General features: G+C 47.1%; 1 protein-coding gene across 1 annotated transcript; it reads right to left on the reverse strand.

Annotated features, from left to right (window-relative positions):
* Positions 1–7,808: 7,808 nt before the first annotated feature.
* Positions 7,809–119,793, reverse strand: LOC119383790 (nuclear receptor coactivator 1-like). The gene is given in 27 exon segments (XM_037652092.2): positions 7,809–14,351; positions 16,861–17,076; positions 17,578–17,659; positions 24,775–24,900; positions 24,902–24,992; positions 27,051–27,321; positions 28,705–28,908; positions 29,632–29,715; positions 36,031–36,111; positions 37,635–37,703; positions 39,178–39,366; positions 40,523–40,726; positions 43,588–43,812; positions 49,978–50,357; positions 51,002–51,287; positions 53,055–53,090; positions 56,249–56,338; positions 59,362–59,469; positions 63,566–63,658; positions 68,315–68,632; positions 70,243–70,543; positions 71,561–71,711; positions 72,467–72,579; positions 84,769–84,898; positions 86,609–87,279; positions 110,280–110,387; positions 119,679–119,793. Coding segments are annotated over 26 exon segments (4,656 nt in total). The 5' UTR covers positions 110,348–110,387; positions 119,679–119,793; the 3' UTR covers positions 7,809–14,282.
* Positions 119,794–144,179: the final 24,386 nt, after the last annotated feature.

The following is a 144,179-nucleotide window of genomic DNA, read 5'->3' on the forward strand; positions in this document are numbered from 1 at the left end:
CAAACGATGTGCCGTGTTATGACTAACAGGCCCCAAGCAACACACTGCAGCAAAAAAACGCGAGGCCAAAATTTTTGTGTCAGTATACCCCTTTAACTACGTACCTGATTTTAGGCTGTGCAATATTTCTTCTGTTAAAGGTTAGAACATGCGCTTTACTACTATTATTTCTGTACGGGCATACATTTAGGCATTTCTCACTTAAATAAGCACCCGATTTTTACCTTTGCCATTGTTATTTTGTGCAATGTTTGAACATAAGTTTCCACTGCCACTATTTAAGTTTGTTCATAGGGAACTGATACCTGCATCACAATTGCTGCCTTTGCTCTGTATTTTGTTTCATTACTCAGTTCTGTGATAGTGTTCTATCAAATTGGAATATATTATGAGAGCACCGTCTTGTTGATCGTCATTTTTGCGCATTTAGTGCGTGTGAACAAACAGCTGTGCACAAACATCTGACAAACCTTTGTAGCCAGTGAGCTTAAATATATGTTCATGCTCCCTTGCTGCTCGAGTCATCTCACTTCTATATTATACTTCTGTCTTCATGCGAGCTTATTGCAATATCTATAAATCCAGGCAGCTCTGATCACACATGCTTTTCCTGCTGTGAACAGTGGTCCCACGAGACTTGCGTGTTTTTCATGCCCGTTCTTGTATAATTTCACTGGTGACATGATAAAAATATTGTCGCTGTACTTGCGCCTTCCGCATCATAACCTGGCGGCAGCCAATCGTTCTCCTCCTCCGAATATGTACCAGAAAGAGAGTGCATATTCGGGGGAAGGGAACGAGAAAACTAAGAGCATGGGAAAGGGAAACAAGGTGAGTAAGGAGAGGGGGCATGAAGAAAGAAAATGGACATTACAATCAGGATTGTAGAAGGATTCTATTCCTACGTTTCAAGGCTTGCGGTGGTCGTTGAATATGCCCTTTGAAGAACAGATTTCTGGGACCTTAAAACAGGATTATAGATCCTCTTGAATTGTTATAGTATTGGCCGGACATTAGTGAAGAAATACGACCGATACAGTCGGATGAACAGATTTTAAAAACCCTTTGGAAGACGTTAGCTCGGTCTTGGCCAATCCGCTCCGTAGCAGTTTTATATCGCTTTTGTGCTAGCTGGGCTGTACTGCCCGACCGCCGGCACTGTGGGCGCGGTGCTTTAGCGGGGTACAGCCCGGCGAAAACGGAACTTGCGTCGTTGTCAAGGGCAACATCAACCTCTTTTTTGCATGAAGCAGACTGAAATACACGAGTTGCACATTATTCCGCCTTGTAATTCGCAGAAATGTTCTTTCTTGTCATCGGCAGTTGAGTTCTGTTTGAGGTACTCGTGATTAATCGTACTGAGACCATGACTAAGGCCCTAACGTCATCGGGCTTGTGTTCCAGAATGTCACGAGCGGATCGCTTGGTCGATGGAGGTGGCAGACGTGCGGACGCTCACTCCGCACGTTGCTTCATGTTATCATGACGTTTGCAGCCAAGGTCGATTCCACGAAAGATCAAAAAACGTTGTATATTTGATGTTTCCGATTTTCCTGATAATTTTGTATGTTGTGCACATGTGACTGCACAGCGCGAAATCGCAGTTCGTTTTCAAATAAAAAATTTTTTCAACACAGGAAAATTCAACAAGTGTCGCCGGTTGACGACGACCATTTTACAAAGAGTGCGTTTTCGTAAATTCGCAGTCATGCTGGCAGCTACTGAAGCTATATATGACAAATATCTTTCTTTTTGGCTGAAGTAGAAGTAAAGTGGAAATAGCTCTTATCATTTCATGGAATTCTGAGCAAATTATGTATTTTAAAAATTCACGAAAAACGCTGCGTTTTTGAAAATCAGTCAAATTTGGGACGCTATGGCTACTTCTGTGAACATCTTAGCTTGTTCATATTTGCAGTATGAATAGGCCTTTAGGAGAATAATGAACCTCTGCATTTGTATTTCTCTAATATTTTTCAAAGTAGTAAATTTTCACGCTCGAAACACCGAAACGAGAAAAGTGCTCCTCGATTAAAAAATCTATAATGAAAAAACCCCAATCGCAATTTTGTTCAAAGTCCCCCAAAATGTTCTCAAAGGACTGCAGAATGATATTATGAAAAAACATGTTGCATCGTGTTTATTATAACAAAAGCAGAAAATGTCAAACATTGTGTTTCCTGAGCGTGGTCGCTACTGCGTAAAGGACATCTCTAGTAACAAGGAAATACAGTAGCACGTCTTTTTTCTTCTCTGAGCTTCGCTAAACAACAGTAATGATCTATGGTCGGAAATTGGGAACTGTTTTGTAAAGAAAAAGAGCGTTCCAATTAAATGCATTCACGTGGTTTGCGACTTCACGCCAGTGTTAGACATCCCTCAGTCCACAGTAGGCACTTTCACTTGTAGCCTCCTTTTCTTTCATCTACTTCAGTTGAGTATAATTCATATCTTGAATGCTAAAGAACGCATTCCCTCCATGCGTCTCTTATGATGACGTGCTGTGCCAGAATTGAGAGATTCGTATAAAAGCAAAGGTCTCTTCATGAATGGAAATGAATTTCTGGAGAGCGGTCGCCAAGAGGTGTGGTTTTTAGGGGCGAAGCTCCTTAAAGCGGCACCCGTTCGTCCCCGTCGTAGTGCGTAACCAGTCCTAACGCTAGTACCAGATCTTGACCTCCAAGGTGGTGCCGGTGGGAGAGTTCTCCTGTGCGTTGTTGAACAATAAAAAATTCGCAGCGTGCGCGTTAACTAAAAGCCGAATTCTTCTGTCTCTCATTCCCCATTAGCAGCCATTGGCATGTTCCAGTAGGAAACGTTAGTAGAAGTAGAAGTATAAGTGTTAGCTAAAAGCCGACTTCTTCTGTCTCTCATTCCCATTAGCAGCCATTGTTTACCTCCAAGGTAGTGCCTGGTGAGATTTCTCCTGTGCGTGATTAAACAATAAAAATTTTGTTCAAAACGCCTTTGATTGATGAAATAAACCAACGAAAGACGCCAGATGTTTTCTAAAAGCAAAAACGAAAAGACGCCAGATGTTTCTAAAGCAAAACGAAAAGACGCCGTGCTGCCCGTCGACAAGGAATATAAGTGGTGTCGCAAATGCATTTAATTGGAACAATCTCTTTTTCTTTATAAAACAGTTCCCACTTTCCGGCAATAGATCATTACTGTTGTTTAGCGAAACTCAGAGAAGAAAAAAGACGTGTTACTCTATTTTTTGGTACTAGAGATCAGGGACGTAGGCAGAAATTTTTTCCTTGATCTGTAGTGGGGACGAGCAGGCAGATGTGGTCGAGTGTCATTTTCTGCTCTGTATGCTATGGCAAAAAAAATTTTCGGGGGGGGAGGGGGGGGGGGCACGGGCCCGGTGTGCCCTAACGTGGCTACGCCCCTGCTAGAGATGTCCTTTACGCAGTAGCCACCACGCTCTGGAAACACAATGTTTGACATTTTCTGCTTTTGTTCTAATAAAAATGATGCAACATGTTTTTTCATAATATGATTCTGCAGTCCTTTAACATTTTGGGGGACTTTGAACAAAATTGAGATTGGGGTTTTTTTATTATAGATTTTCGAATTGAGGAGCACTTTTCTCTTTTTGGTGTTTCGAGCGTGAAAATTTACTACTTTGAAAATTATTAGAGAAATACAAATGCAGAGGTTCATTATTCACATAAAGGCCTATTCATACTGCAAATATGAACAAGCTAAGATTTTCACAGAAGTAGCCATAGCGTCCCAAATTTGACTGATTTTCAAAAACGCAGCGTTTTTCGTGAATTTTAAAAAATACATAATTTGCTCAGAATTCTATGAAATGATAAGAGCTATTTCCTCTTTATTTCTACTTCCGCTAAAAAGAAAGATATTTGTAACATATAGCTTGAGTAGCTGCCAGCATGGTTCCGAAGTTACGAAAACGCACTATTCGTAAAAATGTCGTCGTCAACCGGCGACACTTGTCGAATTTTGCTGTGTTGAAAAAATTTTTTATTTGAAAACGAACTGCCAGTTCGTGCTGTGCAGTCATATGTGCACAACATACAAAATTATCAGGAAAATCGGAAACATCAAATATACACCGTTTTTTATCTTTGGTCGAATCGACCCCAATCCGCCTCTTTCATTTCCCTGTGCTGCCCTCTGCCGTTTTGGTAAGCGTTTGGTAGGGGCCGGGACAGCCGCTATTGCCAGAAGCAAAGCCTCCGTGATGAGTGATGAAGAGACGTTTCGCGACCTTCCCGCTAGGGGAGAGCGCATGCGCATGGGGCGCCGTGAAAAAGGCGGATTACGTGCGGGCGGATTCAGATTGGTTGTCGGGGGGGGGGGGGGGGGGGATTCCACATGCCCTGGCCCCGCGCCCCTTAACTTCCTTTTCACAGAAGGCACTCTGGGCGCCGTAATACCATTTGGGCTGTGCTAAATAGGCGTGAACACCCAAGAAATGCGCTGCCGAGGGTGTGACGTCAGCCTTTGTACTCCCGTGCCACAGCCCAGAAAGGAGGTGTTTTCCTCTCCTGTGAAAAGGTACGAGAGCAGAGTACGGGTGTTGACACCCATATTCAGCTTTAGGTATTATACTTCCCATAAACTAAACACCCCCACCCGAACCTACCTCGGAAAAATCCTGTGTCCACCCTCGCAACTATGTTTTATTAGAGTGGGCTTGGTGCTGCCCCTGCGCGCCATATCTGGAATTACCAGACGGCCCATACCTTTGTATGTGCTGTTCTCAACGCTCAGTTTGCGCCAAAGAGGTAGAAAGCATGAAGGTCGTTCCGCTCGCTGAAGCGGCCGCGTTTCCTTACGCCAACATTTCGTTGCGTTACGCATAAGCGTGCGCAGGGTTCCCCTTCAGGGGGGTCGAAGGTTCGTCGCAGCGGCCCCCTCCCTATTATGTCAATGTATGCGGCTGCCTTTGCGCCCCTCTTCTCGCCCCCCCCCCCCTACAATGTATAGGGCTGACTTTGCGCCCCCCCTTCTCGCCCCCTTGCCCCCCCCTCCCCTTCCCCACGCCTATGGAGTTACGTAGTCGGATGTTAAGTAGCTAGCTTTCAGCCTTACTTGGTATACCGCTTCAACTTGTTGCCATCGCATTCATTGCTTCGCCCCTGCGGCGAAACTGCGGCTTTTATTTTTAATTGCAGGCTATTCCCACGTGTTGTCGACATGGAGATTCATCGCTGGATGCATGTCTCATGTTCATGCATCTACAAGTAAACTTAAAGGAGCACTGACACCAAAATTTTGCATCTTGTTTTTTCTGTTTCGATAAGTAGTTAACGACCCACTTATCACGGCTGGAAAGCTCGTTTGCTCGAGCGCGCGACCGTTAATTATTTGGAGACGGTTTTAGAGCGCCCAGTCGCAGCTTCGGTTTCAGAGAGCGCCGAGGGAGGCAGGACCCAGAGTGGTGGCTATGTAAACATAGCTGGCCACGTGAGCACACAAAACCGCGTGCACGTGAGCACCGCGTCGACAACTCTTTTCAACGAAGGCTTCCTGGGTGCTGCTACAATGCCCTCTGAGGCGTTGCATAAATATGCATGACCCCCCCCCCCCCCCATGATGCACTGCCCAGACGAGGACATCAGCCTTTGAACTCCCGTTTAACTCTCCCCTTCTTTCCGTTGAAAAGGTCTGCTAGGAGAGAGTGGGAGAGAGCGCCCGCAACAATCGTGGCAGCCAACACAAACTCGTGGCGCAGGTGACGGTTGGTTGTTTACAAGAACACCAAAGGCGCGTTTCGCGTAGAGTGGCGCGACGCGCACTTTAAAGGGACACTAAAGGCAAATAATAAGTCGACGTTGATTGTTGAAATAGCGGTCCAGAAACCTCGTAGTGCTACTTTTATGCCAAGGAAGTGCTTATTTTGAAATAAAATCACGTTTTAGTGGTCCGCATCGCGTTAGCGCACTTCAAATCACCCGCCTGAAATCCGACTTTCATACGTCACTGCTGCCGTGCCCAACGTTGCCCGCCTTTACAGCACGGCCGCCGACACTAGTAGCAGCAGAACGAAAGTAGCGGGACCCCAGGGGCGTAGCCACGAATTTTTTTCGGGGGGGGGGGGGGGGGGGGGGTTCAACCATACTTCATGTATGTTCGTGCGTGCATTTGTATGTGTGCGTGTATATATACGCAAGCAAAATTGAAAAATTTCGGGGGGGGGGGGGGTTGAACCCCCCCAACTCCCTCAGACCCACAGCAGCAACAACGGCCATCGAAGCTTGCCGCAATCGATGTGGACCGAGAACTTGACAACGAGACATTGGCTCGCAACGCTTGGCTGTACGCCGCGGCTGTACGCGATCCCGAAACTACCACTGAGACGCGACCGCGTGAGCGAAGTAGGGCGCCGGGCGAAGCGCAGTTCGGCGAAAACGGAACCTTTGAACCACGCGCGCCGTTCCCCAAGGCAACGCCACAGAGGTTCTTTTTTCCATGAATCAAACGGAAACGAACAAACTGCATTTTATTACGTTTTTTGATGCACGCAAAGTTTTTTTTTTATTGCTGCTAGTTTGATTACTAGTGATTTATTGTAGGCAGACTCTCATACGTCATCGGGATCACTTCGAAAATGTCCCACTCGTGGCGCTCATCATGATCATATGATACATTTAGCTTAATTTCTCGGTAAGTAGGGCACTGCTGTTGATAATATTGCCGTTTTAGAAGTTGTCAGACATTGAGCTTTCACTCTGACATAAATGATTTGCCTTTAGTGTCCCTTTAAACGTGATTTCGTAGATGATGCGTGTGTGCACACAAATACATCCCACAGGTTATCTCGCCTTCGAAATTTTGTGTCAGTGCTCCTTTAAGTACTGCCAGCGCATCCTCTTATCTTTCTAGAGGAGGCGCTGCAACTGCTACCGGTATAAAATGGTCGGTTCATTTTCGCAATCTCATGCATTCTACATGAACCTTTAAGCGATAATTTTCTCTTAAATATCAGCCAAAAATAGTATAACCTCAATTTGTGCAGAATACCTTTATTCCATCCTTTTATCAACAACTAGATTCTGTGGAATCCCACAACAATAACAAATTATGAAACTCTCGCACCCAACTGAAAAAAAAAAAGGCTACAAAGCTTCCATTTCCCTTCTTGTCTCCTGTTCTGAAAGTGAAATCTGCGCCACACTGCAGATGCATTAAAATACTGCAGCAACAGCACAACCACCAAGCCCAATTAACCACCAATTAACATCCCTCTGACGTCATGAAACATATGCCACTATCTTGCGTGATTAGACATATAAACCTATGAAACTGCTACAGTAGATTACTTATAGTCGGGTGCAACTTGAGAAGTCAGAAGCCCCGCCCAAATTACCAAAGTGCGACTAAAGAAATTGTCCCGCTCATGCCCTCAGCAATGTTCTCCGAAGGAGGGGCGTTACCGGCCACCCTGCTCATGATGTCAGTGTGGAATGCTCGACCATTGGTGCATGCTTGTGCGCACCCACCTTGGAGGAGGAAATGCCGCCGACTTCTAGTTCTATCAGGCTATAAGCATACCGCTATTTCGATGCACATAGTTTTGGTTGTGCAAGTTAAATCACCACTCCATACAACGACAAACAAGGATTAGTGATTACAGTAAAGCACAGGTTTGTATTGTTGATCCATCCAGAACAAGTTCTTCCATGCTTAGGTCTGAAAAACTTACCAGGCAGCCGTGTGTATAATTGTAATTCTTGCGACGCATTACACACTACACATGCAGTCCTTGCAAAAAAAAAAAATAGTTAGAAAATGGGAGTGTTCATTCAACTGAAATAAAGACTAGATCACTGTTTCTTTGACATGTAATTTGTTACATGTTGTTTAATAGTATATTATTTTGTATACAACAAAAAACTCACAGTGCATTGCCACAAATCAAGAACACTATCTTTTTTTTTTCTTTCCGTATACTACACAATGCTTCTGCTTTTTTTTTTGCCTCTCCAACGATAAAGACAAGTATAATACAACATTATTTTCTTTTAAGGTTAAGAGACTAATAGACGCCCCTCACATCGTGCTGGCAAAAACATTTCAATGCTCACATGCACACATGGGGAGGAGATAAACACAGCCTTGGCAGGTGGGGATGAGGGGAGGAGGGGGCGGCGAACATCGCCGTCATCATCACTGTACACGAGGGGCAGGAAAATACACGCACGCGTGGAGGAAAAAAAATGAAACAACCTTCTCGTACAGAGCTAAAACGTGTGCACGCAGCAGGAATTAAAAAAAAATCGAAGTCAGCACGATGGCAGTAACAAAAGCGGGCATGACCACCATCTATACATAGCATCCTGGCAAAACAAACGAAATTGAAGTAGATGTGTTTATCCAGTCTCTCTGTGGGAAAGGCAGCAGACAGCGGCGACATACTCGTTCCAACAGTTCCGGACACACCTCGTGACCATGGGCAAACACATGTCTGCACCCAAACAGCCCCTTGGAAACACGACCTGCGTGGTTCCGCGCACTGACTAACTGGTGCAATTCTCACAAACGACAGGCAATGGTGATTGAGCTGAACCTTCTTAATACAGCGTGCCCAGACCAGAACGTGCGCCAACTGAAGAACTACGCAAACCTTTGCGGCAGAAGGGGCCCTAGGCAGGGTGCCTAACAGCGACGAAGAGCGCGCACCTTAAGTAGATCGCACCATTTGCACACAAGATTGCGAGAACAGCACAACGTGAAACTTAACCTGTGTTCCCACCAAACTGTTTTGCTCTTTAGCATTAATCGATAGACGTGAATGGTTCGCCTGGGGTGCAATCTTTTACGCGTTCTACAAGAGAACATTTGTCTTTAATGCATGTGATTGGTTGACACTCCCACATACGTCCCCCATCCGTGACGTTTACACGGCGCTCGGCATGTGGCGAGGATGAACGTTTTATGATGAAACGCATACAAGACGCCACCCCTGTAGCTATGGATGCAACACTGTAACGGAGATGTGGAACGGTTGCACGTACTAGCTGTGAACGTTTGTTGGTGCGTGCACGCTGTGAAGCCCAGGACACGTTATCACACGAGATCGAGAACTCTACCCGGGGAGACAAAGCGGCTGCCGCTGTCTTCTGCCAATACTACACCAGTCCACGTACAAGGACAGCATCGTTTATGCCACGCTGCAGCCACAGCTTTCTTCGAGCATGCCGGAAGAATTGCAAATTGAAACCTAATTCGACTAATTTAATCTCAAGCATGCTTCTAGCGCCCTTGACCAATTTTCGAGCGATGGCCAAGCCATTAACTGAACCGAGTTAGTGCACAATGCCGAGAAAAGGAAAAATCCTGTAGACAACGACATCAACAAACTTGCGCTATTCACTGCAACAGCAGCAGAGCCAAATGCGGCGGCAATAGCTGCGTCAAGCCTGGCATAAACGTACGGCCCCAACGACTGCACTCAATCTCATAAAACTTCGCTTGCAGTCATCAACGACATCACAGCAGCTTCAAGCCAAGGGACGCTCGGCAAACAAACATGATGACAATCGAGATCAGTGGTAACAGCAGAAACCTACGCAGGCAGACAATCTTTAGACAACGCTGTACAAAAGAAGAGTGGGGGGTGTATGTGTGTGTGTAAGGGGGGCGGGGGAGTGATCCTTTTTTATTTTTTTCATTTTGCCAAAGGTCAAACAAGGTCCTGAGATTGTTTTCACCAAGATCCACCACAACCACCGGCGGAGAGTGCACAACGCAGCTTCCTTTCTCGGTGCATTCAATACTGCAGACCAATGCGCACTATGCCACGCCATGCAGCCATTACAATGCACAGTGCCAACACCCCTAGAACACAGCTTCTAAAAATAAGAAAATTCACCCAATAAACACGACACTGGCTTGAGTCGCTAAGTAGTGGGGCTAGCGCATAGTTTTTGACGTCTGCACACAGTCCACACCTTTTCTTTAAACAAGGGGTCGGCACAGCTGTCGCGGCAAACGGTGGCAGTTTTCAAAGGAAACAGTGGGCAGTACAGGTGAACGAGACAACACACCTAAAACACAGCATGGAAAACTGCAAGATAGCTATTGTTCTCTCACTCTTCCAAGCTTTCTTTTACGAAACAGCCTTAAGCTCAGCAGTGGCTGGCCGGCCAGCCACATCGGCCAAGCCAATCCAAGCCTGTTCATGTGCCAGTTAAAGACAAAAAAGCGGGTGAATTGAGACTGAGACGTTTTACGATTAAAAAAAAAACAAGACGGCTGAAACAGAAGCCGAGACGCACCTTAGCTGCAGCATGAAGGAGGGGGGTAGTGCTTGCGATGCAAAGCCTAACAACGTTCTAAGAGGAGGGACATTCCAAGGGGGAGAGAAAGACTCGTCATGCAGGCCCATCACAAATTACAAAATATCAATAAAACACTCTGCGCGCTAAGTTATTTTTTTTACTCTTAAATCTGTTTGTCTTCAAAGAACACCAGCAGAGAATAGCATCTTCTTTTTTTCCCCTCGGTCCCTAGTGGGCAACACAAAATGGCCACACATATATGTATATAGATATATATATTTAATCTGTTTTGTCCTCTGTCTTGCGTGTGTGTATATATATATATATATTTATATAGTATCTTTAACGCAGTAGCAGAATAGTAACAGTCGATTTTAAGGCCCTAGATGTAGAGAAAAAGGAAATAGCTCCGGCAGCAGCGGACATCTTTGTTTTGAGCTGCTTCTCAAAGAAGAGTTTAGGCAGGCATGTGGACAGTTTTCTCGTTTCCTTTTTTCCTATAATTTTTTTTTTAACCTCTTGTCTGCGTGCTCCAGAAGAATGCCCGCAACAAAGACTCTACCACGTCCCAAGGGAACGGAGCTCTGAACACACACCTAAGTAACCATCTGCACCTATCTAGACGACAGTCTGTCCGAAAGAGATTTAAAATAAAAGCCGCCAGAAAAAAAACAAAACAAGAACAAGCACCTTTGTCAGGGCTGAACCTCGTGAAGGAAAGACACCACTTGTACTCTTGTCACAGCATGACTATACACAAGCGCGGCAAGTTTTTTTTTCTCTCCTGTTCTTGCAAGTGCGCTTATTTAAGCCTTTCCTCCAAAAAAGTGCCTCTCCTCTGCCCCTTCGTAACACATATATAAATGACTATGTATCTAATATATATATATATTTTATGTATATTCATTCATATAATATTTACTAGAAAAAGTAAGGGGAGAGCGAGACGGAGCGCAAGTGGAAAAAGAAAAAACAACCACTGACAACAGCACGGCGAGAACACCACCCCTCGTGCGTGGCAGTTATTTGCCACCCCTTTTTTTTCCCTTATATATTTCTTTTCGACACAAGAGAGGTGGGCTTGCCTAGCTCCCTCATCCATGCCATAGTGCTTCTGGTTAAGAGGAAAAGGCACGCGACAAAATTATCTAACGACACTTCAATTTTTTTTTATCCCTCTAGCTATCTGCCGGTAATTCTTTTTTCTTAAGTTGAGAATCTCGCCGCCTGAGAAGACCATCACAGCATTATGCCAAGCAGCCTGAAAAATAATAAATTCCAAGTGCCCAGTTCGTAATAAAAGGTGCGCAGGGTGCCGGGACAGCCGCGAACGTCGCCCACCGGTATGCGGCCACCTATCGGTGCAGGGCTTCATGTGAGTGAGCATCGCTTACGCAGTTAGCGACAGGCAGAGGAGAAGACGACGATGAAAGAAGCTTTACCGGCACCCTCTACCAAGTACCGCAACCAAGTTTCCCGGCAATGCGCACCTCTAAGTGAGAATGCCCGTAGGTACCACCAAGTCGAGCGCCGCGCCATGGCTAATTAGTCGCACCAGTCATCACGCGAAGTACGGGAAGCCAGGGTTTCCCGAAAAAACGCTGCAAACAAAGCTCGCATCGCAAATACCAAAACACACTCTCCCAGCGGTGCACGAGGGGCGTCAAAACTGCGACAGTCCTGGCTTAGTGTTCAAATTTGCGCTCGCCAACGCGCACGGTAGCACTCTTTCCCTCCGAGCCGAGAAACCGCGCAGTAAATCCACTCACTCAACGGGAACCCCCGCGACACATTCAAGCAGCTTCCATTGATCGACATTCACTTTTTTTTTTCCTCAAAACAACTATGAAGCCAGTGCACATGGCAAGGGAAAACACCAAGAAACAAACCCTCACACGACCAACTACAAACGTCTAGACGCCCAAACCCATCCACACACCCTGAACTGCCCGTCGCAGTCGAAAAATGGCTATCAATCTCTGCTGCCGAAAGTGGAGCTCACGTGAGACGTGAGCCCTCTCCCTTTTGTGGCAATTTGTACACGAGGCATTAAAGAAGTGCAAATAAAAAAAAGGAAAGCGTGGCTGGAGCCATGGGGTAGAACAAACGGGGGATACAGAGGAATGGGGGAAGAAGAAAAATCTCCACGAGATGACGCCACACTCTAACGTGTGGCCTGTGAGGTAGACGGCCCCACTTCCTCAAAAAAGGGGGGGAGGGGGGAGTGAGGGGTGGTGCAAATTGCGCTCGGTCTGCGGCTGGTTTATATAACGCTATGTATGTTGGCCAGATGGGATTAGAAGAGTGGCAACAAGACGCGAGCAGTTTAACTAAAACAAGACTCCACAATGGGAAACAACAAGAAAAGAAGAAGTCGGCGAGAACAACGGGACGACGACCATGCAACAAATCCCAGGCCCCTCCTTAATATCGCAAACTACACAGAAAAAAAAAACGTAAGGTGAGCTCGCAACACCCCCTCCGTCGGACAAAAACGCTGTGCTTCGCAAGGCCTCCTCCAAGGTGCGTTTTTTTTTTTCCATCACAGACTCCTTCATCAACATCTCTTCTACTAAACACCAACACACTGCCAGCCGAAAACATCCATCCACATAACCAGGCGCTTTCCTCCTTTCTCCGCTCCACCTTAAAAAATTTTTTTTCTTAAACCGGCGAACAAACAACAGAGGTTGCTGCGCAGAGGGGGGAAGGTGCTATGAAATGACAAAGCCCGCTAAAGAAAGGGACAGTAGGCTGTGCTCGTTTTTCTTGCTCAAAGAACAAAGATTGGCAGCACAGCTCGAAGAGGAGTGGTCTCGAAGCCACGAATGCTACCACCGTGTAACCGGGCCGAAGGAAGGGCAGCCGGTGATTCGGCCTCGACGACCTGCTGAGAGCGAGGGAGAGACCTTACCATGCACGAGAAAAATCACAGGCGTGGAGAAGAAGCCCGCCCCTAGAGAGAGGGCGACCGGCACACGTGACGTGCGCATCAACAATAACAAAAACAAGGACGCTTTTCTTTCCTAAAATGGGGAAGGAAGGAGAAGAGGCGAGAGAAAAATGGCCAAGGAAGGTTACTGTACACGTTTAGCTAAGAGCGGCAACAGAAGATCAAAGGAACTGAAGTGTTTCCGGGGGCACGGGCGAACAGATAGAAGAACAACACTTAGTAGTAGTACTAGTTAAACGAGTGCCTCTGTAGGAGCAAGAAAAAAAAGGTCGAGGCCGAGTGCGGCCAGGAAGGAGGAGGAGGAGGGAGAAAACAAAGCAAACCACATAGACATCATCATCGGCCGTAACAGTAACCGCACGCGAGGAGGAGGAAAAACCGGGAAAAAGAACACTGTTCCCTAAACTACACTCGCAGCAGCAGCAAAAAAAAATAATAATAATAAAGAAAAGCAGTCTTGTGTCGTCATCACACTGCTGAGGATGGGCACACGCACGGCGTTGCTTTACACATATGTACAAAGAAAATATAATGAGGAGCGGTGGGCTCGGGATGAGTCCCCCCACATGCTACGGCAGTTCCCTTCTCCGAAAGAGAGAGGCCAAGTTCACGTGACACTGCCGTCGTCACTGTCAGTTTTTCTCCATCACACACACGCACGCAACGGTGGCAGAACTCGATGAGGAACAACAAGAACAAGAAACGACACCGGTCTCCTCCCACCAAGGGGGCACACGCACGGCACTGCTCCGTTACAGCACGCACCGGTGTCCTGCTGGCAGGCGCAGTGGCAGCGGGGCAACGGCGAAGAGCAGGTCCGCAGCGGCAACCACAACAAAACAAAAGTGGCTGTCCTGCCATTGTTCTTCCCTCCCCTAAACCATCACCACCAACGCGGCACAGGTCACTGTCACAGCAGATCCAAGACGGAGCTTGATTGCTGGCGCTCACAGTACGGCACCACACATACACCCGGCACACACACGCGGTATGGAGAGACGTCTTCATCCGTTGGCTAGGCCCCGCCAAGGCAGCCAGCGACGTGGGGCGTCTTCTCCAGCCAGCTGGCCCTAGGTGGGCTCGGAGAGCAGTTGCTGCAGCAAGCTCTTGCGCTGGTCGCTGCTGGGCTTGTCTTCAACCTAGAAAATTAGAGCAAAATTGCGTTTTGGCCATTTACTCGCCAAGACCACAACACGATAATGAGAAGTGTATTAGTGGTGTACAGCGAATTAATTCTGACCAGGTGTGGTTCTGAGCGTACAGATAAATCTACGTGGATTTTTTTTTTGCATTTCAGCTCCCATTGAATCGTGGCTACCGTAGACACCCAGTTGAATGAAGCTGAGTGGTCTAACTGGTAACATTGGATGCCAGCAATGAGCCCTAGAGGGAACGTTAAATGGTCTGACTGGAAAACGCTTCAAGTGATCGTGCCAATCAATGTACAATGTTCTACTGGGCCTCCCAATTAGCATGCTTGCTGTCCAAATGGTTGCGCACGCTGCAATAGGGAACCGATATCAACAAGTACAACTCTTTCAGTTGGAATGTTTGGCCACGGTTACAGGCCCAGTGGGTATTAAGTTTTTGTACGTCACATTGCTAGGGGATGCCACACTCAACATTCCTAGGGAGCCATTTTGCATGTGTTCTGTGATGGAACAAAACAAAATGTCACAAGAGGCAGTGAACAGCCAATAGGCGAGCTGAGGGAATTCAGAAATTTTTGCAATGCATGAAGAAATACAGAATTTAGCTGAACATCTATATTGGCAGGCACTGTTTTTCAAAGCTTGAAATTGAAGAGCACGATGACTTTAACAATTTATTAATGTTAATGTCTTGATTGGGCACTAGGTGGTGTTGCAATTTCACGATTCATTTGGTGGCGGGGTGCTGGTTGCGATTTTTGCAAACTATCAGCACGGGATTGGTGCAAGCCAGACGCAAAGCAGACTAATTTGAATTTTTAGCCCTAGCACATGCGTTTTGATCCAAGCCAAGTCGTCTGGAGACAGTTATATATCCGTTCTAGAACGGAACGGTGCCTCCGTCCGATCTGTGCCTGTTCTTTGACAGTTCCCCATTTCCACTTGCTATTCCCACATCTTGACAGTCAGAAAAGCCTCGACCAATCCCGTGCGGCTCCCTTTCGTCCTTTTGCGATGTTTTATTGCATTCCATCCCAGAATGTGTACAAAATAGCCCTAGTGGATATTGGTATGGGCCCAGTTGGTTTAAGACAATTCCAATTGGGTCTTGTTAGATGCCCAACAGGTAAATTGACTGTTCCATGTAGTCCTCACCGTACATCCAATTAGGAGATTATTTGAGCGGTCACATTAATTTATCTCATATTGCGATCTACAAATAGCAAGTGGCCTTAGGGCCCCAAAAACAACCTAGTTTGAATGAGAACTGGACCACCTGGTTTCAAGAGTACTTTATTGACATGTCAGTTGGAAATCGCATAAATGACCGGTAAAGGGAAACAAATACCGTAAAAACCGAAATATAGGTTGAATTTTTTTTTTAAGACAGCCCTGAAAAGTCAATCCCCGTCTTATATACCGGTTATTGGCAGAAAAACTTCACAAGTCTGGCCACGATGGACAACTGAAGTCAACCACCTCCATCGCCATCGCAATCATCACTATCGCTTTGTTTACTACCAACCTTGTGCTGTTGGCGGTCTCATTTTGCGCTTTTGTTGTTGTCTTGTGAATTTATTTGGGCTCCGAGGTGCTTTTTTTTCTTGTTCTCGACTGGTGGCCAACGACACATCATTGTAGCGTTCAAGAAAACAGTTATCGGGTTCGCGAAGGCACGAAGAAATCCGGTCTGAAGTGTGTGAAAGGTGTCTTGTGATGCTAGCACACCTGAATGCAAGCGGGAGCCGTGAGTCAGAAACAATAATAACTGAAAGTTTATCTCAGCACGCGGTGTTCTCGCTGGATACTTTTTCTTTGTTGCTTCCTGCGATGCCGGCAGCTCTGGTTACAGCAGAACATTTGGCTATGATCAGAGGGGCACCACAGAAGCATTCGCTGCTACTGGCGGACGCTGAAGGATGACATCACGACACGCAGTGATCAGAAGAAAACTGTTTCGGTGCCAGACTGCAGCGTATCTAGAGCTGAAGACAAAGGTTGCACAGTTTAACTGGGAGTTGCGCTCGCGTTGTGCTTGCTACCAGGGTCCTCAAAGTGCATCCACATTATTGCTGTCAAGACGGTTGTGACGTTTTACGAAGATAATGCTTGAGCCCATCTCTTGGCTTTCTGCCACGTGGAACTTACATGTAAACACACGTGTAAATAAATGGCATTTTCACTGTGCACCGTTTGAAATTGCGTTTGTTTCACGGTAAAGGCAGCTTCTTATACTTTGGCCGTTCCACGTACTTTTTTTTTTCGATTTTCAGTAGTTAGAAGTGGGAAGTTCGACTTACATTACGGTCCGACCTATATTCCGGTTTTTATGGTAGTTATTAAAAAATAACAGCCCTAAATTAATATATCTTTGTACTTTGGTATGATCACTGGAGCAACAACAATTTATATTTTCAAGTGGAGCCCGAAGTTAAAATCTCGGGGCTTTCTGATTAATGTTTTCCTCGTTATAATCTTTATTGGACCTCCCCCATACCCTGGGTGTAGGCTGTGCTGGTGGAGCGTCGGATGGTGCCAGCAATGGAAAGAGGGGGGAGCCAGGCTCAGAAGGTGCACCCCCGAGTTCCAGCTGAAGGCCCAGGGCTTCGAGGTCAGCTTGTAACAGGGAGCCCCCCCCACCAGCGCCCCGGACACCACCCCCCTGTTGCTGAAGGGCCTGCTGCTGCTGCTGCTGAGGCTGCTGCTGTTGTTGCTGCAGTCACCACCACCCCAAAATGAGAACGTCAAGCACCGCACCAACGGCACTGCTAAGTGTCAACGCGGAGGAACACATACGCAAAGCAAGGGCACACCAAATACAGTGGGATGCTCCAAACATCTTAACAACAAAAGCCTTATCTCGCATCCCTTTCCTTGCTTTTAAAACGACGCACACAGTACTTCCAGGTCACCAGGCATGCATGTACTTCCAGGCTGACTTGACACGGCAATCTTGATGGGATAGTCACGAGTACGGAGTTTCCAGGAAATCGAACATATTCAAGCAAGCTGACGATTATCGCTGTTTGACAGAAGGGTGCCCCACGAATGGTGCAACATTTTTAGAGTGAAGAGGGCCAAGCATGAGACACAGCTTCCTTGACTTTATTTGTCCGATTTCATGCGATTACAGAAAAAAAAAGGAAGAAAAAAAATCTGAGCCTCTTGGTTCTCTTTATTTGTCTCGCTTAAACAAAAACAACATGGCACTCACCTGTCCCTGCGTTCGGGCTCCAACTATGGCCCTGAGTTCTTGGCGTACGTACTCAGACGGCATGCTGCCCCCGACTCGACTCCTGCATAGGGCAGCAAAATTACTTTATTTTTAGGTACTGCAGCCCTTTTGGGTCTATGGCAGGAGCAGGGAAATCGTATGAGGCGTACAAACAGTGCAAGTATTTGTAGCACAAAACAGAAATACAGTATAACCTCGGTGATACGATCACGGCTCATACGAATTTCGGGGTGATACGAATTTTTGTGTGGTCCCGGCCAAGGCCCATTAGCCTACAATGTAATGGAGTACGGCTGTTTCGAACTGATTTTCACCCTGTGACGTCTCATACGAACGTACATTACCGCTCATGTACTTGTTCGAACAAGTCTTGGCTGCGCTGTCGCGGAGGACGCGGCAGTCACACGCGGGCGCAGGAACCCAAGCGCGCCGCGCCGCCAGTTTGTCAGCACAGGCCATCTGCGGCGCGTCGTAGCCTCCGAGATTGTGCGCGCGAATCTTGGAGGCCCTAATGCACCTTTGTGTGCCTTCACGATCAGATTACAGATGGCTTTGGCGTCGCACCTTAACGCATCAACGCATGCTGCCCGTTGGTGCTGCCGTACTCGAGGCAGCATCGCTTTTCTGTGTTTACAATTGCCTGCCACGTCGATGCAATCTTGGTACTCGCAATCAGGCATCCTATGACAAGTGGACTCAGACCCACAGAGGAAGCGGGTGGTCTTGGCTAAGGAGCTAGGCCTCGCAACATCAACATGCAGGATTGTTTTTGGACCCGCACACCTGCCAACTCTCCGATTTGCTCGAGAGACTCTCGAATTTTGAGCAAACCTCCCGATTGTGCGGGCACGGCAGTAAAACTCCCCAAGAACACCACCATGATAAGAAAATAACAACAACAAAGGACTTTCTGGCCTTCATTTCTCACACGCAAAGCGCTCCTTAAGTCACTTTCCCCGCAGTACTCTGGGCCCGTATTCTCAAAAGGCGACAATCGCAAAAGTATCGCCTTTGATGCGCGCTGATTGGCTATTGAGCAAACCGGAAAAGATAGGGCGCCGTCTGGTAATTCCGCCGACGTCAATTTTGCGTCATGGTGCTCGACGGTGCTCTCGACATATTGCAATAACGAAGGCACCGTTAACCGTCGGTTCGTGGTGAAGTCTAGCATTTCAGTGACGTAGACGGTAGCTTCTAGTATTCAATCCTCGGTGGATATACGCAGCATTTTTTACGCTGAAGCTTTCATCGAGCATTACCTTGGGGTGTTATCAGCACTCGTTCTTTGCCAGCGCGTGTTTTTTCGTGGTTTGAACGTCCCAGGAGCATGAACCGTGCGTTTCTCGCGTGGCTATCACGAGCCGGCAACATGTTGAGATCTTGAGACGATGTCGCTGCGGCGGCACGCTACAGCTGAACTCTCCGAGTACGCCGTGTTAAGGGGGGACGTGGCTTTCGGTACCAACTTTCTTATTTCTTCATGGATTTTGATGAAAATTGGCACACTTATTTGAAATGTGTTTTTAATGCTACTGTAGACATTTCATGAATATATCTTTACAACTTTTTGATGTACAATATATTTCACCTTCTGCTCTTGTTCCGAGTCTGGACTCGCTTAAAAAATGTGATAGGAAACTCGTTCAAAGTGCTATGCATTCTAAGATGTCTGATTGCGGGCATGACATTCTTAGATTTTTTTATTTGCAACAAAATTTTTTTTAGTTTTCATTTTCATGAGGTGACTGTGCAACAGGCATCGAGGCTTTGTGCAACTCGTCAAATAGCTAATTATCAAAAGGCCATACTGAAAAAGCAAGAAGTCACGCCCTGAACTGTGCTTCAAGGAATACAGAACAAAAAAAAACGGAACCTGAATAGACCCAGCGGTCAGTGAGAAATCAGCGGAACAAGCGAAGCAGGAAGCAAGAAAAGTCGTTTTGAGAAACGGCTTTTAAAGTTGTACCAACGATATTACTTCATCAAAAGGCACTGGGGTCGTAATCTTTTGGGTCCTTCGTAATGTGCAGTCTCTTGAGTGCCCTGTCTTTAGTTTGAGGTGCCTTGCTTCTCTAAAACACAATAGATTGTGATCTTTATGTGTTTTATAAGGTTGGACCTCCTGCACATGTGGCCTTTTATCTGTTGTGCCTTTGTTTTCTTTCTTTTCTCTTAAAATCCTTTTCTGATATACAAAGAACATGTAGCATGAATTTTAAACGAAGTTATGAAGTGGTGTAATAGACATGACAAAAAACAAGATATTGTAATGCAAGTAGGTCATGTACTATGATGATTTGCCAGCTTTCTTGTATTCATGCTCTCATTAACATAATTAACAGCCTTGATTGCAATTGATCATTGAATCATTTTTATAGATACTAAGAGCGGCTCTCATCATGACAACCTATCCCTTCCTCCTAAATAACAGGCCGTTATGGCCAAGACATTGGTGGAATAGGAATTCCTTAGCAGTTTATTCAAGACGCGAACTGGGCAGATATGAATTCATCTCCCTGTTTCACTCAAGTTAATTTGTAAACCTCGCCTGCGATGCGCTTCATCATTCACCCGGTCGCGGACATGGTTTTCTGCGTGACTTTTATGTTTTCAGATGATTCATGAGCGCTTACGGCGATACCAAGCACCGCCCCCAAGCGCGCCTAAATTGCATCACCAGTGCTTTATTTACCTCTAAGTGCTCGGCCGCATAGTCCGGGAAGTCGGCACGCGATGTGCTGGGTGGCGGCATTCGTGACGATGCGCAATATGCCTAGGTGCGGCGACGAAAATATGCGCGCACCGTGTTTGGCCTCGCATTTCGGGACGCCGACGCGCGCCCGCTGCGCGACGAGCTTGGCCGTAGGGTCCGCTGCCGATGCGTAAAATGACCATCCGCTGTACCGAGGAGCCGGCGGGGGAAGCGCTTCGTTCCTTGCGATGAAGCACACTGCCGCGAGTCCGCTAACGCGTTGTTCTTGCCCGCAAAGTTCGAGGTTCGTCGCGCGTGCCAACGCCGTGAGCGGAGTTAAGCCTAGTGACGACTCTGAGCAGTAGACGCGCCGGCCGCGGTGCCCGATGTTTCAAAGTACGTAATGCGTGGTCGCGAGTACCAAAGAGTCGTCCTGCGATCATCTTCGTCACGACGTCCGAAGTGCGCATAAACAGAAACTCCAACCACGGATCGGACGAGTCAACGCTAGAGAGTCGGTCCGAGACGCGCGTTTGCGATGTTCGCTACGAGTGCGGCGCGCCATCGTAATCCCACCGAGCTTCCGCTAGTAACTCCAAACTAAAACGTAGTTCTTGTTCAAAGTTATCGTCGAGCCGTGAACACAGAGCGATTGCGAATACGCCACGAAGTAGCGCGACTTTCGACAGCCGTGAGTTCGAGACGCACGAGCTGCAGACGACGATCTCCCGGAGCGAGCATCGGACCAATGGTGAGGCGCGCTGGGGCAACATGGCGGACGCGGCCAATCGGAGGGCTCGAAACGACCTTCGAACATTTGCTTTTTGTGCGCTTGTTTTCGAAGGGAGAGCCATCTGAGGCGGGGAATTTGAAGACGGAGAAATGCGCTTTCCGATGAGCCCAAGATATCGGCGCTCAGTGGTGTTGTTGCGGAGCTATGATTTTTTGAAAATCAGTGTTTTTTTTTGCGATTTCCCCAATAATTTTCGCCACCTCGGCAGGCGCAACAATTTTTTTATAGCACTTCTACGCGGTTTTCGGTGAAGATATTTTGGAATCGGATATAAAAAGGGCTACAGAAACTGAAAATGTGAGTTTCAAAAAATCGATTTTTTTGCCATTTTTCGCGATACGGAAAGCCGCGTCCCCCCTTAAACTCTCAACGAAAATACGTTTCACACAAAGTTGCATTCTTGAAATATTATATTGTGCAATAAATAATTGAACAAAAAAACGTTGAAAGCACTTTCAACACGTCTTAGTTTCAAGTAGCCACAGCCAAGCCGGCCAAGCCTGGCCACTGCGTAGAAGCAGTAGCACACGCTCGAAAACGCCGCACTCTGGTTGTTCTGCGCTCGTACGGTGCGCTCACTCCTGTGTTGCGAGACATTCGTACTACCAACGGCCAGTTGCAACAATGACGTCACAGGCAAGTGTTTTTTTTTTTACTTACTGAACGCATCAAATTCTACGTCACCAAACGCGATACTATCGCCTTTTGCGATCGTTTGGGAATACGGGCCCTGGTGTGTTGCGGAAAAGCGTACTAAGATTTGGAAGGGGCTACTAGCTGTCACGGGTCACATCTGGTTCATCGATTACACACGCGCGCACGCGCTGTATATTTAAGGGGGGAGGTGGGGATCGAAGCTGAAATTCTTTATTTTTTGTCGTAAAACAATGAAATTTGGCATGCTTATTGGGAAGTGCACTGAATGACTATTTACAAAGTTTCATTAAGATATCTCCAGCAGTTGTGACATTATAATTTTTACTTGCATCATTGTTATACCAAACTTGCAGAAAGCCTGGCGTGACAACAAAACATGGTAAAAGCCCAAAGTTGCCCTCATATTTTAGCCATAGGAATGGTTCATGCTATGACATTCTCCAAATATTTTTATTACCCCGATTTTTTTTTACACGGAACATTACATCCATGCTTGCATAATGCATTCGTTATCGTCATGTCAAATTAGCTAAAAAGTAAAAAAACGAGGGAGTAATTCAAAAATATAGGAATGTCATAGCATAGAGAATTGACTAGGGAATACAATGCAACAGACCTCATGAAAATCCATCAAGCCATAGTCGTGCTACGCTTTCTGCAAGCGGGACAGTCTGGTCAAAACACACTTCTGAGAAAACGGGCCCTAAAGTTGCACAGCCACTACATTGTAAATAAAAATGCCCTGGGGCTGTAATATTTAGTGTCTTTGCTTGCAGGGGTTTTCTTGTGTCCTTGATCTTTCATTTTTCTGCACTATGTGCTTTCCTTTTTCTTTATTGGTTATTTTTGTCAGCTCTTTGAGCCTTCAGGTTTAATGGCCAGACTTGCATATTACAAGTCTGTGGCATGCAAATTCAAGTGTGCTGTGGCAGTTATGGCCAAGAAATTGGTGGCACAGGAATTTCTGAGTAGTATTTAATGAAGCGAATTTGGCAGATAAAAATTCGTCCACTCCTTTACACAAGTTCATTTGTCACCCCCGCCTTGATACGCTTCATCATTCACCCGGTCGTGGTAATGGTAGTCGGCGAGGCTTTCATTATTTCAGTACATTTACAAAAGCTTGCTGCAATACCATGCACGGCTTGAAGAGCACCTAAATTACATCACCACTGAGTGCTTATTTCCCCGCGAAGTGCTCGGCCGCGGGGTTCGGGAAGTCTGTGCCCGATATGCTGGGTGGCGGCATTTGCTGGCGATGCGCAATATGCCAAGCCGCAGCGATGAAACATCGGCGTGCAATATGCTTGGCCTCGCATTTTGGGGCGCCGACGCGCGAAATGTCGCGGTTGCTTCGAGCGATCGCTGTGCGACGAACTTGGGGAGATCGAGCGGCCGTGGCCGTGGGGTCCGCGGCGCAGCTGCCGATGCGTCAAATGCCGATTAGCGATTCCGAGCTGCCAGCGGGCGATACCATTAGTTGCTTGCAACAAAGCGCATTGCGGATTGTTCGCTTTCGCATGTCTGCTAGCACGATGTTCTTCCCGGCAAAGTTCGAATTCGTCGGCGCCGTGAACGTAGTTAGGCCTAGCCACGACTCCGAGCAGTAAGCACGGTCGCGGTGTGCGCTGCCGCGGTGCCCGATGTTTCAAAGTTAGTCATGTTCGATCACGAGCACAAAAAGTCGTCCCGCGGCGGTCTTCGTCACGAGGTCCGAGATGCCGACGGGCAGAACTTCTAACCGCGGGTCCGACGAGCGAATGCAACACAGGTCCGAGACGTGCTTCTGCGATGTTCGCGAAGAGCGCGTCGGGCTACCGCAGTCTGATGCACGGTCTGAGGAATGAGCTTCCGGGTGCAGATGCTAACGCGTAATTATCGTCGACCAGCGAACACAAAACGAGTGCGAACGCTTCAGTAATTAGCGTGATTTTCGACAGCCGTGACCCCGCAACGCGGAAGCCGCAGACGACGCACACCGGGAGCGACCATCGGACCAATGGCGAGGCGCGCTGGAGCATCATGGCGGCCGCGACCAATCGGGGGCCTCGAAACGACCTTTAAACGTTTGCTTTTTGTGCGCTTGTTTTTAAATGGAGGAGCCAGCTGAGGCGGGGAATTTGAAGACGGAGAAATGCTCTTTCAGACGAGCCCTAGATGGTGGTGCTCGGTCGTGTCGTTACGGAGCTATAATTTTTTGAAAAACGCTTTCTTTTTTGCGATTTCCGCGATAATTTTCGCCACCTCAGCGGGCGCAACAATTTTTAATAGCACTTCTACGTGGTTTTCAGCGAAGGTATTTTGGAATTAGATAGAAAAAGGGCTACAGAAACTGAAAATGTGATTTTCAGAAAATCGATTTTTTTGCCATTTTTCGCGATTTGATCCCCGCGTCCCCCCTTAAGAGTACAAGTATGATTGCTGACGTCTAAAACTTCATTGACCATCCATAAGAGCTGTTCATGACGTTGCTGTGACTACGAGAAACAATAAATGAAAAAATACGCCAGCTTTCTTTGTTGCATACAGATTTTCCATGTTTTTTGATGATACGAATTTCGGGTGACACGAATATTTTTGGTGGTCCTACGAGATTCGTATCACCGAGGTTTTACTGTATAAACAAACAGAGATCAATAGCATTCAAGACCAGGCAACGAGTTGTCCAACTGAAGAGGATTCCGGACCCTGGGAGGGAGTTACAATACTCAGTAGCCAAGAGTAAAAAAAAAAAAGAAGGCTATTCCTAAAGAACATTTAATGAATGATAGGGCACAATATTAAGATAGCAACACCTTTCAGACGAGGTCGGGTTTCACGTATTTTATGTATGTGCTCCCACATGCTCGTCATCTAGTGTTTCATTTTCGGTCATTGCATCGCTGTGCTGACCTTTCATTCTTTCCCTCCCATACTCCCGTACAAAGTAGCGAGCTATCTTTAAAACATTCAGATCTGCAAATAGTGACTACTCAAAAGTTTCAGGTGGTATATCCACATCCATAATTACTTTGAGTGAATGCAACCAACACACCTGTCGGACGCGAACCCGTGTAGAGAGTGCTGTTCGAAGTTGAACTGGGACGTGGCGTCCAGACCAAATACGGGCGCTGAGGATGCGGGTGCGGCACCGTACGCACCCCCCGGAGACATCTGGGGGCCCAGGTGGTGAGAGGAGCTGGTCACTCCCAAAGCCAGGTTGAGGTTGGGGCTGCTGCTGCGGTGTCCGCGGAGAATTCACCCGAGCACCCGCTGCAACGAGTGGCAGGAGGAGCAACCAATCTGTCAGTACATCCCAGTTTCATTACAATGACTACAAGGTTATACCGCATTTACTTCTCATCTGCTCCGTAATTCCACTCTTATTCTCCACTCTTGTTCCCCGTAATTTTACTCCGTAATTCTCGCCACTTGCTCTCCGTAATTAAGGACTGCAGTTCTCCGCCATTGTTCTCCGTAATCCTAGAGCACATACGAAGTTTTTGACAGTCATTACTTCTTACAGCACCAGCTTACATAACATGCATCCTTACTGCTGAACAATGCCAGGAAATGCGCTTCACTTCATGACACTGCTGATGACACAGGCATTTTAAGGGGGGACGTGGCTTTCGGCACCAACTTTCTTATTTCTTCATGGATTTTGATGAAATTGGCATACTTATTTGAAATGTTTTTTTAATGCTACTGTAGAAATTTCATGATATATCTTTACAACTTTTTGATGTACAATATATTTCACCTTCTGCTCTTGTTCCGACTCTGACTCGCTTAAAAAATGCAATAGGAAACTCGTTCAAAGTGCTATGCATTCAAGATGTCTGATTGCGGGCATGACATTTTTAGATTTTTTTATTTGTAACAAAATTTTTTTAGTTTTCATTTGTCATGAGGTGACTGTGCAACAGGCATCGGGGCTTTGTGCAACTCGTCAAATAGCTAATTATCAAAAGGCCATACTTAAAAAGCTAGAATGTCACGCCCTGAACTGTGCTTCAAGGCATATAGAACAAAAAACGGAACTGAATAGACCCAGCGGTCACTGAGAAATCGGCGGAACAAGCAAAGCAGGAAGCAAGAAAAGTCTTTTTGAGAAAACGGCTTTTAAGACGAATCATATTACAGCATTCCTTACACTTGCACTTGCTCAGTGCCATCGCCTTAGATGATGTGCGTTTCACTAATACCCTAACGTTGCACCTGTCATTTTGTGTTCCTCCACCGCCCATAGCATAATTTATGTTACGCTCTAGCACAGAGTTCCTTACAAATACCTAGATGAAAAATGGTCACTGGACGCCACTGCATGCGTGGGAACGCAGGGTCATGGCAACGTTGGATTGGCTTTGTTCTCAAAACAGGCAGAACATTGTTATGATGTGCTCGGTTAGCAGTGTTCTGTCTGTCGCAACGATTTATGTTGTAATAAAACAGTATGTAAAAAGCACTTATTTCCCTTCGGCATTACACAAGAACGTTTTATTTATTGGTGAAAGTTTTGATGTACGTACAATTACATGCAACATTAGAAAAGTATTGGCGGTCTACCACAATGACATGACGGATGACAAGGTTACACTTGCTCCGTAATGGTTTGTCGTCAGTCTCTTTACAGCTCGAACACGTACTGCAGGTGGGTAAACCGTGTCGAAGGATGTAATACGGGTGAACGAAAGCCTATTATGAAGATTATACGTTAAGAAAGCTTTATTTTGTGCATCGACATCCACGTTCGCCGCACCAAGTAATGTCACTCCCAAGACTGAACGCTTGTCAGGAGGCTCGCATAGACAGTGGCACCACATTTCCCTCTACAACTAAGACTAATATTATGACAACAGGGTGAAGAACAGATGATTAGGATAAATGCAGACGCGATAAAGATATGGTCAGATGGTATTCTTCAGGCCCCAGGAGAAACTTCCAGGCAACGTACCAGGTGAACTTTTACTAAGTAGATCTCAGTGGCATCCGTTCAGCAAACCACCTTTTTCATTTTCCTGTGCTGCCCTCTGCCGTTTTGGCGTGGCGGGGGGAGCTTTTCGGAGTGATCCAGGACAACTGCCACCACCAGAGCAAAAGCCTCAGAGATTGAAAGGCGTGCAGAGAGCCTACCACAGTGTTTTTAGACTTTCCCGCTAGGGGAAGGGCGCATGTGCTGTGGCCCTGTGAAGAAAAGGCCAATTCAATGATACGCAACAACACTGTAACCGCACCCCCTTCCGTTTCAGCCCTGTGGGGTCACGTATAGTACCAGCATATTTATCACACCGTTGCAGACCGCGTGAAGTCATCAGCCTGCCCACTCACCTGGTACAGACATAGCCCTCTGCAGTCGACCGTGCTGGGGAGGAGGGGGACCGGGAGAGGGACCCCCCCTGGTGGCTGGAGCAAAAGGAAACTGCTCCCCGAAGGGCGACTGGTTCCGAGCCAGGCCCGCTCCAGGACTGACCACTTGCCGCAGGCCCCCACCGGCCATCTGCTGCTGGGGCTGAGGCTGCCGTGCCTGGCTCACAAAGCGCGCCTGCTGCTGCTGCTGCTGCTGTTGCTGCTGCTGCTGCTGCTGCGCGCCGAAGGTACCCTGCACGGGACACGTGCACAATTACGAACCCTGTCTTCACGGGTGTGTTTTCGCAACACCACAAAAACTTGATTCTAATGCACAGGCAATTTTCGGAATCATTTTATTGCAAAAAAAGTGCCTGTTATATTCAATTCCCCCCCCCCCCCCCCTTAAGGTTGAGAATAAAGATTCACTCGCATCTGCTCCAATATAATGCTTGGCTGTAGAGCTGTGCGAATAGCAAAATTTTGGGTGCGAAGCGAATTCGAATATTGAGGTGTGAGTGCCAATCGAATCGAACATTTTTCGAATATTTCTCGAATATTGCTAGAATATTTTTCGAATACTTCGAAGTGAACTTACAGAAAAAAAAGTTAGTATCCCTAAGTACGTTCTTATGAGATAACATGAAAGTGTTTCTGTTTGCTAGGTTGATGAAGCGCTGGCGGGTTGGTGTTTCATAGTTGTCTTATCAAGAATGAGGCAATGTAGAGGCCGAATCCTATTTATGTACACTCGAACCTCATTATAACAAAGTCGCATCTGCCACGAAAATAACTTCGTTATATCCGAAAATTTGTTATAAACGTTTATTTGTAACACTGTAGCTATGACAAGGCTATTCTTCATTTACTTCCTTATAACCGATAATTCGTTATATCCGTATTCATTATAATGAGGTTTGAGTGTACATGATTTGGTGCAACCAAAGTGTTGCCGACAACACTTTACACGTAATAGGCAAAGACGTCATTTCCTCAGCCTCTCCTCTTCTCTCAACTTCTGTGGAAGCCCAACTGATGTGGCGGACAAGGGTCTGAAATTTGGGCAGGAAGTTCGAAAAATTGGACGCCGAAGCTTTTTAGCATCCGAAATTTTAGATGTTCTTATATATCGACGTCTACGAGCCAGCTTTGGAACTCCGGACTTGAAGGGAGCACACCCTTGTCCGCCACATCAGTTGGGCTTCCACAGAAGTTGAAAGAGGAGAGGCTGAGGAAATGGCATCTTTGCCTATCACGTGTAAAGTGTTGTCGGCAACACTTTGGTTACACCAAATCATGTACATAAATAGAATTCGGCCTCTGCATTGCCTCATTCTTGATAAGACAACTATGAAACACCACCCCGCCAGTGCTTCATCAACCTAGCAAAAAGAACACTTTCATGTTGCTATCTCGTAGGAACATACTTAGGGATTCTCTGCAACTTTTTTCTGTAATTCCGCTTCGAAGTATTAGAAAAATGTTTGAGAAATATTCGAAAATTATTCGATTCGATTCGCACTGAACCTTTATTATTCGAATTCACTTCGCACCCAAAATTTTGCTATTCGCACAGCTCTAAATGAGGGTCTACTCTACCAAGTGCACCGACAGCAATGGATGGAGGACACTGCACCTGTGAGAGCTGGGCATTGAGCATGGGGTTCTGCTGCTGGAGGGAGGCCGCCTGGGGCCGTGGGGACCACTGGGGTGGCCCATTGCCTCCGCTGGGAGAGCCCAGGTGAGGGGAGCCCGGACTCGTGTATGGACTAGGGAAACCGCCTCCTCCCTGCTGCGGCTGCTGGGGCGAGTAGCGCTGCCCTGGAGACAGCTGCTGGGGCTGCACAAACATTTGGTGAAAGGGAAAAGTCAGTGGGGTACAGAATCCAGCCACAAACTGTTCGGACACACTCAACTTTAGCACAATAGAGAACATTTATTAAAAAAAAAAGTGAATCATTGCGGGTGGTGCCCTTCTTCCAAGGCTCCACACGCTATAGTGGTTCGGCGGGCCTGACTTAGGGTTGCCAGTTGGCTTCCCAGGGTCCATTCAGCGAGCCGCGCCTCCCACAACCACATACGTATTGGGTGTGTATGTCCTGTATCACCACATCATGGAGGAAGAAACACATTGGGAAAGAGCATTACGTCACGCAACAACCAGCCTCCGCAAGCACGACTCCCTGCAATGCCATTACCTTTGTTTCGTTTCCCCTTGAAGCATCACCCAATCACAAGACCCCCCTCGCCCCCTCCAGAAACACCTTGGCCGAGAATGTTTCTTCAGCTGCGCTTTCACACCTTTGCCTGCTCTGATGTGACGATCTCATGTTGGGCATATGCTCTTTATTATGATAACTTTTCTTTTCTTGCTTTAATCGTGTCGTACTACGCTGTCTCTCCTAATTTTTCCTCCCTCCATGTACAGCGTCAATGCTGGCTTGCTTTTTTTTGTTCCAGCTCTAATGTGCTTTTAGTTCAACCACACACACACAAATGAATGAACCGCTTGGCAGCTAGAAGACTACTAGTTGCGAATCACCGAATGATCGGATGTACCTACCCTCCTCCTTGCCCTGGGTACCACTGTCCTATGTCTTCCAACGCTTGAAGGATTAAAGGCAACATCTGATTGTCGATTAGTCCACTGGTGAAAGATACATTTAAAAAATTAAGTTTTTGCAGTAAAGGACGTGGAAGAACACTTTTGTTGAAACTACCCACATTTTGCACCTCTGTAAAGGGAGAAAAAAGGCCTTAAAGGGGCCCTGCAACACCTTTCTTTGTTATATTGGAATAGTCCCATTATTGACGTATGACTCTTCACGAGCCATATGCCGCAAAAAGTTTTCGAATCCGTCAAGTCTAAGTGGTGTTACCAAATTATAGAGATCACGTTCCGCAGCTTTCTCTCTCAACTCAACGCAGCGAGCGCGCGGAAAGCTGCGCGCGGCGTGAGGGGAGGGAGGGAGGGCGGAGGTGCGAGGAGGCGACGTCAGCGCCGGCGGCATTTTTTTCATTTTTTTCTCTCTGGCGTCTCGGCGCAACCACGTGGTCTGTGCCGCCACTTCCGGTCGGCTTGCGTCGTTCTCGTCGAGCGGAGTCGATCGCGCTGTGTATCGCGCGTGCTTGAAACTGCGCGTCGGTTTGGTAATGTTGGGTGTGCACCTCGAACGCCGTAGTGTTTTCATCGCTCTGCCAACCATGGAAGCAAACGTGCGCGCTCGTTTGGAACGAATGACAGCTGAGATCGGTTTCGGCCCATACTCCGATACACCGCCTCGTAAGACGGCACTGGCAGACGACCCCGAAGCGCCGCCATTACCGGACGCCAGCATTGTTATCGGAGACGCGCTGCGCCCGTGCCTCGGTCGGTCGTGAGAACGTGCCGACGATGCAGTTCTCAGCTGACGAGGCAACACTCGAACGGCTGCCACTCTCAACGGGCAACCGGCGATGGTCAAAAGCACAGAAATATTCACGTTTTCGGCACTGCGCATGGCGAAGACACGGAACCACGCAACTACGAGCAGGCGAGCTGTCGGTGAGACCGGAAGTGCTAATATTAATGTTTGTTCGGTGTTTTTAACGCGATAACATAATATAAACGTACATATTATCTACTTATTGAACTCAAAATTAACAACGAAAGTAATAATGAGGGTGTTATCGTGATTATAACATCAGCCAATGGTGGAACTGCGGACAATCGCGTCATATTTTGCGGACTAATACATCATTTGTCGAGAGAAGAGGGAGCGATTTTCAGCTGACTTTGAGAATTTATTGTAAATTCCAGGCCGTGCGCACCGCTATAATATTTGGCTGGCGTGTTCTCGGGAGCCTCGACTACCGATCGGCAGCGCTTTTTGAGCATGCTCGAAAAGTGTTGCAGGGCCCCTTTAAAATAAGATGTTAAACTGCAGCGAGAATTCATGCTGATGAGTCTGAAGAATTATACAAGGAACCGTCATTGAAAAAACAAAAAGCACATGCAAACACAGTAAAACCTCATAATTTTGGGTTTCATGGGGCCAGAAGAAAACGACTGACTTAACCAACAGTCAAATTATTGAGGGTCTCAAAACAGACAAACGCCTACTAACATCAAAGCAAACTTTTATTTACTTAAAAGGGTCATGAACCGCTTTTTTAAGTAATGATCTAATGACCTCAGTATCGGAGTTTACTGCCTCCCGAATCGATTGCCGCAAAAATTTCTCGAATCCATCAAGAATGAGCGGAGTTACGGGGGTTTGGCGCACGCTCTCAGCGCTTTCTCTCTTTTCTCGTGCCGACGAGCGCACTGGAAGCAAGACAGGGAGGGATGGCACGGGGGTAAGAAGTTACGTCAGCGCGCGTCATGAAACGCGATCGCTCTCCCGCTGTGATTCGCATGTGCAAGTGGGGCTACCGTGTAAATTTAGCAGACTGAGGAGTGCGGCGCGGGCAAGTGGTGGCACCCCGTGGCAAGAAGCGCATCTCATCCGGCTATCGGCCAATAAGCATGCTATATCTCTTGCGACGTAAACTGGCAGATCTGCGACGTCAACGTGCAGACGCCCCCCGCCCACCGACGAGAGTGAGAACCGGCCTCTGTTTGAAAAGAGGGTGCCTGAGGAAACGGCAACTTCGCGCTCCGCTTGTGGCCTTTACGCGGCGCGCACGACTGTAATATTTTGCAGAGCAGTTCATAGCCGTGTCAGCTTTCCGCAGGATGTGTTTTTTCAGCAAGCCCAAGGGGTGCTTCATGACCCCTTTAATAACTGCTCAAAGTTCGTTGTTTTGTATGAAAACAGCGTCCAGGTGGCAATGGTTGTCATTGCCTGACTGCCTTCGCAATGCGGCCACATCGCAAGACCCATATCCCCCTCCCTGCTACCGCCACGACACATGAATGATCTGTTACCAGGCAGTTCGGCCGGCCACCGCAATGTACCTGATGATTTTGATGCCAGCATGCTAACCGCAGTACAATTACTCTTTACCTTCAGAAGCTTCTGCCACGTTTGTAACACTGTGTAATCCTGCACCGAGTAAAAAAAAACCACTGCGCGCTGCATCCGCTAAGGACTAAACTATCGCCGCTAGCGATGCAAAGGCCAACGTCGCTTGAGTTTTTAAGGGCTTGGTTGCGATCACTGGCGTGCGCCCTATCTTGGCAGGCATCAGTAGACGGCTTGTATACCCTTCTACATGCTGTGCTCTCAACGCAGAGACTGTGTGTAGTGAAAAGCGCTTCTCTCCCTGGAGCGGCCGTATTCTCTTACACCAGTGTTTCGTAGAGTTATGCAATATCGGATCCACAAGAGTTAGTTGCCAGGCTTACTTAGTATAACATTACAATTTGCTGCGATCACATTCACTGCTTCGCCCTTGAGGTGAAACTGATTTTTTTTAATTAATGAGGGTCAAATTAACGAGATTTTACTGCACAGCCGTAGCGAAGCTGCCACCATGAAAGTCTCGCTCTAACTACAATGATGTCATATACACTAAATCCTTCTTAATTTGTACCTGCTTTGAACATGCCAAAAATTAAGAAGTAGTTACTATAATGCTCTAGCTGTCATATCGCTTATACTACATGTGCAGTAATTTTTCACTACTTCGGGTGAAAAACAAAGATGTCCTTTGGCACAAAACCTTATGCTATGCATAATGTCATTTTTAGGCGAAGGAAACATAAAAGAGATACAAATTTATAGTTGACCATTTTATCCACACTACCATTCAGCATCAAGGGTACACTGCTTTTTCTTGACCAATTTTGATCAAACTTGGTGAGTAACTATAAATATGTGTGCCAATTTTAAATTTACAATTATTTTTCTAGCATGATATAGAGTTTTTAAAATACAAGATGTTTCATGTCACTTTTAGGGAGCAAGATTTTTTCTAAACTGAAGAAGTTACAATGTAAATCAGCATATTGCAATGATATGGAATCAGAATTGTGCGCAGTGCAAGAAAAATTCGGTGACGATTCGCGAAATGCGCAGCAGTGATGACGAAAAATCAGCATGCAATATGCTTGCTCTTGCATTTTTGGATGCCAATGTGTGAAATTGCTAGCCGCTGCTCCGAGCAATCCGTTACTGTGAGGTCCGAAAAGCTTGGCCGTGGGGTCCACTGCCGATGCGTCAAATGCCCATCCGCGGTTTGGAAGAGCCAGCGGGCGATGTGCTTCGTTGCTTGCGAAGAAGCACACTGCCACAGGTCTGCTGGCACATTGTTCCTGCCCGCAAAGTATGAAGTTCGTCTCGCACATAGGCGCCGCGAGTGGAGTTAGGCCTAGTGACGACTCTGGGCAGAAGGCGCGCAGGCCGCGGTGCCCGATGTTTTAAAGTATGTTATGCGTGGTCACGAGTACAAAGAGTCACCCCGCAATAGTCTTCATCACGATGTCCACAGTGCAGAACCTTTAAAGGAACACTAAAGAGAAACAATGAATTGGTTTAGATTGACAAAGTGTGCTCGGAGAACTCTTGTGTAGTTTATTTCACCACGATAGGTTTATTATTAGAAGAGAGAACCAAGTTCAAAGTTTCATTTTTAAATTTCGCGCCGAACTTTGTAATTCGTGACGTAAAAGACTTCAAAGAACATTTAACGTATTTTGGCGCCACTGGCTCGACGAAATTTCCACAAACTCGTTATGTCAAGTCTCTGGCCCCCTCAGAGGAGAATGTACTTCAATTTAACCAATTAGGAACTACGTAGGCCCAAGCAGGCGCCGTCAAAAATATGTGACGTCACGGCAAATGGCACGGGAATTCCAAGGTGGCGTCACCACCTGTATTTTCTTTTTGCGCGTTTTCTCGCCTATTAAGCGTCTTCTCGCAGCAAGCGTGGTGTTTTTGGTATCGTGGAAGACTACTTTACTAATGCGAGAAAAATCGTTTTGCTCTTTAGTGTCCCTTTAACCACGAGTCCGATGAGTCAACGCAAAAGAGTCAGTTCGAGACACGCGCTTGTGATGTTCGCTATGAGCGCAGTGTGCCATCGTTATCTGATCTAGCTTGCGCTTGCAGCTCGAAACTAAAGCGTAACTACAGTGAAACCTCTGTGATACGATCACAGCTCGTACAAATTTCAGGGTGATACGAATTTTTCGTTGGTCCCGGCCAAGGCCCATTGGCCTGCAATGTAATGGAGTACGGTCGTTGCGAACCGATTTTCACCCAGCGACGTTTGATACGAACGTACGCTACCGCCCAGGTACGAAAAGGTGCTGTCCGCGCTGTCGCGGAAGACGCGTCAAGCACGTGCGAGTGCGGGAACGCAAGCATGGGCATGTGCGCCGCACCGCCACATCGTCAAAATCACGGTGTAAGAAAAACACTTTTCTTACGGCCAGAATAAACCATCAGAGACGCGTCACGGCCTCCGACATTGTGTGCGCGAATTTTTGAGGCTCTTATGTGCCTCCGTGTGCCTTCGCGTTTATATTACAGAGGATATTAGCACCAAGCTCTTTTTTTTTCTAACGCGTCGACGCGAGCTGCTGTCGTTGTACTGTGTTTACACGTGCCTCCCTCGTGCATCAGACATCCTATGAAAGGTGGACAAGGACCGAAAGAAGGCGAGGACGGTCTTGGCGAAGGAGTCAGGCCTCACAACGTCAACATGCGCGAACGTTGAGGCCGCACTTGTGCGGGAACGGCTGTAAATCTCCCAAAAAACATCCCCAACACATCCGCAATAAAATCATAACACAGGACCGTGGTTCTGTAATTTTGTGGCCTTGATCCATCGCATCAAAGCGTTTCTTCTGTTACTTTTGCTGCAGTACTCCGGTGTCATGCAAAAAAAGCATACTAAAATTTGGAAGGGGCTACTGCTGTCGCAGGTCACAAGGTAGCGCAAATTTGGAAGGGGCTACTGCTGTCACGGGTCACAACGCGTCAGAAGGTAGCTCAATTTTCGACAGCCGCAACCTTGTGACGTGCAAGGAGCAGACGACGATCTCCTGGAGCGAGCATCAGACCAATGGCGAGGCGCGCTAAGGCAACATGGCGGACGTGGCCAATTGGAGGCCTCGAAACAACCCTCAAAATTTGCTTTTTGTGCGCTTCTTTTTGAATGGGGGAGCCTGCTGAAGCGGTAAATTAGAAGTGCTCCTTCCGACGAGCCAAAGGTGGCGGCTCCCAGTTGCACTATCGCGGAGCTAGAATTTTTTGAAAATCGCTGTTCTTTTGCGATTTCCACAAGAATTTTCACCACCTCGGAGGGCGCAACAAATTTTTTGAAGCACTTCTGTGTGGTTTTCAGTGTAAATATTTTGGAATCAGATGGAAAAAGGGTTCCAGAAACTGAAAATTTTGATTTTCAGAAAATGGGTTTTTTTTTTTTTGCAGTTTTTTGCGATACGTAAGCCACGTCCCCGCTTTAAACACAAGATACTTGGATACCACGTATCAGAAATCCAGGTACTGATGCAACATCTGCCAACAATATCGTTCACGACGCTCCTCCCCATCGCACCCGCACCTCCACCAAAATGTTGCACGAACAGGCACAAGAGTGCAGAGTTGGTGTATTTACAATAAAAATGGATGGTGCTCAAGCCGCGGTAGGTAAAAGACGGTGGCTTCCTCTAGTCTGAGCCAGCTTCACCGTTCTTTTAACCGCAGCAATTTCATGATACAAAGATACCCAAAGAGTAAGCTAGTATCTAAGATACTGCAGAAGTGCACCTAACTCGGCTGGTTGGTAGATGATTAACACGGGAACAAACAGTGCTAGACACAGGACGGCGAGAAAACGACAGGGCGCTGGCGTTTCTCATTCACTGCCCCGTCTGTCGTTATGTCACCATCCCATGTCTAGCGCTGTTTGTTCTCTACGATATATTTATCTTTGATACTGCCCAGCCCTGGTCCACACACCTTTGATTCCGCATAACAGGAGACAATAGCGTGTTTACAAGCAGCACTTGATGGCCAACGTGAGGGCTCACCTGTTGCTGAGGGGGACTGAGCACACCGCCGAATCGCGGAGACAGCTGCTGAGGCGCATCTGCACCAGACATTCCACCTCTCTGCGCACAAAGCAACAGAAGAGAAGAGATTAGTTTTTCCTGTCCTCCACTTGTCGGTTACTGGACATTTCACGACATCTCGCAGCGTTTGCCATCCAGAGAGACCATCATGCAAGGCACCGTACCCACTCTTCTGTAACTCATCCTTCCAGGGTCTCACAGCTAGGTCGTGTTACTAAATAAGCACGCAACTTTCAAAAACACAGATCCCCCCCCCTCCCTTCTCCCTTTAATCCTACAATCCTCAACAATAAGACAAGTACACATTTTAGAAACTTTATGCTCGTAAGACGAATGTTTGCACTGCCCCTTTAACACTGATTCTGAACATCTATCAACAGATGCATTTTTCTTACAATTCTGATTAAGTTTACTGAATGAATGAACCCTGTAATGCCTAGTCATCCAACTTGTAATGATATGCAAGCAAGCTCGGGAGAGTAACGAGGTGTCTGTACTCGATCCAGGCCAAATTCCGAGTGGGAGGGCACGAGCGTCCCCCACCACGCAGCTCCGCTCCAATCACTACGCTCTGACAACTCTCGCAAGCAGTCGCATGCAAATACGAAAATGCCCACAGGCCAAACCAGCCAGTTTTCTCTAAGCAGCCATGTTCATTGCCAAGCTAGTGGCCACGCATACAAGAAAGCTGCCTCACCCCACTTGCTATGGACTTGGCATCTAAACTGCCCCTCAAAAGCCCCAATACACCAAAATAGGCACCTGGGTCACTGTGTCACTGCCCTCATGACTCGGCCAAATGTACTCTGGCAGCTATGCCACAACACTATTGCACACTGAGAAAGACAGGCGAGACCATAAAAAACACATTTAGGACTTGTCACAACAGGTGTGGACGGCGCACCTGTTGGCTATGACACACTTGCCATGCACAAAGAACTGTTTCATTAAAGAAGACACCTGCAGGCAGCTGGTGCCAACGTTGGTTAAGAACAGGACAGAGAACAGCACAGACTGAACAGTGCAAAAACAGCCCAACAGTGCAGACAAAACACAAGCAAGATGCCGCTGCTACTCTCCGTGGTTGAGGCACACGCAGATCCAGCTCCCTGCTCTTTCATTAATATGTGCGTAATTTACGTCCCCAACGTCACGTGCAGCGACAATGCAGCTCGCCAGCGTGTTGGCTAGCGGAACCGCAACAGTGGCTGGATCAGTGGCCGACACACAAGCCCTTCCTTCGCTTTGAGGGTTCGAAGCCCCAAGCGTTTGCCGGTGTCATTCTGGCTACTGTCCCTATGATGTTAGTGACTGAACACACAAAAACAGCGACGCCCTCCCCTGCCCCTTTCTGATGCAAATTTCCAGAGCAGAGCAGTTGGCCAGAGTTTCAAAAATGTTCTGCGTAGGCCTTCGTGCAGTGTTTCCCTCTCGCTGCCCTAGCTAGTGGCTACCCAATGTCTTTACCCTTAACCCTTCGGGAGCTCCAAGCGTTGAGCGGTTGGCAGGAGCGTAGACAGGAAGCAAGCGCTCGAGTAGGAAAGTATGGGGGTGGCACGCACCGGTCTGAACATCTTCATCATTTTCTCCTGCAGGTCCCTGCCCTGTCCCTGGCTCAGGTGGTAGCTGTGCTGCACAGCACGCATGCAAGGGCCCACTTGGCTCACGATTCTTACGCTTCCACAAGTAAACACCACCACTTTTCGCAGCAGTACTCGAATATGTGCACACATCAGAACTCGGTTACCCGCTGCTGCGGTAACCATCGGATGAAGCGAGATGCAACGTTTCCCACTAAGCCGCTGCAGCTTTCTCCACAGACCTGCCCTGTGAGGCTCGTTGGTACTAGAGTTTTAGCATGTAGGGAGTTTCGGTATGTACAATGGCATTTGCGTAATACTGGGCTAACGAACAATGGTAACGACTTTTCGAGACGCTTCATCTAACCAAAATGTCTTATGACATGTTTTCGTGTTCATTGAGTGTTCTCGTCTACAAAGCACTTCAAGTGGCAACACACTCAAAAACACTGCTGCAGAAATTCATACAATCAGTTCATCAATCAGAAATTTACACAATCGGAAATTTATGCAATCGATGTCGGTTCTGTGTTTACATGATTTATCTCTGCAGGTAGTTCCAGCAATCCAGCTGCTTGTGTTAATGCTGCCATCCAGTAATCCCGTAATCCGCAAATGCCAACAACAAGACAAACCATCTCTCTACTGATTGGTACTGTCTCCACTTTGCATCGTGAAGGCACTCTCCATCTCAGCAATGAATACCTAGTGGTTGTGCGATCAGTAATAAATAAAACCAATAAGCGCAGAGTTAACTGTGATCATCACTACAGGATAACAGCACGAGTGATGCATACCTGAACCAGTTTTTTTTTTCCTTGCTTATTTACAAGCAAACTGATGCTTTTATTGCATCCACAATTCTCTGCAATGTAAAGACAGTGATACAACTCCCACAGAAAACGGCAATAACTGGCCGAAGAGCACATCCAGCTTACTAATTCCCAAATTCCACGAGTGGCTCTCCTCGCCCAGACATCCAATAAAACCAAATCCTAAACGCGCAGGGCTCGCTCTTCCTCGTCGCAACAGAATACTTTTCAATACTCATCACCAACAAGACGGGCTCTCGACTGATTCCCCCCCCCCCCCCCCTTTTAAGAAGCACTTAGACGACTCCCCTTGCATCGATAGGACCTCAAAGTGTTGTGGCCTTTGCAAAAAAAAATTTTTTCTTAAATTAAATAACTGAAAAGAAAAAAAAAAAGGTGCGATGCAACGCCCTTTGTGTAGGTGCACGCAGACATGGTGCGACATTTCCAGGGAGGTTGCAGAAGGTGTTTCATGCAGCGCTCCTCACCAATATAGTTTTACTACTGCACTCTGGAAACATTCTTCGGCCGTTTCGAAATTGCAAAGCCAGGAACGTTCCCAGTGGAGTTACCCACTGTTGATGCAAGTGCAATTACCACAGTCACCCTCCAAACAGTTTTGCGCGAGCAAGGGGCTGAAGGAGTTCGTAGGGAGCTGAAGGGAATCTCAATTTATTTTTTTTCACGCGCAACAAGATCTAGCAGGCGGCTACCTGAATGGCAATGTTGGGTGGCGCCACTCCGTGGTTGAGCAGTTCGTTGATGCTCTCGGGTCCGAACGTGTCGGGTGGCTGCTGCTGCGTCTGCATGGTGAGCTGCTGCTGCTGCTGCTGCGCCAGCAGACGCTTCTGCTGCTGCTGCAGGAATATCTTCTGCCGCCGCTCCAGAAGGTTGCGCCGCATCTGCGTGCACACCGACAAAGAGGGCGACGCACCGTCATTTTCTTTTACAAAGGCCACAACGCTTTTTCCCGATCCTATTGACACGAGCACAGTCGTCTAACAAGCTTCCTTCCATTATGGAGAAGGGGGAATCAATCTGGCGCATTTTTGTCGGTGAGGAGTGTCAAAAACATATTTTGTCGTAACGACCAATGGGGAACCACACGTTTGGAATACGACTTTATTGGATGTCAGGACAGCAGAATGGATGCGAACGTGGAACGTTCTTTTTGCCTGATGACGACATGTAGTAACCCCAACTTCAGAAGCAGGCAGCTGACAGTAGGACTGAAAGCTGGAGGGGTTCTTTAGGCCATTTTTCTTGTCTGCTCACTGTAGGAGATAGGAGATGTCGGACAAATTTTGACAAGTAGATATCTCGAAATGTAACGGTGCTGTATTCAAACACAACGAATTACACGAGAATGAGAACGCCAGACATTTTTGTTTCGTTTCCCCTTAGCCCTTTCAGCCCTGGATTTTTTATTTTGGTTGGAGACTCTTTTTGTGCTTGTTTTCCTAATAGTTATGACCTCAGAAGGCCACAAACGAAAAATTGAGCCAGTGGTGCAAGTAATAATGGATATACAGACATGACATCAAATTAGGTCATCAGGGCTCAGCGGCTGTGAAATGAGAAAAATGACATCTTTTTTCCTGCTATTCACTAGAGTACACCAAATGTGAACCACGTCTCATTTTTCAGTGTTATACTCATTGAAACAGCTTCAGTACGTTGACCCGAAAATTGCGCTTAGCCGCCTCAGGGTACCCGCCTTGGCGTCACCCACGACTTCGGTCAAGGTTCTTCTTCTTTGCGGCTCCCAGCTCCACAAGCATATCACCATTTTGGTGCCAATCGCAGTAGGGATCATTGAAGAAGTATTGCCCCAAGAATGGACAGTTTCGGTTTCATTTCCGAGGTGCTAGGGGAAATGTTGCGTGATGGTGTCAATTGACACCGCCAGGGCCGAAAGGGTTAGAGTAATTGCCATAGAAATTCAATAGTAACATGCATAAAACGGGGCTCAACTCGTAATGTCTGGCTCGGTAAAGGAAATTTCAGCAAAGGCACGGATACTCCCAAGTGTGCTGCTGCCAGTACAAAACGACTTACCTGTGGAGACACGCCTGCCATGCTGGCCACACTGGGTGCATACGGACGTAGCCCTTGCTGCTGCTGCTGTTGCTGCTGCTGCTGACCCGGCTGCGGCTGTGGCTGTTGGGCAGCCAGTCGCATCCTCTGAGCAGTCGCGCTGTTGTACAATGGAGGGGCTGCCTGATAAGATGCAGAGGACACGGGTGCCGCATACAGAGGAGCCTGGGGGAACAACCGTAGAGAGACACAAAATTAGCTTGACATCATTGTGAAAAGAACCGTTGAAGAAATGAAATACAGTTGAGAACTCCATTTAATGAATTGATGACCACACCCAAATCATTTCGTTCGGTCCTTCGCAACCTAATGCAGTAAAACCTCTGGGACACGAATGTCGCGGGGTCACAAAAAATATTCATATCATCCGAAATTCGTATCACCAGAAAACATGGGAAATTAGTGTGCCACAAAAAGCCGCAGTATGTTTTTACTTATTGTTTCTCAGGACCGCGGCAACGTCATAAACAGATATGAATAACTGCAAGTAAAGTTTTTAGACGCCAGCGAATATACTGGTACTCGTAAACATGCAACACGTGCGCGTTCGTGTAATTAAGAAGCCAAATGTTTCTTCAATGCATATGCGCACGTTCATAAGGCGACATGCTGCTGCTGCATAATTGAAACGCAGAATTTGCTGCAGCAGGTAGCCTATCGTTCCCAGCTAGTTGTGTGCAGCTCAAGCCGTCACAGCTGGGACACGCTTGTTGTGTTGTACACGTGCCATCGCTGCGGAAAGTACAGCATTTACTGCATGTCATGCACCCAATTTTCACTAGCTCAAAATAAAATTGACCGGAATGTAATGTTAACGCAGCTTTAAATCTACAGTGTGCCCCTATGTTGATGATCAGGAAAATACAGACAAGCGCAATTTGTCTCCATGGAATGGTAAATTGATTCGCCTTTTCTTTTTCTTTGTGATCTGGTTTTCGTGGCTTTAGGATCATTTCTCGATAGGCCTCTATTGCATGCCATTTCGAGGACCATTACCTGGAGAAGCCCGGTCTATGTGGGGCTGCTTAAGAACGTTGCAAGCCCGTCTTCAACGTCCACATATTTTCCTGTTTTTAACCTAAAAAATCTTTTTCTGGTTGACATGCAGCTGAAGATCTCCCTTTGTTTGCACTCCCCACGAACACAGGTCTTAGACACGAAAAAGACAACGCACCTACCTACAGCGTGCAAAGTGACGTGAGCTTTCATAATAAAAGCAGCATGTCAGCATTAGCACTTCACTGGGAACAGGCAATCTTGATATGCTTCGCCATAGCAAGTTTCATATGCTTCTCTGCATAACACACTTGCATTACAGCAAAGCTTACTTGAAATATGCTACAGCCAGAGACAGACCGCCGCACGAGGGTGCCAGTTTAAGGCTGCATCATAGACCAGCACAACAGTGGCAGTGGCCTCAATTAATGCTGTTTTGGACTTGCAATCACAGCAGGAGGTCTGAAAAATCGGACACCAAAGAGTTTCAGTGTTGCAACTTTCAGACATACGAATTACTGGGCATGTCAGAAAAAACACTGCTGATGGTGCATGTGACAGAGGATGATGGGTTGAGGGTCACTGGACGAGAGGTATGGGATGGGGGTAAGCGGACCAGAGGTATGGGATGAGGGTAAGCGGACGAGAGGTGTGGGATGAGGGTAAGCGGACAAGAGGTGTGGGATGAGGGTAAACGGACTAGAGGTATGGATGAGGTTCGACAGACGAGAGGTACGGGTGAGGGTAAGTGGACGAGAGGTGTGGGATGAGGGTAAGCGGACCAGAGGTGTGGGGTGAGGGTAAGCGGACCAGAGGTGTGGGGTGAGGGTAAGCGGACCAGAGGTGTGGGGTGAGGGTAAGCGGACCAGAGGTCACGGGTGATGGTAAGGCGGGACGAGCGGTGTTGTGATGAGGGTAAGGGGCTGGGGGGGGGACGAGAGGTGTGGGATGAGGGGTAAGCAGAACGAGAGGTGTGGAATGAGGGTAAGCGGACCAGAGGTATGGGATGTGAGGGTAAGCGGACCAGAGGTATGGGTGAGGTTCGACAGACGAGAGGTAGTACGGGTGAGGGCAGCGGACGAGAGGGGTGTTGGGGATGAGGGTAAGCGGACCAGAGGTGTGGGTGACGTTCGACAGACGGAGGGTAAGGGTGAGGGGTAAGCGGATGAGAGGTGTGGGTATGAGGGGAAGGCGGACAAGAGGTGGTGGGTGAGGTTCGACAGACGAGGGTACGGGTCTATGCGGAGTGGTACAAGCGGGACGAGAGGTGTGGGATGAGGGTAAGCGGACGAGAGGTGTGTGATGAGGGTAAGCGGACGAGAGGTAGTGGGATGAGGGTAAGCGGACGAGAGGTGTGGGATGAGGGTAAGCGGACAAGAGGTGTGGGATGAGGGTAAGCGGACCAGAGGTATGGGTGAGGTTCGACAGACGAGAGGTACGGGTGAGGGTAAGCGGACGAGAGGTGTGGAATGAGGGTAAGCGGACCAGAGGTGTGGGATGAGGGTAAGCGGGCCAGAGGTGTGGAATGAGGGTAAGCGGACCAGAGGTACAGGTGAGGGTAAGCGGACGAGAGGTGTGGGATGAGGGTAAGCGGACCAGAGGTATGGGATGAGGGTAAGCAGACCAGAGGTATGGGTGAGGTTCGACAGACGAGAGGTACGGTTGCGGGTAAGCGGACGAGAGGTGTGGGATGAGGGTAAGCGGACCAGAGGTATGGGTGAGGTTCGACAGACGAGAGGTACGGGATGAGGGTAAGCGGACATGAGGTATGGGATGATGGTCAACGGACCAGAGGTATGGGATGATGGTCAACAAACGGGAGGTATAGGATGAGGTTCAATGGACGAGAGGTATGGGATGATCGTCAAAGGACAAGAGGTAAGGGATGATGGTCAACGGACAAGAGGTATGGGGTCAGGGTCAATGAACGAGAGGTATGGGGTCAGGGTCAATGGACAAGAGGTATGGGGTCAGGGTCAATGGACAAGAGGTATGGGGTCAGGGTCAATCGAGAGGATTTCCTCACGGACCTGCGGCTGCAGCTGCGCAGCCTGTGCCTCGAAGCTCATCAGCTGCTGCTGGATGACGCTGATGGCCATCTTTTCACTCAGCTCGGGCTGTCCCTGAGGAACACTCTGCAGCCCCTGCGAGTGCAGTACCTGCGGCGAATTCTCCACGATCTCTTCAAGCAGCCGCAGCAGCACCGTATCCTCTGAGGTTGTTGTCGTCTCTGCTTCCTGCTGCAAGCTCCACACCTGCTGAGCAAAATTCAAGGCACGTCCAACCACATTAGGTGTTGCCGACGGTTTATCGGGGTTCAGTTTTATCAAAGTGGGGTGAGGAAGTGGAGGGGATTCTTTCCCTACCACTGGGAAGATGGCAATTTTTTTAACGTTGTGCTGAACTTGTACTTTCTTTTTCACAAGAAACTATTGTACTGGTAGTTACTGGTGCACGAATATCGAAACAACATTAGAATTCAATAGTCTGGCATTTCATCTGAAAGACACTTTTACCGATTTGATATATTCAAACACCAAAATTTCAATGTGTGTTCAGGATGTGTATTTAGAGCATAGCAGAGCCCCCAAAATATCTAAATGTCTTGATGGCCAAGGTAGCAAAAAAAACCTACCGAGCGATCATGAAGAAAAGCTTCCCCTCGAAGACTCTCCATACTTCCACAACGGCGCAACTGAGCCGCCATCTTGGCCCGAATGGAATGTCGAATACACAATCAACAAGGCAACTGCTTCAAGTACCAAACAATCAAGATGCACTGTATACTGCAATCCAACATATGTCAAGATGACAGCAGCACCAGAACTTTTAGTGGTAGCAGTGTGCATGATACAGAGCAGTAAAAATAGATGTGACAGCTTCGCACTTGTGCTGCCAAGACTGAAGTAAGAGTGCAGCTGGGTGGCCTTCCTTGTTTCTCTGTATATTTTTTTTCTTTCTTCTCTTTCTTTCTCTATGTTTCTTGTATCTTTTTGTATCTGTTTCTTTCTTTCTCTCTCTAGTTCTTTGTCTATTTCTTTCTTCCCTTTCTCTCTTTTCTGTGTCTCTTTCTATACCTTTCTCTCTCTTTTCACGTCTTTCTCCGCCTTTCTTTTTATCTCGTTCTCTCTCTCTTTATTTCTCTCATTCTCTTTTTGTCTTGCTCTCTGCTTTTCTATATCTTTTTCGTCTCAGTTTCTTTCTCTCTCATTACTTCTGTCTTCCTCTTTCTGTCTTGCTCTGTTTTTTTCTATCTCTCTCTCTCTTTTTGTGTGTCTGCTCGACTGCTGACCCGAAGGTCGCAGGATCGAATCTTGGCCGCCGCGGCCGCATTTTTGATGGAGGCGAAAATGCTTGAGGCCTGTGTACTAGGGGTGTGCGAATATTCGAAATTTCGAATATTTTTAGAACAGTGTTTGCTATTCGATTCGATTCGCACTGGAATTTTACTATTCTAACTTCCCAAAAACAAATACAGTCAACGTCCGATTGAAAGTGACCCCTTCAGATTTTCAATATGCTTTACCTCATCACACCCCCGTATTGCGGCAAAGCTGCCTTTCAAGCTCTGCTACGGTCGCCAATGTACTAACTCAAGAAAACGCTGGTTCCAACATGCAGACGAAAGATGTGGCAGAGTTGGGGGCTTAATTAATGCTGTTCTGGGCCTGAAATTTGGGCAGGAAGTCCGAAAAATCGGACGCCGAAGTTTTTTAGCATCCAAAATTTCAGATGTTCCTATATATTGACGTCTACAAGGCAGATTTGGAACTCTGGACTTGAACGAAGCACACCCTTGTCTGCCACATCAGTTGGGCTTCCACAGAAGTTGAAAGAGGAGGAGAGGCTGAGGAAATGGCATCTTTGCCTATCACGTGCAAAGTTTTGTCGGCAACACTTTGGATGCACCAAATCATGTACATAAATACAATTCGGTCTCTACATTGCCTCATTCTTGATAAGACAACTATGAAACACCACCCCGCCAGTCCTTCATCAACCCAGCGAAAAGAAACACTTTCATGTTGCTACCTCATAAGAATATGCTTAGGAATCCTCTCTAACTTTTTTTCTGGAATTTCACTTCGAAGTATTCGAAAAATATTCGAAAAATATTCGATTCGATTCGCACTCACACTTCAATATTCGAATTCGCTTTGCACCCAAAATTTTGCTATTCGCACAGCTCTACTGTGTACTTTAATTTAGGCACACGAACACTAGGTGATCGAAATTTGCGGAGTCCTCCACTACGGCATCTCTCAAAATCGTATCGTGATTCTGGGACGTTAAACCCCGACAATTATTATTATCTTTTTTTGTGTCTGTTTCTATGTCTTCTATCTTTTTATGCTTTTATTCCCTTTATCTCTATTTTTCTCTTCCTCTTTCGTTCTATCACTTTCTTTCTGTTTTTGTTTTTTATCTCTTTCTTTCTCTTTCTCTTTTTCATGTGTTTGTTTGACACTCGCACCTGCTGTACACATCAGTGGGGCTTGACCGATTCCTGTGGTGCATACCCACCTGAGGAGTTTTGCCGATAGCTTCAACTCACTGTAAAGAGAATGGAGAGAGCGCATGCTTCTCTCTTCAGTTACCAACAGCCTAAACAGCTTTGCAGTTCAAAATTTCCCTGTTTGAAATACCACGATAAGATGCATTACGAAATGCTAGCAAAATCGAATGTTGCAAGTTAAACATTTCCTAACCCATTGTCAGCTCACGTGCTAGCGATTAAGGGGAGACGCGGGTCGAAAAGTCGCGGTTTTCCGAAAAAAATCTGGGTTTTTTTTTTTCGGCTGTATTGTCATCCTTGGACTATAATCTTTTATTTCTGAAAATATCAAGCTCAAATTCGCACGAGAAATTATCTAAAAAGGCTTCCAAGTGAGAAGCGGTGACGCGAGAAATGCGCAAAAGTCGCGAAAAAATGGTGTAGTTTGCGTCCTTCTGTTGCGAAAATGACGCGGTGCCCGCCATTTGCAATCCTGCCCGCATGCAGCGTAAAGCTGTCTTCTCCACAATACACCAGGGGTTAGTCTCGTACCTTCACGCAGAATAAAGAAAAAACGAGAAAAACAACGCGTACGTCGAGCGTTTTGAATTTCGCGGCACGCAGCGCGAGGCCGCCATTGGACGGCGGCGCGCTCCACCCTCTCCTCCCTCCCATCTCCCCGGCAAAAGAACGAAGCCTCAAACATGCCTCAAACGCCGCGACCGAGTTGTTCTGCGTTTCTTCTGCATTTTCGTGCCATGGCAACAGATGGCAAGCCCTAAAAAGCGCAGTTCTGATGTTCGAAAGTTCAGGACTCGCCACAAGTATCGAGGGAAACGGCGTCGGACGATTCCCAAGCGACAGCGATGGACGATGCCCCCGACGCTCCGATATCGGATAGGCCTAACGCCGACACCGAACCCCGCGACAGTGGTTGTGAAATTGACGCTGCGGTGGAATTTATCAGTGCATCCCAAAAGAAGATTGGATTCTTTGAGAGTGAGCCTAGACTTGTAGGTGCTCCTACTATCAACACGATGCTTTGCGAAATCGGCGCGCTCACGGCACTTGTGGCGGGTTCGGCATGCCACCCTTGCCGCGAACGGAAGCTCGGCGTCCGAGAGGCGGCTGGAAAGCGCAGACTTTCGGCATTCCTCGAACTGTGTTGTGAAAATTCCGATTGCCCCGAGTCTACACTTTCGTCCACGCACACGTGGAGGCGGATTGTGGCCCAATTTGATGTATATAGTGTTTTTTCTGATAAATGCCAACGTTTCAAACTTTCAAACTTGTTTTTCTCATTTTCATTTTTTTCGACAATTTCACGTTTTGCGGGCAGCCTTTATAAACTTATATTATTGTATAGTAATGAAACTTCGCACACGTATTCTTCAAGACATGTAGAATGCAAATATCTACTTGAAATTGCAATATCTATCAGCATTACTTGTGAAAATATTCGGTTACTGTTTCAAAGGAGACTGAAAATAATCAGTTACAGAGTACAATTTTTTTTTATGAGTTCCATTATCTCTGTGGAATATCTGGATAGATATTGGCACTCTACAGTCTACAAAGAGTCTAATAAGATTCAACACAATGATTTTACTGAAAGTTTAGTACATAAAAGAGTTCCCACAAAAAGTGTAACATTTTGCCATTGTGTATGACATAACTCAACAACTGTAGCAGCTACATGGAAAGTAATGACATATTTGAAATCTGCATGAAAAACTATACATATAACAGAATTTTCAAGGCTCTATTGCAAAAAATAAAAAAAAAGTTGTTTCGAGGAGCGTCTCCCCTAAGAGGCAGTATGAAGTCACAATCGCCCGGCCATGCAACACACGCACACACCACAAGCCAAGAAACTACAATATGAAGGAGGAAATAAATACTACGAGTTAGTCAATGGTGATGCAATTCAGAATGCCAAAGCATAATAGCGGGGAACTTTGCTAACACACCTTCTATGGAATGTGTTGAAAACCTGTGAAACACTGTACGAATTGTTGCAGCATGACATGAAGATGTAGCTCAAGCTGTTGGGACCCATGCGCCATGGAATAATGGTTACAGTCAAACCTCGTTAATACGTACCCGCTTTAAACGTACTAACGGTTAAAACGTAGTTGCGACGAATCCCCGACCGAGCCCCATAGAGCCCAGTGCATTCGCTGACCGCTTAAGCCGTAGTGGTTCGCCCTATGCCTACCGGTTAGTGCGTACCCTGAGCCCGAGATAACTTTTTGTGCCATAAAATTTTACTGCACCGCTGAAATTCTGGACGCCACAATATGCCGCCAAATGTTTTCCGTCTTTTCTAGAAGTGCGGAGATCGGTCGATCACCGATTCCGACTTCCGCGCGATTGCGGCGACGCCTTTGCGGGTAAGCATCGGGAAAGAACGAAGGCGAGGCGGCGGCCACCGACGAACGCGCCAGCATGACTTATCGCCGACAACCTTATCACAATAAGTATCTTCAGCTATCTGCCCGGGCACGCGTGCAGCACAGCGCTACTTTAAGCCTACTGCACGCTTTTACTTGGCGACAACCTCAACGCGCTGGGCCGCCGATCGCTGCCGCCTCGTGCGGGGCTGTGTTCAAGCGCGCACCGCTTTGTAGAAACGAAAGCAGATCGCTGTTGCGGAGTTGAGCATTGCGGGTCGCGGACGCCGCGAAACCTCGCTGCATTGATGCTATCACGCTAAACGCACGCGTACGGTACAGCAAGCGTAGCGCTGTTGTAACCATATTGCACGCTTTTATTAGGCAACCACCCAACGCGCCTCCGTTCGCTGCCAGGACCGCTACAGCGTCGCGGAGGAAGCTCGACATCGCTGCGTTAACCGAACAAGCTACTCGTCGCATCTGTGCACGGTCTGGAACGAAGTGGGCACGAAGAACAATCCCACGACTGATGCGCGCGTGCGGTACAGCAAGCGGCCCAGTAGCGACGGCGTACGTGAGCCGAGCAGGCGACGCGCTGCACGCAACTACCCAGGAGACGATCGGCTCCACGCGGCCGTATCGCGTGTCAGTTTTCGTTTAGTAGCAGATCGCGATACAGACGCATACTCATACATTGCGGAATGCAGACATTGTCTGTTCTGTCGCCATGTCGGTCACTGTGTATTCCGGACCTTGTAATAGTTTCGAAATGCTCTTTGGCGTGGCCACCTCATGCTATCGGGTGGTCGTGCGAGAGTGCCCGGATCTTTTCTCCACTTTGGCAAAAAGAAAGAAGCGGCTTTGCGGTGGGTACTTTAGGCAATATTTGCTGTGGCACTCTATTTATTTCTTTGCTGGCGGCGATGGCGTATGCCAGGAGAGGCAAATTTGTACTTGGTGGTTAATGCGTACTACCGTTTAGTGCGTAGTTATGCCGCGTTCCCGGCAGGTACGTATTAACGAGGTTTCACTGTAACAGTATCGAGGTCCTTTACAATAGGTTGGGTGTTTAATTCCTGCGGAGTCGGAGGTTTTAAATTGGTTTCTCAGTTTTGATTTGTTTTACGTTGCTATCATTACATCATAGCTTTTTTTCTGATTATTTTTCAACTTTCTTTACAATATGGGACACTGCCACTGCAGACAGAAGACTCGGGCATGCTTTTCCCATGCTTTTCACTCAAAAGCTGTCTATTAATAACAACAACAATAATAATAATTGCAGGTGATTTATGTGTCAAAACTACAATACGATTATGAGGCACGCCACAGTGGGGGACTAGTGATGGATTTTGACCACTTGGGGTTCTTTAACGTGCACCTAAATTTAAGTACAAGGGACGTTCTTGCATTTAGCGCCCATCGAAATGCGACTGCCACGGCCGGGAATAGAGTCCGCATCGTCAGCATGGCGGCGCAACAGTGACGCATGTAGTGCTAAGGTATTAGAACTTCCGTGTGTCACTCACATCATCCAGCACTTGCGACAGCAGTTGGTCGGCCGACGCACCCCCCGCCGCAGCGGCCATGGTGAGGGACGCCGCAGACGAGGAGTTTACCGCGTTCACAATGCTGGCCGGGACGCGCGAATCGTTGAGGAGCTCGGAGAGCACGGCGCTGGGACCACTTACGCCCGGGGAAAAGCTGGAGCCTCCCGCCGCCGCATTTGTCGTGTGAGGCAGGTAAGCCTGAGACTGCTGCTGCGACAGTTGCACGGCTCGCCTGGTCGAGTCCGGGCTGTTCGTCAGGATCTTGCTGAGAAAGCCGTGCTGTGGTGGTTGCTGCTGCTGAATGAGGCCACCACCACCGCCGAAGGTTCGCTGCTGCTGAAGAGTCATCGCACTGGTCTCTGCAACGACAAACAGACCCACCACGTTCAAACAGAGAACCATAGATTGAGCTGCCTTAAAATGACTTGCATGTGAGTGTCTCACGCTCTAAGGACTAAACACATTCACACCCTCTCAAGAGTCCTGTTGTCTAATCATTGTCTGGCTTGCTTGTGTTTCTTTTCTTGGAAATCTGGCCCTCATTACTTTCGCGGAGGGTATGCTGACACGCTGTTGACACGCAAACCATTTCTGACCTGGAAGAGCCAGCCGTGTGCTTTTTAAAGGTGCACCGACACAATGGACATGACTCAGTCGCGTGACATGCAACGTAATTAGGATTGCTCCGCAGCAAGCATTCACATGACAGGGGAGGAGTTCGGTATTTGGGGTCAAAGATCCCAAGTGTACTTTGGGTTTTCATTTGGCGCATTGCTCCACCCAGACCGAAGGAGCGCCACAAGAACAGGTGGCGCATGGTCATGATACGCACTCTGTAGGCTCGGATCACAATGTGGTCTTTCGTGTGAATGTAGCTTGAAGCGAGGAAAGGCACGTAGGCCAGACGACGATTATGACCAAGACTCCCCAGAAGGTGCGAGTGCTTTTAGAGATCAAGCAGAATACTTGGGAGGGTACGGTTATGCCAGAAACTGTGCCGCACCTTGTGGTCCGAGGCCGAGCAATGTGGTGGGCCGGCCGGGCTGTGGCTGCTTGACCATCACAGACTGCGGCTGCTGTGGCTGCTGTGGTTGCTGCTGCTGAGGGGGCAACAGCGCACCGGGCGTGAGTGGCGTGTGAATGAGCTTCTTCTCGAGGTTTTTGGGCAACCGCTCCTGGGGCAGTTGCGACACTATCGAGTTGGCGATGGACGTCGGCACCGAGGGCACGGGCCGAGGCGTCTGCGCCAGCATCGACGCCAGCATCGGGTTCTGGCCGGCGAGGTGAGCCTGCCAAGGGAGAGAACGCGAGATGCATCAACAGACGTTGCGGCACTGTTTGGAGTGACCGACCAACAGAGCCTGCATGCACGAAAAGCTCCGAGAGCTCGGCCCTGCGCTTAAGTCGGAGACTGTTCCGCTCAAACATCGAGAGACAATAGTCTACTTTACACAGGCAACGTTAAGGCCACTTAACAGCTTATGGCTCTATTTAGTCCCATTACTCTTGGCGCCAGTGCTGCATGCAAACAAACTGCTGTCGCAATGATCTCTGCATTTTAACACGGTGACTACCTCCCCTATTCGAATGTAGCCCCCTTTTTAAAAAAAAAGTACTTTTCAAAATGAGCCATCAACCTATGTTCCTGAACAAAGTGAGCAAAAGTATCCAAAGTATCACGCCAACACACTTCATCCGTCGTGCCCTACAGTTTCCAAGAAGTGCCAGACCATGCATGACACATTACGCACGTATATTTGTGAAAAATGGACAGGCAAGTCAAGAAATTAAAGAAGAAAATTGCGTCGGGAAAGCTAATAAAAAAGGATGCAGCTTATGGGGGCATCACAAAGCAAGGTCCAGCTGACAAACTCACGAATAATGCCATATCACTTCAAAAGCTTTCTTAATTTTTCTAAAGAGTTACTGGGTCAACCTACACTCGTATTAGATGTATTTTAGAGTAAATACTGCAGTGCAAGCTACGTATAATATCCTAAGAGTATACGGCATGCCTCACAAGGAACCCATGACAATACATTTCAACTTTTACATAACCCTAGAGCAGTTCGGCTTTATAGAGTACAGAATACTCCTACTGAATAGGAGCTAAACCAATGCATTGCAACAATGAGAATGTCTCAGTAAAGTACTATTACAACCGGCTTGCCTTCCTGAACCTCGATGCTGTCCCACTGTCAATTAACTCACTTGTCAATTAAGCCTGGCATAAAGCTACTGCGTGCCACCGTCAGTCACGCGATATGACTTTCTCGCAGTAGTTACCAGAGGGAGCTCCTTGGGCCAGTGTCTATAGGAGCTGGGAGCACAGCAGTTCAGCTCGCATTGGAACGATACGTAGCGCACGAATTTGCCCAAACTTTGTCCTCATGGATTCGGGTGGCTCCAACTTTTGCAAATTTATAATTTCCAATGAAATCTGTCATCCCAGGCGTAATGATTCACAATCATTATGCCCGTACCCTGTCACACTGTCTTTTGCTTTCCGAAAAAAATTTACTGCCTCAATATTTATACCAATAGAGATGCTGCATAGTAAACAAAAGCCACAAGAACAAGAGGCTCAGCTGATCCATGTAGTACTAATAATTTTCGTGGTAGCTGAGTGGCTGCAGCCGCCGGAGTTCCTGTTACTAATTACAGTAGGAAATTTATAAATCACGTGGCACGTTTACGATTTTTTGCTTGGAGGCCACGCACAAGCACAACACACTGCCTGTAGGAGTAAGACATCCCATAAACGCTGAAGTGATCTCCTTTAAGGGGGCACCACTTGCATTGCGGCATGGTTTCAAGTTGCACGTACGTGCTGCTCTCCACGCGATGAGTCACTAACATCGGCAGAACACTAATTGCCGTAAGCACCAACAGCAAGCAGTCCACGGGAAGGAAGGCCACAGCAGATACGGACAGGGACACCGAGAACAGAGGAGACGATGACAACAGATGAACAGGGTGAAAGGGGGTGGGTGGTGGTGGACAGCAAAACATGACACAGAGGCACAAAATTTGGGGGACCTCAGCTGCCCAATTACCTTAATCTCGGGACTAAGGGACATGCCGCTTGCTCCCTAAGCCGGAACAAATGGGGGAAGAGGGGGAAAAAAAGGGGCGAGGGACACAGGTCAGTCAACACAAGATGTGCAAGGGATCAAACTTCACACACACAAACACACAGCACACAGGAGGGCCACTCTTAACAAACAGCACCTAGGATAAGTAGCACTCTGCGCTTCCCAAATTAAGAATAAAAAAAAGCAATGTACCATTTGGTGTCTGAATATAGTCACTAGACAGCTTGTGCAAAATGTCTTATTATAATGATGATCACGGTACAGGAGCATTCTTGTGAAAGCTGAGTAGGTGTATAATTGTTAGCACAACTGCAACACGCATTGACCGCTGATGAAACAAGTGTGCGGAGAAATATGAAAAGGAACAGTGGCTGCATTTGTATTTTCCTTTCTCATCTTTCATTACCAGTAGGAATGCCATTCAAGTTCTCAGGTTTATGAAGAGGTTCACGCATAAGAGGCCAGTACGAAAATATGCATACGCTTACCTACAATGACAAAAGTACTGAACCTCCAGCCAGGTTTCATTTATCAACAGACATTGCCATGCATATTGGGGTAGCACGTACGTATCTCAAACATAACAAACCAAGACAAAGAACGCTCCAACCGAAAATTGACCACTCGGCAAGTTCCTGGGGATCGACGCGAGCTACATGGGAATCCTGTCAAGTGTTCCGTCATCGCAACATTTTTCGGTAGTTTTCCTTTCGCAGGAGAAAGCGCTTTCTTTCTTTTTTTTTTAACATTCCGTGAGGGCCCAAGAACTGTTTCCTGCAGTGCACTGCAACCGGCACATGTCGCTGAGACAAAGTACGATGCATGTACGCACCATCTCGGACAAAACTTTGTTCCTCGTAGTATATAACCTGTTTTTTGCTGGCCCATTATAAGTGGAATCAACTGACAATAGAGACCAAACTAGTTAAGTGAAAAGCACAGAGTTAAATACGGATGTTTTGTATGTGGATCAGTGAACTTGCGAGCATTCTCCATAAGCTTTCTCAGCTTCACGTGTACCGGTCGTCGCAGCCGTACACAACTGTCTTTATCTCTAATAAAAGGTTGCCTCTCGCAAATAACGTTTTGCTGATGCAGCAACTAGCTAGCTCGACCACTTTCCGCCGACTAATGAATTCTTCGTTTGTGGGACGTTAAAGGGACACTAAAGGCAAATAATATTTTATGTCAGAGTGAAAGCTCAATGTATGACAACTGTATGAAAACGGCAATATTATCAACAGCAGTGCCCTACTTACCGAGAAATTAAGCTAAATGTATCACATGATGGGCGCCACGAGTGGGACATTTTCGAAGTGATCCCGATGACGTATGAGAGCCTGCCTACAATAAATCACTAGTAATCAAACTAGCAGCAATAAAAAAAGAACCTTCCGTGCATCAAAAGACGTAATAAGATGCTGTTTGTTCCTTTTCGTTTGATTCATGGAAAAAAGAACCTCTGTGGCGTTGCCATGGGGAACGGCGCGCGTGGTTCAAAGGTTCCGTTTTCGCCGAACTGCGCTTCGCCCTTTAACCTCCTTGGCTTCGCCCGGCGCCCTACTTTGCCGCTCACGCGATCGCGTCTCGGTGGTAGTTTTGGGATCGCGTACTGCCGCGTGTGTTTCGCGCGCTCGTGAAAGTCGCTCTGACAGAAAGTTCGACAAAATGCCGCATGCAATGGCACCGGCACTACGAGCCCTCAGCAGCATCCCGCGTTCATCGAGGCTCCAGTCGCTGAATTGGAGCCCAGTGTCGCGAGCCAATGTCTCGTTGTCAAATTCTCCGTCCACATCCATTGCGGCGATTGCAGCAAGCTTCGATGGCTTCGATGGCCGTTGTTGCTGCTGTGGGTCCCGCTACTTTCGCTCTGCTGCTACTAAAGTCGGCGGCCGCGCAGTAAAGGCGGGCGACGTTGGGCGCGGCAGCAGTGACGTATGAAAGTCTGATTTCAGGCGGGTGATTTGCAGTGCGCTAACGCGATGCGGACCACTAAAAAGTGATTTTATTTCAAAATAAGCACTTCCTTCGCGCAAAAGTAGCACTACGAGGTTTCTGGACCGCTATTTCAACAATCAACGTCGACTTAATATTTGCCTTTAGTGTCCCTTTAAATCTAACTCGTTGTCCCGGCCTCGAAACGTACAAGCCTGACCACGCCTGGTGTACTGTCACTGTCCCACTTCACCTGAACAGTGTAGACATATCTACAGCATCTTTAACAAATAAGAGTTCTGAAGTGTAAGAAGCATCGCACGCTTTTGGAAGGAAAACACAAACTTGCATGTTTCAAGCAGACACACCAGAAACGTCTGACACAATCTGCAGGAGAAGCGGAGAGTATGTTAAGGGCAAGTTCAAATTAAGTACGATGCAGACTCTATGAACATGTGAACTGGATGGGTGAAGCTTCGGTCAAAGTTTGGCACTTGCTCTTGATCGTTGCATCTGTGTGATTGCATTTCTGCATCGTTTTTTTTTTTTTACAATAGACAAACAATGCATTAAGACTATCTTTTTATACGTGATTCAGCTCCAAGTGAATTTGAGTTTGCCGAATTACTAAAGCTGCAGTGCAGAGAAGGTGTGTTGAGTTTAGATAGACAAAATTACTACAAACTTGTTGTGCTGAAGTGACTAGTTGCAGTGCTGTTTATACTATGTTGCCACGGTACTATCACATGACCTTGGGTTTAGGCAAGGGGTGTGCGAACATTCAAAGGCTTCTAAACAATGCTTGCCAGTCACAAGTTCACTCCACAGCGATTCGTCAGATTACGTCCGCTCTGGCTACGTTGCTGTCGACAGCTCATTCCAAGGGCAGCAGTAAGGGTTGCTAAATTGTGCACAAAAGAGCATATAAACAATGCTAACATGTGAAATGCACCATCTGTCATGCAGTGGCAAAATCTGCATTTCCTTCTCATCCATCTGCGACAATATTATGCTGCTGACATGTGCTTAGCGACCAGACAGATTCCTCTCGTCAAATCATTTTCACTCGGTGGGCATGACGCCAGTGAGCCAAATCAACGTTTCTCGAACCTCACTCAGGACACCGTCTACGAAATCAGCATTTGACTTGTCTTCAAGTGTACCGCTACTATTCGCACACCCCCCGCCCGGAACCCTGGAGGGGCTTCGCCCAACCTCACCTGCTGCACGATTCCTGTGGGGACGCGCTGGTACTGGGTGTAGTAGTGGATGCTTTGGGCAAAGGTCTTTGGGATAGTGACACGGGCAATCTTTTGAGAACAAATGAATGGGAGAGAATGTTGGGGGGAGGGAGCAACAGAAAAGCAAACCGCATAAAGGCCCAAGAAGAAAGCAGCAAGAGTGCAACATCACCACCAATTGGGGCATGCTATGTCAAGGGGGGCTTGGGAGAGGGGGCAGGGACATGATGGCAATGTAAAAGCAATGAGACGTACAGCCCACTTATAAGAATGCGCAGCCGCTGCTATTAGAGGTTTTTAGCTTGTCCGTACACTTTTCACCTTTACTGTGTTACCGGAATATCGGATGGAATCTGTGCATGCGTGTACCTTTGCAAAACATAAACTTGCTTTTACGGAATGCACATTACTCGCAGGATACGTTCTAGGTTTCGACTATATCTCACGAATTCACCTTCATTCGTGGCTACTCGGACTACCCGCTTTGAGGATACTCTAGCCGCTGAATCAAAATAAGGCGAAGTGCAAGCGCCAATTACGGCCACGTTGTTCGATCCGGTATAGCAAAAGCTAGAGTGACCTAGTATGCCGAAGCCGAAAATGTGAGAGGCCTAAAGCCCCTGAGAGGCCGGATAGGCGGTGCCATCTCGCGAGGCTGACACGAACCAGGCAAGCACAAAGTTGTTATTGCAGAAACATGGTGCATTCTACTTCTGGTGTAAATGCCTTGCAGCAGCATAATTGCGAAGAGTTGCCTTTTCAAAAATTTTTTTCCCTCAATAACACTAGGCGAAAACAAACGTGTCCATGACTGCGGTTGCACGAAGTGTCACAAGATGTCGACACCATCGTGCGGTAACCCGGTATTCCTACACTCCTATGTGTATACCGGGATACCATACACACTAAAAACCCCTCTTAGGATTTTTCCGGCAGCAGTGATTGAATCTTATCTAAATTATATATAGTTTACATGCAGTTATCGTCATTTAGTTTTTTGCGTATACGCTTACGCAAGTACGTACGTAGACGTTTACGTATGGGAAGCTTAAACTTTGCTAAAACATGCGTTCCGATAACATGGTAAACTCAATCCGTTATTCCAGTAACACAGTAACATTAAAAAGTATACGTACAGACTAATAACCCCTAATGTAATTTTCGGACGAGCACTGGGGCTCAACTCGTGGCAATGTGATCATACTGCACGCTGACGAGTATGATTACAAAATGTCATTGGCAATAAATAGAGAATGCGGTAGAGTACAATTACATTGTAAAGCTTTGAAAATGCAGCCAAAACCTGTTAAAGCTGAATGACCATTCGTCTGTGGAGGGTCCCTCCATTTCAGTGTCCAAATCTTCCTTGAACTGCACAATGCTGCCATGCAAGCAAAGCAAGCTGTAAGTATTGCAATGGCAGCCAGCGCTTTGTCACAGCGGGCTTTGTGATAGTTATAAGTGAGCTGCTGAAATAAAAAGCCTGTCAACTTCTGCTCAGTAAAACTTCGCACAATATCCTAAATAACTTCATGCCAGCTAAACTGTCATTATGTCTGTGCACCCACTAAATTTAACCGCTAATTACAAGAAATTATTCATTATGCATGGTCGGCTGTGCCGGATTAATACGCCCACTCGCAGCACCTCAGGTATTCTTTTTATAGACGAAAAGAAAAACAAATGTTTAGCCTCTCATCAGATGTGCAAGCTGAAACAACCAATAGCGGACAGAACCAGGATAATCTGGCAAGGTAGGGGGTTAGTCATAACGAACACAAACAGTGTTAACATGCAAATCCTGCTACCACGACAACAGGCACTTAATGGCCTTACAAAGGTGGCTGGTGCGCGACAATTCTAGGAAGGACCTCAAAAGCTTGTTTCTAGCCAATACGTATCGTATAATTTTTTCCAAACTTGTCACCGAATGCTAAATTATGGCATGCTTACTCCAGAGTTCATTGGTTCATACTGATTGCACAGTCACGAGACCCGAGTGTTAGCGAGTGACAAATGGTGTGAGTGGATGCAAGCGTGAATTGGTGGAAGTACCGGTTAACGCGAGTACAAACGAAAGACAGTGACATCAGCGGATGTGACTGTGAACATGAGATGACTGTTGGCAAGCACGGACAGAATATATGGGTGAGTGGGAATGGCCAAGCGCGTGGGAGTGAGCCAGTGCCAGTAAGTGTGCAAGGAAGTGACTGTGAATGCGTGCGAGTGCTGGTGAGTGCCACTGAACATGAGTAGGAACGTGAGCAAATGCTGAAAGTGCACTAAACTATATAAACTCCGTAAAGCAGCAAATATGTTCAGCTCTTACATGCAACGTGTGTTGCCACTTACGAGGTAATGTACTCTTTTACTTTCTGGATGTCTCAATTCTGTCTAGTACTGTCTGTGCCAAATGAATTCAATAATTCCCAATTACTACAGATTGAAATGAGAAAGCGTTATCAGTGTCATCTGCTTTTTCTTGTGCGCGTAGGTTCATGTTAGCACAAATTAGTAACAATTTAAAAGAAGCACGACAGAAAAAAAAGGATAAGCAAGGACGATTTCAGCAGAACTTATTCTGTATGTCAACTTCAACATTTTCCCAAAATTTCCCTATGACATCAGCATATCAGCCGACGTGTCAAATTTCTGTGTAGTTCTGTGCACCTGTTAAGATACGTGAACTGCCCTTCTTAAGAGGTCTGCAATGTTGTATTGTAAGCACTACAGTTTCAGTCTCTAGGGCAGAAGAAGCAATGAATGCGAGGAAAAAGCAGCATAGAAAGAACTCTTGGCGTTATTGCTGACGCAAGCGGGGGGGGGGGGGTCGCATGTCACATGCCAGCATGCCAAAACTGCACGACAGAATACGAAAGGTGCAACGCCCAACGACCGTATGCTACCAATCCGAGCTTCCATCGTTCCGAGGAATGGAAGAAGCCAAGGCAGAACCATTAATGGGACCTTCATAAGCATGCCGCCGCCACACTGAGTGCTCCACTTGATGCAAAAGCAGTGAACACAAGTGGAAGTCGGGTGGGGAAGGAGAGGTGGCAGTTGGGAGGAGAGAAAAGGCAGCGGAAGCTCACCGTCGGCGGTCGCCCGCCCGCCATGTTGGGCCGCTTGGGTGGCTGGTCCGTGTCCTGGCCGTCCTCCAGGCTCTTGCGCTTGGAGCCACTTTCTTCCGCGCCCTCGGGCTGAAAGAAGGCGTAAAAAAACGACCCTCACTGTCACTCAACGCTACTTGGCCAGAAAGGGGTGGAAATGGGGTCGAAAGGCATCAAAGGACACGGCAGGACTTTCACTTCACCAGGAAAAACAATGTCTACGTCTAGAGTCAGTAACATGCTTATTTGGTTGCAAAAGTTTACTGAAATAAGCTGCTCGGCAACGAGAATGGAAGGAAAAAGATGCAGACGACATGCAGGTGCCCGAGCTTTGTGCTGCCCTCACCACGGCCGTTGTCCACATGAACAGGGAAAAAGTACGGGGACTACAATTACACGAATGCGATCGTGTCGTTCGCATCCCTTTTTAGGCATTGCTGTTGGCGAGTGGCACATTCGAATTGATAAATCACTACCGTGGTGATGCAAGGTGTTCTGTTTGTAATGCGTTTCAAATGGAAGAAAAAAAAAAGGTTTGGGAATCGTAAAGAAACCTTGGTTCAAGTCAGAACACCAAGAAGTGACACATTTGGCAGTTTACCATTATCTTAGTAACTGATAAGCATGACTAATAAGAAAAACTTTAGGCTGCCTACGGCGAAACGCAGGTTCATAATTTTCCCTTTTAATTTTGGCAACTTCATTCTTTTTACAATACCAATGACAAAGCATCAATAGACAGGGAACAATTATATCCTTAATTTTAATAGTAACATCATTACTGAAGCGAAGTTTACACACATTTTTACAAAACTGTACTACGAACTGAAGGCCACCAAGCATCCCACTCTAAGTTACGCAGACGCCGAATCCAATAAATAAACAAAGGCAGGAAAGAAATCGCAAGACAATAGAACTGCTCAACCTATCAACAGGGACAGTGCAACTGTGGAAATTAGGACAGCAGCAAGCAAATACATCATCACACGCAAAACATAGCAAGCACAATATTTGCATGCCTTACAAAAGCATATAAAAGAAAACGTGCACAAAAGAAGCCTCCAGAACAATTTGCCACAATAAAAATTAAATGTAGGTTCTTGATGCACCACAGAGACATCTACATGCTACATTTCGCATCGAAGCATCCAGAAAGTGTAGATCCCATGGCCACAGAAGTGGCAGACATGCCAAGGCCAAAACAAAACACAAGGCCAAAAGAACTAAGAACCCACCTAAAATTGAAGAAAACAAAAGGACCCTTTCTCAAAAGTCTCAATGCATTTCCCAACCTTGGCTGTTTTCAAGGAGTGCTGGCGTAGCATTTTCAAATGCTCAGCGCCCTAGATCATTTCATATTAATTCTCCCTACTTTCAGTTGTTACCCAAGAAGTGCGTCATCGCATCCTAATACATCGGCTCACTATGTTTTTACAATCTGTGGCTGTTGCGCACAAGCCCAGCCAGAGGAAACATGCTTAGCATTCTCATTAATCTTTTTTCAACAGTGTCGTTATATTGTAACCTAATTGCCCCACACGAGCAAACAGGACTCAGGTTCATGACGGCACGATAACATGTTGCCAATGACACCGGGTCGTCATGACCAAGATTTAGTAAAACACTAAAATATCTAAGCCCAGCTTCAATTCATTCCAAATGGCAACCTTCTTTCTACATGCAAGATGCATGTGGTTCACAAGTGTTCCTACAATTTCAAAAATGTCAGCACTCCTTTAAAACCAGCCAGCTCTACAACTTGAACTGAAGACCCCATTACGTGCACACTGCCACGTACACTGACCAGAACATGAAAAAAAAAAAAAATGCAGGAACAGAAAGGAATACAGATACAGGACACATCACCACATGACTCCAGTTTATGCGACATGAAAAAAATAAAATAAAAACGAATGCATGGCAAGCAAACACGAAAGAAAAAAAGCCACATCGGCACACCCATACACAACAAGTGCCGCCTCGGAGACAAGAGGTTAGCATTAAGAACACAGGGACAGTAGTAACCAAAAGAAAACAACCAACCAACCGACAAAAACAAGTCTTAAAAGAATAGGTGACTTCGGTACAAATTGACGTGTTCGTGAACAACGATCGAGGCAACAGCACCAAATGCACCACACAAAACAAGAATAGCCCAATTCGCATTCAAACGCATGCCAAAGTGGCAGAAAGGGGGTAAAAAAAAATAACATGCAGCAGGCAAAAACACAGGTGTTGTCTTAAAGAAATGACATGCGCAGCTAGGATCAGCTGGAGGCCTACTGCTTTTTACTTCACCAAAAGCAAACTAGCATACAAAACTTATACGTTCGTCCATGGCACAGAAAGCTGCAAGCATGTGGTTACTCCAAAGGGTCTAAAACCATGTATGCAAACAGACTATTTTTTTATTATTTATGCACTGCCCCTAACAGAACAACAGACACCACACTCCTTGTGGCAAATGTAAAATAAGCTAATGTTAAATCAGAAATGCACGTGAAAATATGCCAGCGTTTGGCTAACCAGCGGCTCCATCTGTTGACGTATGCCATTGTATCACACAGAAAACTTATCGCAATCACTAACCTGTCTCCTACTATGCACTTGCTTTAAAGGGACACTAAAGGCAAATAACAATTTATGTCACACTGAAAGCTCAATGTATGACGTCTAAAACGGCAATATTATCAACAGCAGTGCCCTACTCACCGAGAAATTAAGTTAAATGTATCACACGATGAGCGCCACGAACGGCACATTTTGGAAATGATCCCGATGACGTGAGAGAGTTCGACTACAATTAATCCCTCGTAATCAAACTAGCTGCAATAAAAAAAGAACCTTCCGTGCATCAAGAGACGTAATAAAATGCTGCCTGTTCATTTCTGTTTGATTCATGGAAAAAAGAAGCTCTTTGGCATTGCCATGGGGAACGGCGCGCGTGGTTCAAAAGTTCCGTTTTCACCGAACTGCGCTTCGCCCGGCGCCCTGCTTCGCTCACGCGCTCGCGTTTCAGTGGTAGTTTCAGTATCGCGCACTGCCGCGTGTGTTTTGCACGCTCGTGAAAGTCGCTCTGACAGAAAGTTCAACGAAATGCCGCATGCATGTGATGTTGCCGGATGCCCGAATGGCGCACACCGCCGTGCAGTAAAGGCAGGCAACGTTGGGCACGGCAGCAGTGACGTGAGACAGCACCACTTTCAGGCAGGTGAGTTGAAGTCCGCTAACACAATGCGGACCACTAAAACATGATTTTATTTCAAAATAAGCACTTCCTTGGCACAAAAGTAGCACTACGAGGCTTCTGGACGATCATTTCAACAATCAACGTTGACTTTATATTTGCCTTTAGTGTCCCTTTAAGTGCACATACCGATTCCTCCCCCCTAACCCCTTTCTCTGACAAAAATATCCTAGAAGCACAAGGATGTTTCGAACGTCTTACGGCTGTTAAAATTAACACTCTTCCTCAACACCTCTCTCCCTGCAGGTCGAGGTTACTAGCAAACCAGATGCACCAATCGTCCACTTATTCGATATTTGCATCCACTTTAAACGTGCACTGAAACAATGCGGAGCAAACAGTTTGGCACAACACAAAAGCCGGCAACTGTGACAGCATGGGGACACCACTGGGTTAAGACAAGCATGCATTTGTGTCACAGCTGCAGTACATCTAGCTGTAGCCAACAGTTTAGAATTGCTTGGCACTGCTCTGAAGGCAAACTAGTTTCCTCTCCAGTTACCAGTTCTAACAGGTAACCTTCATCACCATTCAGTCATTTTCAGCTATTGGTATTTGTTGATTTTGTACTGTACACCCCGTCACAAAACAAACCTGCCGTAGAGGGTGCGGAAACCTGTCACATTTTTGTTTCCCATGCCTCCAATCTAACGTTAACTCAAACACCAGCGAGAAGCGTGTTTGAGTGGGGACTTGCCGAAATCTCGCTGCATCAATCACCGCAATTTCGGGGCGCAACGAAAACACGTCTCCAAACTAACAACTATGCGGCCAATACATGTGTGTGCACCCCCAACCATCTGAACTTCCACAAGACGCGTGCAGAGAGGAGAGAGGGAGAGAGAGATGAAGGAGTGGGGGGGAGGAGGGCTGTGTGAGGCATGCTGCGTCCAGATGTGGCGTTGTGGGTGGGTCAGCAGAACGGGCAGCGGTCATTACCTTGTCGGGCGACTCGGCCTTGAGCAGCTGCTGAATGAGCAGATCCTGTGACCTGCGGAAACTCTTGTCCCCATTGTCCTCGCTATTCAGCAACTGCGAGCAGGACCACAGACACCCCCCCTCGCTTGTTGACTTCCTGAACACCCGACGAGACCATCCCCTGGCCTTTATTCACCACTTTTTTTCTTCTCCTCCAACACACCCAGGAACCATCTCTAACTATGTAACCCCGCCCAAATCGTTTAGCATGCACGAGCGGTGGCTTTTCCGCACGTCGGCACCATATGATGGAGCGAAGTTGCAAGCAGGGCGAGGGTAAGCGCACGCCCACAAAGCGCACACAGCTGTACCCGTCCTGTTCCTTCTTAATGACCTCACCCCATATTAGAGCACTTCAGGTGAACAGGCAGCATGAGTGGGCGAATGGTTCCACTCGTATTTTATGTTCCAAAGGTGAACCTTGCAGCAAGCAATCGAGGCAATAAAATTTAAAGATACGCCACACACGACACTCATGAGATAAGCTGAAAACATGATTCATCCAAAGTGCGCGCTGCTATGGGGTAATGTCCACAACAAAGAATTGCATAGCAGACAATGGGCGAAGCTGAGCGCACCTTGTGAGCATACGCTTACCCTCGCCCTGTTTGCAACTTGGCTTCGTCATATGGCGCTGACGCACATAAAAGTTGCCGCTCTCGCACCCTAGTCAAAGATTGGGCCGGCTTTACATAGGTGACATTCAACGTAGCAGTAAATCCAGTTTTTCCCCCCCCCTTTATAACTTATTAGCTTACAAATAAGTTACCACATGCAAAAAGCACCGGTTGGTTGAAGACTGCTGTTAGTCCATGCAGCGCTGCAGAACACATGGCAACAATAAGAAGCAAATGCTTTTTCTCCTCACATACAACAACAGAACGGTCTTTCACACGCTAAAATCCACTCTCCACGCACATTACTGCACCTGGCTCGAATCTGCAGATAATGTAGTTTTCCCTCTCGTGTTGCTCACACCATTACTATCATGGACAAAAAAGGAAACACACAAACACAACATTTCTCCAGCAAGTCATGACCTGAGAATGAGTTGATATTCCAACCATCCTGTTGCCAAAGGTACTGATACCTTTAAACTTATGCCTGCAGCCTGAAATCACCGTAGCGATCTTGCACAAGGTTGTCAGAAGGAAAACAACAGCACACCATGTTAAACTGCTTTACATTTTAATTTGTCAAGGGTAGCGCACACCTCGAGTTCCACCAAGACGAGCATACCAGATGGGTACATTTTACTTCAATCTAACCATTTACTCAACCATTTACTTCAATCTAACCATTTACTATTCTGCGCAGTTAGTACCTTTCCAGAATGACTGAACGATGCGAAACACCAGGCGAATAGGGCAACCTCCTAGGCACAGCAATTATACAACAAGCTTCCGCAATGCTGCACCATACTGCCATGACAAGAGCCACACACCATTGTTTACGAGTCTTGTATCTTTACTCTGTAGAACGTACCAGCAACAGCATTCTTTTTCACTTTCCACTATCGCAACAAACACACATCGCTGAAAGCAAATTTACCATCAAAACCAGTTGTTCAACGCAACAGACTCAGACTTGTGATGTGTCACGACTTCGAAGTCTTGACAATATTTTTTTAGTTATCGTTGCTGCAGCAAAGAGCAAGTAACTCGACACACATGCGGAACATGACACCAGTAAATCCAAGAGTTGGAGAACATGAATACTAACACGTGACAAGTGCATCGCATCAAATGAATGGAGCTGCTCACTGAATGCCCAATTTTACATGCAACCAGCAAGCACAACAATCGTGCATCTATGCTGTGAGGGAACAGGATAACAAAACATACAGTAATGATACGTGCAGAACCAAAGCAATTGTAAGACAAGCATAGTAGATGTATATACGAATTCCCCATCTGCCGAGCACCAGCATTAGCCATTTCTTCATTCGGGCACAAACACATGGCAGACTACTGCGTGTGGTATCATCGGAACACTAAACTCGCGTGATTTTACGTGATATGAACAGATTAACATGTAAGCTAACACGCAAAACTAGGCACACACCTGAGGACAGACTCTTTCGCGTAGACCGTAACAAAAGCAGTTGTGGCTTGCCAAGCACACTAGTCAGCATATAAAACGATGGTACACCATGCACATTCACTCCAACAAGCATTAAAAAAGGGGGGGTCCATTTAAAATTCATGCTTCAATCAAAGCAGCACTTGCACTTGAAAAGAATGACACCGCATTTGAAAATTTAAAGACATGCAAGAATGAAAGAAACATTCACTACAGTCCAAAATTCTAGACTTCCCAGAATTTCAGACCCTCTGGAGAAAACACCCCCTCCACCCGGTCAGAAAGAAGCCTCCTGGTTGCAAAACTTTGCTCTAGGTGGTTCTGCAATGACATGAATGTGCCCTCCTACTTCGATCCGTTGATGAATACTAATGGCACCCACTATTACAGCTATGCCGTTTTCCTCTAGCCCATGGGTTCCCAGGAGGGGGATCCTGGCCACCTCATGATCCTATGTAGACGAAATGGCATGCTCATGCAGAAAAATAATGTAAGTAAACACACTGCCGAGACAGCACAGGAGAGAGGCACCGGGAAGTGGAATTTTCCAATGCCATTGAAGAACTAGAAGGCACAGCCTAGTGGACATCAGAAGGAACACTGAGCTGGCTTGGACAGCATTGTCCAGGGTTAAGTTTCGGCGCGGCAAGAAACACGGTGTAGACAGCTCATCGTCTCATTACAAAGAAAGGGCAAAGCCTAACGACCCTAAGGCAAGGTGAACTGGCTTTCTGAGGCGCGGGAACGATTTCTTTGTATCCATAGAATGCGTAGGTCGTTCAATGGCTACTGGACTCTTCAGGGAACGAAAGAAAGAGGCGACCGATGGCTATAACGAGATGCTAGCGTGATGTGGAGTGTACCTCAATTAGAAGACGGGGGGAGGGGGGTGCAGTGCTCTCTGGTCAGAGATGCACTACAGTCGGCGACTGTAGTGCATGCTCGAAGATCAAGATTCAAGGACCCGAGATGCTGAAGAAATGAATGTAGGGAGAAAAAAAGGCATCGTAGAAACTCTCCGACCAACGCTGTCAGACCTCTGTTACGCAGCTCAGTACGGACCACATGCAGCTGACAAGCGGTAAACAAAGGCTCCTCCATCACCTAGGCACGCCTGCCGCAGCCGGCCTTGTGTTGTGGGCAGTTACGTCGTAAGTGGTCTAAGCTACATTCAGTGGTACGGAAAAGTGCATTTACACACTGTGGCAATGCTTTTGCCCCGTCCGGCTACTCTTTTACGTGGCTATTTCAAAGCATATCCCTTCACTCACATGCACCCTTAAGCCGAGTGCATGAAGAGCATTAAAAAAAAAAAGAAAAACTTAGAACAGTATCCAATCGAATCCCCAAACTAATAAGATGCTCTTGAACGGGCAAGCAGGAGACGATGAAATCAGTTCGTGAATGCAAGCAGGCTCCATAGATGAGCTCATCTGGGTCAGTCGGGCAAAAAGCACAAGGAGTGGCCGTTTTCTTCGCTGCTGACGGTTCTGTCAAAAAGTCTCTGGTGCCACACTAACAGTCTAAAGCCAAGCAATTCCCGCGAGCTGCCAATCTGTGAAAGCTTCTCTTTCTGCCCTCCACATATGACGGTAACATACCGCATTTTCTCGCATATAAGCCAACCCTGCATATAAACCACACCCCCACTTTTTAAGCACATTTTTTTGTTTTCTGGAGGGGTATCATCGAACGACAGTTTTCTTCCAGACAACTGTGACAGATTCAGCATCAGCTGTTCATGCACAAGAACGAATAAATAGTAGGAAGGAGACAGTGGGTGACAGAAGCATCATTTACCTCTATTCGTGACATGCACAGGCACTACGGACACTTGGACAATGCTGCACAATATATGAGGCATATTGCAACGCACATTTCTATGCAGCTGCAAAGTTCTTTGAGTCTTCTTGGTGCAACCTTATTGACCCAAAAACAAAACAAAAAGCAACCAGAAAGCCAGAACAACAAGCTTTGGGCCAACATCCTATTACACTACATCCTTGGTAAACCTACAACCGCAAGTCAAGTAATGCGACACGATACATTTTTCATCAATAACGAAAGGCTGCAAACAAAAATACTACGCAGTACTCCTTGACACTTGCCCTACAACTACCAGTGTAAACCATGTGCCCTCAAATTTCGTAATGTAAAAATAAGTTGACACCTTTTGGTGTGTCCTGTCCGCAAACAATACTAGCACATAATCTACTTTGTGCACCGTTCCCTCGCTTAATGCTAAAAAAGTAGTGCCTCAGATAAGCAGCACGAGTGTGGTCAGCGCGACAGTATTCCAGAGAGGCGCAGAGTTTTCAAGAAAAGCAATGCATGGAAGACAAAGGTGGAAGTTGTGTGGGGAGAAGACAGCACCCAAGCGGTGTCAACTTTTTCCATTTTTTTTTTCCGATGTGTAGGTTACTTCCGCAGGCAACCCGTGCTTCAACTGCTCAGACTGTTCGCCTTTCCACAGCCTGTTGCATACACCTCAGCTGAACTAATGCAAGTACCCTCGAAACGCTAAGCACATACGAGACAACATTGATGGCGGTGAAAGAAAAAAAATTGTAAAAACTGGAATAGGCGCAGCAACCAGACAAGAGAGAAAGCTGGACGTTTCCTGCTCACCCGTCTGAGCATGTTGTTTCCCTCCTGCCTCTCCTCTTCGTCCTCCTGGTTGAGGAGTTCTCGCAGGATGACGTTCTCCGACCGGCTACTGCTCGGGGCGTCAGTCTCGTCGTTCCCGCCGCCGGCCCCTCCCAGGCCCTGGGTCAGCAGGTTGCGCAGCTTCTGCGGCCCGCCGTCCTCCGACGACGAGGTTGTGCCCCCCGTCGTGTAGGGCGAGGGAGCGCTGACGGCCCCCGGAGTGGATGCGGGAGGTGGCAGGGACGACGGACCGTACTCGTCGTCGTCACCATCGCCTCCGCCGGGCACGCTCTTGCCACCCTAAAACACCAAGAGGAAGAGGGGTCATCACATTTTATGTATATGGGGTCAATGTTTCTAAATAAAACTTTCAGCTGCTAGTAGCGCCTTGTCCTGTGTTCTTCAAAAGTCTCTGTTCTTTTTAGCGCTTGATCATCCCTAGGGGTCATTATGTGTCGGCTATATACAGTAAAACCTCATTAACCCAGGTCTCACGGGACCGGCGAAAATGTCAGAGTTAACCCAATACCGGATTATCGAATGGACCATGAAAACAAAAGGAAAATGTGCTTGGCACACACGAACCTTTATTTCATGAAAAATTGCGTTATTTTTGTCTGCCTCGTCGTCGGAATTTGTGCTAGAACGATCTTCTTCAACCCCATAAGGTGGTGGTGCGCACGCTCGCTGTCGCAAGAACAGACAGAAATCCTCGAGGTCAGCGAGGGCTTCGGCAGCCTCCTGCACCGTGCGATGTCGCGCTGCTTCATCTTGACTGCCATCATCGGAACAGTGATTCTGATCATTTTCAAGCACTTCCAATAATACGTCATCGTCGGTCAGCGGACCAGCAACGGCAACATCATTGTCTTTAGTGACGTAGTCTACAATCTGGACGCCACTAGGAAGGAGAGACTTATCTCCAAGAAACACCTGCGTTCTCGTCTTTCAATACCATCACCTTTCTTTCTAGATCATTTGCTGGCTGCTGTTGCCGCTTCACTTGGGTGACGGTCGCCATCACTATGAAGCGTGAAGGCGACGGCGACGCGCACATGCACAGCCGGAGAATGCACTGTGCACGAGCTCGCACGCTACGCGCGAAGTCACAACACAAAGAAACCAGCAACACAGGCGTGGACACTGGATACGCCGGCGGCCCAAGCGCTTCCGCTGGGTGGTGACTAACGCCACCTAGCCACTTCCCCCCCTCTCATTCACTATCATCATGATCATATCCAGCTGCAGTTCATTCAGTTTCGGTTTCTGCAGAACTCCGATTCCGCCGTCGGTCACGGCAAGCAGTGCTTGAACCTCCAAGCTGCCGAGATCACGCGACAAAGCATGGAGTCCCGACTCCGAAGTTGTCCGAGTTAACTGGTGCGCGGCTAAATCTTTCCAAATTAACAACCATTCCACACCATTGAAGTATACATAGCTTTGCCGGGACTGCGCCACGAGTCCAAGTTAACCGAATTTCCGAGTTAACGAGATCCGGATAAACGAGGTTTTACCGTATCCCAACGGCAGACACAGTATAGTGAACAACAAACCTATGCCCGTGCCAAAAGGTAAATAAGTGCGCACAATTTTTAAAGTCGAAAATGACACAGATGTATTTAAGGGTTCCAATTTGTGAGCACATAGTGTTTTTGAACGAGTCCAAACGCATGGTACACAAGCATTTCACATCCCCCCACTCGAACGTGGCTCAAAATGGAATCCCCAGGCCCCTTGGGTAGGCACATACACGAAAAATCCTAATGACATTAGTATCGTTTGACGCTTAGGCCGCGTACTTTCAAACGTTTCAGAGCTGACGAAGTCACTGTACTGGCAGTTCCTGCAGACACCAGTGCCACAGTACTTCCCAGCGACACCCCAGCTGCAAGATGCGACTTCCACCGTACCTTAGGCGTGTTAGCCGAGGCGAGGTCTTCCTCCTCGGGCCAGGAGGTGGACGGGAACATCTCCATGGATAGCAAGTTGAAGTCTTGGCTGCCTCCCGAAGACGAGGGGCTCAGGTGGAAGAAGGCGGCCGCTGCGCCGCCACCCGCAGCGGACACGGACGGGGGCCCGGTGGTCACTACCACGCCACCGCTGGTGCTCCCGCTACCGCTGGGGGCCGGGCCCGACGACGAGGAGGCGGGTGCCCCGTTGACTGGCGTCGGACCCCTGCTCAACTCATCCGGGGACGGGGCCTCGCTGTCCCTGGATCAGATAGTGCAATAGTTTAATTTGGGGTTTCTAATGCGAAAAAGAATCACGCTTTGATTAACACAGAGATCACAGTGGGGGCTACAGGTTAACCCCGATCACCTGGGCTTGTTTAGATCACGGTAGTCGAGAGTTTTTGCATTTCGCTCCCGTCAAAATGCAACTGCCGCCGCCGGGATTGCAGCCACAGCCTCACGCTGCTGCAGCGCGACAGCACAGACACTGCACGACCCTGGCAGGTCCCAATTCGAATGATGCACAGAAACTAGGTGCTGAATAACACATCCAAAGCCAGAATGCGCTCAAGAACACGTATGGCTAGGCCAGCTAGTTACAGGGAACATGGATCGCGGGAAGGAAGTCTAGAAGAATAAAAACGGACTGGAATGCACATGGCAGTCTAGTCATGACCGGCAAGTTACTGAAACATGCACAATCATCGCATTTTACTGGTGTTAACATACGAGGCAGGAACATGAGGAAAGGTCAAAGAGATGCTTGGGATGATGCTAAGGGCAGAACAGAATGCAAAGTAATGAAAAATAACAGCCGTAAAAGTGACAAAAAGCCGTAGTACATGCACAAGTACCCAAAAAATTGGTCGGCGTCAGTTATCACTGTGCCTCAATTAGTACTCAATTGGTCACTGACAGCAAACTGATTTTTCCTTCTTATTCTTTGTCTGATTAGTCGTTTTATAATTCAAAACTAAAAAACAAGAAGCAAAACTCTCTTATCCTTTCACTGGCTTTAGTGCCTTTGGTTTCATTTCAGGTGAATGTCTTGGTATCACAATGTGATAAAGTATGCAATGATCACATACCTCTGATGGACATTTTACACGTAAGAATCAGCTCCAGCGACAGCTTCTTCCGAACTAACTCCTGACATTAGGAAATTGACGACTGGTGGACACTTCCATCTTTTCAGGAAGCGAATTCGGAAAGGAAATCAATAACAGAATGCACCAATCCAACACAGACCAAAGATGTGTAAAAGTGGTCCACTTACCGGATGATGGAGTGGGTGGCCATGAGGAACTCTGGCTCGCTCGTGACCTGGTTGTAGTTGAAGCGCTTGCTTTTCGTCTGCACTAGCAGAGACTTGTCGGGCGTCACCTGGAGCCGGTAGATGGCGCTCGTATGCTGACCCTGCTGGAGAGCTGCAAGGGACAGCGTCGCCGGCACGTCAGAAACGGTTCGCATCGAAGAAATAACGAGACTACGAACACAATCGCAATGGCATTGATGCGGAGGGAGTGCAAGACTTCTTCGAAGGAACATGCGGCCCCACTCACTTTGCCCGCTGATTTTCCTAAACACGTTTGTGTTGCACGCACATGCAGCCCAACCTTGGAAGTCAAACGTAGAAGCCACGTGGGTCTATGTCATGTGTCACTTCCGGCAAGAAAAACTTTTCCCCTCAGATTCAGCACAGGAAGCTCCTCTTTCTGCTAGGTTCTCACGAAGCTTCCGCAGACATTCAAAACAAAATTTTGAACGCAGGCTCCTTCATACCTGGGCTATTGCAAACTATGCTTTTTGCTTGGTACAAAACTTCCATTACAGTAGTGCCTCTGAGAAGTGTCCAATACGAGAATAGAATACAGTAGACTTTCATTAAACAGAGCCTGAAGGGACCAGCAATGCAGGTTCCATTTAGTGAGAGATGAACAGGGGCGCAGAATTCAAGTACGGAACCAATCATAACAGAAGCAGTTGTTCCAATTAAGCAGCGATAACGTTTAAGAGATTTCCGTTTATGGAGAGGCTACTGTAATCTACCCACAGCAGGGTACAAAGGAAAGAAGATGAGGAGGTAGAAGGTTGAAGAGGAATAATATGGCAGAATAGCCATCAACTCAGGTTTGTCTTTGATAAGTATTTAATGGCGGAAGAAAGAAGCGACGACACTCACTCTCTTTAAGATGTTGATCCAACTTGTGGAGGTCCCTAGAATCGCAGAGCTCCTGGATCACACGTCCCACGAGGGACTTGTTGAGGTACTGGCTATACGTTGATGACACACCACTGTTGGAAAGAGAACACATGCACACGCAATATAGCACTCCATAGCGTACTTCAATCTTACAACTTGATCAAACTCTCTTGGTATTGTAATCCCAACATTATAAGGAAAGCCAGTTGTACTTCTTTTCTTTCTTTTCCCATACCAGTTGCCCATAGTTGATAGTATAGTCGAACCCGTTTATAACAAACTCGAAAGTGCCGCGAAAACTGGTCGTTATATCAGTAGTTCGTTGTAAATGAACTCACCCTCAAAAGCATGCATTAAGCGATCAAGCCGCTTTTTTATTTCTGGGCATTTTTATTGAAAAGTTCTAACAACTCCTCCGGTGAGAAATTAGGCCTTTTCGCGCTGTGAAGCGAGGACCGCTGCGTGCACGAGTGAATTAAACCGCCTTTGCAGTGAACAGACACCATTTCGCTGAACCGTGGTACCACTACATGGAGCCGATCATCCCTGGCTAGTTGCGTGCAGCGCGTCGCCTACTCTGCTCATGCCATTATTACCAGGCCGCTCGCATTTGTATGCGCATTTGTGCGCTCTTTTTGCCCGCTTCACTTCAGACCATGCACAGGTGCGGCGAGCGGCCTGTTCGTTCAGCGTGGCGAAGACAAGCATTTTGCAAGCAATGCGCACTCTACGTCTCCGCGGTGCTCTGACGGCCCTGCACGACAGGCGCGGCACGCTTGGGTAGCTGCCTAATAAAACACGCAGCGTACGCTCGCTGTAAGTGCATCAACGTTTCTTGGTGCCCGTGTCGCTCAACACCAGCGAGCTAGTTTCATTTACGTGAAGCGACACGCACTTTATCTCGCACGGCGCGGCGAACTTTCGAACGGCAATGGCATCACGCGCTTGTACTGCTTGTACCGCCGTCACTCCGAACAGTTTACGCCACACGTGCAGCCGAGCCGATAGCTGCAGATGACTGCGATAAGGTCGTCAGCGATAAATCATAATGGCACATTCATCGCCGGCTGCCACATTGCCTTCGCTCTCTTCTGATGCTTATCCGTGAAGGAATCGCCTCAATCACGCGGAAGTCGTAATCACTGATCGGCCGGTCTCTGCCGTTACCGAAAAGATGAAAGACATTTTGCGGCACATTGTGACGTCGACGCAGTGAACATTTAAGCGCCGAAAAGTAATCGCGGTCATCGCTTATTGCATTTCATGGCTTCTTGCGCTCCAAGGCACAGGTTCATCGTAGGCGGTCGTAGCTGCAGAGAACGGCGCCAGGAAAGGTTGCCGTGCGAAAGCTGACTGCAAGGCTTCATGCTGCCTACTACTTCTTTCTTTCTTTATTTCTTTCTTTTTTTTATTTCCCACTGCCATTCTGCCACTGAAGAAACGACTGGAAAGCAAGCAACCTCGCTCGTAGCGTCCGAAAGCAGCGCGTGCGGTGCTCGCTGATCTCAGGTATCTTCGTCACGAGTAAACTGGACCGCGGCACGCGCGAGCGCGCACCTCTCATGCTGTAGAAGGCCTACTTTAACTTTTTTTCACTTCGTATACGCCATATTTTTACCGAGACCGTGTCTGAAGTGTTCGTTGTAAAAGTAGGAGGCTTTGAAAAATGTTCACTATATGTGGACGCAATTTCAATGGGTAGCATAAGAAAATCGTAAGTGCACTGAAATATGGTCGTTATAACCGATAGATCGTTATATCTGGGATCGTTATAAGTGGGTTCGACTGTATGTGTAACTGGATGGCAACAATATATTCCCTCTTGGTGGCCTTGCGTGGAGGAATCTGAACATCCAGAGCAATACTGAAGAGCTTTTGAGATACCACACCCCCGAACCTTCCCATATGAGAATGTAGTCTCGATTAAAGTTTTGGGTAAAAACAGCTTTCCACTTTTTTTTTTTGTATGTATAAAAGGAATGCCAGCCTGATACGGAGCAGTAGGCATATATTATAAGTACAGGGCACTGGCATACAAGGTGGAGTGCAAAATGAAACTTGCTGTGGCCCTGCTAAAAGTAAAAATAAGCCCTCTTCTCTTAAGAGATATTTTTCGGAGCGACTCATACACTGCACTGCTGCAGCGAGTAGTGTATTCCCTTTTCTCCCACCAGTGGTGCGATATGAGGTCTCTATTCAAAACAGAATGCGTTCGGTTGCCACATCACAAAGTGGGTGGTCCACAAAATTTTCTAGAATAGGACAGAGATGGCAACCAGTACGCAGGCAGTGAACTGCCTGGAAGTTGTTCTCTGCTAGGGGCAATATATTAGAAAATTTTTTCACGTTCCAATGGGCAAAAAGTTCATATGAAAAAAAAATGTATTTATTCTTTTCAAGATTAAGCACATTCTCGAATAGTAGTACTCCCGAGTACTACAAGCAATTACTAATGTCCGTTTTTCTGCGTGGTTGCTAGGTGGTGTCACGCACAGTGCATGCAAAGCTGGGCTTGTCGCGAGCGCTCGAACAGAACACCTCTCATCACAATTCGCTCCTAGCAGACGGTGCGCTCGGCTTCAAAATGATTGAGTGTGCAGAATGTTGCCGGTGTTGTCCTCCTGAAGTCACCATAAACGCAGCCGTGCACCCCACATGCTGACGACCAGTGGCATGAAACCAAACTGAATTCTTCTTCCGAAAAAACATCCGTGACCGTGCCCCACAAACAAAAGCTGACAACAAGTTAGCTACAAGGAAATACCACCTCTGCCAGCCTCCCGATTCCCCAGTCTTATCACGTATCCAACAAATGCAAGATCAACAGCATTTCATTGGACAGTTTTAGTTTAGGGTTAGCGTGATAGCGGGGGCGGGGGGGTAAATGGGGAAAGTGTCAGCGCACCGCAAACGTTCGTTGCAGAAAGCATTTTTCCCAAATATTAGAGTTACTGTACAGTGCAGACCACTTATAACGTAACCGCATAAAGTGCAGGACCGGTTATAGTGCGGTCTTTTTCGACTCCCGTTTACCCTCCCATAGAATCGCATGTATACGCATACCGCTTATTGTGCAGTCCCCCAAGATGAAATACCGTTTATAATGCGGTGGCGGGAAAATATTTCTGAGAAACGCGGTAACGAGTGCGGTTCTCAAAGGAGGTACGCCGCTGGGGAGGGAGCGACGAGGTCGTTGCGAAGGGCGACGGCACGCACAAATTTACCACCACCACCCAGTGAACGAACGAGGGGCGGAGGAAGGAAAAAGACCGCGGCAGCGCTGTGCGGGCTCGCCAAGTGGGGAAGGGTGGTGGTTGCCTAGGCGACGGATACAGTGTACCGACGGAGTAGCCTTTGCACCGGCGGCGGCAAGGCTCCGCGGCCGCTTGCCGGCAGCGCGTTCCGCGTGGAACGTACGATCGCGTCCTCATCAAGTGCGCTTTAAAGTAAGTTTCCTGTCGGGAAAAGCGTCGTCGTTATCACACTTGCTAAAGGTATCGCGTTTGCTACCTCGTCCGCAAATTGAAAAGTTTTGCAGCTTCATGACGCGAGCTTTCGCCTTTTCTGCCAGTACGCGGACTTAAACGAGCTTGGCGGGCTTTTGTCGCCGTTGATCTCCCGGCCGCGAACACAAACTTCGTATCACGCGCGCTGTTCTTGGGTTAGTGTTTGAGTGCGATCTTTTCGACGTCCGATCTTCATGTTGTCTTAGACAAACTTCCCGCGACAACATGCTGAACCGCAGGCTAGGCCTAATCAGCGTTGGTTGCTTTTCGGTAGCGGTCGCGGGCGATAAAAGTTGCGGTTTGGTGCGGAATCAACGAAACTTTTTGCGATGGCTGCACTTGAAGGGAAGGGAATCATATCGTTAATGCAAACGAGGGCATGGTTGGCACATGCAACTCTCGAATGGTGGTTCCGGATTCGATTGCAATGTCTTGGACATCGCGTGCGCGCCCGTGAAATCGAACGATCGGTACCGCTCAGCACGTGAAATTTCGGTCGCGATTCTGGTTTCTGTGTAATGCGCCTACCTCGAGGTGGCCTGAAACGTAGTCGGCGAATTTCCGCGATGGCACTTTGTTTTGTTTGCTTTTTTCCCCCGTGTTCATTTCGTTGGCAATGCGGGTCTTGGCGGTTAATTTTTGAACATTCGGAGATTTAAGTGGTTGTAAGCGCCCCATATCGCATATGTCGATTATCGGACACGCGAGGCTACATGCTCAACACGTTTTGCGCAAGTGCAGCCTTTGAAGAAGTTTGTTTTGGTTATAGTGCGGTACCGCTTATAGTGCGGATATTCGCGACTCCGGCGACTTACGTTATAAGCGGTCTATACTGTATATGCTACCGTCAGGTAGCAGAATTGTACATAGGTCTGGCTAACCACAGCTACGCGGCGAAGCTGCACTTCATTTTTGCAGGCAACATGATTACCGTGTCACCGATCGCAGGGCCGTACCTAGGAATTTTCTTCAGGGGGTGTTTGTGTGTAGAGCGGCTAATTTTGGCAACTGGTGGTCGCTGTGAAGGCGTGCAAGTACGTTAGTGTCATCCGAAAAGTCTAGCGTGAAAAATTTCGGGGTGTGTCAGAACTAGACCTGTGCTCCGATCCCAAAACCACCGGTGGCGGCGCGGGGTTCAGTGGATCGGCTGCGGCGAGGCGCAGGGAGAGGGGGGAAGATAGATTCTAGAGTTGGTGGGGAGACAAATTATGAAAAAAAAAATCTGTTTCATCGAAAGGGCGAATCAATGAATGTGATAAGAACACGTTGTAATGTTACATGAATGAGGGCTAGGAGCTAACTCTTTTTGATCTGATCTCGCGTAACTCTACCAAACGCTGGTGTATGGCAATACAGCCGCCCCCGGGAGAGAAGCAGTTTTCGTGCAGTTTATCGTATCAGTGGTCCGAGCGCTAAGCTGTGAGATCGCAGTGTTCACAGCGCGTAGAAGGTATACGAGCCATCCGCTGGGGGATGTCTGCCGAAATAGCGCGCGTGCCAGCGCTCGCGACCGCGCCCTTATAGTCAAAGTTCACAGTTGCTGCTCGAGTTATGCAGTCCCCATCCCCAGACATCCCTTCCTGCTCATACGCCCAGCAAATTGACGGGTGGGGCGTTTCCTTCTGCTTGAGGGGTAATCGACGGCAGTCCTCGCACGCGGGTTGATGTTATTCTGTGCGACGGAGATGGCCAGCTTGTTTCACCTCTGCTTTAGCCATGTTCCTTGCCAACGCTCGCGAGCTTTTACTCGCGGGTAGAACATACAATGCGCGTAGCGATGTTATCGATGTAGAGTTTATACGAAACATGACGGCGACGATGAAAATTTGTCCTGAGTGTCCATACAATTGATAATGCAATAAAAAAGTCGGCTCGAGCACCCACCCCATGTACGAATTTTTTCATCGCAAGCGTCCATCTTTCCTTTCCGGCCGTTTCTTGGATGCTGTCATAATGTAAATGATGGCAGACCAAGAACACCGGCAAAACGCATTGGCCGACTTGTCGAGAGATCGGTGGCCGAGCGAAAACATAATAATTGTTGCGGTTTAACGTCCCAAAAGCACGATATGATTATGAGAGTTACCGTAGTGAAGGGCGCCGGAAATTTCGACCAGCTATGGTTCTTAATGTGCACATGGGCCTCAAGAATTTTCGCCTCCATTGAAAATGCGGCCACCGCGGCTGGGATTCGAACCTGCAACCTGCGGGTCAGCAGTAGAGAACCATAACCACTAGACCACCGTGGCGGGCGCCGAGCGAAAACACGCGTTGCTCAAACCGAAGGGGGGACGCTTCGAAGGGGGTGATCCCAGAAGAGATAGCAGAGGCCCCCATGAAGAAAGCAAAAAAAATGTGGGCAGCTTGCACTGGTGGTGAAACGCTGGGCTAACAGCGGAGCTTGTGGCCAACCTAGATGATTAGGAAGGCCTTCATTAGTGTGGTCTAAATTAGCAAGGTCCTCTCTGTTCCGGTCTGTTTCTTTCTCTTCCATTCTGTGCTTTTGTTTTTTTCAGAAGGCACACGCACTGAAGAAACGCCTACATCGCACATCCATCGTGTACACCTAAATGGGTGTGCTGGCCACAGGCCTTATTAACGCGATAGCATTAAAGAGCTCGTTTCGCAGAAATTCCAGTGTTGACGGCGTTTTTGGTTGGGAGCGAAATATCAGCGTTGTCCGGCAGCGAAAATTCGAGTGGGAACGGGTATTCGAACCTGCGACCCCTCGCTCCGTGGCGCGATGTGTTAGCCGCTTGGCCACCACGCATACATCCTCTAGCATATCAACAGCGAGCTTTTTATATACACCATTTATGGTGCATTCAGACGACGGACCATATCCGGATTTGTCATAGACGCAGACGGCAAATCCGCGGAAAATCCGCCAGCAGGCGCATCCACACAACGGACGGTGTGCTAGTGGACGACAGTGTCAGAGTGCCGGATTACTCTCGACCGCAGATTCTGTGATGGCTGCCAGCAGACCTGTTCAAGAATATTCGACAACATGGAGTCTGACAGAAAACGACGCTACATCCTAGTACACTGCAACGACACTCGCTTCGTCAAGCACTGATGAGGACTGTAATTTGTTTCGCTGAAAATGGCGTTGCTGGCGGAAAGGCCGTACGGGAAGACAAACCTGCAGTACAGAGTGCTGCTGAAGACTGACCTCGCTGCTGTCGCGCGTGGGGCCCCGCATACGAAGGGAAGATACAGTGATGTGCCCATCTATACTGGCAGTCTTTTTCTTTTGTGGACAGCAGGTAGTGACCGTGCACATTGCACTAATGCACATCGTGTTCCCATCTCTTGGTTTGCATCTCGGTGTTGAAACGCGGGCCATATTTTGAGTATCGCGCCACTTTCCCTGCCATAGAATCCCGCATGTGCAACGATTAAAGCGGCAACTTAACCACTGTTGTCCAGCCCACCAATCAGCACGCATTGAGACTGATAGATGTGGCAAAGGTGATCGTCTTAGAATACTGCCCCAGAAATAAACTGAATCACGCGCCAGCAAGCGACGAGGACAGCCGCACGGCTCGAGCAGACAAAGTGTGCTGCTTGCCAGACACTGCAGGTTTGCCCGCTAAAGCTGCAGTGTTCTGCCGTCAGAATCCCCATGTGAAAAACGGGCTGGGATAATCCGTCCGCGAGCCGCGCTGACAAGACGCGGTTGAGGAGAATCGCTGATGTGAGGTCACGTGACATGCCACCCGCCCTTCCAAATCCGCATTCGGTCTGTCGTCGGAATGCACCATTAAGCTGCATTCAGACGATGGACTGAATCTAGCTGCTGAGCGGAGCATAAAAACGCCAAAGTACTCTAGTATCTTAAGAGATAGTCCTGTGTATCTGTACTTCTGAATCAAGATATAGCTGAAAAATGTATTTGTAGCTCAGTAGTGGAACAATTTTATGATGTATCGGTTACATCACAATACTCTGCAGGACACGGGTATCTCGTTAATTGTACTTTTTTGTCGGAAATGAGTTCACGTGTTTCCAGGAGGGAAAGGAAGATTTTTCTCGCGCTAAGCCAAGCAAAGGCACACCGCTGCCCGCCGACAGAGTGAGGGCAGAGAAGGGTTCTCCACACACGAGAGCGGAAGAGCGCTCTTACGTGAAACCCACGTGAGATTGGCAGTGTTTCCGTACCTGGATATCACCATGCTGCAGGACTTTCCAGCTGTGAGGGCGATATTCATTCGTTATAAATGAACTTGTGCTTTTCTTGTTTGCGAGCCTCGTGTAGAGGCTGAATCGACACTGTCCAGAAGACAGCATATATGAGAAGCTACTGTTGTTTAAGTGCACTTAACATGATCTTCTCAGCAAGACAGATCTTGCGTGTAAAATAAATGTACGCTCCATCCTAATTCACTGGCATTCGTTAAGTGATTCGAGCGATATGCTTAACTTGCATGTTTCAATGCAGTGCAACATAATTCACAATATTATGCTGGACTTAATAAATGTCTTTGCGGAGCATTAACATCTCAAATAAAAAAAGCTATTAAAGTATCTGTATTCCAGAACACATTTTTTCGTCTTTTTGCAAATGTATCTCAGAAGTATCCCGCTACGTCAAAAGACAAATGTATCTCTGTATCTGTATTTCAGGCTTCCAGCACATGTATTTCAATATCTGTATTATGGAATACTTTTCTGAGTATCTCTGCCCAGCCCTGGGTCACCACCACAACTAGTCGACCTGGTGAACAGAGAGGCCACACTAATCCTCACAGACGGTGCGGGCACGGTCGCTAAATGAAAAATAGGTGTGGCCTGCCGAATTGCGCAAGGTCAAGGGGAAAATGTGACAAACGGACTTTCAAGATGTGATTGTGGGAGCGCTGCCCATCGGTGAACCATATACAGTCGAACCCACATATAACGATCCCACATATAACGATCTATCGGTTATAACGACCATATTTGGGTGCACTTACGATTTTCCTATGCTAACCATTGAAGCTGCGTCCAGATATAGAGAACATTTTTCAAAGCCTCCTACTTTTACAACGAACACTTCAGACACGGTCGCGGTAAAAATATGGTGCATAAGAAGCGAAAAAAAGTTAAAATATGCCTTCTAAAGTGTGACCGGGGCGCGCGCTCGCGCGTGCCCCGCTCCAGTTTACTCGCGGCTAAGATACGCAGATCGGCGAGCACCGCACGCAGATTTCGGACGCTGCAAGCGAGGTCGCTCACTTTTCAGGCGTTTCTTTAGTGGTAGAATGGCAGTGGGGAAAAAAAATAGTAGGCATCATGAAGCCTTGCGGTCAGCTTTCGCACAGTAACCTTTCCTGACGCCGTTCTCTGCAGCTACGACCGCCTGCGATGAACCAAACAATGCCTTGGAACGCAAGAAGGCATAAATGCAATTGAAATGATAACCGCGATAACTTTCCATCGCAAAAAGGTTCAGTGCGTCCCTAAACTCGTCGACGCCACAATGTGCCGCGAAAAGTCGTCCGTCTTTCCGGTAACGGCAGAGACCGGTCGATCGGTGATAACGATTTCCGCGCGATTGCGGCGATGCCTTCGCGGATAAGCATCAGAAAAGAGCGAAGGCGAGGTGGCGGCCGTCGATGAACGTGCCATTATGCCTTATAGCCGACAACCTTATCACAGTCATCTGTAGATATCTGCTCGGCTCCGCGTGTGGCGTACTACGCCGTACACTGCGGATTGACGGCGGTACGAGCGCGCCATGCTTAGCCATGCTGCCGTTCGCAAGTTCGCCGCCGCCGCGTCGTGCGAGACCGCTTTAAAGTGCACGTCGCTTTGTAGAAACGAAATTAGCTCGGTGTTGTTGAGCGGCGTGGACACCGAGAAACGTCGATGCACTGACAGCGAGCGTATACTGCGTGTTTGACTAGGTGACAACTCAAGTGCGCCGCGCATCGTCGTGCACGGCCGCGAGAGCATCGCGGAGACGTAGAGTGCGCGTTGCTTGGAAAATACTTGTTTTCGCCGCGTTGAACGAAGAGGCTAGTCGCCACACCCGTGCACGGTCCGGAGTGAAGCAAGCACGAAGAACGTACAAACGCGCGCATACGGCATACAGCAAGCGGCCCGGCAGTGACTCCGCGACCCGAGTAGGCGACGCGCTGCACGCAACTAGCCAGGGATGATCGGCTCCACGTCGCGGTACCGCGCTTCGGTGAAACGGTGTGGGCTCATTGCAAAGGCGGTTAATTCACTCGTGAGCACGCAGCGGGCGTCGCTTCATGACACGACAAGGCTTAGCTTGTCACCGAAGGGGTTGTTAGCACTTCAACAAAAGTGCACAAAAAAAAAACGGCTTGGCCGCTAAGCGCACGTTTTTAAGGGCGAGTCCATATACAACGAACTACTGATATAACGACCACTTTTCGCGACACTTTCGAGTTCGTTATAAACGGGTTCGACTGTATACAGTAATACCTCGTTAACTCGAAGTAGTAAAAACCAGAAAAAATTTCGAGATAAGCAGATTTTCGAGATAAGCAAAGTTGGGCAAATTCCATTGAGAAGTTCAGTTCTATCTACTGACCGTTATCCCTACGTTATCCCTACTTTAAACGTTATCCCTACTGACCAGTTTCTTAACAGGAGCGCCAAACTGGCTTTTTGTAAAGGTTTTGAAGAAAATAATGACATACCAGCGCTATTAACCAGCTGTGTTTTTCGGCACTGCCTTTTTATTTAGTGCAGAGAGACCGACTAAGGCTGGTCTGCCTCTCAGTAACACTTGCACCTAGCAAAGCTTTCTCGAGTTGCTTAACACATCGCATGTGCCGATCATCCGCGCCGCTGCACTCAAATTTATTTCGCATCAAGCGAAGCATGTTTCTTGTTTCGGCGGATGTCGTCACCCCTCGAGTAGCTGCGTCGACGCTGCCGCGATCACTGTGCGTGACGCCACGTTGTTTGGCTTAAGAAAATGGTCAAACCAGCCGATGTTGCAGGCTAGGTCAGTTTAGACCACCGCTAAGTCCAGAGAATCGGCCTTATCTGTCGATGTGACTGGAAGGGGCTCCTCTCGCACGATGCCACACATTCAGCGCCGTTTTGACGTCCGGAAACTTCGAGCCTCGAATCCGTTTCTTTGATTAGGGCTACCTTTCCTTGCAGCATCAGTGACTTGCTTTGCTTTGGTGGCGTTATCCTCACCACATCGCACGGCCGATGAAAAAATCCGCGCGACGTGCCTTGCGTAAATAAAATGCTGAAATCGCTTCTCTGACGGTAAACAAAACGAGTACGACCCGAGCTATTTTGCGGGGCCTGCTTATGTGCACGTCTATAGCGTCACATCAGATCACATGACGTGACACAGGGTTGCTCAACAAAGTTGGTATGCCGCTAGGTTCCAACTTTACTTTCGGGAACAGTGTCCACTTCGTCGTAAACGCGGCAGCTTCGCGCAAACCTTGTGAAGCGTATGACATTTTGCCGCTAGTATTTTGTGAAACGGTTCGGCGGCGAAGTTTCGGTTCCATTATCAGTCGAGATTTCGAGATAACCGAAAGTGGGCACGGCAATACTTCGAGATAAAGGGCAATAAATACATTGCACCTATGGGAAATTGTTCGGTACCGCGGAAAACTTCGACTTAGCCGATTTTTCGAGGTATGCAAGTTCGAGTTAACGAGGTATTACTGTATGTGGTTATACGTATACATGTGTTGTGAAACTGAACCTCCTACCCCACACCCACAATAAAATCCTGGCTACGCCCTTGGTCTCGGACACTTGCACGTAGCTTGCAAGACCACGTCAAAAAGCTGTGCGACACATTTCTCGCCAAAAATTATCCAGCTCTTCCTGGTGAACCATGCTGGTGATATTCATAATGCTTTTAGAAAATTTACAGAAGCTTTCAAGAAAGCTGCTTTCCCACAAGACCCTGCATTTATAGGGCAGACACCTGCCTGAACTTGTTTTTTTTTTCAGTATAGTGGAAATTTTAAAAAAAGTCTCATTGACTAAAGATCTTGCAATGATGAAGAGACACTTATGATCCCAGTGTACAATAGCAACAAAACCAAACTTTTCAACTGAACGTCGCGCAGTACTACTTCTTTGCCCTACTGTTTCTACCAACACAACTTGATCCTTTCAGAAGCTTCTTAGTGTAGCCTGAAACGGAACACGCCAGTCCTGACCCTGTAGAATAAAAGTACCATGATGCAGGAGCTTCACCGTTAACAACCCTATCCAAAATGTTAGCTTAACATCAGATGGACATCGTGGCATTTATAGATTTTAACTGAGATCATGTAATGTTCCAACAGTGCTAGTAAACAAGAGATTTCTTCTTTCATGACAGTAGAAAATAACTAGGCTTTGTATCCACCTTTACATCATTACTCATGTACCAGATCACGTGCAAGCCAAGTAATTTTTCAATAAACTGTCAACGTACACGATTAACGTTCCAGAATGCGATGGACATGCAGTGACACCATCTCCTGATCAGGTAAAATGCGCAGCATCATTTAAAGAAACGTTAAAAGAGTGCATGTTCTGTTTCTGCTATTCCTGCATTCACTTTTTTTGTACTCGCTGCATTGTTTCCAAGAAACACTGAAACGAGATGCCGGAGCTTTTACAACTGCACGTACCGTTTCCATTAGAAGATGTTTAATTACCTGATGTACGAGCGAACTAACAACGCTCGATGAGAGCTTCATTTGACGCAAATGACCACTACACCTTCACACATGACAGGGGCACTTATCCACTGCTGGAAAATTGTATTGGTTGAAGGAAACTCACCTGGTGTCTACAGCAAGAATTTTTCCACTGAGGTCGAGGCGTGTCGTGAACTGCTCCACACCTACAGAGGCTGGAATCTTCTCGTTCGCGGGGATACGGCGGGCCACACAGACCAGGCAGTTTTGCACTTCTACGTGGCAGTCCAGCATGTGCACAGGTGAGGGGTGTGGAAGAAAAAAAAGAAAGATGAAAGAGAAGAAAATTATTTCAGCTCGCTGACATTTTAGAAAGTTTCAAGCATCACCCACAACTTAAAGGGGCCTTGCGACACTTTTTTAACGTGGTCAGAAAATGCTGCCGATTGGCTGTTGAGGCTCCTGCGAACCATACATTATAGCACAGCACGAGGCATGGAATTTACAATCAAATTTCATAATCAGCAAGAAATCGCCGACTCTTCTTTCGACAAATGATGCCCCAAGCCAAAATGACCATGCCATAAGCACCACTGGCTGATTTGAGCATCGTGAGCTGTATTATTACTGCGGCGTGCCGCTACATGTGCGCGCTGCACTCTATAGTGATAGAATTACAATTACACCGCTGCACCCGCAATCACACTGAAAGTAAGCTGCACGTTCAGAGGGAAAAAAAAAAGAAAGAAATGAAAGTGCTCAAAGTCATGACGTGCGCTGACGAACAGACGTAGCTTCTTGACCCCTTGTCACACCACCATGTTTAAATAAATATAAAAAAAATATTCTAAGTAAGAAAGCTCGTCTCAAAGAGAATACCAAGCTGTGATAATGGTTGAATGGTTAGAGAACTTTATTTACATTCTTCCCACATGGCAGCACTGTTCACATCCGAAAGTCTGGTCAGCGAGTGAGCTTCTAAATGAGAAACAAGCCAAAGTGGAGCGCATTTTTGGCTATTATAGCAACAGCAGAAATGAAGCAGGCTATACACATTTAGAGGATGCACACACGAAATTCAGTTGCATATGAAAAAAAATATGTAGCACAGAAAAGTGGCAAAATGAGAGAAAGGAATTAAGCACAATACTTCGTAGCACAGAAAGTCTAAATGGATTTCCTAACCTCGTTTTTAAAGGAATAATGCTCTTCTCCCTATTGCATATACTTTCACCAGACGACAATCAGCTGACGAGAGATCATATTTAAAATTTAATAAACTTTCAAAAGTCTATGCAGTCACCACCATAACAATGCCAGCAAGCAAGTAGCAGCAGAATGCCGCTTCCTCCACAGCAGCTTGACGCACAATTAGTTTCATAATTTACTTGAATGTGCATACAAAATCACAGAAGTGCACTCACAATATCGGCATGATCACATCATTATTGGTAGTCTTTCACATCTCCCTGCTTGCCTTCAGTTAAAGTGAACCAGCGATTAGTGCAAGGCAGCATATGCTACAAACACTGGTAGCTTCTCTTAGACTGTGTGTCATGAGCGTCTAAGAATGAGTTAAATTCTTGGGCATCACATGCCAAAACTATGATATGATTATTAGGCATGCCATGGGGGGGGAATTAATCTTCACGGCCTGGGTCTCTTTAGCTATACCTAAACCTAATTATACGAGTACTTTCGCCTTTTGATCCCATCAGAGTGGCTGGGAATCAAACCCACATCCTTGTGTTTAGCACTAATGAGTGGTGGTAGTAGACAAGCAAGCTGGTGCACATCTATAATGAACATACACTGAGAAAAAGATAAGAACAAAATAAGGACTCAGCTAGATGTTGGATTTAAATCATGGGGACATTCTTACTTGTCTAGTTGGTTTGTTAATGTACAGTACTACATAACACGATGTTCATAACTACAAGCTATCGATGTTGAGAGTAAAGCATTTAGAGGGGGCTGGCACTGACCGGAGTCTGCGCCGGATTCATCGCCGCTGCCTGCGCCTCCCGTGCCGGAGCCGTTGGGGTAGGGCAGGAAGATGGCCGAGATGTGCATGTTCTCGTAGAGGGGAGCGACGCGCGCACTATTCTGCTTGTCCTCGGCATCGGGTGGGCGCAACAGGAAGCGGCACTGAAACGAGCGGCTCTTGCCCCCGGCCTCGGTCCAGCCCAGGCCGTTGGCGCCCAGCGACATGGGCAGCAGGTTGCTGCTGAAGCGGCCATGGTCGCCGTGGTGTAGGATGTTGTAGATGCTCGTGCCGTCCAGCTCCCCTTGGCCGTACTGCAGGAAGGACGAGACGTTCTCCGACACAAACTCGATGCGCCCCTCGGTGTTGACCACAAACAGGAACCCGTCCAGCGCCTCGAGGAGCAAGGGCCCCAGCACGTCACTGCCCAGGATGGTCGGCTTGCTCGACGACACCTCGCTCTGCTGCAGCTCGCCAAGGCCTCCGCCGCCACTCGCCTCCTGCTGCTTGATCCGGCGAATCTGGTTGACCGTCTCCTGCAGTATGGCACACTTGTCTGGCTTGACGGACAGGGAATTCATGTCAGACAGGCTAGCAGAGATCAGTTCTGCTAGTTCCTCCAGGTAGACGTTCTCCTGCTCCCGCCGGTGCTTCTCATTAAGGCACTTCTTCCTGCAGCGGAAAAAAGTGGGGAAAAGAGGAATGCCACACAGTGAGACCACACATACACACATAAGGACGCTCCCACGCGAAACACAGCCCAACAGCAACCCTTCAGGCTCTGGTATGGTCAAAACCACCATAGCCCACCCCACCTGGAGAATGCCGTAACAAGGTCAAACCCACAGTCTTACAACACAGTCAGGCCAGTCTTGCATTCCAGCTTATCGATGCAGGCACAGAAAACGAGCAAAATAATCTCCCTACAATCTCCTATAGCAAGCACATGCCGCAGCCTAGCTAATCACGTGCTATAGACTAGTCACGGAGGACACCTACCGTCCTAGCTTGTTATTCGATGTCAGTCTGAATGTCCACGGCCCCTTTGCAAGCCCCATCCCCACAATGCCCATTGGAATGGATGCTGATGGACTAACAGCACCACCATTGAATGAGGGTGTGAACTCTGGCTGACAACATTCCAGGAAACGAGCCTAGTTTTTCAATTGCCCTCGCTTGCAAGGCCATGGCTTCACAGTTTGCTCATTCACAGGAGCAAGGATACTGCATGCAAACCCCGAAAATAAAAGGAAAAAAGAAGGTGCTGCCGACATTTCCGAACTGAACAAGCACTTCGTTTCACCAAACTGAAATACAAGCACAGAAAACACAATCTGAAGCAGGCCCGCACTGCTACAAATATATCTTTTCTGAAGTGGCACACCTATTCACTATTAGACTGCAAAGCACGAGATGATGTCACTCCCATTAACATGCACAGCAATGAAATGTTTTTCTCAAGTGTTTCAAAAGACGTCACCACAGCCAGGGACAGTTTATGTACAATGCCTTTGCCCTAGAAATAACACCTGTCATTGCATACCCTAACAAGGACAGGCCTATCCTGCATCAATCCTAGCCTGCGTAAAGCGTGCTGAATGTAATCTATTAAAGAAACAGTTGTTTTGAACAAGAGGGAGCTCGACCTAGAAGAACCTACTAGTCTAACCGGATGTCCTGACAACACATTCAAAAGGTAAAAATGCAAGCATTGGGTCCAGTGTGTGTGCATATAGCAGAGGACAGCATCAAGAGAGTTGCGATTTCGGGCTAGTTCGAATAAATCATTCATAATGGTACCCAGCACAAACACAAGACGAGGGACAAGAAATACAATATGCATGGACAAGAGATGCGGTACGCGTTGAATGAAACAGTATTGTAAAACCATTTTCTTACTTCAAACACAAGGCACATAAGAGAAGCTTACTGAACTACTGCCAAGAATACAATGCAAAGTGCTAAAAGCCACTAGTATAGGCCTTAGAAGTTTTAGAAATACAACCACACATGAGCGAAAAAACAAATATGGAGTCATCAATGCACAAAGAGCTCCACTTAAAGGGACACTAAAGGCAAATAACAATTTATGTCAGAGTGAAGGCTCAGTGTATGACAACTTCTAAAACGGCAATATTATCAACAGCAGTACCCTACTTACCAAGAAATTAAGCTAAATGTATCACATGATGAGCGCCACGAGTGGGACATTTTCGAAGTGATCCCGATGACGTATGAGAGTCTGCGTACAATAAATCACTCGTAATCTAACTAGCTGCAATAAAAAAAGAACCTTCCGTGCATCAAGAGACGTAATAAAATGCTGCTTGTTCATTTCTGTCTGATTCATGGAAAAAAGAACCTCTTTGGCGTTATATGGGGGACGGCGCGCGTGGTTCAAAGGTTCCGTTTTCGCCGAACTGCGCTTCGCCCGGCGCCCTGCTTCGCTCACGCGGTCGCGTCTCAGTGGTAGTTTCGGGATCGCATACTGCCGCGTGTGTTTTGCGCGCTCGTGAAAGTCGCTCTGACGGAAAGTTCGACAAAATGCTGCACGCAACGACGCCGGCACTACGAGCCCTCAGCAGCATACCGCGTTCATCAGGGCTCCAGTCGCTGAATTGGAGCCCAGTGTCGCGAGCCAATGTCTCATTGTCAAGTTCTCCGTCCACATCCACTGCGGCGATTGCGGCAAGCTTCGATGGCTTCGATGGCCGTTGTTGCTGCTGTGGGTCCCGCTACTTTCGCTCTGCTGCTACTAAAGTCGGTGGCCACGCAGTAAAGGCGGGCGACGTTGGGCGCGGCAGCAGTGACGTATGAAAGTCTGATTTCAGGCGGGTGACTTGAAGTGCGCTAACCCGATGCGGACCACTGAAACGTGATTTTATTTCAAAATAAGCACTTCCTTGGCATAAAAGTAGCACTACGAGGTTTCTGGACCACTATTTCAACAATTAACGTCGACTCAATATTTGCCTTTAGTGTCCCTTTAAAGGGACACTAAAGTTGAACAATAAATGAGTTTAGACTGTTAAATGGTACTCTGAAAATTTCACTCTAGTGTCCTTAATTTCACCATGGTAGGTTCAGTTAATAGATGAGAATATCAATGTCAAAGGTTTCACTTTTAAATTTCCCACCGAAATCTCAGATTGTGACGTCACAGTGACTGGTGCATTAAAGGGGCACTACAACACTTTTCCAAGTAGCCATGGAATGGCTTCACTAAAGGAACTTACAGCCTCACGAATCGACCACCGCAAACATGTTTAGAATCTGTCAAGTACGAGTGGAGTTATGGGGGATTTGTCCGCACGCTGTAATTGCTTCCTCTCTTCTCTAGCCCCGTCGAAAGCGCTGGAAGCTAAGCCGGGGGGGACGGCACGGGGGAAGAAAGTATGTCACGCGCGCCTCCTGACCTTGAGCACATTTCCTTTCTTTTTTCTTCCAACGCATGGTGTACTTTCAATGCGATCACACGCGTGCGAGTAGCGGCCTCTCGCGGCGGCCGCAGTAACTACCAAGTGTGCCATGTTCAAATCAGCCAATGGTGTGGAACCTGCCTGTGACGCCGTAGGCATCGTTTTTTGTTGAGAGAAGAGGAAGCGCTTTTTAGCTGACTTCTCGAATTTATTGTAAATCCCAGGCCGCGTGCTGCACTATAATGTTTGGCTCGCGTGTTCTTGGGAGCCTCGACTACCTATCGGCGGCGTTTTCTGACCAGAAAAAGTATTGCAGGGCCCCTTTCACTTCGAGGTGGCGTCGCCACTCACATCATCTTTCTGTGTGTTTGCTTGCTTACCAAGCACACCTCCTCAAAGCAAGCATGGTGCTTTTGGTATCTCGAGAGAACAATTTACTAATATAAGAAAGTTCGTTTTTCTCTTTAGTGTCCCTTTAAACAGTTCTGCAGGTTGAGGATAATGATGCTGAAGTTTCAGATTGAGGTGACAGAAGGAAAAACAACTTAACACTACGTCCTTTCAGGTGCTAAATTTCCAAAAAAAAGGAAAAAAAATGCCATGAAAGCACACAGCCAGGAATTTGCAAGGAAGGAAAAAGACTAGGCAGGAGGGAGCATTACATCAACACAGCACAACCATCAGGAGCCGTCTCTACGGCACGTTTTCCATTCCTGTGTATTTCATCAAGTGCCTTTTTAACCACTTGTTGCCCACTTCCTCACAATTAGCTTGCACAACTTCAATCGCTTTTTGTAAAGTACACACTTTTCCTGATGGCAGAATGCAATGATCATTTTTATCTCAGGCAGTTTGAGTTTAGTTGTACTGGGGGCCTACTACATCATCGGACTAGCACCAGTATTTTTCACTGGTGGCGCAAGTCGTGTCCTCCCCTTATTTCTCGATAACTAAAGCACTCCTGTGCATTATATAGACATTTTAGACCTTCTCAAACAGTGACCTTTCACACTAACATAAATTGTAATTTGCCTTTAGTGTCCATAGACAAGAGCTCCTCTTTCGCAACAAATCAAATGAACCTAACACACTTAAATAACCAAAGGAGCAGCTCATATACACTCAGCCACAATAGCAGTGAAATCGCTATTCAACTCGAGCCAATACGGTCGCCATTACTGTTCATTCCGTTCCTTCTTCCTTGCCCCTTCAAGAACTGTACTCTTGTGTATTCCTTTCGTGTCTTTTCCTTGAAACATATCGGTGAGACAGCCAACTACTTTTGCGCATTTCCACAATGCTGCAATAGGCGAGCTTTCCTCAGTATTTATCAATAATCCATTGAGTGCTATTCACATGGTGCAGAAATCCATCCCTTTGCGACAAGAATTGTATGTGGTGTCTCGTCACGCCTCTTCGGGGACACAGCGTCAACGCTGACAACTTGTGGGATGGGAGGCATTTCGCTGGGCCAAGGCTAGACATTCCCTCTCGGCGAGAAAGACGGCAGCGATTCTGTCGAACGGTCGGCCAACCTAAGGCACTGCACTGACTGACAACATAAAGGTACCGCTGGATCGCCATTGCTTTCACGGTAACTTCGCAGTTTTGTTAATTCATGGTGCAATTTCTCAGCTGCACAAACATGGGCCGACATGTTGAAGCTCAGTGATTAAGTGACAGATTTGTCATCTCGCTCACCACAGCCACACCTGTAGGAACGCTCACTGTCGATAATTACTGGGTGCTGAAACCAAACACCGACAACCCTCAACCCGCACAGTGAACGCAAACGATAGAGCGAGCAGTACAATGTGACTTGACAGCTCAAGGCATCGCTCTCACCTCGACATCCGAGACCTTTCCCCACATGAAGACAATTTCATGCAACTATTTTTTCAGATAATAGAGGCACAAAGCGCAGGTGCAGTGCAAGTTTTTTGTGAACGGAGTGTGCACCGAATTGGTTCGTTGATTGTCGCCAAGCGTAGTAGTGCTCCCCACATCCATTGTACTTGGGTTTGTTAGGCACACAGTGCGTACACACACATTTCCTTGAAGCTGTGCCAACACTGATAACAGCAGCAGAAGCTACCCATCCTTATCATGCAGTCACAATGCGGAAGAGACGGGCACATCAGCTAGCAAACAAAGGCAACGTCGGTGCCGGCGTCCGACAGCACGGGGTTCTGTTATGAAATGTAAACTGTCACATTGACAATTGCTCCAAAGGATGCAGCAGTTAAAATGATTCTAACTAAATTTGACAAATAAGGCAAAAGGCCTTAATCTAGGTATGCACAATGGCATGTGAGGAAAATCAAAGTGCAAAATATCAAATAGCCTAGCACGGCCAGAACTGTGAGCCTTTCTGAGCCTAAGGGCAGATGCGAATAAGGCAAAAACATCTGAAAAAATGGATTGAAATGGTGGGTTTGTCAATGCAACTGATACGAGCCTAACAAACACAATTTGCAAGACTGGCCTTGACTGGCAGCATTTCACTGTTTTTAGCAGTTCTCTCTCGCTACTGGCAAGATGCTACATATGTTAGCTCTATATTCAGGCCTTAACGTGTTCACGTGAATGGTAATGTCCTCTCAGCAACTATGTGAGACATGCAATCTTAAGCCTGGCATTTGATGACACTAACTTCGAGAAAAACATTCTGTTCAGCTGTGCTTATGTAACGTGACATCTCAAGCTCGAAGGATTAAAAGAACTCTGTCAGGTCCCGTCACATTTTTACACTAAAACTACTACTGTCATTGCTACTGCTAGCAAGTTGCACATTAATTGTCCCTCAGGGCATGGCAAGCAGCATAACAGCTCCGGCGTAGCTGGGATTTCGAAACCAGGACTGCTGGAAACAAAGCCACTAAGGGAACACTTAAGCCTTCCCGTTGCTAAAACTAACCGAGCTTGACAAGTGTATACAACCATAAATGATAACAACTAGCTTAACTTGCCTGGGAGCACATTATAATTAAGCATTGATGTTTTAAGCGAAGCCCACCTCTGTTACAGCGTAGGAGAGCATAACTTTCCAGCACAACTTTCCGCTTGGTCTTTATTTATACCATCAAGGGAACTGTTCGCACACCAATTAATTCCTTCATCGAAGGTCCTTTCTTTACCTTTACTAAAGAGTTTCAACCCCTTACTTTTCAATGATGTTATCAAATATATTGTCAACACGTTTCAATTTGTGTCTGGCATACAATGCTTGGACCACGATCGATACAACCTTGGACTGCAATATGTTGTCATGAACCAAAACTCTATAGCCGAATGCAACTTTAGAAGCCCGCAGCCCTTCCTCTTCAAAAGCGGATCTACACAAGCCAGTGCCAATGTGCGCGCGCACTCCAGGATGACATCATGAGCTGGACGGCAGATGACTCCGCCTTCGGAGAACGTTGCCGGGTGCGTGAGCGAAACTATTTCTTTAGTTGCGGAGGCGATCGGCTGCTGCACTTCGGCCGTCTGGACGAGGCCTCTCCGGACTTCTTAAGCTGTATGCGACTATAAATGCATTCCTCGTATTTCTGGACATGCAGAACAGACACACTTGTGCCGACATCCATTGAGAGCTTGGACTTTGATCCAAACGAGGACCAGCTTCTGCCACCACACACATCAGGTGGGTGGTGGAGTGATTGCAGATACTGCCGCAACATGCAAAGTGCCCTCATTGCAACCAGCTTTTCTTGGCAGTCTAATAAGCCTGTAGTCTGTTGCAACTTCTATGACCGTCCCATGAAAGTACAGTAGACTCTCGTTAAACGGAACCCGAAGGGACCGGGAAAATGTGTTCCATTTAACAGGAGTTCCATTTACTGAGGAGCAGGGGTGCAGAATCCAAGTATGAAACCAATCATATTAGGGGGCAGTTGTTCTGTTTAAGCAGCAGTTCCATTTAAGAGATTTCCATTTACTCAGAGTCTACTGTATGTGGACAAACTGGCCAGAACTGCTTTTCATCGTGCCTTATGCCTTAATAAGTCAAGATGCTCTAAAAGATGGCGCCTGCCAATGATGTTCCTGGAGCCCTTTTCAACTTTGCCTTCTATGAGACTGCACAACACAGAGTTGCATCACATTCAGTAACAAGTGCGTGGTGTACAAGATCGCAGAGTGATCCTGGATCTCAAGTACTGCTAGATTGCCCTACAGTTACCCGTGGCTACTCCTGTGGCTACTCCACTGCTACTAAGGCTCTCCTGCTTCTATCAGTGCATTGTTGAATGACAGGCTGGTGCTAGGTCATCAAAATGTGAGCGATGGTCCACCGCTCTTGACAGTAGCGGGTTCTCTTGCTTCGGCTTAAATGCAAGGAGATATCAGCGGGCAGAATAAAGATACGGGCGGAAGTTTTACAGGGCTTTTGGTAGTGTTGTACATAAGTATTCCATGCTCAGTGAAGGCCCTAAAGTAAGTTCAGGTGTAATAATGTAGCCGAGTCCAGCAGTGCAGCAAAAAAGGCAGTACCTTAAATGCAGCCTCCATACATGTGACAAAAAGGACGAGATAACCTCGTTTCATGCAGCATCCTTTTAACTACGAGTTGATCAGGTCGAGCAGACAGGCACAAACTTTTGAAGAGCAGTCAGAGAAACTATATATCACGAGATGAGCCAAATTTATCGCTGTCAAGCAGGAGCAATGAAAGCTTTTAAAATGCATGCTCTGGGTCAGCACAGGGGCTCATGCAGGGTCAGCTGATCAAGTGATACCCAAAGCAGTGGCAGTGCTTCGTGCCTTGCACTGAACGCCTTGGTACCAGTTATACACATCCAGTGCACATTCTTTCTTCAATTTGCATATGACTTTCGGAAGCTTAAAATCACCAAGCATAACTTGAAGGAGTCCTGAAGTTAAATGGATTTGTCACACACTTTAGGTGCTTCCTCTCTTCTTTTGTCTCGACGAATGCATTGGAAACTACACAGAGGGATGACATGGGGGAAAAGAAGCTACGTCAGTTCGCGCCATAACCTTGAGCGCACGTCATGAAATGCAATCACTCTCTCGCCTATGCAATTCTGGGTCGCGGTGGTGTTGCTACTGTATAACTTTAGCACACTATTGAGCACGGCATCCAGCACATGGCAGCGCCCCAAGGCAAGAAGCACATCTTATCCAAATGACACCCTTGGTTTACGTCGGCTATCGGCCAATACCAGCAATCTGCTGTATGACGCCCTGCAGAAGCTGACGGCAGGTTCAAAGGGAGTGAGGACGGCCATCTGAGCCATTTAAAAGTGGCAACTTCACGCACCGCTTGTAAACTGTCCTTGCCGTGCTAGACTGCAAGATTTGGCTGAGGTGCTCACAGCAGATTCTGCTTTCACTGTATGTGTTTTTTCACCAAGCACGAACGGTGCTTCAGGACCCCTTTAAACACACTGCAGGTAAATAGTACGCGAATTTAAAGTAATCCTGCAACATTTTTTAACACAGAAAGAACTTTTACAGCTATCAGGTACTGCTTTTAATAGCATTTAATGAAATATTATTCTTGTACACGCAGTTGACAGCCAACAATTATGCGCAAGAAGCAATCTGTTCTTTCTACCTTTGCGAGACCTATGCCACTTGGCACAGATTTTCTTCACTGTAATAAAAGTAAGTGTAAACCCTCCACGGTCTTAAATTTAAATTTTCCCGACGTCAAATGTGCAGGGCCTCTCACAAAGGCAAAAAAGCCTAGAAGTCTTGTGTCACTCATAACACAGCAGTGCCATTCGGTCATGCTGAACAATGCCAATGGTACTGCAAACAATACTATGCTACGACCTCGGAAGTGTGCAGTGCAGTGAAGGCTTGGTGCACAAGTTCAAAGGTCGTGCCACTTTCAATGCAATGACGGACAAAAGTACAGATAGCATTGCACCGTGCGCTCAGCCACGAGCGCACTACCAACAACAAAGAAAGGAGTTAAAAGGCCACTAAAATGTGGCAGCATTCAATCAAAAACCCCCATGCAATGCATACCTACTTAAAAACATACATTTTGTTGGGAAAAGAAAAGACTTGCAAGGGGAGGAGGCCCTCTAGCACCAAACCCATTCCACACCTTACGACAAAAGTGCATTGCAAGATCCCGCTAGAGATGCAGTGAAGACGAGACAAACATCTAACAGACCATGCATTAGGGCATGCAGACCGCATGCAGCCCACATGCACACAGGCAGATGATCCAAGTACAGGACGCAAGACCTTTCCCGAGAACAAACGTTGCATTCTTCCATCCACACGGGTACACAGTGGAAAAAGAGATGCCACACCGAACAGTAGGACCAGTCTTAAAGCAGCGCTACGTACCTAGCTAAGACTGGTAACATCATTTTTCCAGGCTTTTCTGTGTTGTGTGTGTTACTTCGTAGTGTTTTTCTCCAATTTCCTCTCCTCCTTTGAAGTGTTTTAATGTTCCTTCTTTAGCTGGGGGGAGAGCCGCAAACCCATTCTTCAGACCGTTCGTTTTTTTCTACGGACGTACCAAAAAACAAAGTGTAACGTGAGTGAGCCACCCCAACAGCACTCAACCAGACATCTAAAGAACAGAAGGAAAAAAAAGTCATTTCAGTTCTGTGACCCGTTACAAACACGATCCTGCATACATCATTTGGCTGAGCTAGCGCAGCAGTGCTCCACTTTTTTTTTTAACCCACTGTTACAACTCACACGATTACATTAGGCTACAACATCACAACACGCGAAATACAGACAAATCAAGCTGGCCACCCACATGCGCGAAAAACGCGCAACAATGCCGCTTAGATTAAGGTAATCCGTTCCAAGTGCATGCCTACCAATGCTAGCTTATTATTTTTTTTTTAATGCAGCCACGAAAGCATCCACTTGTGCTCTGTATTCTCCTAAAGGCCACACGTGCAGGGCTCTTTTTGTCAAGTGCACCATGACATAAAAGAAAAAGAAAAAGACTGCGTCATGATAAAGGGGCTCCTTATCAGGCCCTCATTGCAATATCAGGTGCCACAATGCAAGTTTAAAGGGGCCCTGCAACACTCCTCCAAGTAACCATCGAATGGCTTCATTAAAGGGACACTAAAGGCAAATACTAAGTCGACGTTGATTGTTGAAATAGCAGTCCAGAAACCTCGTATTGCTACTTTTATGCCAAGGAAGTGCTTATTTTGAAATAAAATCACGTTTTAGTGGTCCGCATCGCGTTACCGCACTTCAAATCACCCGCCTGAAATCAGTCTTTCAAACGTCACTGCTGCCGTGCCCAACGTTGCCCGCCTTTACTGCACGACGGCGTGCACCATTCGGGCATCCGGCAACATCACATGCATCCGGCAACATCACATGCATGCGGCATTTTGTCGGACTTTCTGTCGGAGCGACTTTCACGAGCGCGTAAAACACACGCGGCAGTACGCAATCCCGAAACTACCACTGAGACGCGACCGCACGAGCGAAGCAGGGTGCCGGGCGAAGCGCAGTTTGGCGAAAACGGAACCTTTGAAGCACGTGCACCGTTCCCCATGGCAACGCCAAAGAGGTTCTTTTTTCCATGAATCAAACAGAAACGAACAAACAGCATTTTATTACGTCTGTTGATGCACGGAAGGTTCTTTTTTTATTGCTGCTAGTTTGATTACTAGTGATTAATTGTAGGCAGACTCTCATACGTCATCGGGATCATTTTGAAAATGTCCCACCCGTGGCGCTCATTGTGTGATACCTTTAGCTTAATTTCTCGGTAAGTAGGGCACTGCCGTTGGTAATATTGCCATTTTAGACGTTGTCATACATTGAGCTTTCACTCTGACATAAATTGTTATTTGCTTTTAGTGTCCCTTTAACGGAGTTTATGTCCTCATGAATCGACTTCCGCAAAAGTTTTTAGAATCCGTCAAGTACGAGTGGAGTTAGAGATTTGTCATAGCAATTGCTTTCTCTCTTCTCTTGTCCCGACAAGCGCGCTGGAAGCTAAGCAGGGAGGGATGTCACAAGGGAAAGAAGTTATGTCCCACTCGCACACCATGACCTTGAGCACTTTTTCTCTTTTTTTTTTCTTCGAACGAGCAACTTACTTTCAGTGTGATCGCGAGCGCACGCGCGTGGCGGCCTCTAACTATGCAGCTCACGATGCTCAAATCAGCCAATGGCCGTGAATATATGGCGTGGTCATCTGGGTATATGGCATCATTTGGAGAAAACTAGAACAATTTCTTGTTGACTGATAATTAAATGCAAATTCCAGACCGCATGCTGCACTATAATGATTGGCTCGCGTGTCCTCAGGAGCCCTGACTGCCGATCGGCAGCGTTTTCTGACTACGCTGAAAAAAGTGTTGCAGGGCCCCTTTAAGTAATGTCCCCTAAGGAGCATCTCAGCACAAAAATTTTCAGAAACGGTTTGTTGTCAGAGTGGACAAGAGAATTTCAATAGTCAGAGGAAAGTTTGCGAGCAGGCAAACTTTCCTGCCAACATGAACGGCCTCTCCCACTGCCTGAATACACCATTCACGCGCGATGTTCCTGCCTCGCTGCCTCCTATACCCGAGCCGAGGAATAAGAGTTGCGTCAAAGTTGTGAGACCCGCCTACTTTTCTTTCTTCGCTTGCCTTGGACCAGTGCAGCGCAACTTAGACGAAGACAGGAGACACAGAAGACAGGAGTGCCGTCTTAGACAAAATGTGTCTATGGCGCGCCGCATTTGTCAGAGTATCCCCAACTCGCCCAAGTCAAGGTTTCATTGAAACAAATCCCTTCCCTTCCATTTTTTTTTTTCCCTACATGACAATTCCAGAGAGAGTGCAAGCTCTTCGTTTGATGATTTACCGAATTCGAGTGATGTAACTGGTGAAGTTGCAGGCAGCGCGAGATCAAAGAGTTATTTGTGCACGTGACTGGCAGTGGCTGGAAAATGAGACTCCTTCAAGATGAAGAGTGCACTTCCGTTAGAAATTTTGATTGTTTTCACAGTACCTGATAGTTGGCATGTAACTGTGTCGTGTGATCTACGAAGCGTGCTTGACCGTTTGCAATGTCCAAACGTGGTGAGGGGCCCCTTTATAGACGGGTATTCACGCATAGGATCTTCGAAGATGTATTAACATTAGCATGCACTTCAGCTACGTAAAGGAATGGAAATTAGAAGCTAACGCATGTTGGAAAACACTTTTTTTAAGCATGTCTCAAAATGTCGGGTGAGACTTCACTGGCTTATTCATAACATAATAATGTAAGGAAGCTATGTAACTATACCTAGGTGTAACAACATCATTGACTAAAAATAACTGCTGCCCACATTTTTTCTGGCTACAATTGCCAAACAGAATGATCCTACTGCTCACACACTCGGCCAACAGTTGACTGTTGTCATCCAACAGCTGGCCGATCCCGCGATTTGAAACAAAGTTTGAAAGCCGAACAGAGAGAAAATGAGATTCCACCCCTGGTCACCGCTACAGCCAGATAAATCTGGCTCTACACTATCAGCCATAAAGGGCTCCTGCACACAAGCTGCCCAAATACAAGCTCCTGCCATTCACCCTGCCTATGATGCCAATTAGATGGGCAGAATGTCACTCAAGCTTCACATATCGGCCTTTCTGCAATATACAGTCGATCCCGGATATATAGAATTATTAGCTATATCGAACAATTGAGAAATTCCCTTGAATTTCCCATGTAAAAGTATGGGGCTGGGGCGCACGTAATCGAACTCCTGTACAGCGAAACATCCCCTATATCGAACCCTGTGCCGCGCTGAAGCCCACAAAGTGCATTTTTCCGAACAAATATTGATCATTTTTGGCCGCGTTCTAACAAGTTCCGATCCCTTGTTGCGCGCAGGTAATGAAAAGGCAGTGTTATTCCATTGCGTTGATTAGTTCGTTGCGCAGTGCTTGTCAGTGCACTAGTATATTTGATGTGTGATCCACAGGTTTTAACATGCGGGCATAGTGTTTTTCAAAAAGGCTGATTGCCAAGGACACCAAAATGAGAATGCGAAGTGATTCGGCAGACTCGTTGTAATGTTTGCATTCCCTTCCTTGTTTGTTCGCACACTATGGGATGCGGGCCCGCAAGGCATGGCCTTCGAGATGCGCAACCTCGTGACGTATTTTTGGTGTTTTCGGTTTTAAAACACACATCTCTGAGGCCATGCTTTTTTTCGTGATTCTCGCCAAAGCAGCAGCTGCCTTCTACAAAGCCACAAGTGTCATCGCTATCACCAACATGTTGACTTGTGTATTTCTCACTTCGTTCTTGATAAAGCGTCATTCGGGAGTCTAACTAAACAGTGTCCCGCTTGTAGCGATAAAAATGATGACCGGTGCTTGGAGCGACGTCAAGTAAAGCACAGTAGTGAACAGTTTCCTTGCGGGCCTTGATAGCAGGTGTTGACTTTGGGTGCATCATGACCACTGACTACGGTGTATGGTGCGTCAGTGAATTTTGCGACTTATTACGCTTCCAAGCGCCATATCGGACAAGAGCACAGCGAGCGACTTCATCGGTGCAGATAACGACGTAGCTGTTTCTGACTACATCGATGCAGAGATCATAGCTGATGTTGCCGGTGCTGCGGATATCGACCCACGTGGTTTGAAGATGCTGCTTCCACCGCTAAACCCTTTACCGCGCCACAGAGCTTGCACTGGCGTTCAGCGTCGATCACCGCTGTTGTGGCCGAAGGTGCGAATTTGCTTATTTTGAAAGCTTCAATGATACTGACGATGACTTGATGAATTCATGGCATGCAAGAAGCAAGCAAGACAAGTTTGCAGACTATTTTCATGGGAAATAAAGTGCGGTAACTTGCAAAAGAAGTAGTTGTCGCCTTGTTCTTTAGCATATGTGAGCGAATCATCATGCCCATGCTTTTTAAGATTTCCAAAAACTGTGTCAAGGCCTGCAGTACTTTAATTTAAGCCTTAAATACGCATATCTTGTATTTCGAATTCTCGATATATTTCGCGGCCCCCTTCGAGTTCAATATATCCGGGATTGACTGTATGGTCCTGTTTCTCAGCAGCTGCAGTGATCAAAAGCTCTCACTGGGTAACATCCCCACGTTTTAGTGGCTTTGGAGAGAACCAAAAGTGGCTGTCTACAACAGACTAATACCCCTGTCACACTGGAGGTGTTAATGTCATTAGGTTCGAATGTCATTCGGTGCAATGAATGCCATTCGATCCGTGATGGTGCTACACAGGAAAAAGTAATGTCATTCGTTCATGATACCTATGTCGATAATTCAGACAAAAAATGGCCGGAAAAGTTGAGGAAGGTCATGTGGAGTTGTAGAAAAGTGAAGTTATTTATTTTAAAAGACATGTGGGAAGTCGCTTCACAAAAATAAACGGTTAAAATTTTGTATCGCATAATATCTGGCCACAATAAGCCAAGACGACGCTTAGCAAGTAGCAACATGAACACAAGCAGCATGGCTGACATGGCAGTGCCGCTGAACGACGACGCTAAGCTGCAGCAAATAAAGCATTTAGTTGCTTTGTACTTCGCGTTGTGAGAAAAGCGCATAAGACAGTCGAAGAGACTCATTGATCTTCAGATAGAAGAAGAATGAAGACGCAGCCTGTTGGGTATGAATGTGAAACAAGGCGGAGTGCGTTCACCTAACGCATGCGTGGCGTGACGGAAAAAAAAAATGTGCCGCGTCTATTGAAGCTTTCCCCAACGCGAAGTGGCAGTTTGCGGTGCGACAGCACACACTCAGAAACCCAGAGCGTTCCACGTTTATTCGCTTTCAAAACGCAGTCTCACATGCGTCCATGCGGGAAAGCAGTTTGCAAAGGAACTCCGCAAAATTGTCTTCCCATAGCCTTATGAGAGCAAACGCCTCCGCCTGGATCCAGTGCGCTCGTGGAGCTGATGCCATCGCTGCAGATACACGTGCACACAGGCGTCTGTGTTTACACTACGACCGACAGCGCCGGCGGCCAGATGCCACTGAGTGGGAGAGTAAAAAGATTTTGCAGCGGCCTTGCATACACCTGTTCTCGTTAAAATAAGAGATGCCTAAAAAAAAGCAACATTAATAGAGAGTTTGTATGAATACGTGTCAAATTGGGAATGCTGAATGCCACACATTTTAAGTAGTCTCTGGGGTAGAGAGTATACATTCGGTTCGGCTGCGACGGCGAATGAGTTTTTCGAACTCATTCGATTTCTTAATGCATTCGATTCTAATGACATTAAATATCACTGTGTAGCAGCCGCACAATGTCATTAGATGTGAATGTCATTCCATTCGAATGACATTAAAACGTCCAGTGTGACAGGGGTATAAGCTCGTAAACAAAGTACACTAACACCCGACGTACACATGAAGTACACCCTAAGGACATCACTGATCCATGCGCTACACTACACAAATGGAGAAAGCCTTCAAGCAGAGGCAAGTGTTCACATGCATTGACAAATCTGTGAATCAACGTTGCCAACGACAGCAAACTGTCACCGCTATCCAGTGTATGCTTAGCATGTTGTACTGCAGATGGTCTGCATCGAAAGTACGAGAAGGCTTGGCCAAAGGCTGCCGACAGGTACTCGAAACGACTACTCGCCAGAGCGTAAAACATGCCGACGACCATTACGAAACACAACATGATTACAAGGCTTTGTTGAACCGAGAGGGCAAGCACGAGTGAAAAAGACTATATACGCAAAACTCACGCAAATAACACAAGGCGAGCTTAAAATTTACCTGGCCTTTTAAAACTACATGCGTGGTCAAACTGCAGTGCAGAAAATTAGCTCGAGAACTGGCATGTCATGCAGCGACAACCTCACACATGTGAGCAGGCAACAAAAAGTCTACAGGAGTACACTGCGTGGCGTTGGCTGCGCTAGAAACTATACTTGACCACAAAGCTGCTACACCCCACAACTGCTCCTTGGACGATCTCAACAGAGCTCTCTCTGCTATTCTGGCATTAAAGCGTTTCTCTGAGACCTGCAGAATGGATTGGTTCTGGTGATGCTGACACGGACTACGTTTGCACCAGTTCACCTCGGTGTCGCCATGACCGCTCGGCTTCACTTGCCATTCAACAGTTTTGCAAAAAAGTAAAACGTGTACGGCGTGGGACAAGGTATACCTGCTACACTGCGGTGCATTGCCTCGAAGCATGCACTTGTAACGTGCAAAAGGCGCCGTAGCCTTGGCAAACACCACCAAGCAAGAATTATTCTGGAAGGTGAAACAGTGCTCGCTCGGCGTTCCGGTACAGCAGTGACGCCAACGTGCGACCTGTCACGAGAATATGCTTGTGGATATGGCAAAGCCCGCACGGAACCCTCTCGACAGAGGCTCACCAGTTCAAGGTCTATCGGTTGCACTTTATCGGTAGATGTTACCTGCCTCAACATTGATTACTCCAGGTTTCAAGAGCAGCACAGGATGCATAATTAGGGCAACATATGCAACTTTGGCAACTCTGTTTTTACATTAAGAAACAAAATCTCAGAAAGTATTGGATATATAGAATGATATTGTAATTTTCGTGCATCACAACCATAGAGCAGCACATAAACATGTGAACATGCCACGCACACCATCGGTCACACCACCCAAGTGTGCTGTTGCGGCCCAACCGATTCCTCTCCAGAAATACTTGCCTCTTCTTGCAACACCATGAACGGTCCGAGTAACACACTTCACGATATTAATGCCATCAGAATAGGGAAACCTGTACCGAGAGCCATAAAACTTACTTACAGAGTACATCTACTGCTTGTATATTGAGGCTACAGTGTGTGATTACAGACGCATGCGTCCATCATTAAAAACAGCCCATTCTGCCCTCATCTTCATGTACCGCGGATAGATTTTAAGCCCTTGGAAATGTTGTAGGACGCTTTAACTGCCACGCATAAGAACAGAGGACATGTTGCCGAAGCCATCAATCTGCCAGGTGGCGTCTAGTTGGTTTTAAAAGGCTATTCATAGATTATGCATTAGCAGTACTTCATTAAAAGTGTTGTAAATAAATATGTAGCGCTAAGTACAGGTACCCCAAAAGTAAAACTGAGCACGCGAGCATCGGCCAAACTGGGAAAACTGCATGCCAGCGCACTTTATCAGAAGATGCGCTGCAGATAGCGAGAGTGTGTCGGCATATCCGGCTGACCCCTCCCGATATTCTGATGCCCACCTTATCGGCAGATCAAGCGAAGCCACGCTGCTAGCATCACTGGTCTTCAGGGGGCGAAAGTTGTGGCATTCTTGACGATTCAGAAAGCGCACGCCTTCGAAGATTTCTGCATGACGTGGGCAAACAAATGCATAAAGCATTGAACGAAAGCGCGCCTGATGAGCAGTGATGGTAGCAGTCGAGCCGGCAATAAGGTGGCTGTCAGAATGTCGGCATGGGTCAGCCGAATATGCCGACACACTCTGGCTATATGCAGCCTATCTGCTGATAGACCGCGCTAGCATGCAGTTTTGCCCAGTCTGGCCGCAGCTCGCGTGCTCCATTTTACTTTTGGGGCACCTGTACTTGCCCAACACAGTGCAAGTTACATTATTCGAGCTCTGAAGTGATGTTTGTTATGTCCCCACGCGCTTACCACTCATGAAAAGATGTGAAGAACAGGTGATCAGCACAGCCTGTCGGATAAGAAAATTCGATAAGAAAATTCGAAACTATTGTCTCAAAGGGACACTTTTTTATGCAAAAAATGAATCTGACCTTTGCATAGGCTCAGAACTTGAAAGTGGCTCTTCAGTTTGTAAACAACTTATTTGTCCATATTTCTCTCGCATATCACTGTCGAGCATTTATAAGTTTGGTAGGACCGGCATAGGGCAAAAATCGGTATGGAAGGTCCTGCATTGCAGGTTAACACTTTGTAGCCAATGGGTTAATATCTCCACCTCAACTATAAATGCAATGGTGAGGATGTGTGCCTCCTCTGGCTTGGTAAAATGTTCTGCTGGGAAGAGCCATATGGTCTGCTGCAAATGGTCTGCTGGAAAGGAGGGCATGGGGCGTGATTTAAAGGCCAATTCACTCAAGTTCTAGCCTAGTTCATATCATATGCACTGTACAGTGGGCATAAGCGAGATATGCGCAGCCTGTCCTCACTTCCGCACATTGCTCACACGAGCTGTATAAGCTACGCAGTGAGTTGTGCCTTTCAGAATTAAACATAACAGTTCTGAATTGCCACATATAACGAGTTACTTGCAGCGGTACCGGACTTCAGAGAGTCTTAATTGTGGAATTTACCCGTAAAGCTTCATTCCAAATGAGAAAAAAAAAACGTTTGCATTTGCTGCATCAAAGGAATTCATTCGCAAGTTAGGTGCAGTGCTGGCAACGTAAGCATTGTACTATAGTGGTTCACGTGAAGTGCTTGCAAAAGATTTTCGAATCTGTGGGTGCACTTGGACGTAGGGTGTGAACAATAAAATGAGCACCTTTGTTCGTTTGTTTTCTCCCATTTGGTATGCTGCCAAAGAGCAGCTGCATACACTTTAAAAAACGAGGGCGTATCTGGGGAGTCTTTTTTGCCACGCAACAATAATCGTCACCCCTGTGACGTGCTTTTTTCACATAATCACCACACTCCCGAGTACTTCTCGGTCCCAAATAGCGTGTACACTCGTGGCGTGACACAGCATTCCTGAGAGGAAAGTAGACAGTGCAGTTTCTGAGAAAGGAAGCATAAGCAAGTCGGGGGATGATCACTGATGCATGGCAGAAAGATGGCCCAAGGATGCCCTTTTTTTTTTCCTTAAAAGACCCCTGACAGCGAAATTGTGTTTGTGACATTTTTACTGTAATCTGTAGCTTTGAGTCTAGTAATCCCGAAACTGAATTGTAAATGCTCCAACGTATCGTATAATTAATGACAGCGTCGCTAATTCTACCGATATTGCGTCACTTTGAAATGCCCGCCAAAAACCGTAAGAAACTAGTGCCTAAGACCAGGTGCACTCAAGCTTTGGTGTCATTGAAAAACCTCAGTTTTCTAATCGGGGCCCCGCGCAGTGAAGAACGGAACGATGCAGGTGCTTTGCTATGTTAAGCCTGTTAAGCGCGTGTCCCCTCAGGCAAAAGAAAAAGCTTTCCTGGCCCAAGCAGCCAGAACAACCTTGAGAGCAGCCCGACAACGGAGCGAGAGGGGTGAGGAACAATAACCCTCGCCGGGTGGCAGTCGTGGTATTGGGTGCGCCCCGCAAATCTTCTGTGACGTCAACAATACTCGCTTTACTCGTTTTTTGTTTTTTTTTAATTTCGAGAGTTTGCCCAACGACATACACAGTTAAATATACAGGTAGAGGCCGGCTTCCGCTATATACATCAACAATGCTCTATGGTGGGGCCCATAGAGCCACAAATCATAATCTGGTGGTCTTGTCGGATGAAGGCCCACTGTTCTCAGGTAGCGCCGCCGTATCTGATTCAGGCCAGGACATGTCCACAACAGGTGCTTGATTGTACCCGCGGACGCTTCGGTGGTACAGAATGGGCAAGTATCCCCAAATGGTCCATGCAGATGTTGTGGCTTTACTCGTGGAATGTCACAAGGGGCCTCGATCTACGTCACACCAGTGGCGATGTCGCGAGGTACTGCCAACTCATATGAGCACTCATGCCGACTTTAAAAGCAAATTGAAATATCTTAAAGCTAACGTCCACCGCTAATAATCGGTCAGAAGTGCCCGTGTATAGTACAGGGCAATCAAACACCACAAACATACTGAGGTTTCAATTTTGGTGTCAGGGGTCCTTTAAGAGTGTAGGAGGCGCTATCACGGGAAAGTTTTGCACTGTCAAAGCACAACAAGCTAATGCACACAAGTTTGCCGAAATTTCAGGGGGAAATGCCTTGTTTTATATTTCACCGATTCTACTGCTCACTGCTGATCTGTCCCTTCGAGGCAACTTTGACCGAGGCCCACCTCAAAAGGTGCTCGCCAAGCTCTAGCGAAGGATCCCGGGCGTGACCTTTGATTCTCGGTGTCAGCGGGAGCCGTACCCCAGTGCTGCCTCCCCTCTCCAAACGGCTCACGACGACCTGAAGCAAAGGTTACCATAAGCTCGCCACGGGAAACAAAGTGGAAGCTGGGCGATTCAGACGCAGTGGGCGAGGCATCGCTACTGGTGCACACATGCAGTAGGGGAAACGGATGCATCGATGGGAGGATTGGGGAATGTGAAAACACTCGTACGAAGCCGCTTTTCAAATATTCCTTTGGGAATTACGTCCCTTGAAAGGCACTGCACTTATCTCCATGTGGTCTTTAGGTCACACAAAGCAGCGTTTAGGGGACCCTATGAAGATGCTGCACTGCACCTAGCTTTCTTTTTTGAATACGTGTTTTGGATGACCCTTCGAAGAAGGTACAGCGCAACGTTCGGATGACCCTGTGAAGGCACCACACTTAACTTCTTTTTTTTTCCTCAAAAAGATGTCTCGAAGACTCTACAAACACGCTACACAGCACACCTACAAGTGAAAAACAGTTTATGCAACAGGAAAAAGTTGTATCATAAAGATAGTTCAGTTTAAAATCACATCCAGCAGTCATTAACAATTCAGCACTGGAGAAGGAACACACATTTCCCGTACCATATCACTGCAAAACTGTTGCTACGCCGAGAGAGCCCTGCAACGTCATTCGGTACGTGCTGTGACATCCGCATGGTCCTGCGTGCCTAACGTTGTTCATTCAAAATGGCCAAACCTGGTTGGGGATCTTTTAAGCTGAATGTCCAGTAAGAAACGAGATTTCCAAGTTTCCTTCCTGTTCATCTTCGCGGGAGTCTACTGTAACGGAAGAATTTGGGGACGTCCTTCAAGGCCTAGACACACACGACTGCTGACACGCGAGTATGAAGGAGCACCGTGGCAAAGCACTTTGAAAGTTTTAAGACAAGCAGTCCATGCTCAAAGATTTGATCACTCTTTAAAAAAAAAAAAAAGCCGACAAGTCAAACCTTAAAGCTGGCAATGTAGCCAAAGAAACGAACGGCATTACATGTGAACACAACACAATGTGCACACACACTTTCCAATTAATCACGAGTCAATTTTTTAAAAAAAGAGGCGAACACCCTCACAGAAAACATGTAGGATGTTTTCTGAGCTTCGTACTCAGGGCAAGGTACTCAACATACGAGCGCAATGTCCTGAAGTAATGGAGTGACCAACCTCACGCTAAATCGCCAGTGAAACCTACAGTGCAAACATACTGAAGCCGGCAGTCAGCAAATTTGCATCACAGCCATAAACAATTTCTCAGCAGCTAGGACTAACCAGTGCCATTTCTGAAATGCAGTTGCATTTGGCATCGGAACAATGAGGCCTGCAACTTTGTTTGCAGCCACTGTGTTTACAACACAGTGCATGCCATCATATTGGAAAAATTTTGCAGTGCACCATGTGCCCTCCAAGATTTCGTTCTCACAGATTCTAAAGGTAAGGAAGCGCCGGGGGTGAGGTCTGAATAAGAGCACGAGTCCACACTTAAATCAATCCCGTTCCAGATAACTGACACAGCCGGATCCCAGATGTCCAGTTTCATTTCGAAGGATTGACAAGGAAAAATGTAGGTTTATGTCATTATATCCGTATTCTTTACATCAAGATTAGACTCAATCACTGCATCGAAACGTGACGGTGACAAGAAACGCCAACCAGACTGGAATGCACTCCCTCAAGACCGAGTCAGTGGAATATAGCATAAACAGAACACTGACAACAGCGAGAAGGTAACACCCGATTATGAACACTGTGGCGTCAATTCCGCCACCACAGTCGGCCTTTCTCTCCGTGCCACTTTCAACAGTGCAGACAGTGGGACCGGAACAACAACGGCGACGAGCTTAGCCTACATTTTCTCAAAATGAGTGAATATGCGTCAACTTCAGCGAACAATAGAGCCGTCCAGCTGCAGTACAAGCTGCGAAGAAAACCCATAGGGATATCTCAAGCCTCTATAATTATGTGGCCTACATAAAAAAAAAAAGGAAAAATATTTGAAATCCGTCCGATAAACTGAATAAGTATGCCCAATTTCCTAGAGGTTTGTCGAAAAATAAAAGACAATTCACTTTCAAAAACCAGGCAGCCGCCTTGAAGCCTACTAAGGTAGAAGGCAGCAATGACAAATCTGCAACAAAGCTTGCAATGGCTTCTAATTATGCTGACCAATACGTACAACAAGCCATTCATGCTGCTGACAGGAATTCCATACCCTGTGAAACGCCTCCTCCCAGTACAGCCAATGCGTACAGAATGACTGGTGTTTACAGCTGTGTACATTTTTATCCTAAAATTGCAGGTGTAAATGATAAAGCTGATTCCTAGCGACTAGTTCCAGCATACACACTTCTTTTTACAGCAGTTGTCACACAGCAACAATCCTGAACCACTTATGAAGGCAAATTTGCGCCGACACAAAGGAAAAAAAAAGGAATGCCATGCATGTGCAGGAAATCGTTTCCTGAGAGAGTGTATCCGCAAGATGCTAAGCAAACAAGGCAAAAAGGAAGTGCTGACCAGTAGCTAAGGATACTGATGTACAGAAAATCTAAACCAAGAACAAGCTGCCTGAAGATTAATACATACACTACTCTATTTCACATTTGGCAAGCAATGTTGCAAAAGTTGCGTGCAGTCCAGTCGCAGATCTGTCGTGCCACATGTATAGTAGTGCAGTTGCTTCCTTCTCTGCAAAGCTTTCTACAGGGCAACGATGTTGCGATTCTGTGAACAGTAGGTTACATCGAATGATGCGTTTCTTCCGATATGCTACATGCTAGACCACGAGCGCAATACAGCATGGCCCTTGATCCCAGAAATGTGTCACTTCAGTACTTAGTAAATAGCCCCAGATCTGCCAATGCCTTCCCGATTTGTGTAATTAACAATTACATCATACTTTAAGACCTCAAAACTACAATGCAGTGTTATGTTGTCAAGCCACGTGATGCATACACACATGGCCTCCATATGAAGCACTGTTTCCTAGCCGTGAGTGGGAGCACAGCACTTGAAAACAGTCGCACCTGTCGGGTGTGTTTAGATTGTGAACTCTGAAGCCTTCAAAGCCTTGCCCGATCTTATGAAATGGATTGTACAAATATTGATGAATGAAGATCCTCCGTAAACATAAAAGAAAAAAAAAAAGGCACGAGTTGTTTTAAGACAAGTAAGCAAGTATGCTGAATAATTAATAGTGAGCGAGTGAGAAGGAGGGAAAGGAAAACTAGAAGAGAACACGGAACTCACAGCTGCGACTGGGGTTTGTTTTCCGGCTTCCTCCGCTTCTTGAGAACTACATTGGTGACCACGCTCATCTCAGACCAACCCTCCAAAGATGGGTCACATTTGGGAAGCCTGTAGAAGGAGAGAATGAGAGGAAGACTGTGAGACTACAGTGACATAAGCACAAACGAAAAAAGCCAGTCATACAAAAACAAACAATGAACCTAAGGAGAAAAAAAAAAACATGCGGATTCAATGCGGTTTAAAAGGACCACATCCACATCACTATGGTCGTGTGATGTGCTGGATAATACCTGTGCAGCCAGATTTAGTACACAGACGCAATACAGCCAAGAGGAAAGTGGAGGGGAGGATAGCTGCCATCATAGCTCACTTGGTGGTAGAGTCACTGTTCATGTAATGCACGTGACATTCAGGGTGCTGTTGCTTCAACTTTTATTTCCCTATTTCACTTAAAAGGCAAGATTTTTTTTTTTGCCTTTCAGTTCCATAGAGCCATGAGCAACAAAACCCACACCCCTCACTTCCCCTTCACCAAGTTCAATAACATAAATCGTGGCACAAGCCGAAGCCACTAAACAAATTGCAGGACATGAAATGGGATGGTTTGCCTCCAAATTTACTCCGTTTCTACCCTTTCTCGGTCTCCCTATTGAAAAACGCCCTTGCCACCCAGCAAAACTGCCAAACACCCTACAAAACACAGAGAATGCTTGGTTCAAAGTAAAATTACGCATTTAATGCTGACCAGTCGTGTGTACAGAGACGTTTGTGGACACAAAATGGCTTGACAGAGCAATTCAACAATCCAGGAAAGGTCTTTCGAAGTGCGCACTAGCATTCTCATGAAAGAAAAAGTATAGCACATTACACAGTGCAAGTGCAAAGCATTAATTGACGTACTGCTGAGCTCGCTCATATTGGCTCGCACTAAAAGTGAACAGTCACTAAGTAATTGCAAGGCAGCTATCAACCAATGCTAACTTATGAGGCTCTCATCACTGCATAAATTTCGGTTTCACAAGCTATGGCAAAGTAGCCTTACAGCTACACAAAGAACTAGACGGATACATAAGCACAAAGCATCAGATGCAGAAGAGCTTGTCTAAACGAGGCAAGTGCCATCCAGGAGCTTTGAAGAAAACTTAACGTCAGTAGCCACTGCCTGTCAAGGGTTCCAAGAAATTTACAGAATTTCGGGTGTGGAAGCAGGCTTGAGCCTTTCAGAGCAGCTCAGGGAGCAGGAATAATGCCGTAGTGGATCAGCTTTGGAGCAATAAAAGGGTAGCTTAGGAGCTTCGGAGCATCAAAAGGAGGGCTTTGGAGTAGAGAAGGTCTGTTTTGGAGCAGATTTCTGGGGTCAAACTTCACTGTTAATTGCAATGCTTTATTCCTGTTAAACACAAAAAACAAATGTTCAAATGACTTTTACTCAACGTTCACTTTCGACAAATTTTTTCTAAATGTTCCTATCGTTAAAACATCACAGCGGATGGAGCAATAACTAAGATAAAACTAGGGATAAGCAATGCTTTGAATTTCAGCTGCTAAGGCCAAAAATAGAAAACAGCCGGACAACCAATTTTCTGTAGCTCTCTCCTGCCCTTTTCCGCGTGCTCGCTTTTTGTCTGGTCCCGTCAAATCGTGCCACCAAGAAGAGAGCAGGGAGTTCCTGTGAGTGCACCAAGTCACGGACGACAGCTGAAAAAAATCTGTCACCACCGCTCCCTGTGCAAAGCGACTGGCAATGGTGATCTTGTCGCCTGACATTTGGCAGAACATGGAGGCAGCACTGCTTCAGAGCAGCTTCGGCGCAACAATGCATTCTGGAGCGGGATGGAGCAGGAAAAGCAAATTGGCGCTGCGTTTCGCAAACGGCGCAGCAGTCCAACCCCCTGGGGCATTTACACAGGGGAAACTGTGGCCCCTCTGCACCTGGCTGCCTTCACAACAAATGCGAAATTGAATGGTGACAAGGGGCTAGGTTTTAAGGCCAATTCCAATAATAAAGCGACAAATCCTGACGTCGAACCAGTCACAGCGTTACGAGATACGTGTGGTACTCACACGAATACTGTTGAAAGCATTTCAAAAGGGCTTATGAGAACAATTTCAGAAACCCTCCTGTCGCAAATTAAATACATGTGTCTCTCTTTACTTGCGCCCTGCAATCATGTGCCAGCCCTACACAAACTCAATCAAAGGTTATATTGAAGAAGTGGGAAGGCAACGAGCTTTTTTTAATCTCGCACTACAAAACAGGCCGACTGAACCGTGCACGTGTTATCCTCTTTCGTTCATGCTGCCTTTGTATTATGCAGACAACGATTTGAAAAGTGAAGCGTGTGGCTTGTCATATGAATATTAGTTGCACGTCTTATGACCAAGTTGCATGCATACGCGAGACCTTGACATTTGGAGCGAGAAATCTGGTCAAGACAGCTACAGCTAGTTTTCCGACAGTTGAATGTCCGCGATAAAGCTCAAGGCGTTCCTAAAGTCAAGACCACCACCAGAGATCTGCCTCTGACATGCATTGTATGGAAATCAAGTGGAAAGGAGTTATATTCTGGACAACCTTTATTTGCAGGTCCATTCTCACAATACCTTTCGGCTGAATGTAGTAAAAAAAAAGACGCACCTAAAAATCGTTGTTCAAAGCAACACTGCATAAAACTTCACTTTGTAGACTCGAAGTAACATTTAAAACTGCTTAAATGGAGAGAGTGAATCAAAATGTTAGCAGTTGTTGCAGATCCAATGACATCCACATCTCTACTTTTTAAAAAGACGGCTCTGAATAGCCATTGACTGAGTCACGAGGTCTGCAAAGGCTCAACGTGCAAGCCCACCACTGCACTGGGTACACAATGCTTGCTTTCCTCCAAGACAAGAAAAAAAAAACGATTACAATAACAAAGGTCAAGGAGCCTCGACAGCTTATACAATTGCCGATTTCACAGCAGCCAGTAGTGTCCGACCTATACTCCTCCGAGAGCCTTTTATTGGTTTTATGACAGATCACTTGCAGCTGCTTAAAGCTCACGCATTCCTTCTTGCCCAAACACGGGAAAGTGTGCAACATTCTGAAACATTTGCCATTTGTTGCTGTGACGGTTGCACAGCGATCTGTAGTGCACTGAGGTGTCGTTCCTCCAGCAGCAGATGGCACGAAGCAAAAAAAAAAAGAAAAAGGAAGGAATGGCCTGGCATTTTGCGACGAACGCGACACACAGCGATGACGCACAGCACACCTCAACGGCGAAGACAAAGAAAAGGCCCGCCAGGCACGGCTTCTGAACATCTGCCGAATGCGAACATTTCTCAGAAGGGCACTCCGAGACGCCTGTAAGGCAGCCGTCCACCTTCCCTCCCTCGCGAGTGCACTCTTTGCCTATGCACGTTATATTCAAAGTAATACAGAAAGGAACCTGCGTGATTCATCACTCAGTGAAGGAAAAATGGTACCTTTCTTCTCCAAGCACCCTCCAACCAAGTACTGTCCGCAGTTGCTTAGCAGTTAATGTCCGTTATAAACCCACCCTTGACTGTGCTTATAAAAGCTTCCCCCTCCCCCTTCCCCAGCCACTCTCACATCAAAAATAGTGTACAAACAAGAAAAAAAGAGAAAGGGAAGAAAGACTGGAAAAGGATAACAGAAACAAATAGACATTGGGAGAATGCGATAGAAAGACACAGACTCAAGAAGAAAAAGAGCAAACATAGCCATAGTATAGACTAGTATAGCAAGGGGTCAGAAAAAACAGGCGAGAAGGTAAAAGCCAAGCCAAGCCAGGACCACCTGTGTGTCCACCAGCTCTACTGTGACACAGGCTTGCGCGACTTAGTGCAAGCTGGGCTAATTTTTATCATTCTTTTGCAGATATAGTTATTTTCTGGAAGTGTAATCATGGAAAGTTAGGGTGGACTAAAATGCTTTTTCATTTTTGTGTCCACCAGTCCACTTGCGCAAACTCAGCACGATTATGGCTTGCTCACTTACTTTAAACCATCTTTGGCTGCAGTCCAAAACTGTGATCTCACGTTATCACTCGCAAAGCCCATTAAACTCTGCAATTTGTCCATACCTGTCTGCAATTTGTCCATACCAATTGTCTTGTTTTTCCTGCCTTTTTTTTTCTAGATGCAATGAATGTTTTTCAGAACACATTCTTTTCACAACACTGTATTGTGTACTGGTCACATTACATTTTAGCAAACTTTCTGCGCCAGACATGCCTGTGTTACTTCTCACTCCGAAATGCTCGACACGAAAATGAGCCATTAATTTGGTTTGCAGAAATTTAAAAACACCAGATGAGAGCACTGCCCTGATTAACTTGTCTGTCACTTCCCCACACCCAGCCATACCACTTCACAACAGCCAGCGTATGTCCGTGTCTTCCAGGATTATTAAAAAAATCAAGGCACGACGGCTTATCTACGTGTTTTCCAGCATGCTACCTTCCAGGCACCGTCCTTTTACACGCTGCAGAGTGCCTACTAATGCTGAGAAAATGTGTTTCAGCATTCTTTTTTTTGTAAGTCGAGCAACTCTCTTGCGGCATTACAAGCCCTACTCTCTAAACTCATTACCCAAGTGCGAGTTATCTTTAGTGCATGGAACCTCACGGCACACAGCATCACACAGCTGTATTGGCATTCCTTAACTGCAGCCACTACAGATGTCAAAGCAGAGGAACAAGCAAGTAATCAAAACAAAAACACACCGAAAGTGTTAAGGCATGCTCTGCCCCCCCCCCACTCCCGTTTTAACCAAAGAGGTGACAGATAAAGGAGGGGAATACTTCACTGCACATACTGATCACGCAGAGTAAAAATGGATACATCTGAAATTAACACACTGGGTTGAGTCCAGTGTGCCTTGTGTGGCAGTTTTAATTTTTTCCATTCTTTACGTCCATCATAGGACTGAGACAAAACATGTCCCACGACTATATTACAAAGCTGCCTTCACAATAATAACAATGACAATATATTTCAATTTTAAGCCGTACGATAAAACATCCGAGGTTGCCAAACGTGAGTCACAACTTTTTGTTTTCATTTTCTGCCATAGGCATCTGAAATGAATTAAAGCAAGCTTTCTCCACTACAAAAAAAATCAAGAAGCCAATGGCATGAAGCAGACTCATTACGCGAGCACAAAATCGAAGACATTTAATTTCGGCGTTTTTACATGTCAAGACCATGATGAAACACGCCATGGCCAATGGGGGGATGCATTAATTTTTACTATTTGACTTCCTTTAATGAGCACATATGTCCCAGTAAACGAGCATTTTCGCATCTGAACCTTGCGATGATGTGGTAACCGTGGTCGAGATTGAATCCGGGAGTTCAACATCAGCAGCATGGCAAGAGCAACTAAGCTGGTTTGTCAAGACCATGAACGATGCTTGAAAAGTAAAAGTAAGCTGCTGTGCAGAAGGAGAAGTTGCCAGTTAAAGGGACACTAAAATCAAGACTAAATCAGTTTAGGAAGATAAATTCTTTCAGAACACTACTGTCATTCATTTAGCCAATAAAAGGTCATTATCGAAGCGGTAACAAAGGTCTAAGTTTCAAGTTTGAACTTCGCGCCAAAATTTTCCGAACATCAGAGTAACTGCAACGTCGCGAACTTCAGTTTTTTTTTTTTTTTGCGTATTTTGATTACCTTGGTTCAATGAAATTTCCTGAAACTTGCTGCGTTACGACTGCGTGTCGCTTAGAACCCAACGTAAGCGATTTTGAGCAACAAACGATTATGCACGCCCCAGCAGACGTCAAAATCTATGAAAGCCCGGCCATCTGGTGCGGGCCCCTCAAGGGTGCATTTTCTTTTTGCGCACTTCCTCACTTATTAAGCATCTTCTCGTGGTTTAAGTGTGGCGCATTGGGTACGGTGAAATTGTAATTTACTAATACGAGAAAAATCGTTTTTCTCTGCAGTGTCCCTTTAAAACATGCGCACCATTCATTTGCCCCATTCGAAGCGTATCAGCTCGTACACATTCAATGCTCAGTAGCACTAAAGTATTTGCAATAGGCCTCATTACTGAAAGCCAACTCTTCTTCTAAGGGAATGCCAATACGCAAAGCAATTTAACTGCCAGCAATAGGCAGACATGCTAATTTGTACCTATTTAAAATCTGAATGCAAGAAACACGCCACCGCAATGTTCCGGGATTTCTTCGAACGTCCGAAAGTTTAGGTAGCTGGTGCGAATTCGCACTAGAAGAAAGTCAGGCGCACTGACATAAATGCATGTACAGGTAAGTGCATGACATGAATGACGACCATGCAACCAAAGGTCACGTACAGATGGAAATAAAGGGAGGCATAAAATTTACGAGCTGATCAACGCGTTAGTACTGTCCACTTACATCTACCCCGAAAGCGCGTTGGCAGGGTCAACTGTTCCTTGTTTTTTTTTTTTTTTTTTTCAACACAAGCCACGAATGTGTGGTTTGAGGCTGGCACATGCATTTCAATACGAATATGTTTTCTAGCTTAGACATAGTCACAAGGTTCTGTAATTGAGCGATACACGTTGACAAAAGGGTGAATGTTGAAATCAGTCGTAAAATACACCTCTGCTCCCAAAAGAGCATGAAGGACCTATTTTCATTAGAGTCAAAATGGTAAATCTTATGAAGGCCAGATGGGCTAGTCCACCTGGCATCGTAATTATGAAACTCAAACACAGCAGCTAACGCAGTATACGGTAATACATTTTAACTCATCTGCCTAACAACAGTTTATTTAATTAGGGGAGTAGCGACGATGTTTTGAGTAGCAGTACCAAATGTCGACATGCTCTAAAAACGTGCTCATCGAAACTGCCCACGTCAACTGTCATTGGTCACGACAGAAATCGTGTTTTACAAGTCGTGCGAAACCGTGGCAAAATTCTTGCCACTAATCGATTGCAATGAGAAACTGCTAATGAGAAAGCTGAGAACAATATCACTACTACACTGTTCACACATTTCAACTTTAGGTGCTTCAATGGAGGGTTTCGAAAAAACCTCAGACGGCACACAAAATGTCGCATACTGCTGTTTTTAATGCCCTTTGTTGGTATCTTCAATAAGCACAAGCTAACAAACATTCCAACCATTTTTTACGAACATATATTTTTCCACTTGAGTGCAATGTACGGGCCGCCAACACACTTCACATTAATCAAAGAATACATTTCTTAGTTTTATGCTAATCAGGTGGTACGGCCTGCTGAATAGTAATAGGTCTTCCCCGCATTTGTGGTCAAACCCGTACGTAGGTGGGTATGCGATTGTCCACCTCAAGAATTTCGACATCCTCGATTCACTTAAGCGAAAGCTCCAAAGTGACAAAAGACTGGATACGTATCGCAGTCTCTGTATGCCCAGATAAATAAAATGTCTTTAAAGGAGTGGAGCAGAGTACGCTGGATGCAGAGTTAACGCCGCTTACGCTTCACAGAAGCCGGGGAAACATTATCGCCCGCGCACTAGCTGGGCTTCGGCTCGATCAGTGACCCATCGGGTCCAAGATCGCGAGCGGTTTCGTGGAAGGCGGTGGAGGAGGAGAACGGGGTAAAGGTGCTACGGAGCAAACTACGAACAAGAGGGTCACACGTCGCGGCGCGTGATTTGATCTCGCGTGTCGTCGAACGGTGAATGCCTCGGGGGCACCCGGTAAAAAGAACGGTCGCCCGAAACCCCATCCCTCGTCGCTGGCTATGCAATGCCTCGAGGGCTAGCAACGCGCCCCCCCACCCCCTTGTGTTTCGCACTCCTGGAAAAAAAAAAAATAAAGACGGCGAGAGAGAGAAAACTAGTGGGAGGACGCGAACCCCGTCGCGTTACGTAATTGCGATTGCGCAACGCTTGACACGGCCCGCGGAAAGGCTGTAGTCCGGGCAAAAAAAAAAGTAAAATGGTTCACCAGATCGATATACGGCCGCCACAAGGGCGCGTACACGAAGACAGTGCGAGAACGGAGAGGGGAGAAAGGGCACAATGGGGAGCACCTCTTATCCACAACCCCCGTATTTTTCAAAGTCCATCACGATGTTTTGCAGTCCAGGCGAATGTCTACACAGGCAAGCCAGAGGCGCAGTGGCACGGGACACACGACGGTTCCCCGTTCGGGCCGGTCCCGTGTCAGCAATATGCCTGAGGCACCGTTAGATCGAACACACGTCCACCCACCCACCCCCCTAACCCGCGACTACTCGGGTGCGCTGCTACTACACGATGTAACAACGGATTTCGCGCGGCGTGAAGACAGACAAAATAAAAAGCGGGCGGCATGCAGATCGCTCAGAAGTAGCGAGCGCCGAGCGCACGCCATTTTTTCCCCGAGAAAGCGAGGAAAAAAAAAAGATCGGCCAAGCTGAGGTTCAAGGTCGCGCAAACGAACGGCCAACAACACGACGCCTTTTCAGCGCGGCCCGCGAGCACGTAACCAACAGCGCTGTCTCCACCCCGAGCGGGAGACGGTTCACGAGTCCTTCCAGGCTCCTTTCGAAGCCGCTGACACACAACGCGACGACGACATCGACAACGATCGCGGCGTCGGCGGAGCCGGCGAGCCGCCTCCGGCGACCGAGTTTATCGCGGCCCCGTCGCCAGCTGCAGCCGCCGGCCCCAAGGTTTCGCACCGAACCACGGGTTGACAAACAGATGGACATGCGGGCAACACCGAACAAGCTGCGAATCGCCTCGGTGCCGCCGAAAAGCACGGGGGAGCACCCCATCGGAGAGCAGATTAGGCCTAGAGGGCCACCCCGCATCACGCATGAACAACCCAATGACATTCGGCCCCGCACAGGCCGCCACACACGCACACACAAACACACCGACAGTCGAAACGAACCCGTGTCAATCGAGTGCGGACAGCGCACAGGCTCGGGCCCGAACCTCCCGATGCACGGAGAGCGGAGAGAAACGTGCGGAGAGTTTCGCAGGGCATCGGCGAGACGAAATAAAACGGGACTCCCCCGATACAATTAGGCTTAAAAAAAAAAAAACACTGGAACGAGACGAGCCCGAAGCAGCGGCCCGCACGGAACTAGGGCGTCGGACGCCCGCGCCGCAAAAACAACGAGACGCGCGTAACAACGCCGCCGAACAACGCACCGGGGCTCGGATCAGCGAACGGCGCGAGCCCCACGCTGCTTGCTGACACTACGGAGGCGAAGAGCCCTCGAACAGGGGCCCGCTCGTCGAGCGTAACCGGAGGGGAACATGGCGCTCGCCTGCCGTGCCGAGTGCCGTACAAGCCGCTCCGACGATCGCCCGGCGCCAGTGTACGCGGCGACAGCTCGAGCAGCAGCCGCAGTCCTTCGCCGAAACTCTAGATGATTGCGATTGCGGGACAGAACGCGAAAAGTTTATAGATTACGGTACCTTGTGGGCGATCTCCACCACCGGGCCTCCAGACCCCGTCCATTTTACGTAGTCACGGGCGACAATCAAGATGGCGGCGCTTCCTGAACGGAGCGCTCGATAAGCAGCGCCGCTTCACAACTGGTGCGCCCTGGCGTGAGTAACCGATGAGCTCAACGCCAAACCGAGGCACCGTCTGAATTTCCGATCATTTCTCGTAGTATGAGCCTCACTGATTTCTTCGTGAGTGTTTCTGAACATGTGGAGGTTCGAGTAACATGAAGATGCTCGTTTATTAACGGTTCGCTGGAATGAGTGGTAAATAAGATACAAAAAACTTGGTTTTGGTTTCGGTTTCGATTGCCACGAGGACATTTTGCTCATCGTGATACTGTACGTGGCACCGCTGTTTTCATTGAACACGCTTTGCCACTTGCCAGTGGTTCGAAATAAAATGGTTGATCTGTACTGAAACATCTGACTACATTATGCACTGCACAACCTGTGGCGTCAGCAGTGATCAGCGGTTTGTTTTGTTTTCTCTTGTTTCGTGCGCGCGCGCGAACAGTGCTCGCTGCTCATTGGCAGGCACGGATTAATTTATACAGAATTTTCTACGCAGACGTCAGTACAACGGAGAAAAAATGACGCATTCGCATTGGTGACAATGAGTCCAGTGACATATCAGGAGCTCGCTCGGCTTCCGACCATGAATCTCTCGTGTATTTATTTCGGCTCCCGATTTGAGTCATAACGATACATCTTCCTCGCTTGCCTCCTTCGCAGACGTGTCGCAAAATCAACTTGTGGTCGGGGAAGATCGATAGCGCGTGACTGCACTTGCGTCCAAAGAAGGTTGCTTGCGTCTGACGAGCAGCGCTCTGCATCGGGATATCCTACATGTGGTTGCCTCATTCCGCACTGCATACTGTTTGTTCACGTTTTTTTTGTTTTCTCGTTCCTACGAAATAGTATTCTACCCATCTGTTATTTTTCTTTCAAAGTGTGCGAAAGCGAGCACTTGTTCGTGTGCGAACAACACGATCGACACGCGACGATGCGATCAAGCAAGACGTTGCTAGGTCAGCGGGTTCGACCTGCTGCGCCACGAGCAACGGGACACGCGACACCGAGCCACGCACGAACAAGCGGTCCAGCGAACGGCGGTAGGGACGACCAAACGCGACCTCCACAGATGAGCAGCGGCGTCGGCAGCAGCTCCAAAAAGCAGAAGTGACGTCAAGCCAAAAAATAAGCAGCACGTGACATCCGGTTCTTTTCTTCTGCTGAAGAGCGTGCGGGCGGAGCGACAGAACGAGGAAAGAGCGGTGACGTCACAATGACGCAATGCCTCGCCCAAATGGGAAGAGCGAGGCGCTGCTGCGGCGGCGCGGGCCAACATGTGGGGCGCGGGCGCGCGCGAGGGAGAATCGGGGTTAAGTGCAAGCCGAGGAGGAAAGTTGTTTCAACCTGAATGTCAGAAGGAAGGAAGCACGGCCGGGCGGCGGTCTGTCGACGCGATTACGTAGACCGACGGACGGTCGCAGGAAGATACAAGCCGCTGCCGCGTTTGTTTGGGCACCGCTTTCTTCCTCAGCAGTGTAACGGGGGAAAAGGAAACGCATGACGTACCCGATATGCGCTTCGAGACTTCTTTGAATCACGACGCAGCTATATATATATATATATATATATATATATATATATATATATATATATATATATATATATTGTGAGCACAATATTCACAACATGCTTCAATACTCACGCAATACTTCAATATATTAAGATTACGTGAGAAAGTAGTGTAACACGAATGGGTTCCGTAACACATTGCACACCTGAAAAAAAGGAGAAAAAGATGGGTCGCATGGCTGCAGAAGTGCGAAAATCAACAACAGCTGACAAAATTTTGCAGTTTTCGCTGCATTGCACGAATCCCGACACCGACAACCACGCCAGTGCCGACGTTTCTGGCGCCCGCACAAGTGGTTAAACCTGTAAAATTGCGGAGTAATTGCATCTTTGTGGACCAATATAACTCGCAGTTTTCTTCAGGACTGCAGACAAATTAAAGAGACTTCATACGTGCGCTTCCTTCGCCACAGCAGGTCTGCACCTGATGTCAGTAACCTACGGGGTTCGCTTCGTGGGACCAAAGTGATGCGCGGAATGTTTAACAAAGTTGCTACGCTGCCCTGTAGCTACGCCATGCTAGAAGCAAGCGCGTGCTTTGCCTACTGGCACTGCAACTTTATCTACACCACGACGGAGGATCTACATCGTCTACATCGTGCGAACGTGCGCAGGTCTCGCCATCTGTGGTGCGGCGTAGCAAGCTGCTCCGACAGTTTTGGCGTGCCGCGACACGGCCTCCGAGACGTTGGTGACGTGATGCTGTGCCATGTCCTCCGTTTGCCTGCGCGCACTGCTTGAGGCACCGTGGCTAGGCACAGGGGCAGGGGGTAACCGAAACTGAAATGAATTAGTGGACTAAGAAGCACCCTTATCTTAGGCGGGATCCGAACCCGCCACCTTATAATAACGGGTAGGAGTTGCGCTGGCTAACTCTTCCAGGGATCAAACGCACATGAAGGGCCAACAAAGTGGACAACAGAACGCCCTCCATCATAGAGCTCAATTGTCACAGCATCAGACGCGTAATCCGAAAGTTGTGGGTTCGGATCCCCCCCACAGAAAGGGTGCTTTTCCGTCTACATTAAGTCCTTTCAATTTAGGTCATATTAATTACACTACAATTAAAAACAACAACAAATAACGGATTCAGAGACGGAATGTTCAACCGCGACTGAATGTCCAACGATTCTGGATGTCAGGGGCGTAGCCAGAAATTTTTTTCGGGGGGGGTTCAACCATACTTTATGTATGTTCGTGCGTGTGTTTGTATGTGTGCGTGCCTATATACGCAAGCAAAACTGAAAAATTTCGGGGGGGGGGTTTGAACCCCCCCAACCCCCCCCCCCCCTGGCTACGCCCCTGCTGGATGTCCACTATTAGAGATTCCGTCTTGAAGTGGAGTTGGACAGGAACATGGATAGGGCATCTGATAGAAGTCCGCGGCATTTCCTCTTCAAAGGCGGATGCACACAACCCTGCACCAATGGGCGCGCACGCCAGACTGACGTCATGAGCCGGAAGGCCTCGCGGAGGCGATCGGCTGCCGCGCTTCGGTCGTCTGGGCGGAACTCTCCGGACTTCTGAAGCTGTATCCGACTATAGAACGAGAGAATGCGAGCCAAGCGAAAGGGAGTGCAGTCGAGTACGGGAGCGCTGGTGTGGTGGACTTTAAATACAGTTGGCAACTTACGGGAAATGTTTTTGTACCATAACTATAATGTCCATCTGGCTTGCTTGCGTGTCCTTTCTCGAAAACTCTGCGCTGACCACCCTCCTATAACAAGAGTGATATGCCACGCTGACAGCCGCACGCTGTTATGCTGATGCAGAGAGATCCGCAACAAAATGAAGCTGGACTGTTTCATTATACTATAGATTTCACTATTTGGAGATGGTTTGGTATTCTGGTAACTCCGCTAATAAATCACGGCCTTTCGCTCTGTGGCTTCAAGGAAAAGATGCTTCAACATTAATGTTCATACTTACTGCAAGTTACTGTCTCGGGCAAGAACTATGTATCTATATGTGCAGGCTCACTGAATTTATTTATTTATTTATTTATTTATTTATTTATTTATTTATTTATTTATTTATTTATTTATTTACAACTTGTCTGTGGCTTGAAAACCCAGCAAGAGGGGGAAAATTGTGCTCTTATTTCTCTATGTCCTTGCTTATATTCAGAATGATATCATTTGTTATTCCAACAATAAAAACTATATCTGTAAAACCGTTTCTGGTCTATTTGGCTACAAGCTTGGCGATGAAGTTAAACGACACGACTACTTTAGCTTGAGTTCTGGCTCCCCTTCAAAACTACACCCGTCGGCAACCCTGACGGGACGTCCCCATTGTCCCTCGTCTTCGGGAGACAAGGCTTGTGCCAGCCAGACCAAACGGGATGCACGGGATCCACGGCCGTGGTCTTTGGAGCCGGTGCAACAGCTCGCTTGGTAACACTCACTGCTCTTTGCGTCTGCTAATCCAGCACTATCTTTACCAACTAAAGTTACCAACATGCTATAGCAACGTGCGGCACTCAGCAGTGGCGTAGACAGGGGGAGGGGGGGGGACACAGGGCCCGTGCCTCCCCCCCCCCCGAAATTTTTTCCCCGTGGTATATAGATCACAAAATGACACTCCACTTATCTGCCGAGACCCAATGTCGAATCAAGGAGGTGCCCCCCTCCCCCCCGAAAAAAAATTCCTGCCTACGCCACTGGCACTCAGTAAGTGTAAAGCGGAAACTATACTATATATATATCATAATGAAGCCAACAGACAGTCAGGTGCCAGGAACGCATAGAAGGAATTACGTAATTCGTACTTTGAAAGTGGTTGACAGAACGGCGAGCCCTAAGACCGATTTAACCTACTCAGTACAGTTAAATCCCGACAGTGGCGGTCGCATTTCGATGTAGGCGAAATCCTATAGGCCTTTAGTAGTGTGCGATGTCAGTACACGTTAAAGAACATCAGATGGTCCAAATTTACGGAGCCCACCAGTACGGCGTGCCTCGTTATCATATCGTTATCTTGGTACGATAAACCCAAATATTATTATTATTAGCCTTCTCGTTCGTAGTTCCTATGGGGATTTTCCGATAAGTGCATAGGCGCTGTAACTGACGCAGGCAGAGAAGCATATACGTGTGAGCAGCCGCATCGACGGCGTTACCAAGGAAATTTCACGTGCAGCTCGTAGTGCGCCAGCAACTGCGTAATATTCTACGTTACACACTTCGTTTCTCTTTATTTTCCTTCGCTGAGAATATGTGCGCGAATAGGCGAGAACGCCTCCTTCGTATTGTGCTTTGACAAACAGATGGTCGTGTCGCTGGCGCTGCATGCTACAGTTGTTTTTCGTTAACTATACATTCTACGGACTAATATACGTGTCGACAATTCGGTTCTCAAGCCCCATCAGAGAAGTGCGCGATTCATTTCAGAGCAGGTATACTTTCGATTTCGAAATCACGTGCACGCCCAGATTATGAGACATGCGCGCCGTATATAGTGGGGTACTTCGGATTAATTTTATCAGCCTAAGCTTCATTCAATGTGTACCTAAACACGGGTACATACATGGCCGTCAGTGCATTCTACCCGCCATCAAACCTGGACCAACGCTGCCGCAGAATCGAACCGATGACCTCGAGCAGCTCAACGCCACAAGCACTATATAAGTTATGCAGATTTTGAGAGGTGCAGTTTCGATCGATGTATTCGCAAACATATCCTGTGTTATGGGTCGTGCGTGGCACGCCACGCGCGCATTATATTGTTTATACGTTTCAGCGATAAACAGGTGTTATATATATGGCTCACCGATCTCTGTCGGTGCCACCGAGTCGATGTCGGCGGAGCTTCGTGAAACTGACTGCACGGTCGGGTCGGTGGGCCAGTAAAAAACGCTATGCGCAGGTAAATAACCCGCTCAGATTTTCTCCATGTCGTATACAATGCATACTGGAGAGCCGCAGCTATTTGTCTCAGCATATACATTTCATTTGGAAATTACGCGTTGCTAAAGACTTACAGACGGTCCGTTTCACATGATCTTCATCGATTTGCGTTAGACTCGGATCTTCTAAACCTTTAAGGGGACAGGGTAAGCAAAAATATTGGGGAAAAAATTGAAAAAAAGTTTGAAATCTGCGGCCTTTTCTGAACCAGAATCAGTCACTTGTTTGTCTCAGTGCGACTTCTTTTTTGTCTAAAAATGACCTATTTCAAAACTTGTGTGGCAGCCTGCCACGCCCCCATTCCTTACGTATAGCAAGGGATCCCTTGCAGTTGAAGCATCAAAGCCGTATGGAGAGGTTACAGTCTGCAAGCTAGTGTGCATTGGGCAGTTTCAGAAAAGAATGGGCACAAGACTGCGAAAACTAAAGAAAGCACTGAGACATCAAGCTTTCTGACGGGAAATCTATATATGGCCGGGGACGTCTTGGTGATGCCATCATTGACAAGCTCCAAAGCTATTATGGTTTGGCCATTAGAAGAAATATAGGCAGCTTAGAGGATATGCGAAAAGCTGTCTGGGCCACATATTTTCACATGGCATGAATGGATACAATCCATCCCACGCCCTTTGCCCGAAAGGCCTTTGCCCGAAACAAAGCCCAGTTGAACGGTGAGTCACACGTTCATAAGGAACACCTTCCAGCATTTGTTTTTCGGGTTTTGAAGCTAATTTATCAGCAGCTAGCTAATCCAGAATTACTTGCGAAATGCCTCCATGGGAAAAAAAAAAAAAACCCATCGAGCCGTTCAATCATGTCGTGTGGGAGCGCGCTCAGAAAAAACGTTTTCCTGGAACACCAAACATTAAAGATATGCACTCTTGATGGCGTGCTCACTTTTAATGATGGCAGTGCAGCCCGGGTCAATGTAGCGCCCTGGTGAAATTCCTTTGGAATTTTACCAGGGCGCTACATAATGCAGGGCCTACGCGTCCTTGACCTGCGTCGACAGTACCTCGCATGCAGGGCTGCACAGCTGGCGACAAAGGAGGCTCGCCAGGCAAGACGTCTCATTACAAAAAGAAAACGTGATATTGGTGACAAGTATCTGGCTGGTGGCTATTGAAAGGGTCCGTCAATTTGCCGTCATTTCGTTGTACTTTTGTAATAAAGCACATTTTCTACTTTAAACGCGATTATCTCAAAACATTTTTTTGTACTTTTGCTCCTTTATCTCAGCAACCGCAGTATCTAGGAGCATAGATTATGGCCAGTATTTATATAACATACTAGGGAATATACTGAAGCGGAATTATTATTATGTGGGGAAGTGCTTTCGTTCGAGACGACATCTAATACCTATTACTGAGTGATAATTAGGTACGTGAAGTAAAATATATACATAAAATGACGATTACAATTTTCAGCGATAAATCTGCTCCAGTAAGACGAGGAAAGGCTTCTGATCACAATGATAGTAAAAGAATTACTGCAACTCATACGGTTATGGAGAAAAAGGTACATAAACATCGCCTAAAATGCATGGCGGGTATAGGGCCTACCCTGTTCCCTTGGAATAAAAAGTTAAATGGTTAAATAAAAGTTTAAAAGACAAAAATTTAAAAAGAATAAATGGGAGAGGAGGATGTGGGACTTTGCAATTTGCCGTCTGAATTTTGGGCGGGCCAACCCAGGGCTGAAATCTATCTATCTATCTATCTATCTATCTATCTATCTATCTATCTATCTATCTATCTATCTATCTATCTATCTATCTATCTATCTATCTATCTATCTATCTATCTATCTATCTATCTATCTATCTATCTATCTATCTATCTATCTATCTATCTATCTCCTCCAACCATAGTGGGCGTGCGTAACTGCTGCTACCGCACTCGAGAACAATCAGAACACGCGCGCGCAGTCTACGTTTCACGAACATCACCATCATACGATTCATGTATACGAGTAGCAGCATTTAACAACGACTACTTTAACCATTGCAGCGGCCGTGCTTTTACGATACACGACATCGGCAGGTCTGTTTTCCTCTCAGTGATGACGTCACCGAAAGCGACATTCGAAGTAAAAAAAATATTTCGGTATCAAAATTAAATATCTCGAAAGTGTGTTTTCCTACATTCGTACACTCGGTACTCGTCGTCGGTACGTGTTAGCGGCGCCTGACAGAGCTCTTACAACCTGGACGATATGCGTCAGTCAGTGCCGATCCCGGTTCTATTTTTCAAGGGAGGGATATGACTGCACGGATGCATCTCCTTTGAAATGACGTCAGCATCTACAGGTAAGAAGCGCGCGCAATTTAACCGCTATAGGCAGGTATTGACTTATTTGTGGATCACGAGATCATTCTCGTTAATGCTGTTATGGCTAATCTTGAGTTGAATAAATCTAAATTGCGGAAAGTTATTGCGGTGCGAAGCGTTGGGCGAATCGTTATATCGAGAGTGAGCGAAGCGTGACAAACTGGTTGCGCGCACGCCTTATGTGAACAGAGTGACCTCTGCGTACGCACGCTTACGAACCGAAGTCGTTCGGTATATAGTAACACGAAGTTCTGCCGTTGCCCTTCACACAACTGTTTATGTTTTATTGTTTACTGGCATGCACGGAACAGTTTTATTGCGATATAAATTATATGGACACACTAGGCGCATTTTTGCCGTCGGCGTCATGTTCCGTAAAAAGCCCAAATCGATAACTTCGACCTCCGCGTCGTATGTTCAAGGTGGGAGCGAAAGCTTGCGAAGACTGCAGACGGGCGCGGCTCAAGCAGTGAGGAAATGCGCCAGCCGGCTCCGTCGGGTGAAGGAGCATGAAGGGGTACTGGTGGGGGAAAGGGGGGCTGCATCGCTCGGGCAGAAATTGAACTTTGATCAAAATGGCGCGGTCGCGCGCGCGCTATCTCTACTGAGATGATTTGACGGCTCGTACCCTTGTACGTGCTGCGCTCTCACCGCTTACTTCGCGTTGTTGAAGCGAAAGAGAGCACGAAAACCGCTTCGCTCGCTGGAGCGGCCCTCCCTTACGCCAGTGTTTTGTAGAGGTACGCGAGATCGGATCCTGAAGGAGTTAGCTGCTAGCCTTACTTCGTATAACATTCCGATTTGTTTCTATCGCATTGACCGCTTCGCCCTTGCGGCAAAACTTTTTTTTCGAGACGAAGGTATACATACATACAAAGAACTTATCTGAAAAACAGCTTGCGTACGCGGTGAACGCTGCGGGTCGTTTAGCGTACTGCACATGCGCATTTCGATCCCGCTATTCCGCTAAGCCCGCTAAACTCATAACTGCCTATTACCGTCACTGCTAAAACACTAATGACTTCCTCGGTAAGGTGCACGCTGAGCGCGTCTTCCGACATCATAACTAGAAACAAAGCGGCGCATGCGCGGATGTCCTTGTGCGGTGACTGCTGTGAAAGGCGCCCACACACCAATATACAATGCGCCGCGCAACGCGTTGTCTGCGCCAGTCACGCTATTCACAGTGTTCTCTTAGTCATAATACGAAAGAGACTAAGCCAATTCTTCGTGAACAACGAGCGACGCAAGTGTCTGCCACTGCTGCTGAGCGAGCTGCCCGAGCACAGGCTCAACGTCGTCCAGAGGTTCACGTCGCTGAAGCAAGGAGTTCCACGCCTTATATATCGCAAAATCAAAACATCTAAACCGCTGCGCTCGAATTTCGCATTACAGAGTATCGTAATCGTCGGCGAATTGTGCTTTTCCATTTTCGTTATACTATATATAGTTTATTATTTCACCAACCTCAATATATTTGTATTCTTTCAAATTGACGATCACTGCGCGCCACACTATATAGATGCATCTATGGCGCACTGCTTCTCTTTTTGCCATTAACTTTAATGTGATCGTGTCACGTGCAATCCTGCCGTGTCACGATTGGCGCACAGATTTTTGTTACCAAAAGATTCTACGAAACTTTTCATTATATTTTATTTCAATCGACCTCACACGTTCGTTTTACGGCGAACTGCATATGGCTGTAGGGTTCAGCGTGTTTTTCCTGTCCGTCAACAAAAAAAACCTATGTGCCACACATATTTGGCAAACCACATCACTCACCACCGGTCCACTAACGATGAAGAACGGAACACACGGGCTTCAAACACCAATTTAGACCACGCACGAAACGCCAAGCGCACGCGGCAAACCAGAAAAGATGACGCACGTCGGGAAACGGAGAATGCGGCAAAAAAAAAAAAAAAAGACACATATTGCACAAATGAAAAACTTCAAAGGAGCATACGCTATAAAATCAAAGGAGACTTTGAATTCTGGACAGACACTTCGGATTCAGTTCCAGGATGTGTGATCGGCTATGGTTTGAAATTCCGTGTCACCTCCATGCCGTGTGCAAAACAGCTTCGCAGGCCATGCACCTTCACAGAGTGGAGTGGCGCACAATATATATATATATATTATATATATATATATATATTTTTTTTTTCTACACGACCCAGATCGTAAGGTTTGCTCTTTGAACCATTCGTAAAAATTCCTACTGCCTTACTCATCCTCAGAATTGGAAAGAAACGCGGGCGAGACAACGTTGGGAGACGTAGAGTTAATAATAATTGTTGGGGTTTAACGTCACAAAACCACGATGCGATTACGAGGGACGCCGTAGTGGAGGGCTGCGGAAATTTCGACCACCCGATGTTCCGTAACGTGTACCACTTGCCAGGTATCACCAAATACTCATAAAATTACCGGGTTTATGAATATGCCTACATGCTGTAATTTTCACTCAGTTTCATTGATATTTTTGTACAGGGTCGTCCTCATCCGAGGGGTCGTCCACACCTCATTAATATTCAAGACCTCGTAGGAGCTGATGTTTAATACATGATTCGGAAAATTATTGTGTTTATCGACACCACGATTAGACGTCATATAACGTAAACAAAAATTCACATGCTACCGGATTGAATGGTAATGAGATGTTCACCTTAGTGGTTGACCCTTTACAAACACCGGTTGCACTTCCAATCTGCGAAGAGGTCGACTGCCACTACTTTCACCCCTTGAAAAATCTTACGGATGTCCCATGCGCTATAGGCACAATGCATGCGTGGAAATGAGAAGGAAATCAAATGTAAAATTGCAAAATATGAGTCCCTGTAATAATAATATCTGAAGCTTTACGTGCCAAAATTACGGTGTGACCGTGAGGCACGCCTCAGTGGAGGACTCCGGAAATTTCTACCATCTGATGTTCTTGAACGTGCACTGACATCGCACAGCACAAGGCCCTCTAAGGCATTTCGCCTCCATCGAAATGCAACTGCCGCGGCGCCGGGATCGAACCCGCGACCTTCGGGTTAGCAGCCGAGCACCGTAACCATGGAGCACCGCGGCGGACATAAGTCCCGGTTAACTTGCGAGTGCAGTCCATCGAGCAATGCTGTCTGGATGGTGTGCTTCAGCTCAGCACATTTAAGTCAATAGCACTGTACAACGTGTCTAAGGTAAAGTTTACTCGATGGTAAACTCGAAGATAAAGTTTGCTGTGCGATATCAGTGCACGCTAAAGAACACCCGGTGGTCGAAGTTTCCGGAGTCCTCCACTACTGAGTGCCTCATAATGATATCATGGTTTGGGGACGTAAAACTCCAGATAGTAGTATTATTAAAGTTTGCTCTGCCGATCCAGTTCGTGAACCGGTACTCGAACATTTAGATATCTTTTATTTTACTTCTCCAAACCAGAACTGAATCATTTGGGAAATAAAGCGCGTTCAACCCGAACCGAACACCCGTATTTTGTTCGGTTCTACAGGCCTGGGCCTAGCGCTAGTCCTTGAGGAACCTGCTACAGTTGCCTTGTACAAGGACCAAAGACGACGTTTGCCATTTGAGGTAACAAATCATGATCTTTCAAAAGACAGCTGTGCTGCATATTCAGAATTGACGAGTGAACGTCAAAGTGCGTCAGCTTAACCAGAAGCAGTGAGCGACTGACTACGCCAAGCGCCTTGCTAAGGTCACAGTAAATGTTGTCAAACTTCCTTCTCTAAAGTACCCGCAAAGATAATAATAATAATAATAATAATAATAATAATAATAATAATAATAATAATAATAATAATAATAATAATAATAATAATAATAATAATAATAATAATAATAATAATAAGATGAAGAAGAAGAAGAAGAAGAAGAAGAAGAAGAAGATCTTTTATCGTTTTGTCTTAAACCAAGGGCCCCACACCAGAGTTGCCAGTTCCGCTTATAATAAGCCGATATGAGCTCTTTCTCGTCGAGTCGCTTGTAGCATTTCCAGTCGCTTGTTGCGTTTTTGTTTTGTTTTGTTTGTTTTGTAGCGTTAGCTACACTGGCCTAGCAGAGCCAGGCGCATGCGCGAGGAGCAGTGATGTCACACAGCTGGAGCATCGGAGCCGGCACCTCCCGCACACTCCGCCGCTGCCGTGCGCGACTCGCTGCCGCCGGTCGGCGCTTTCCAGAGGAGTGACGTCGTAGCCGAGGTAGACGTATTGGCGCCGGCGCGCGCGCAGCTATTCGCCTTCGCTGTGCAGTCGCCGTCTGACACTGCACTGGAGCAGCTTGATAGCGCCTCTGACTGGCGTTTGCCAGTGTGGTTTAGCCATGGAGAAGGAGAGCTCAAATGCTGCTCAAAGGCGCAGAAGAGCGGAGAAGCTTAACTCATCGGATCCCGAAGTAGTTGCCTGGCAAAATAAATATACATGTGCCACATAATATGTATACCATGTGTGTGTCATTGGAGCAGCAGTAAGCATGATAATCAAGCTAATCCTAGACAATCACGAAAGCTAAGAACAATCAGCTGAACCTTTGCTAACGCTACGTTATCCTGGCATAGCCGAGCAAAGCCACTGCAACATTTTTTGGGGGGAGGGGGAGGGGGGGCTATTGACGTTTTTCGTGCAAATATAGCAATTTCAGTGTGCGTCACGTTCACTAATAGCGCGTTTGTCGATGACTGTAGTTAAGCGTTAAAATCAAACCTTCCTTGGGGCAGCCAACAATAACGTTATTGGCGCACTGCCAAACTTGCATTGAACAGAGTGGACGCTTCCACGGAGACTGCGTTAAAATGTAAATATGCGCTTTCGTTCATACTTGAGCATATTTTCACTGTACCAAATAACTCAGGTTATTTTTTTTCACCTTTTCTTCATACTGATTGGCTTTTTGTTATAGTTAAGGTATTTTAAAGACTGATAATTTTTTTTTTTTACTTCCGCTTCTTTTGGGCTTCTTCGCAAAAGTCGCGCCGCCTTTTGGGCGGGCTTCTTTTGGGTTGATTATTTTCTTATTAGCTCTGCAGATCCTAGCAAGTGTGCCCTACACCTTATACTCCGTCCTTTTGTAGACCGGTTTCAGTTCTTTTGAGCACTCCGGTGAACGTTCCCTAAAATCAAAGACACCAACTCACCGAAGACCGCGCGCGCAGCCTTCGGAATGCAGTTCAGTCTACCACCAGGGTGCAACTGCAAACGCATTCAAATTCGCGTTGCCCTGTGCAAACCCACAAGTTCAGTTCCAGGCACTGGCGAGCAAGTACTGGTAATGTTAAGAACTCGCCCTGCGCCGCACCCGCACCGAGCGAAGCGAATGGAGACGTGCAGCACCTTCGTTCAGAAAGAGCATGGTGGATCGACTGGATCTAGCCGGTGTCCGTAGGCATAAACGTGCGCAGAAATCCGGCACCCGCGTGGAACCAGCTTTGCTAACAGTGCAACAAAAGAAGTAGTAAAATAATAATAAAAAGACTGAGTCGTTAGGTTTAGCGACGTATGTCACCCTAACGACCGCTTTTCTTCTCTGGATTCAATACGCATCATTTTCGGTGAGCTCGTTAACTTCGCTATGTCTGATGCCACGGCCGCATGCCATCCCGAAGGAGCAGGGATGACATAATTACTCCTAAAAAGTTACATCAAAGTTACATCAAATTACATCAATAATTACATTACGAATTAATTTTCTGAAAATTTAAAGAGTAATTAACTGGCTGAGAATAAGGGCATTACTATTACTTTTGAAAGGTAAAATTACTTTCAAATTACTTTAAAAAATGATCAACCGTCATGCAGAACTCTTGCACAATATATACTATATTGCACACATACATTGAAATCTCGGAGCTCTTTGTTCAACTTCCCACGCTTGGCGTTCGGCACTCAGATCAGCCTGTCTTTGTTAATTTGATTTTTTTTGTCAATTTCTAAAGCTATAAGGGAAGCGGACATGCTATTTTTGGTCAAAAGTAATGGGGAAAGTAACGACTGACTTTCTTCACATTACTGACTGGAACTAATTCATTACATCACTAAACATCCAGTCCACAAAGGTAATTCACCACATTACTCACTAGACCGACAAGTATTTCGATTACCGAAATTTCGTTACTGTAAATGCATTACTGCGCAGTCTGCGTAGCAGATAGTGGTAAATGGTTGTTTGTTTGAGAAAAGGTATACAAAAGGAGGAAAGAGAAGCAGACAGGTGCACGGGTCTCCGCTTATTGCCCTTACAAAGACAACCCATTCGGACTAGAGCATTGCACGGGCCCGGGCCGGCCCGAAAGCCAGGGCCGGGCCGTCCGAAGCGTTTTCCGGCGGGCCCGGGCTGGGCTCGGGCTTGAAAGTACGGGCCCGGGCCGGGCCCGGGCCGGGCCCGGGCTTGAAGCCGCGGGCCTGGGCCGGGCCCGGACTTGAAGCCGCGGGCCTGGGCCGGCCCGGGCTTGAGGCTGCGGGCCGGGCCGGACTCGGACCCGCTCATTAAAAGGCGTAAGTCGGGCCTTCGAGCACACGCGAATGTTATGCATTCCATGGTCTAAGGTATACTGTGCCAAGCTGAAGTGACACGTATATATATATATATATATATATATATATATATATATTATATATATATATATATATATATATATATATATATATATATATTATATATATATAACGGCACTAACAATGGGCCAGATCACGGTTGTTCCCATGGGAGGCATAAAGATTTCGGTCTTTTATTCGAGGTTGACACATACGATGCATTTCATTTATATTCCTTGGTATTACGTGCCAAAAGCACGATATGATTACGAGGCACGCCGTAGTGGCACCGGATCAATTTCGACCACCTCGAGTTCTCGAACGTGCACCTAAAGGTAAGTATATACACGGGTGTCCTTGCATTTCGCCACCACCAAATTGCGGCCGCCGTGGCCGCGATGCATGTACACACCGGATTTTCCGTCCGATCGCCCGCTACAAAGCGCACGGCATCATTAATAATCATCAACAACTAATATCCTCTAGCGGGCCCGGGTCGGGCCTGGTCATGAACAAGCGCGCCCTGGATTAGTTTACTAATGAACGCCCGGGCCCGGGCCGGGCCCGGGATTGGAACGACGGGCCCGGGCCGGGTACGGTCAAGTACGCCCGGGCCCGGGCTGGGTTCGGTCGTGTACGCCCGGGCCCGGGCCAGGCCCGCGCTTGGAACCACGGGCCCGGGCTGGGCTCGGGCTTCATAAAGCGGGCCCGGGCCGGGCCCGGGCCGTAAAATCGGGCCCGTGCAGTGCTCTAATTCGGACTGTATTTGCAAGTTGCCCAGCTACTTCAATGTTGCTCAACAAAAAAGGGTAGTACGCATATTTTCCTCCTGTTTTCAACAACCCTTTGGTGGTTTGAAAAAATCATATCAACCCTTTGGTTGATACGATTTTTGCATAATACGTTTTATTTTCCGGTTCCCCGTGAAAAACGTATACCAGCGAGATTCCAGTCCACGTGTACTGAGCTGAAAACTATTGGACTCGACGTTTCCGAATGTGATGCATCGCATTCAAGAACGTGATGCAGTGTGATTGCACATTTGCACAATTTCACGTAGCAATTGATGCATCGCATGCTGCTGCCCAGACCTGTAGCCAGCATGCCCCCCCCCCTCCCCGAAATTTTAATGAAGTATGTGTTTTTACCGAAAATAAATAATAAAAATAGGTGCTTTTTTTAAATGTTAAGGTTTTCAGCAAGTGCCCCCCCCCCCCCCCCCCCGCTCCGAAAAAAATTCCTGGCTACGGGCCTGCTGCTGCCCCATCGGACAATCAATTAACAATTAGAATAGGAAAATCAATGAACTTGCGTTATAACGCATTCTACGTAGGGCACGGATGACGCGGAAGGAGAGCATGCATTGATTCTCTTTGTCTGCGATTTTCTAACAGTAGTCCATGCTTCGCTGGCCTATAGCTTAGAGTGTTAGACTTCCTGCTGGTGCAATTGTTTCGCGCTTGTGTACGCGCACAGAAGCAACTGCTTATAATGTCAAAGCAGCAGCGGAGACGTTAATGCGGAATTATGAAATTTTATCGGAATATTGCGGTAACATTTAACTCGGAAAGTCGCCGTTCGCTACATTTGAATAGAACTATCCGGGCCGGTAATATCTGTTCTTTTCCGGATTAGACTCCGGAGGATGTCTATATATATATATACAGGGTGTTTCAGGAAATGTGTCCAGTATTTCTTAAAAATCAGAGAAAGAAGGTATGTGCGTGCTACCTGCGGCGTTACCTTTACTGTGGGAGAGGGCATTTTGAGATGCGTACAAACATTAATTGCGGCAGTAAATATAGATATTAAGAAAATTAACTTTTTAACCAGTGGAAATAAGCGGTCGAGTCAAATGGGCGAATGGAAGCCCTTCCTGAGAATAGCCCATAGCCGCTTTGAAATTTCTGAAAGGCGGCCATGGTAATCACCGCGGAGCGATGAAATCTGGCTAATTTTGGTGGCGAAACCGAAACTTACGCACCAAAAAGCGCGTCTGCCGTTCACTGCGGAAACGCCCTCCGTGTCGACACTGTTTCCCTCGCACGGGAAGGGGGGGGGGGGGGAGGAGGAGGATATGCAGCTCGCTCAGCAACGAAACGAAGTATGCCGATCAACGGATGATAACGGCGCTCGCTTATCCTCCTCCCCCCCGTGCAAGGGAAACAGTGTCGTCACTGAGGGCGTTTCCGCAGTGAATGGCAGACGCGCTTTTTGGTGCATAAGTTTCGGTATCGCCACCAAAATTAGCCAGATTTTATCGCTCCGCGGTGATTACCAGTGGCCGCCTTTCAGAAATTTCAAAGCGGCTATGTGCTATTCTCAGGAAGGGCTTCCATTCGCCCATTTGACTCGACCGCTTATTTCCACTCGTTAAAAAGTTAATTTTCTTAATTTCTATAATTACTGCCGTAATTAATGTTTGTACGGATCTTAAAATGCCCTCTCCCACAGTAAAGGTAACGCCGCAGGTAGCACGCACACACCTCCTTTCTGTGATTTTTAAAAAAATACTGGACACATTTCTTGAAACACCCTGTATATATATATATATATATATATATATATATATATATATATATATATATATATATATATATAGTGCGTGTATTCGTCGCTTCTCTTTGTTTTGCCCTGCTTATCTTTTTGGTGTGTGTTTACAAACAAATGGCATCATTGAAGTTTATAAGTTGTACGTCTGTTGATTAAGTATTAAATGTACACTAGAAATACAAAAGAAGGTAAATAACGCAAGCAATCGGGCGCAATTACAGGAAAAAAAGGGAAGTTGTTATGCACCTACGTAACAGCGAACTTTGGGGAGTACCCGCCCCTCGCTTAAAAGACACGTGAACAACGTTCATATATTGTACATGCTTCCACATCTTTCAAGGACACTTATCAAATCCCTGACTCAACCTACTTACCAGCGCCGGCCAGCAAACTGGCAAGAAGTACTCAGTGTGATTGTGAACGCAATTACTAGATTACCACGACTGTAGCAATGCACACGCGGCGTTTGAACACATTCATCTTCGCCTTCCTGCGCTGCAATAATTATAGCGTATTTTATTTTCTTCTACTTTCCTCTCCTACGAGACATTTTCGAATGCAATATGTTTTATAAGAGATTGTCTCGCAAATACCATGCACACATACACCCGGTGGCCCTCTTGGGAAAAGAAGGAAGAATTCGGGAGCCCGCCTGTCGGGAAAAGCTTTGCCTCTGCGTGCCTGACCTGCTAGTGTTCTTTCTTTCTCTCGCATTGCGCGGCAATGCTCCCTCCTAACTTTTACATTGTTCTGTGCCGGGAATGAAACCTTCACAAACGTATCTGACAGGGCATCAGTTCCTACAGGCAGCAACTACGGTCACGCTTTCGTATGCAGGCAACGTTGAAATGTGGCAACGCGAAATGACCAGCGACCTCGATAAAATCAGCACAGATTTCCATACAAGAAACGACGGATCGCTGACAATCGCACTATATCGAGAGAGCATAAATTATTGGAAAACGGTGCATACAGATAAGCGTGCGACCGACGCGCCTTCGAGGGCCGCATTTCCGTACGCTCACCAGCGCCAGGATTTTCGTGTACGACGCCGCCGAAACGTGCGAGTCATACAAGCTTCGCTTGAAAAAGACCGTGACTTCGTCAAGCTTTCTGGGACAGCGTCTTTTCTGCATGTGTAGCCGCCATCCCGGTATGCGAACGATTATTAAAGGCCGACGACTGTATGTGAATGTTGCTAGTGCGAGCCAGAACGGGATAAATGTCGGCTGCAGATATACAGTATCCTTTTTTTGACACTGGCTGCATACGACGTTTCATGCCTGCCGTGGCGCTGCATCTAAAAGGGGAAATAAACATGGCTGACATGCTAAGCTATCAAACTCGGCCCACCGCGGGAGTAACACAATCCCACAGTGCCCACGGCAACCCCACAATCCTGCTAGGGGGGCGACCCACTTCCCGCAGCCTCAGCATTCCCAGTGCTGCAGCGAAACCAAAACGAGAGTGGAAGGGCAGGAGAAGAGAACACCCGCGGAATCAGCAGCAGCGGGGGCAAACGCGACCTAGTTTCGCGGCACTGCGGTGGCGACCCCGAGTCTGGATCCATAGAGCACGGTCGGCCCCTGCTTCCAACCCATGACCGACTTTTTCTCGGCCGCGTGACGTCAGAGCTGACGTAGAAAGTGACGACAACGCGCGCTGCTCCCCCCCCCCCCCCCCCCCGCGCGCGGTGGTGGTGGTGATAGCGACTGGAGCGCCGCCTCGACGGTGGCGACGCGAACGAGGGCCGCGGCGCGCTGCGGATCGCGACCGAAACCGCAACGGCGGCGGTGTGCGGGTGTGTGATTCGTGCGCCCGCGTTCAATAAGCCGCGACTGCTTTACCACGACGGCGTTTTATGCCTCTCGTTCCCAGAGCGGGCGCAGTGTGGTCGCGCGGCTGACGACGCTTGAAAGGTGCTGACGTAAACGCTAGCGAATATGCGGGAAGCTGTGGTAGCACGCACTGGCGTAGCCACGGGGGGTCAACTCCTCTCCCCCGGAATTTTTCAGTTTTGAATGTGTATACATACACGCACATCGCAAACGCATGCACGGGCATACAAGAAAGTATGGTTGAAGCCCTCTCCCCCCCCCCCCCCCAAAAAAAAAAAATTCATTTATTTATTTGCAAAGTAATCCCGCATGCACTCCTGCGGGCATAACAAAGGGGCATTTGACACACTTTGATATAGACGCCTGTGCGTGAAGTCCTGTGCAATGCGGCGATGAACGAATGCAGCTGTTCATAAACCAAAGAATGTTTGGAAACGTTCGAGTAGCGGCGCGCGAGCGCGAGTCTATTTCGTATTTGGCGCGTCTCGCCGGTTTTTCTTTTTTCTTTTTATCGAAAAACAAAAAACAAAACATGCAGGTGTCACCACATCACTAATGTTTGATTCTGAGGTTATTTGAGGCGGCCTACATTAGAAAGTTAATATTTTTACCAATTCAACCAATAATTAAGAAGCTGGTCATTTAAAATTTATTGATCAATATTTAGCAGTGAAAAAACACAGTTTGAAAGTACACAGGACTAATAAATATAGAGCCGGTACAACTTCACTAAAGCGCATGGTCTTTTCTTTTATTCTATCGCAGTCTGAGTTAGCTGGGTCACAGTCGAGAAAGGCTGGCTGCCAGTCACTGCCGTAGGCGGGGAGGTGTCTGAGCTCTCCTCCACCCCCCCCCCCCCCCCACCCGGAATTTTATTTTACTTTTGCATGTGTATATAATATACACACACATACAAACACGCACGAACATGCATAAATGGTAGTTGAACCCTCCAAAAAATTTCTGGTTGCTCCCCTGCTGACAGTCAACTGTGGTGGTTGGGCGGCCCCGAGCGCAAGTTCTTGTTCCAGTCCTCCTTCCACGGCAGCAGCACGGCCGAAGGAGGACTCGACCGGAAAAATAACAATACGCGCAGCTGTGTGGAAACATGCTACAATGTTTCACTGAGTGCCACGTTGCGAAATCGAGCCCATCGAGCGGCCGCGACCCTGCACAAACGCAAATCGAGCATATCGGGCTTCTGGTGACCGAGTGGCGACACCTCGCGGCGAGAGAGCGAAGCAGCGGCGCAAGGCAACGCTTCGCGGACGGTGGCCGTTTTCGAGCGCGCTACACAAATCGAAGGTTTTTTTTTCTTTTTTACAGAATTCGGGCCAATTCACTCGGTGTTTTACGCGTATGAACACCCCTCATACCCCCTTCCCCCCCTGCCTACGCTTCTCCCCTGCTCTGAAACCAGTCTTGGGCCGGTATTTTGTAGCGACAGGTTATGCTTTATTATATGCTTGTTGATCCCGTTTATAACGCAGGCAGACCGTCTCTCTGAGCACTGGCCAAGCGCGAAGATACCGGCCCTGGATAAACTAAGATTTTTTCCGGGTAAGCTAGGTCACAAGACAAAAATAATGAAAAAGATCAACCCGAAAAATGGCGGACGTGCGCGCGCGCTGGAAAGAGAGAGAGGGGGAGGAGGAGGAGATTAAATCGAGATCTTCAATCCATTCTTATGGCTGTGCTAAGTCGACACCATACGTGATTAAAAGACACAACTTTAATGACAACCAACCGACAGACAGTCAAGTCAAGGAAAGTAAAGGGAATTAACGTTATATGTAGTAATTACATATAAATGTGTCTTAATTGCTTAAGGGGTCGACTTAGCGCTGCCTTAAGAATGAATAAAGACATCTTATAAGACGACGTCCGGTATACGATGGTACAGTGCTTGCATTCGAGCACAGCCACGCACGCGAGCAAGAGACAGAACACCCTGCGAGAAAAACGATAATGGTAATTACGATGATCGGTATGTATACAGATGAAGACAATTAACTGCACAGTTAGCGCTCACAATACAAACATTAGGCCAAACAATCCTATCTGACAATACGCAGAAGCGAGTTGCAAGCACGAGCACGCAGACACAGGACATATGGAAATACACAGAGATATAAAGCAGTATACAGACAGGACAGCATAGAACCGGGCGTTCTCGAGGAGCCATGCCTAAGCGCTCTGACTAGCTCGGATCTACAAGACCAACTGTGAGCAATCTAGCAGGCCTGGGCAGCCGTGGAAATCTGTCACACACCGCACGTATGCCCGAATAGGCGTGCGCACAGGGGGGGGGGGGGGGGGTAATCACCTAAAGGGGGAGGGGGCGCAAAATCTGCTTCGTACATTGACTTAGTAGGGGGGGGGGGACGCTGCGATGAACCTTCGCCCCACCTGATGGGGAACCCTGCGCACGCCTACGTATGCCCGGATGACCTGTGCCAGGGCCGGCACCATCGCAGGTGCTTTACTGATCAAAGGCTTTTCCCCGTCCGTCCTCTCTGACTGTTACAGAGCGACTACTTGCACGACTAATTGGTAGATACCGTATAGCGCAGGTCCCCGGAAATTGCGACCGCCTGGGGTTCTTTTAACGCGCACTGATACCGCACAGTACGCGGGGCTCCAGCATTTCTCCTGCATCGGAATGCGACCGCCGCGGTCGGGATCGAACACGCGTCTTTCGGGTCAGCAGCCGAGCACAACGGGCCATCGCGGAGGCTGGCGACTAAATAGGTGATGGCCGTGAAACATATCAGCAAACTAGATTTAGAAAACCGTTAATACACCAATCTCGGCTCACGTAATCTTTCTCTCTTCATGATTACGAGTGAAAAACAGCGCTAAAAAGACGGGACAAGAAAGGACACGAGACCACGGCGCTGACTAACAACCAAATGTGTCTCGTGTCCTTTCGTGTCCCCTCTTTTTAGCGCTGTTTTTCACTCGTAATCATGAACCAACCAGACCACATGCGTACCCTACTACTTTCTCTCTTCGTCACTCCCCCTCTCGCTGTCTTAAACGCTAATGAAAAGTAAAAAAAAAAAAATCTGATCCTATATAGCACTTTTCTTGCCCATACGTTCTTCAGGTTTAAGGCAAAAAAAGTGAGAAATGACTCGCGGCTGGCCCGGACACTTTGCAAGTAAGTAAAACAATGATGAGAACAAAAAAAAAAAAGAAAGAAATCAAGGACCAGAAAAGAACAATCCCTCATGAGAAGGATGGAGGCCACGATACAATTGTTCACAGTGCAATAACGTGTCGTTTATGAAGCTTTGTTAGTTCGAGACTGCACTGGGGAAAACTCAGACTAGTGTAATAATATCGAAATAAAACGCAACTTTATTTCAATGGGAAACCGAAGGACCAATTGAATTGAAAAATGTTGCGTTTTAGAAAAAAAAAGTTTATATTCTAGTGACTGTCGCAAGCACAACTATATGATGTATAGCATACTTGAAAATGCGCTTACGAAACTTGCCGGAATCGCGAAGTCCCTCCCAAAAAGGTCGGAGCATGCAGTTCATAAAATAACGCAACTCTAAACCAACGTCATAACGAGGATTTTGTACGTACATTTAATGTCATCCTGAACGTCACACCAACATTACGTAAAACCTTTTAACTGGAACAGCCATGCATTTCGCTCATATCTAGCGAAAAAACGACAGATCGCGAATCGCCGTGATAGTGACGTCCGTATCTTCTATAAATACGCATTAAAAGGCGGTGCCACGCTGTTATGGAACAAACGATGTAAACATAAAGCTTGAAGCGAAAAAACAAACAAAAAAGTGATACAGCCAGCCGAAGGCATTCACTTTACTGTTCATCATTCTTCATTCAACAATTTGACGTTGGGGAAAAGGCGGCGACGGATTGAGTTCGCGGCCGGCTCATATAAATAAATAAATAAATAAATAAATAAATAAATAAATAAATAAATAAATAAATAAATAAATAAATAAATAAATAAATAAATAAGGCCTTGCATGCGGTGACCTATTTATCATCGAAAAAGGGCGTGCAGACACACACATAAGTGAAGGGAAAGAGACAGCGTAAACATCGACAATAAACTCAAAGGTCTCACTGCGGCGCGAAAGACTTTTCCGGACGATGAAAGCCTTCAAATTAGCTCAATTTAAAAATTAATTTCCGAGGTTCTTACGCGCCAATACCACATCCCGATTATAGGGCACGCCGCGTAGGGAACGCCAGATTCATTCTGACCACCTGGTGTTTTCTAACGTGCAATTGACTATATAATCAAATTAAGCCTTACGAAAGACGGATAATGAATGGAGGGGCTCGTTTGCTTGTAAGACGACCAGATGAAGCTTGCAGGCAATGAAGCCATGAAATGCATCGGGGTCATTATCTGTAGTTTTTAACCGTAATGTAGTAATTATATGACGTGAGTGGAAATGAATTGAAGTCACTGGACGAAAAATCAGCTTGCCGCCGGTTGGGACCGAACCAACAACCTTCGAATTACGCGTCCGATGTTCTACATTTTTCCCCGTCCACTTTATTGGGTGCTTCTGTGCGCGTTCTCATCCTGTTGGAATGCAGCCGCCGTGGCAAGCAATCGAGCCCGCGTCCTCATGCTTACGAATAGCAGCGCAGCCGTCAAGCCACCACGGTGGGTGTACAACTTTCTGTCGTTTGAATGCCTTATATCCCCCTGAGGCGCCGTGTTCCATATGTGGACGCAACCCGCCACGGGTCTATGATTATGGCGCTGGACTGCTGACTCGAAGGTCGCGGAATCGAATCCCGGCCGCGGCGGCCGTATTTTCGATAAAGGCGAGAATGTTTGAGGCCCGTGTACTTAGATTTAGGTGCACGTTACAGAACCCCAGGTGGTCAAAATTTGCGGAGAACTCCACTACGGCGTCCCTCATAATCATATCGTGATTTTGGGACGTTAGACACCAACAATCATCATTAACTTGTTTTGCCAGTTTCTTGGACTGGTGCAAAAAAAAAAAAAAAAAAAAAAATTGGCGAAGCTTGCACTTAGCCGCGGAAGGCTTGAAACAAGGAAACTGGACGATTCTGAAGACTAATCTTCTTGCTTCTAGCTTGTTTCTAGGCCTTAGCTGGGTGATGCAGGTTCTACGTTGCTTCTGTAGGTCACAGCGACACGACATGGATGTCCAAACTCCAGAGACAAACTCGCGCTGAAACCAAGCGTTCGCACCTCTCACAAATCTACGGGCACGTCGTCGTTGGCGCAGGCGTTCCATCGCTTCGTAGTCTTCTCGCAGCCGCCATTGCCTTTGCCGTTCCCTAGTATTCTATCGTTGTACGTACTCGGGGTCTTCGGCTCACCGCCGTCGCTTCGCAGCCATTTGTTGGGCTAACTGTTGCCTTCTTCATTTTTAGTTGACCAGTGGGGAGTGGAAGGTTTTACCCAATTTCTGTGGCACATGCCCGTTTATGATGATGATAGTTTTCTGGTAGACCGCACAATGGCACATATCCGTTAAGATGATAGTTTTCTACGATCGACTCACAAGGCACGATTTACTAAACAGCTTCGCTCTTAAAAAGGGCAAGATAAATTGCGCATAGGATAAATTTAACCTTCTGCATAATTTATGTGTCTTGACCTAACCTCAATGTTCTGCGTATA

Source organism: Rhipicephalus sanguineus, chromosome 2, assembly GCF_013339695.2.
Source record: "Rhipicephalus sanguineus isolate Rsan-2018 chromosome 2, BIME_Rsan_1.4, whole genome shotgun sequence".
NCBI lineage: Eukaryota > Metazoa > Arthropoda > Arachnida > Ixodida > Ixodidae > Rhipicephalus > Rhipicephalus sanguineus.